The 121896-nt window shown below is 37.8% G+C and overlaps 1 pseudogene; it reads left to right on the top strand.

Moving 5' to 3' along the window:
- The first annotated feature begins 6574 nt into the window (after nucleotides 1-6574).
- On the top strand, nucleotides 6575-39658 carry LOC118850881 (annotated as a pseudogene).
- Nucleotides 39659-121896: the final 82238 nt, after the last annotated feature.

Genomic DNA, 121896 nt, shown 5'->3' with positions numbered 1-121896 from the left:
AAAATGAGCAAACAGCAAGGAAAAAAAAAACTTACTATAGAGATTTATTATGGTGACAAAGACAAACACGCACTCAGAAGAAGACAAGAAAGCCAAAGCTCCTACATCCAAAGCCTCCAAGAAAAATATGAACTGTTCTCAGGCCATAGAAGAGTTCAAAAGAATTTTGAAAATCAAGTAAGAAAGGTAAAGGAAAAATTGGGAAGAAAATTGAGAGTGATGGAAGAAAATCATGAAAAACAATTCAACAGCTTGGTAAAGGAGACACAAACAAATACTGAAGAAAATAACACCTTAAAAAACAGACTAGGCCAAATGATAAAAGAGGTCCAAAAAGCCAAGGAGGAGGAGAATGCCTTAAAAACAGAATTGGTCAAATGGAAAAGGAGGTCCAAAAGTTCACTGAAGAAAATAATTCCTTGAAAATTAGAATGGAATAAATGGAAGCTAATGACTTTATGAGAAATCAAGAAACAATAAAACAAAACCAAAAGAATGAAAAAATAGAAGACAGTGTGAAATACCTCACTGGAAAAATGACTGATCCAGAAAATAGAGAGAATTTTAAAATTATTGGACTACCTGAAAGCCATGATCAAAAAAAAAGCTAGACATCATCTTTCAAGAAATAATCAAGGAAAATTGCTATGATATTCTAGAACCAGAGGAGAAAATAGAAATAGAAAGTAGAAATTGAAAGTATCCACTAATCTCCACCAAAGTGAAAACTGCCTTGAATATTATAGCCAAATTCCAGAATTCCCAGGTGAAAGGGAAAATATTGCAAGCAGCCAGAAAGAAACAAATCAAGTATAGTGGAGTCACAGTCAGGATAATACAAGAATCAGCAGCTTCTAAATTAAAGCATCAGAGGGCTTGGGATATGATATTCTAGAGGGCAAAGGAGATAGAATTACAACCAATAATCAATTACCCAGAAAAACTGAATATAATCCATAAGGGGGGAAGGGATGGATATTCAATAAGATAGAGGACATAAAAGCATTCTTGATGAAACAACCAGAGCTGAATAGAAAATCTGACTTTCAAGTACAAGACTCAAGAGAAGCATAAAAAGGTAAACAGGAAAGGGAAAGCATAAGGGAATTAATAAGTTTAAACTGTTTACATTCCTACATAGGAAGATGATATTTGTAACTAATAAGAACTTTCTCATTATTGGGGGTAGTTAGGAGTATATATAGACAGAGGGCACAGATATGAGTTGAATATGAAAGGATGGTATCTAAAAAATAAAATTAAGGGGTGAGAGAGAAATGTACCAGAAAAAGAAACGGAGAGGTAGAATACGGTAAATTATCTCACATAAAAGAGGAAAGAAAAAGCTTTTACAATTGGAAGGGAAGAGGGGGAAATGAGGGGGAGTGAGGAAACATTACTCCAGGCAGAGGTGGGATGGACTAGATATACAGAACCAGATGGTAATTCTCAGATTGTCAATATCTTGATTTGGTTTCTTTGACTGTACATATTCGTATATGTATAAGGAGGCATTATAGTGGAGGAGGAGATGATAAGTTAGTGGGTACTGATGAACACAAAAAGCCTCAAAATAATATTCCAAAATGTACAGGTTAAAAAACAAGGGAAAACAACTGGGAAAAACCTCAGAGCTATGATCAATGCCATGAGTAATAACAATTCCAAAAAGAGATGACTTATATTTGGCAGAGAGTGGACAGGCTAGAGGTGCAGAATAAGATTACATATATATATATATATATATATATATATATATATATATATATATATATATATATGCAATATGATATAGGTTATACATGTGCAATCATGTTAAACATATTTCCAAATTAGTCGTATTGTAAAAGAAGAAACAGAAAAAATGGGGAAAACCATGAAAAAAAGCCCTGAAAAACAAAACAAAGAGTGAAAATAGTGCAGTTTGATCTATATTCAGACTCTATAGTTCTTTCTCTGGATGTGGATAACAGTTTCCATCATCAGCCTTTTGGAATTGTCTTAGATCACTGTACTGCTGACAAGAGCCAAGTCTATCATAGTTGATCATTGTACAGTCTTAGTGTTACTATTACTGTGTACAATATTCTTTTGGTTCTGCTCATTTCACCCAGCATCAGTTAATATAAATCTTTCCACATTTTTCTGAAGTCTGCCTGCTTATCATTTCTTATAATGCAATAGCATTCCATTACATTCATATACTACAACTCATTCAACCATTCCCCAATTGATAGACACCCTCTCAATTTCCAATTCTTTGCCACCACAAAAAGAGTTGCTATAAATATTTTTGTACATATAGGTCCCTTTCCCCCTTTTATGATCAATTAAATATTTTTTAAAATATTTCAGAAATCAAAAGAAATTTCAGAAAGTGACACAGACAAGCACAACAGTTGTAAATAACATGTTGAATTTTAAATATATTTTTAAAAGGCTATATATGATAGAGATTCACGTTCCATACGTAGGCCTCTTGTTCAATTATTTGTATGCAAAAGAGTTTATGTTTACTGATGTTTGTCAAGTTCATAATAATAAAAAGAAAAATGTTAAAGGAAAGGGCAAATGTTTCAAATTTTAAAAATTAAAATAATCCACACAGAAGAAAAACAAGAAATGTAAAATGGGATACAAGTAAAAAAATTAAGGGTTTTTAAATTGTTTTGTTTTATTTTTAAATTTATATAAGTATATATAACATATGACATATGTATGTGTATAAATATATACATACAGTACAATATGTTGTACCTATATACCATAATACATACATATGGAATATATAGGATATAATATATGACATATTATATATTGTTAGATTATATATAATATATATGCCATATGTAACAGAAGTTCATATTTTCTTTTTTTAATTATAATCCTCTTCCATTGTTTGAATTTTGAAATGTTTGTATTTGTCAATTAAGTTCACAATTATAAAGAAAAAAATTTTTAAAGAAATTATTAAAATAGAAAAATTCAGTTACCTAGATCAAAGACTGCTTTGCATCATTAGTCTCTGTATGCCTAGTTTTTTGTGCCTAATAGACATTTATTAAAAATTTGTTAAACTGAATTATCTTCACACTCAGAGGCTTCATGGAAGCTACTAAAGAGAAACTATATTAGACTCTTTTCTTGAAATTTAGGGAATGTCAGGCATCAAGTAGGAATTTTAGACCCAGGACATGGTGGTGGCATTTCTTCAATGGGCATGTCAGGAACCATGATGTTTGATGTCAATCTCAGACATTCTGGTATTTGTTAACTCTACCAACATCTTGCCAGGAACACTACTTGGTCCTAACAGAGAATGCTACTCTCAATCTAAAGAACTGTGTGATGAGTAAAACGCAAACTGAAATACTCAGAGAAAAGCCATAAGAGAAATTTAGAATTCAGAACAGAGGTCCACAAATCACAGCCCTGGAGTTAAACTTGACCCATTCTTAGCTTACAGGCCATAGAAAAGCAGGTGGTAGGCCAGATTTGTCCCGTGCATTATAGTTTGCCGACAGTTGATCCAGGAGGGGTTGCTTAATAAATATTGAAAGACTGAATCAGAAGAGGAAATATTTTGCCCTGTAGTAAGAGAAAGAACTTAGAGTAATTGTATGAATTATAGAAAAGAAAATCTAAACTGAAAAGCAGCAGTATTGTCCCTGGCAATGATTTTTAAACCTTGATACTAACAGAAGTAGCCCTAGGCAAAACTGCCAAATAGATGCCCCATAATTTAAGGCCTGACCTCCCTGCCCTGAGGGCTTTGTTCTGCCTCCAATTGCTTCGCTACCCAGACCTTTTCAAAACTTTCACTCCCAAATTGGAACTTCTGGTTGTAATTTGGCCATACACAGTTTCTCACTATCTTACTTTCTTTAAAATCATTGAAATTTATCAGTCCTGTAGCTCTTGCCCTCAAGGTAGCATCTCAGAGCCTTCCGAAATGATAAGTGGTTAATCTGATGCATTAGTCAATATGTTAAAGAGAGAAAGCTAGAATAGACCTGGAATCCCTAGCACCTTCTTTTGGACAAAATTAATGGAGATTATACTAAAGAGATTCATGTAAGTAATTTAAGTAATAACAATGTAAAGACTTAGTAATTCTTATCAAAGCAATGGCCAGCCACATTCCAGAGGACTGTGATAAAAGCTAGTATTTATATAGGTTCAGGGTTCTAGAACTGCTAGGAGCTAGCTTCCTAGCTAGGATAGAGCACCAGGCCTATAGTGAGGAAGATCTGAGTTCAAATCCAATCTCAGACATTAGCTGTTTGACCTCCATTTACCTCAGTTCCTGTAAAGGTCAGACATGACTGAAGAACAAAAAGTTTAGAAAGCCCTTTGCAAATGTTATCTCATTTTATCTTCACAACATCCCTAGAAAGGGTGTTATTGTGATCCCGGTTTTACTGTTTTAATTTGTTCATTGAATAAATTTTTATGTTCCCTTCCCTTAATTTAATAATGAGATTAATTGAAAGTTTCAAATTTCTTTCTCTTCCATTAAAAAAAAAAGTTGCTTTTGACTGATTTATAGCATTTTAGGGGATAAATCAATGGTCCTCAAATTAAACAATATTTCCTACCCTTGCTCTATCCAAACATGAGGGATTTATAATTAAGCTGTACAGTTCCTGAACATATTTTATTTCAGCCTCAAAAGGAAGCTCTCCTGAGTTGGGACAAGGTATTCAATTCTGTATTGTTTTTAATGAGAAGGAAAAACCTCAGATTTTTTGAAAAAGCTAACTTGGGAGAAACACAGTCCTTGTATCATTCTTTTCAATGCCGGGCACTACACACAAAAACAAAGTGACAGTGTATAAATTTGAGCTCATACCATCTACACCCACTATCAACTCAATTATGACAAGCTAACAAAAACAGAACAGAGGAGAAAAAGAAATGAAATTCCAAGAGCAGGAAAAAAAAATCATGCTGTATTTTAGTTTGGTGATACTAGGCAAACAGTGTAATGTGTCAGTGGTATCAAAAGGCCAGCTTGGAAGAAACAATGTAAAAAAAAAAATAGCACACAGTATTAATGACTGTTCTATTGAGCAAACCAACTTGGATGGTACTTTAAAAATACAATTGCCAGTGTGTTCATCTTAGTGATTTAGCATTAAGGGAAGAAATGATCAGAAAATCTTCCTTTCCCACCAGGAACAACTCTAAAATAAGATAGGGAAAACTGTCCCTGTATTATTATCCTGTAGCATTTAGAAGCAGATTAGGTAGAAAGAGTGAAGAACCCCAGACAACCATAAGGGAAAGAAGCCCAAGTCACGGCCTATGGAGGAAAGAAAACTGAATAACTAGAACATATAGAAGTCTGTCAAGAAAATAGCAAGGAAACATTACACACTCATCGCTCTTGAGCTCATAGTTGTTACTGAAAGCATTCCACCAGAAAATCTAATATTTCAATTTGGTTGTGTTTCTCAAGTTCTGAGCTTCTGGGAAACTTTCCTGTACTTGCTGGGAATATACCTCGATAAGAGCTGTAACCAGGCATTTTTGTACCCAGGGCAAGTACCACATACCACGCCCAGAACAAAGCTCTGTTGAACTTTGAGAGATACTGCACAATGGTCAGGACACAGAGACTCTGAGATGAAAACAATAATAGCTAACTTTTAGATAGGTCCTTCAGCTTTACAAAGACCTTTACAAATATTTTCTCATTTGATCTTCCATCTTAGATAGGCTATATCCTCATTTTATAGATGAGGAAACTGAGGCTGAAAAGTTAAGTAACTTGACCAAGGTCACTCAAGCTAGTAAGTATCTGAGACAGGATTCCAGTTTGGGTCTTCCTGACTCCTAGTCTAGTATTATCCCTACTGGGCAACCTAGGCTAGGCTTCTTCTGGGAAGGTTATCATGGGAGGTGGGAAGCAATCCAAGAACATTCTATTTTAACTAACTGTTGTCACTTATAGGTACTATTTCCTAGTGTTTCGATGTTGTAGAAGGATCAGAGCTGTCATTGTCCTCTAAATTTGATGCCCTAGGGCAAATCTCCTATTACTCCATCCAAGTAACTAGTGTGTTCTGAAGTGAGGCAAAACAGATATATGCTTTAGCTATAAAAATGCAAATACCAAAAATATCTGATGTCCTTTGCAACTGAGCTAGCACAGATTTTTGTTTGTTTTATATGCATTTATAATCTGTTCTTCCCTCTGCCTCCCACTATAGAAAAGGGTGGGTGAGGGAGGGAGGAAGGGAGGAAAGGAGAAAGGGAGGAAGGGAGAAAGGGAGGAAGGGAGGAAGGGAGGAAGGGAGAAAGGGAGGAAGGGAGGAAGGGAGGAAAGGAGAAAGGGAGGAAGGGAGAAAGGAAGGAAGGAAATGCTTGTCAAGATGGCAGAGTAGAATCACTATAGCAGAGTTCTCCCAACATTGCCTTCCAAACAACTTTAAAATAATGGCTCAAATGGAATTCTGGGGCAGCAAAGCCAACAAAAGAGCAGGGTAAGACATTTTTCCAGACCAAGACAATTTAGGAGGTCAGAAGGAGAAGTCTGTGACACTGGTATGTAAGCTGGCCCAGAGCCCACATGGCAGTAACTCCATCTGTGAGCCTTAGAGATAAAAGCAGCAGAAGCTTTAAAAGTTTTGAAGTCAGAGATGGTAAGGGAATCTAGCAAATGGTCAGAAAGAGATTACAAGAGGACCTGTGTGCTAGCACTGGGCACAGGACAAAGCACTGTTTGGCAAATCCATTGCCCAAAGTCCCTAATGGGTTGCAGTTCCAGGGTAGAGAAGAGTACTTTTGATCCGAAGGGAATTGGAACCCTGACAAGCAGTAGCACTTGCAGCTTTAAGGAATCAGGAGCCTTTTCTGGATAAGGACCAGAGTGAAGACCACAAGAGCAGTGACCACACCTTTCTCAGATATCATCCTAGAAACAATGAAAACTTCCAAACCCTGAGAACTAGCTCTTAAAATAGCAGCATCAAAAATCCTGAAGCTTGAGACAGTGCCCACCCAAGGAACAGATGCCAACTTTAACATAAAGTCAAACCCAGAAGTGGGCTGGAAAAATGAGCAAACAATAGGAAGAGAATCTGACCCTAAAAGGTTACTGTGGTGACAGGGAAGATCAAGACTTAAACTCAGAAGACAGTGAACTCAAGAAAGAAAAATATGAATTTGACACAAACCCAACAAGAATTCCTGGAAAAGCTAAAAATTGATTTTAAAATCATATAAGAATGGTAGATGAAAAATTGGGGAAAGACATGACAACAATGCAAGAAAATTATGAAAAAACAATTAACAGCTTGGAAAAAGAGGCACAAAAAGACACTGAAAAAAATAACACCTTAAAAAACAGAATTGGCCAACTGGTAGAAGAGGTAAAAAAAAAAATTCAGGGTGAAAATAACTCTTTAAAAACTGAAAAATTCTTTTAAAAGGAAAAGGAAAGGAGAAGGGAAAGAGGAAGGAAAAAGAATAGAAGAGTATGAGAAAGGAATAGAAGATGAGAAAAGAAAAGAAAAAAGAATTAAGCAGAAATGAGAGGAGTGGAGAACCTGACTTTTTATTTACCAACTCCATCCCACAAATGTCAGGGAATGGAACAGGAATTCAATTATTCAACAAACGTGGATTAAGTGCCTACTATATGCAAAACATTATTTTTCTAATCCTGGATAATTCATGATAAAAGTGAAATGCAGGCTCTGTCCACTGGTACTTGTGACAGAAGGCCTCCAAAAACACAGAACTCTAGTCAGCTACTCACTGTTCATGTTTGTTGCTATGAATATCTGGATTCCAACATCCTCCCCCCCTAAAAAAAAAAAGAAAAATTAATTCAAAACTGATTTTTATTGTGATTCAGAATTTCCTAGTACTTAAATTTTGTTTTTAGTTTTTCAGTAAAGAACTTTTTCTTGGCAAAAGCATAAACCTCTCTTTTTTTTATCCTCTCTCTCAGAACCCCTTGCTTGGCAGTACTTTCAACACATACCAAGAACACTTTGGCTTATCTCACGATAATGTGGATGGTCTTTCCAGACTAAAATTCCAAGTTGCTTTCTGCTAACCGATGTTTATGCTTTTATCACACAGGGGACAAAAAACAAAATTTTTAAAGATTTCATTTTCTTAAGTTTAGGGAAAATATCTTCAAAGTCCATTTAAGTTAAGTATATCCTTTTAAAGGTTTCCAAACTGCTAGGATCCTGGCAGAAAGGAAATTCCAAGCAGATTTTGGTGGACTCCATTTGCATGCTCACATGCTTACTTAAATTAGAGCTTTGAAGTTTGCTATGCATACTATACCCAAAATAGAAAGTTTAATGTTTGTTCCTTTTCTTCAAAGGTATTGAATAGGACTTTCCTAAGAGCAGGACTCAAGGGACAGAAAGCTCAGTGATTTCAAAAATGTTCACCAATTATTACTTTATAAGGCTAAGTGAAGAATAAATTAATGTAAAATGTAAATAAAATAATATTATGTATAATAATAACATAAAAGTCCTGAGAAGCAGTGTTGCATAATCAATGTAGAACTCGTCTTAGAGCCAGCAAACTGTTCGACTCCTGCCTCTGACACATAGTGACTGTAAGACCCTGGGCAAGTCACTTCTTAATCTTTCATTGTTTCAGACAATCCTTTAAGACAATGAATTGCAAAGAAGATGCCAATCTGCATTGGTGGAGGAAATTCCATCACTCCAAAGTTCCCCTTATCAATGAAGTCACAAGCCTAGTCCCTATCCCAAAGAAGCCTTAAAAATTATTGCTTATCTAAGGTTTTGGCTACCAGCTGGAATTATGTGTTTTGTTAGACTGTTAAGCTAAGAAAAGATTGACCAGTGAATAGGTGACATCCTAATTGATGTATATGCATCCTCAAAGCAAAAATCTTCCCAGATGTAAAGAAGCAAACCCCAGGCAGGAAACAGGACAGAACCTCATGGATAAACTGTGGGAAAATACTTTATTATTTTATTAATGATTTGTTGTCTGAATCTAGCTTTGTGTGATGATACTCTTTAAACCCAGAATGTCATGCTGCTCTCAATCACCCTCTAGGGGTCCCCTCCCTTGTTTACGTCTAGATCTTCATAGATGTGAGGAAGAATCTCAAACTCCTACACAGGCACTCCATTCTACAGAAAATAGAGAAAACACTTAAAGGACTGATGTAGCCCATAAACAACAAAGCTCTCCTCTCTCTACCAAGTCTCACTTTACTCAGGATTTTATACAGTCCATCAGATTTACACTCAAAAGAGAAATGAACTTGAAATTGTTAAAGGGCAACCTGATAACATGCAGCTGAGTCCTATTCTCACCAGAAAGACCCATTAAACCTCTAGCTACTTGGGCTACTACCCTAAAGATATGAGTGTCCCCTAGAAGAAAATGGAAATGGAAATTCCAGAGGGACAGTTTCTTCCCTTAAAATTAAAAATGATTGGACAATTCGCAGTAACAGAGAAAGGAGTCTGGTTCCTCTACTTCTTGATTTATTCTTTGCTGTTGTTCTAAATTCTAAATTTGTGAAACATGCACCCAATTCTTGTGTCCCCATAACTCACTTTCATTCAGTAGTAGGCTAGATTCCAGAACTCCCAAACTTGAGGTTGCAAGAGAAGCACCCCCAATGCTGACACTTCTCAGGAGTTCTCCCTTCTGTTGCTAGAAGTTCATATTCTGAAATGATCTAACTTGGGATTGCTACAGAGGCAATTCTGAGGCTAGCACTTCCTGGAACTTGCCCTCCTCTCAAGAAAAGGTTGGACACTAGAATTTGCTGCCTAGAAAATCCTCCTTCCTCTCTCTAGGAGGCTGAGATTCAAGATCACAACAATCTTCTTGAAATCTAAGGTTCCAGAACTCCTACCATTCAGACCATGTGGTTACTTCTCTCCATGGATTCCATCTCTTATGGTAAAAGGTTATGCCATAAATGGAGTCAGGAATTCTCCTTTCAGGACTTATGGATAAAAACATGTGAAAACTCCCAACCTCCATATGCTTCTTTCCTGGGACAGTCATTAGTACCTTTCTCCTTGCCCTTTCCCCCACTCAGGTGTGATGTTAGCTCTACTGCTCTAAAAGGAAAGAAGGAAAGGAAGAAAAATTAAGTGAACTCTGTGACTGACCCCCTTTTTCACGGGTTTAGCACAAAAAGATGGCTCCTCCCACAATGATCAGTCAAGCAATTCATCCACAAGCAATCATATAGAGTCCAGAATGGATCAAAGATCCGTAGGGAGAAGCAAAATCTCAACAAGTAATCAACTGATTATGGAAATCTCTTGATTAATCCCCTATCCTGACACTATGTCACAGTCTGTTGGGCCTGCCATGCATCTCTTTAGTTGTTGTTGTTGTTTAGTCACATGCAATTGCGGTTCTCCAGAGACAGCCATGTTCCAAGATTTAAAGCCACATCCCCTCACCAGGACAATTTGTGTCAAAAACATATGCAAGAAATAACTTGGAAACAGTGAAGGTCCTATACAATTTCCCAAATTCAATTTGACCCCACAGAAAAACACTCAAGTCTTTAGAGATAAATTGATACCTTTTTTATCTAAATGAAAACCATACTACTCACCAAGCACTGAACTGTTGTAGCCTAAACCATGAATCTCACCCCTCAAAGTGGGAATCTCTAAATTTATATCCAATTCCAAATGTTTGATCCTACAACATGATTTCTCTAGTGCCTCTTTACTCCACTGTTATGAATGTTGTGTTTCCTCAGCTCCACCACTCATCTGCCATGTCTAGATTTTGTCTTGCATATACTCTACTTACAAAAGAATACCACAGCTTTATACCACCACCACCCACCTTCCTTATCCTACCCTTCTCAACCCTTCTCCCTATTAAGGGTTCAATCAAGCATTACTGAGGCAGCACATTCTGGAAAAATTAAGTTAAAAAAACCCTCAAAATTTTTGTTTCAATAGGGGTAAAGCTGTTTTTTCCTTGTTTGTAGAATTTAGTCCCATAACATAAATTAAGGCCTAAACTCTATTCTTATCCATACTGAAGTGGAAGTGATTAAGGGATTAGATCTGGTAGATAGAGTGCCTGAAGAACTATGGACAGAAGTTTGCAATATTGTACAGGAAGCAGAAACAAAAAAACATTCCAAAGAAAAAGAAGAGAAAGAAAGCAAAATGGCCATCTGATGAGGCTTTACAAACAGCTGAGAAAAGAAGGTAAGCAAAGGAGAACAGAGAAATGGAAAGATATACCCAACAGAATGCAGAATTCCAGAGAAAGGCAAGGAAAGGTTTTCTTAAATTAGCAACATTAAGAAATAGAAGAAAACAATAGAAAGGAAAAGATGAGATCCCTTTAAGAAAATTAGAGATATCAAGAGAATGTCTCATGCAAAAATAGGCATGATAAGAGACAAAAATTATAGGGACTTAACAGAAGGAGAAAAATTAAGAAGGGATGGTAAGAATACAGGAAAGAACTATACAAGAAAGATCTTAACATCACCAATAACCAGGATGATATGATCTACTGATCTAGAGTCAGGCATCCTGGAGAATGAAATCAAGTGGACCTTAGGGAGCGATAATAAAAATAATAGTAGAGTAGCTGATAGAATTCCAACTGAGCTATTTAAAATCCTGAAAGATGATGCTGATAAAGTACTGCACTCAATACACCAGGAAATTTGAAAAACTCAACAGTGGCCACTGGCTTAGAAAAAATCAGTTTGCATCCCAGTCCCAAAGAAGGGCAATGGCAAGGAATGTTCAAATTACTGAACAATTGGGCTCATTTCACATGCCAGCAAGGTTATATATATGATTCTGCAAGCTAGGCTTCAGCAATATGTTAACTGAGAATTACCAGGACAGCCTAGTTTTCAAAGAGGCAGAAGAATTAGAAACCAAATTACCAACATTTGCTGGATAATGGAGAAAGCAAGGAAGTTCTAGAAAAAAAAATCTACTTCTGCTTCATTAACTATACTAAAGGTTTTGACTGTGTGGATCACAACAAAATGTGGCAAGTTCTCAAGGGGATGGTAGTATCAGATTATTTTATTTGTCTCCTGAGGAACTTGCATGTGGGCCAAAAAGCAAAAGTTAGAACTGGTAACCAAACAGTTCAACAAGGAACAACTGATTGGTTTAAGATTAGAAAAGGAGTATGACAAGGCTGTAGGTTGTCTCCTTACTTATTTATCTTATATGCAGAATATATCATGTGAAATGCCAGGCTGGATGAATCAAAAGTTAGAATTAAGGTTGCCAGCAGAAATACCAACAATCTCCAGGTATTTAAATGATACCATTCTGATAGAAGAAAGTGAAGAGAAATTAATAAACCTCTTGATGAGGGTGAAAGAGGTGAGTATAAAAGCTGGCTTGAAGCTTAAAATTTAAAAAAAAAATCTAAAGTCTTGCTGAGATCTTTGTCCTAGCAAACAGAGGGAGAAGAAATGGAAGCAGTGTCAGATTTTATATTCTTGGGCTCAAAGATCACTGCTGACAGTGACTGCAACCATGAAATTAAAAGATACTTGCTCCATAGAAGGAAAGCTATGGCAAATCTGGTTAGCACGCTAAAAAGTAGAGATATCACCTTGCCAACAAAGTTCTGTATGTTCAACTCTATGGTTTTTCCACTAACAATGTATGGCTATGAGAGTTGGCCTATAAGTAAATTTGAGTACCACAGAATTGATGCTTTCTAATTATGGTGCTGGAGAAAACTTTTGAGAGTCCCTTGGGCAGCAAGAAGATCAGATCAGTCAATACTTAAAGAAATTAATTCAGGCTATTTACTGGAAGGTCAAATACTGTAAAGCCAATCACAGCAGCACACCTAAGGACTGCTGCTGTGAATAGCTTTAAGGTTTAATCACATAGTATAATGAACTCTCTATTCAAAACTAAACGTTGTTCAGGGAACTAACGCATAACATTCACAACAACATAACATAACTTATTATTAAGGTGGCTACATAGTCTTAAATAAAACATATCATTCAGTATATCTTATAGCATTTCTCAGAATACCCACCCAACATATATCATCACATTCAGTAGCATTCCCCAGAATACTTGTTTACACAAGCTTAAACACTCTAACCATCTGATGAGAAGATGGGACTCATTGGAAAACACCCTGATATTGGGGAAGATTGAAGACAAAAGGAAAAGGGGATGGCAGAGGATCAGATGGGTAGACGCTGTCATGGAAACAATGAACATGAACTTGGACAAACTTCAAAAGATAGTAGAGAATAGAAGGACCCAGAGTACAATGGTCCATGGTTGTCACAAAGAATTGGACATGACTGAACAACAACAACAAATCATGTAGCGGCAAATGCTAACAAGAAAAAGGAGGTTTGGCTAGACTTCTTTGTGCCTACCTTTTTCACAGACTCCATATATCACACACACACACACACACACCCAGAGAGTGAATATGCTAGGTCTCGCAGATGAGTGGCATCCATCCAGCAAGGGTACAATTGAGCCCTATGCCAGTGTCAGTCATGCTGTTCTGAAAGTCAGAAACTTGAGGAAGACATCAAATCTTCCTTCCGCCCTGGTTTTTCTGCCCCTAAACATCTAGGCTATACCAGTGGCCCAAGCTTTTAGCCCACTCAATCAATTAAGTCAAGACAAAAAAAAAATCAGTACCTTATATGGAAAAAAAAGCCTAGCTTAAGAGGAGAAGACATTAGGAGATTGGTCATGCTTCCCATTGTCTAGGAGAGAATTGCAGAGAATATCTTAAGGAGTAGCATTTGAATAGCTTAAGGAAAATATATTCAGCAAAGTCCACAGGTTTGAGAATACTACAATAATTATGTAATTTGCAGCCAAACAGAAATCTTTTTCTTAACTCTGTACTTTTTATGATCCATGCCTCTGTTGACCTCCATTAAGCCTGAACAATCAAGGGTTGGTTGAGCTTTATGCCCTTGTATTTTGATACACTCTCAAACTGCTCAAGGTTCAAGACATTTCAAACGAATTTCTGAATAGTTAAAAAAAGAGCTGAAATGTTTTGGAGGTTAGATCCTGCAGAGTTTTGACATTAAATGCCAGTTCCATATCATTGTCTGCCTCTCACTATTTTTTTCTCAATTCTCTAAATCTTTGAAGTTATTTGATTACTCAAAATGTAGCATTAGTGAACAGTTCTAAATACTAACATAAGAAATTACTGTATAAAATGCAATACAATGTGTTTAAGCAAATCAAATCATGTAAACCAGTTGCCTCTTTCCTTAAATTTGAAGTATCTGATTTTTAAAATCAGGCTGTCACATTAATCAACCCTACATAGAGGAATAAAATGAGTTCTGTAGAGAATACCAAATGAAAGGAGTTGAACACTGAAAAAAATTAAAATTAAATAGTAACTCTATGTTTTCACTGGGAAAGCTTTCAAAATGCTTGTCATTGAACATTTCAGTCACATTTCCAATTCAGGCTCTCCAATTATAGCAATCACTAGAGTAAAGGTTGCAGAGTGATTTCTATTAAAACTTCCCATTTTTGCTGGTATGTCTTTTCTTTTGGATGATCTACTGCCCCACCCAAACTTTACCCACTGGGGTTCAAGTTAAATTATTAATTTGAGAATTTTGGAGAAAATGTCTGTAACCATATTTGAGTTTTATAGTATGTCCTTCACCAAAATAACTAACATAGACCAAACCAAATAGGTGGTATGATAGTTATAGCTCTGAAACTGGAGTTGGGAAAACTTGAGTTCAAATCCAATATCAGACACTTACTAACTGTATTATTCTGGGCAAGTCTTTTAAACTTGGTTTGCTTCAGTTTTCTCAATTGTAAAATGGGGATAATAATAAAATAGGAGTCCTTGATGACTTCCTTGCCTCAAGGGAAAGCCCAGTTTACATGGGTTTGAGTGACATGTTTGTGACATCAGAGGCTTTTAGACCACGTGGGTTTAAGTCGCATCTTTGCCACGATTTTAGGTCACATGGGTGAGTCGCATGTGTGATTTACCCTTGACCCTGAAAAAGATATAAAACCAGGGATTGGCTTTCCTTTTTCGGAGCTCTGACCTGCAGCAGTAGTGACGCATGACTCTGAGCCAGCCGTTATCAAGCTCCTGGCTGAACCCAGATGTTGGTAACTATGAATTGTATTTGGTCTGTTTATAAGTATATGTTTGTAATTTGTTTGTATTTGCTCTGAAGTTTAGGGTCCTGGCCTTTTCCCCTGAACTAAGCGAATGATATTTGTATGCTGAATTAAAGTAAGCTTGTTAACCCCTTAATGTTCCTTTCCTTAGTAAAGCAGATCAAAAGGACCTGGGCTTGCAGTGTTCTGTGAGCTGGTTGTTGTTGGTTTTACACCCCCACCGCAGCTGCTAGCCAAATTGTTGAAACACCTGCTTTTGTCAACATGAGACTCAGAGTCAACAAGCACTTATTAAGTACCTATTATGTTCAAGACACTGTACTAATTAATAAGAACATAAAGAAAGGTACAAAAAAAAGGTTTGATAAGAACAAAAAAAAAAGTCCATTCTTGGAGATCTCACAGTCTAATGGGGAGTCTTAGGACTAAAGAGCTAACCCTTGAAGATGACTTGGCTCATTGGCTTTGGCGACAGGAGGGCCGATGACTCCATGGATGTATAAAGGGAAGTAACCATGCATTCCACCTATATCTTCCTTTTTAACAACAAATCACATCAGGATTGTTTCATTTCCAGCTGATTGCCGGGGGAAGGGTAGGGTGGAAGTTAGATAATAAGCAGAAAAATCAGGCAGGCTGGTTATATATTGAGAGCAAGGATAATAGATGACCTTGTGATTTACTGGCATTCACTTGATATCAAGAGAAAATGAGGAAAGTCCTCAACATTTTATATGGATGCCCAATGGTGAACCAATGGGAGTTCATTGACAAGAGTTCCACAGGTTGGGCTGGCCCAAATGGGTTGTAAATTGTATTATCACAAGAAATGCATACATAAATAAAATCATAGGTCCATTAAAATATTTGTGCATGGGTCTATAGCAGGACAGAGGCAGTTAGGTGGCACAGTGGATAGACCACTGGGCCTCGAGTCAGAATCACCTGAGTTTCAATCTGGCCTGAAACACTTACTTATTATGCAACCATGGGCAAGTCATCTAAGCTCTGTTTGCCTTACTCCCTTGGAGAAAGAAATGGCAGACCACTCCAGTATCTTTGCCAAGAAAACCCCATGGACAGTATGGTCCATGGGGTCACAAAAAGTAAGGCACAACTGAATGAACAACAACTATGGCAGGACAGAAAAAAATGATCTTATTAGAATAAATTATATCGAACAATATGCACAGAAAAAACAATCAAGCCTCAAGGGAACCACTAAATATTCAACAAGGACATATGATTTTATTAGCATGGGAAATTCCTGATAGGAAACTACCTCTATTAACACAGTTCATTTCCCAGTTATGATTCAATATATCTAATGCATGTTAGAGTACCTGCTCTGTGTGAGGCACCAGTAAATGCTAAGGAGTTGCCTGAGGCATTCGAAACTAAATGATTCGCCTAGTAAGTGTCAGAGGTGGGCCCTTGAACCTGGGCCTTCCTAACTCCAAATCATTCTTCCTACTACACTACAATACCTCTTCCTGGACAGTAAGGCAAGGAAAACAAGCTCAACATGTATTTGTTGAGAACACACAATAATGTACTGTGTACATTACATATAAAGACAGCATGGAATACCTTTTCAACAAAATACCATCTATATAGAATCATGACTGTTGGAGATAGGAAGGACCTCTAAGGTCACTTGTTATAACCTCTACCTAAATCATGTGTCTCTTCTGCATACAACCCCAGCTTTTACTTGGATAGGAGGGACTTTCCACTATCTTCAGTGGTTGGAACTCACTAGTCATATCCAGATTACATATTTTGACAGCTCTCATTAATAAGAATATTTCATTAAGTTGAGTCGAAGTATGCATCATCCCTTTTGCCTAAATTGAATTCAACAAGAAATAATATCTGCTATGTATCTAGCACTGTGCTGGGTGGTGGGAGAGGATATAAAATTTGTAAAAGATTTGACACCTGTTATGATGGGATTTAGAGTCCAGTAGGAAAATATGACTCACACAGATGGCATAACAAAAAATAACAAATAATAAATACATTCAATAGATAAAAAAGTTATACATTAATTCTAAAGGAGAAAAAAGGCATCATGCAGATACTGGCATTTGAAATGACTTTAAAAAGGTGACAGGAGTTAAATAGTTTGGAACATATGAGAAGGATGGACATTACAGGCACAGGGAATGATTTGGGCAAAGGCACAGAAGAGGTAAATTAAAAAGGCATTTTCAGAAGATGAGGAATGGTACAGATTGTTTTTTTTTTTTAAGAATAATACAGATCGGCTAAGAAAAAAAGTAGCTTGAGAAAAAATATGAGGAAATAACAGAAAAATAAGGTAGCTCCACATGGTGGAGAGTCTTGAATGTGAAGCAGAGAAATTTGAAATTTACTTAGTGGACAATAAAGACCACAGGAGATTTCTGAGCCAAGGAATAACATGACTATATGGAATGGTTGAGAAATCAGCAACAGTTAGCCTGGAGAAGACAAAATTAGGGGAAAAGAAAACATGATAACTGTTTGTACATATTTGAAGGGTTGTCACATGGAAGAGGACTCCCTCTGCTCTGCCCAGAGAGCAGAACTTGGAGCAATATGTGCCTTGCCCATGGTAGATATTAACAAATACTTTTTTGAATGAAGGAGAGAAGGAAGGAACAATATTGTAGAGACAGTTTTAAGTTGACTATAAAGAAAAACATCTGGATAAATAGAACTATCACCAAAACTGAATGGGCTGAGGTGAAACTAAGATGGCGGCTGGAAAGCAGGGACTTGCGTGAGCTCCCTGCCAGGTCCCTCCAAAAAACCTATAGAAAATAGCTCTGAACCAATTCTAGAACTGTAGAACCCACAAGGTAGCAGAGGGAAGCAGGGATCCAGCCCAGGACAGCCTGGATGGTCATTGGATGAGGGCTGTCGCACATGGAGTGGAGGGGAGCATAGTCCAGCGCCAGTGGAGGCAGGACCAACCAGACCAGGAGCCAGACAGAACAAGCCCTAGCGCCCTGAATCAGTGAGCTCTGGCAGTTGCCGGACTTCTCAACCCATAAACACCAAAGACAACAGAGAAGGTTAGTGGGAAAAGCTGCAGGGGACAGAGTGAACAGAGTTTGCAGTTCGGCCAACACCCCGGGGGCAGAGGGGGGAGGTGCAGCTACAGAACTAGAGCTGCAATTGCTTCCGGCCCCAGGCCCACAAGTGGCAGATCAGAGCAGGAGTGCAGAGCCTGCTTAAGATTTTCGTCACATCCAGGTTGGTGGTTCTTGAGGAAGGAGGAGTGCTGGTGTGGCAGAGCTGGCTGTGTGGAAATAGCTCTGAAATCAATGGCATATCCCCTCAACAAAGTACTCCTTACTCTACAAGCAGTCATACCCTGCTGAAAAACTCAAGGGTCAAGTAAGTTGGCTGGGAATATGGCCAGGCTGCAAAAACGCACTCAGATTCAGTCTCAGACTTTGGAATCTTTCTTTGGTGACAAAGAAGACCAAAACATACAGCCAGAAGAAGTCAACAAAGTCAAAGAGTCTACACCAAAAGCCTCCAAGAAAAACATGAACTGCTCTCAGGCCATGGAAGAGCTCAAAAAGGATTTGGAAAAGCAAGTTAGAGAAGTAGAGGAAAAATTGGGAAGAGAAATGAGAATGATGCAAGAAAACCATGAAAAACAAATCAATGACTTGCTAAAGGAGACCCAAAAAAATACTGAAAAAAAATATTGAAGAAAACAACACCTTAAAAAATAGACTAACTCAAATGGCAAAAGAGCTCCAAAAAGCCAATGAGGAGAAGAATGCCTTGAAAGGCAGAATTAGCCAAATGGAAAAGGAGGTCCAAAAGACCACTGAAGAAAATACCACCTTAAAAATTAGATTGGAGCAAGTAGAAGCTAGTGACTTTAGTAGAAATCAAGATATTATCAAACAGAACTAAAGGAATGAAAAAGTGGAAGACAATGTGAAATATCTCATTGGAAAAACCACTGACCTGGAAAATAGATCCAGGAGAGATAATTTAAAAATTATTGGACTACCTGAAAGCCATGATCAAAAAAAGAGCCTAGATATCATCTTTCAAGAAATTATCAAGGAGAACTGCCCTGATATTCTAGAGCCACAGGGCAAAATAGAAATTGAAAGAATCCACAGATCACCTCCTCAAAAAGATCCCAAAAAGAAAACTCCTAGGAATATTGTTGCCAAATTCCAGAGCTCCCAGGTCAAGGAGAAAATACTGCGAGCAGCCAGAAAGAAACAATTTGAGGATTGTGGAAAAACAATCAGGATAACACAGGAGCTAGCAGCTTCCACATTAAGGGATCGAAGGGCTTGGAATACGATATTCCGGAGGTCAATGGAGCTAAGATTAAAACCAAGAATCACCTATCCAGCAAAACTGAGTATCATGCTCCAAGGCAAAATATGGATTTTCAACAAAATAGAGGACTTTCAAGCTTTCTCAGTGAAAAGACCAGAGCTGAATAGAAAATTTGATTTTCAAACACAAGAATCAAGAGAAACATGAAAAGGAAAACAAGAAAGAGAAATCATAAGGGACTTACTAAAGTTGAACTGTTTTGTTTACATTCCTACATGGAAAGATGATGTGTAGGATTAATGAGACCTCAGTATCATAGTAGCTGAAAAGAATATGCATATATATATATGTGTGTGTGTGTGTATACACATGTGTGTGTCAATGTATGTATATGTGTAGGTGTGTATATATATATGTATATACATATATATGTGTGTGTGTGTGTGTGTATATATATATATATATATATATATGGGTGAGTTGAATATGAAGCGATGATATCTAAAAAAATAAAATCAAATTAAGGGATAAGGGATGAGAGAGGAATATATTGAGAGAGGGAGAAAGGGAGAGATAGAATGGGGTAATCACATCAATGTGGCAAGAAAAAGTGGTTCTGTAGGAAGGGAAGAGGGGGCAGGTGAGGAGGAATGAGTAAATCTTGCTCACATCGGATTTGACCTGAGGAGGGAATACCATACACACTCAATTGGGTATCTTACCCCACAGGAAAGAAGGAGGAAGAAGATAAAAAAGGGGGGATGATAGAAGGGAGGGCAGATGGGGGTGGAGGTAATCAAAAACAAACACTTTCAAAAAGGGACAGGGTCAAGGGAGCAAATTCAATAAAGGCGGTTAGGTTAGGAAGGAGCAAAACATAGTTAATCTTTCACAACATGAGTATTGTGGAAGGGTTATACATAATGATACACATGTGGCCTATGTTGAATTGCTTGCCTTCTAAGGGAGGGTGGGTGGGGAGGGAAGAAGGGAGAGAATTTGGAACTCTAGGTTTTAAAAACAGACGTTCAAAAATAAAAAAAAAAGTTTTTGCATGCAACTAGGAAATAAGATACACAGGCAATGGGGTGTAGAAATTTATCTTGCCCTACAAGAGTTGAAGGGAAAGGCGGATGGGAGGGGAAGGGGGGTGACAGAAGGGAGGGCTGACTGGGGAACAGGGCAACCAGAATATACTCCATCTTGGAGTGGGTGGGGGGGTAGAAATGAGGAGAAAATTCGTAATTCAAACTCTTGTGAAAATCAACGCTGAAAACCAAATATATTAAATAAATTAAATTTAAAAAAATTTAAAAAAAAACTTAATGGGCTGCTTCCAGAGGCAGTAGGCTCATTTTGATGGAGGTGTCCTTAAATAAAAGCTAGATGAGCACCTGTTGAGTAAATTGCAGAAATGATTCTTGTTCTAAATTAGATGGTCTACTTTTACTCTAAGATTTTGGACTTCTTATGAATGAAGAATAGTCTGCTGGCAGTGTAAAGGATAGGTTCAAGTGGAAAGAAAGCTAGGAAACCCTATCAGGAGGTTATAGCAAAAATGTCAGTATATAGTACTAGGATAGTGACAATGCAAATAGAAGAAGACAGATGCAAGCACTGGAACTGAGAGAACATGGTAAACAATTACACATAACAAGTTGAAAAATAATGGTGAGTTTAAAATATGGCACGGCGTTTGTTGAGTCTTTTCACCACACTGGCTCACTTTCCCTCATTTGGGATCCTACTTCTGGTAATGTAAGATCACATTAGTCCTTTGGATCACCATCAATCAATCAACAAGCATTTACCAAGTACATAATATGTTCCAGGAACAATTTTAAGTATGGGGATATACAAACAAAAAAAGGACTCAGCATTACATTTCTCATCTCCTTCCCTTTACATAGGCTATGTTTCCTGTGCTGGAATGCATTCCTTCCTGCCCTCTCTGCCTTCAAGAATTGTCAGTTTCCTCTAAGCCTCAGTGTGGGTGCCACATCCTTTTGTAAAAACCTGTCCCAATTCTCCCAGTGGTTTTTATTCGCTTTTTCTTCAAGTTAACTTGTTTTCACTTATCTATCTTTGTTCCATCAATCATCATCGGGGAAATGTATGCTAGGGCTGCTCTTGTGTTGAGAATGAGAGATGACGAGTAGACATACCAAGTGTTCCACTTGTATCTTCTAACTATCAGAAATGAGAAAGGCTCTTGTAAAATATTGTAAGGAATCTCTGTAGAAAAATGAGAGGAGAACATGAACCAGGTCTCATAGGATAGGCAATCATGGATAGGTTTGTGTATCCATCATTGAAGGAAATATCTAAGTCAATGAGATCGCATATCTGTTTGACTATTCAAGTATGTGAGCGCTTATCTTATTACCCCTCTATAAGCCACTTGAGAGTAGAACCTGTTCTTCATTTTATATATCCCTCTGCATCTACCATGGTTCCTCATACATATTAGGCATTAAGCAAAAATGTTTGTTAAATTGAACTGAATTTCACTTCACTCAACTTGGGTCTTAATTCCCTCAATCATTTTGATTTTATCTTTCGCAATTCAAAAAGCAAGAAAGTCTAATCAATTAACAATTAATTCTTTAATTAATTTAATTTAGCTAATTAATTAATTTGCTAAATGCTATTTGTGCCTAAAAATACTTTGCTAGGTGCTGGAGATATAAGTATATATAAGTTATATAAGATATAAGTACAAAATATGAAACCTTTCTGACTCATCAGGAGTAGAGGAAAAAGAGGAAATAAGCAGCTCCCCTATTGGCTATCTTCCTTCTATCTCCTGAAAACTTGAATCCCATGCTTTTATAGTTGATTTTATGAATTCCAATGCGCTACATTTATCGCTATTAAATTAGGCCTTTCCTTGTTCTTCTTTTATCCCAACCCAGATGTAAAAAGTCCATTTCTTTCTCCTTAATAACAAAAAATCATAGCATTATCAAACACTAAAAGCCAGAATGCATCTTGGACATCTCCTAGTCTAGTCTTCTCTTTTTTTTCCTATGCGAGCAAGCTAAGACACAAGTTACTTGTCCAATCGATTTCACTTACTCGGTCTGTACAGAACTTAATCTTAGTAAAAGAGAGTTTTCAACCAAATGAAACTGCTCTGTCAATTTCAAATAACTTCTGCAGAATCCTTAGTCTTCAAGATTCCAAAGAATTTTAAATTTGTTTTCTAATTACTTGTGAAAGTCTCTAGATAAGAGGAAGAAAAGTTGGGGGTAGTCTAACAAGTGATTTGGAGCCTCCAAAGACTTAATAACTCTTCAAGGAGGATGCAGACATCACAATATTAAAGTAATCACATTAAATAAATGTGAGTATGGGCACATTGTTTTAAAAATCCAAAGAAGCTAGGTTCCCTAAAGGAATTCTACAGCCCTTTTGCAATGAGAGTCAAAACATTACTAAGGCTCAAAAGAGAAAAAATCGTGTCATGATCTCTTTTAAGAGGAGATGAATAATAAAAATGTATCTAGGAAACCAGGTAGCAAGAAAGGGAGCCAACAGTTTCACTGGCAGAAAGAGACCTGCACATTTTTCTTTTCATAAGGAAGAGGAAAATCACAGATTTGTCTTTCAAAAGTTGTACGTTATTCTTCTTTAGAAAATTGTCATTTAATATCTCCAAGCTTCAGTTTCCTCCTCTGCATAAAAAGGCTAATAATGCCAGCAGTACCTATCTTATAGAATTGTCACAAAGATCAGATGAGATCATGTATGTAAAGCGCTTTTCAAACTTTAAAGGCCTACATGATTTTCAGTTTTCATTACTCTTTTTAATTTCATATAATGATTGATCAGCCTATATTAAGGGGCCTATGTCAATACTAGATTTTTTTTTTTATAATGAGAAATACCTCAAAAATCACCAGTCTTTTTTGAATGCTTTTGTACTTTTCTCTGATTCTGATTCATCCATGCTAATCAATTCTTCCAACATTTATCGACCCAAATAAGTTTCTCTGGTTCTCAGGATGATCTGCAAGGATTATAATACAGCCCCATTCTATCTAGTCAGTCATTATGTCCAGTATCCATGTTACTTAACTTTTTTCTCAAAAACAATTCCACAGGTATAGTTAGTCCCCTGAGAACAATGTTATAAATGATACTATATTCAGCTTTCATGATTTCATGGTGGGGTTGAGTTATCAATGTTAATTCATTACGTCGGACAGGACAATTTTATGCAGGTATCCTCACATTTCCCCCAAACAAACCTTAGCTTGCATTAGGCAGAGATCTTCCCTTTTGCCCTTCTTATTTCTTCCTTCCATGACTTTTAAGTCTCTGAATGCACTTATCATGTGTTATTTTGCATTATTTTGTGGGTTTTTTTAATATTGATGAGTGAATGAATTGCCTAAGGATCTCAATCTCTAGAACAGACACATCTGGGAAGTTCTCCTTTTCATTATCTAGCTGAACTTTCTTTTAAGGCTATTTCTACCAAACCTTTTGTCTACTTACTTTTTGTAAACTTACCTCAAAAATCCTCTTACACTAATTCCAATGGGGAAGTATGGTGCAATTGGTACAGGGCTAAGCTTGGAGTCTGGAATATATGGATTTAAGTCCTGCCTCTGACACCTGTGAGCTGTGTGGCCATAGTTAACTCACTTAAAATCTTAGTGCCTCATGCTTTTTAAAACTAAGTTATAGATAAGTTGCTGATCTGCATCAATGAAAGGAGTTTCCACACTGGGCTTCAACTATATCAATAAAATTACCAATGAAAAATAAAACAAAATTATGTGGAAACCAACTCTAAATTTAAGTAAAGAACACACTCTAAAGTGGGCCAGCTAGATTACATGGTAGATTTCAAAAGTATTGATGAACAGCAGATCTGCTGAGCCTGGTAGATACTCTCCCAGTATGGATAAGGCTTTCTCCAAGGAAATAAGGGTAAAATCCTGATAATTATGAGATGATAGGTCTGCTCAAATGCCATCTCTGACATGAGGCCTTTCCTGATTCTCAGGGAATAAATACAGAAGAACCTGCTAGATAGAACACCCTGACTGCTAATCTCCACTGAGTAGAATCCCTAGCTTTCTCTATAGCAAATGTAGGTACCTACAGGATTAGAGTTAATTAGGATTGGGACTTTTCTGACCCTACCCACTCCAATTGTTGGCAAGTCTTGAAATTCCTTCATATGATCAGTGTATTCATTACTTGAGGAAATGCTGTCTTTGCTGTGAAAGGTAAACTTCTTGAGGGAAGGGAATGTTTCTTTGCATCCTTGTACCTAACACTCCACTAGAGAAGGTAGTGCCAGTGAGGTACACAGTAAACCCTTAATAACTTTTTAATTGAACTGCCTCATTTTTACGGATGTGGGAGGGGGATAGAACCCTGCGGAATTCATTATTTCTTTATATTATTGTACTACCTGGCGATGAATCAAGTTCTTGCTGAGTTGGTCATATCTAAAGCAAGTAGCTACAGATATGGCTGTTGATAATGTATTTTTTTCATCTCTCTAATTCTTCTAAGAATTCTAAAAAGAGAAAACAAAGTCATGTTTGCTAAAATGAAATATATATATACATACATGCATATATATGTATATATATACATGTATACATATATTTATATATACATGTATATATATATATTTCTGATAGCCTGATGCTCTCAAGTCTTTTTGATTAATAGTACTATAGGCAACCAAACAGAGCCAAATTAGAAACTTCATGAGCCAGTTACTTACATTTTCATAAACAAAAAAGTAAGACACATAGATGCTTATTACTTAGCAAGACAGTGAAGCCTGAAGCCCATGAATTAAGTTTGGGTCCCTCTCGGTGAAAATGAGATCTGACTTCCTCATTATACAATCTGACATCCTTCATCTAAAACCAAATGAGATAATAAAGTAAGAGAGATGAGATGTATTTTCTGCATAAAGAACCATATAATCCTTTACTTCATCTAAATAATAGATTCATAAAAACCCTCTCATTCTTTCTAAGTTGTCTGTGAAACATTAATATATCCACATGTTTGCAGATGCCAGATGCTGAAATATATCCTGAGTATTTATTACTACAGAGGTAATGAATACACTAATAGGTGGTTGTTTATTTAATTTCATCTGGTCACAGAGTTTGTGATGCTTCAGAGTTTAAGAAGATTAAATTCTAGAATGGAATAATGAGTCCAAAAGTAAATTTCATTCAACTCAAAAAGTGATATTCCATCACAAAGACTATTGAAGACAACACATTCAAAAGACACATAGAATATTCAAAGAACCAAAGTCTACCTTCTCAAGAGTTTTTCATCCAGAAATGAACATTGTAATATATCAAGCTAGGATAGAAATCCAGATGCAAATTAATAGCCTTCTCAGTTCTATAAAGCATGCAAGTACTCAATCCATTCAACAAATAGTTATTGGCTGTCTACATCATGCAAAATACCAAGCTAAGTGCTGTGATGACTAAGAATGCACCTGGACTTTGATGATTCATAAAAATATTATAAAAATTTGGATCACCTTTCAAAATGCAGAAACTATTTTAAAAATCAGCAGGATTTCATTTGAACAGTAAGTAAAAGATTCATGAAATTGTTTCTTTTTTTCTTAAGTTGGACAAACATAATTAGATCTTTATTTCATGCTCCTCATTATGCTAAGAATTTCATTCCCACTTTCTCACCAAAAGTAGCAACAATTTCTCAGAAGTCAAGAGACTGACAGGTAATCATACACACCCCCACATTCATTCTAGTACAGTACGCACAGGTGGTACATACCCTGCCAACAATAACCAAGTATATTAAAAATAAATAATACATTTTGAAAAGCAGACAAGGGAACAGAAAAAATGAATATTCTTACCATGTTGAACATGTGTTCATATACATATTAAAAAATCATCCACATAAAATATATCTTTTAAAGTAAGCATACGTATGAGGTTGTTCATTTCCATTGATTCTGCTACCTTATAACAGCTATAAAAGAACAGATAGAAGGATTGTACATCAAATCTAGATAAGTGGAACAGAATATGCCAGGGACTCCAAAGTCTTGTTAGGGCAAAAATAAATTAGATCTTCTATTTTCTTCTACTGTTTTTAATATAGTCATTGATAGAAGACATTTACCCAAATACTTTGAAACTACAAAGTGTAATTTTAATGAAAGGAATTGTAATTACTACTATATATTTTGAGAGAATCTACAAAAGTATAACTGGGAGAAAGAAGGTAAAGCCTAAGGTTGAAAACACTTATGAAATGCTATTTTCCAAACCATTTTCAGTGATGCATGTAAGCTCTAGTCTTGCTGAAATAGTCCATGACTGGTAGTCAGTGAGCATCTGAAAGCTCTGTCTCCATTCCATCTAATAATTCTGATTTACTGGGAAAAATCTCCAGTTGTCTAACTTTTGCTATAGCTGAGAGAAATAGTTGACATATCAACATATTTACATTCCCCTCAAACCCATATGAATATATCTGCTACAAAATTTTAAATGAATATTTTTAAAGGCTACGTTCATTGATTTCTAAAGTCTTAAGCACCTTTAACATATTTAAGAACTCTTATGGAATTAGCAAGCATACGCTAAATTGTATATATCATACAGTTGAAGCCATTTAGACCAAAGTTCACAGAAGAGCAACAGTTAACCAAACTCATTAATTGGAGTTCTGTTTACTGGATCTATGGTCAATGTTACCCATGTTTTCCTTTAAACAGAACTCTCCTTAACTTAGTAAAACTGTTGTTGCCTTTTACTTCTATCTTACCCCCTGACTCCCCAGACTATTTCTACTTTCACTCCTTTGGCCTTCTGACTCCAAATGGTGAGTGTCTTCCCCAAACCTCCATTTGAGGAAGTACATGCTCAGTTCTTACCAGCCTCAGCTCTCAACCCTCCAGACCACTTTTCCACCTTGTCCTAGTACAGAGGTACCTCTCCTCTTTCCCAATTCTCCATTTCTGCTTTCCAGCTCTTCTTTCACGTACCAGTTTCCCTTTTTAGAATATAAACCCCATGAGGTCAGAACTATCTTTATTTTTGTTTCTCTTTGTATTCCCAGTGTTTAGAACAATGCCTGGAACATACTGAGAGCTTAATAAATGCTCTACCTAATTTAATGGGCTTCCTTGTAGTTTCTCATACTCAAAATTCCATCTCCCATCTCCCATCCCTTTGTAGAGGTTGTCCCACAGGAATGGTAAGTACATTCTCTTCAATATGCCTGTGAGTTTCTTTAGCCCATGTCAAAGATCAAGTGCCCCCTCCCACTTGAGTTCTCTCTTGATCTCCCACCTAGTAGTAAATTTACCTTGTTTGTATTAACATGTATGTGTTTTCCCTGTAGAACATAAGTTCCTTGAGGGCTTGGACTGTTTTGTTTTTGCCTTTGTATCTTCAGTAATTGACACATAGTAGATGCTTAATCAAAGCTTAGTAATTGCTTGATTTCAGGAAGAAATCCTCTGGCTGAATACCAAAAGCATGTGGGAATTATGTACATGGTCTATAGCAAAGGTTCTCAACCTGGGGTCCATGAACTATTTTTCAACATTTAAATAATTTGAAAGCTATATTCCAATACTTCCTTTTTAACCTTATATGCATTTGATTTAATCTTTATGCATCTGAAAACATCATTCTGGGAAGGTGTCCATAGGCTTCACCAGACTGCCATGTTATTCTGGTCTAGACCTCTTACTAAATAGACTTGCTTTACAATTGTCAGCAAGGCATAGAGTCCTGTTTCCAAAGACATGACTATTCTTTGCAACTGACCTGCTAACAGGACCCTACTTGATTAAATATCAAATAATTCTCCTAAGAAAGATTAACTGAATTCTGGGATTCCAATGGTCACTCCATCCCCTCCCCCCACCCCCACCTCGCCATGGAAAACAACAACAACAACAACACAAAGTAAGACAGCCATAATCACGGTAATATATATGAACTCAATCCCTCAACTTTGAGGCATACTCTAAGTTTTATTTTTAGTGCACAATTTGTGTTTCACTGGTCAAAATAGATACATGACAAAAAGAAAAGGAATGGCTTTCTTAAGTTTTACAAATTGTCTCCCTAACATGGAAACTGAGAATTTCCAGTCCACTTGATTGGGATTGGTGCATGGATTAACATCTCCTCCTTGTACTGAATCCTTTCCCAAGTTACCTAGAATATGGACCCTCTCTGTTTGTCTTGTTTCATTTCGGTATCTCATCAAGCCAATTCCAATTTATAGGAAATTGTTAAAGACATCTTTCTCCTAATTTAGAGCATTTCTTTTTAAGCAAAGATATTCTTTAACATTGTGATGGAGACTGGCATATGTACAAAACACTTCTGATGGCATCACTCCACATGGAAGAAGCTAGGAGCCTGCTTCCAGCAGAGTAGTGATGACATGGAACAGACATGCCTTGGAGAGATTTAAGCATGCCTAGACATTCTTTAAATGGTATGTTAACCATATGGTTAGGAGAAGCTTTTTCAATTGGCTGAGTGACTAGAACTCAGTGTACCTTCCAAAAGGTACTAGGACCAGAACCTAAGCTATTTTCTCTTTGGCTTTTTTCTTCTGGTTTGACTTCTTCACTGTCACTGTATGGGGAGAGACAAGGCTGTAAAATGGGAAGCCTTTGGGCTCACCCCAGTAAGGCCTCAATATGGGCTTATGAAATCCAGCTTCAATCTTTTTGCCTTTGTGTTTGTTCTTTTCTATTTTCAATGAAAGGACCAGAGACTCTGACCTTGTGATACTTAAAAGATCAGGAGAGTATGCTTCTGACACTGCTATTTCCCAGTGTCTCAGTATCTGGATTTAACCATCAGCATCAATGGACCAAGGAGAAAAGAGGTGACTTTTGAGAGTGACCTTCCGTTCAACTAATCATTAAGCATTTATTAAGTGCCAACTATGTGCACTGGAGTAAATGCTAGCTAGGAAGTTGAACAAAGTATGAATCTTGTGATGATGTAAAATGTTTGAGAAACATAGTTTCTGGGTAATTTAATAATTTTATTAATAAGGCCAGCATATTATTAATTAAAAGGATGGTCATTTGGCTGTCTCTCATGGACCAAAAATAATCATGGTAGTGGGCTCAGGGGTTTTTATGTTTGTTCTTTTGGAAGAGAAGTAAAAATAAACTGAAGGGTTAACAGGATCATTGTTAAATGTCAAATGGGAATATCATAATGAGGGGCTGAGTCATGTGTCACCCTTGGACAAAGAAGTTGGACAATCTCTATCTCCAGACCACCCTCCAGCCTTCAGTCCTCTATTTAAAGAATGTATGCCCCACCCTAGCCTAAGCAGAACACAATGGTTAGTCCAATCTTGTTATAAGCAATATCTTTCAAAATACTGAACTTTCAAAATCAGGTCTTTAGAAGGAGAGGAAAATTCTGGACTCCCCAAATTATTGCTTATCAATAATCATTTCTCTCAATCTACAGAAAACATGAAGCCATGAATAACTGATTTCACAGTCTCTAAATCTGGAAAAGTTTGGGGAGAGATTATTTTGGGGGTTTCTTTATGTTCAAAGTAAATGTGTCTCTGTAGAAGCCACTTTGTTAACTGATTAAATGGATTGAAGAGCTAGTCACTAGCACAGACCTGCGCAACTTGTAAACTTCTTCAGATCTGCAGATAGGTTAGATTAGAGACAGACTGAGAGACAGGAGAGTTCCCAATGGCAACCCTACATTTTTTGCAGGCCACAAGTGGCCTGAAGGCTGTGTATTGTGCAGGCCTGTGCTAAGCACTTAAGTGTGGGTAAAATACCATTTCCCCACTGTTGAGAGCTCAAGCTGACGTCAGTATGGAAAAGACACTTCTAAAGCCCTTGGGGTTCTGAACCCTGAAGGGAAGATAGAGCCACCTGTCTCCGAGAAAGTAATCTTAGAGCATACTCACTCCACTCTAAGAACTCGTTTCATATCAAATATGACTTTCTTTGAAGGAAGACCGAGGGAGTGGGATTTTTCAAAGAGGCTAAATAAAGTATAAATCTATAGAAGATGCAAAGCCATGAATGACTTATTTCATAGTCTCCAAATCTGAAAAAAGTTGGGAGAAGGGGGAATTACTTTGGGGCTCTTCTTTGTGTTGCTTCTGTGATCTTTACATAAAGTAAAGGAAGCAGAATCTCACTGGATCAGAGAATAGAATCAAAGAGCTGTGCTGGAAGGCACCTTAGCAATCAAGGAATCTTCACCTGGCATATGAGGACCAGCCCTAAATCCCACAGGTAGTAAGCCAGAGAGCTGAGATTTTAACAAAGGTCCAAGGACCCTATGGTCAATACTTTAAGACTGGAAGAAACCTTAGAGATTAACCAATCCTGACTTTTACAGACAAAGAAACTGAGTCCTAGGGAAGAATAAGTGATTTACTCAGTTACACAGGTAGTAAAAAACAGAATAAGGATTCAAACCCAGGTTGTCTGACTATACACAAATTGCTAATTCCAACAAATTATGCTATTTTGTGCTATGTCTTACCACTCCAAAGCCTTCTAAGAAAACAGCTAATAATAGAACCTACCCACTGTCCACATGTTGCACAGCCAATTTTTTTATCATTTAACATGAATCATGGATCAATCTTTTACATGTTTCACAGAAGCTAAGCAACACAGTGCTGACCTGGAGTCTCAAGGACTTAAAGTCCTGTGTTCAAATGGTGGTTCAGACACTTAGTAGCTACATAGCCTATAGAAAGTCACTTAATTTCAATAACTTCATCTATAAAAAGGGGATAATAACAGCATCTACCTAAGAGGGTTATTGTAAGGATCCAATGAAGTAACTGTAACTCAATAAGCCAGACCTTAAAGCACTGAGCAGGAGGCTTTCAAATCATGAACCTGTAACAACAATGCTACTTGCCACCACAGTGGCTGTGTAAGGCCAATATAACACCAGCACACAGGAGGGCTACTAGCACAGGTCCTTTGATCTGCTTTTCTAAGGAAAGCAACTTTAAGGGGTTTACAATCTCACTTTAGTTAAACAAACATTATCATTCACTTAGTTCAGGGGAAAAAGTCCACACCCTGAAATTCAGAGAAAACACAAAGAGAAATTATATAAACAGAGCAAATAAACACAAATCAGCAGACAGAGCTTCTGTCTAACCAAAGCATTACATTCATAGTTACCAGAGAGAGAAGCACCAACATCTGGGTTTTTCAAAACCAGGGTGGGTCTAGTGGCTACCCAGAGTCTTGTCTGGTCAAATCACATGATACTCTTCCAGTGAGTGAGCCCCAAGCAAAATGCTAACCTCAGAGTATATATACATGTCTTGAGGGTCAGAGGGCATCACAGCCATGCAACTCAAGTCCATGTGACCTAGGCCTTCCCATAACTTAAGCAGGTCATCAAAGACTCCTGATTCAATCAAAGACTCTTGATTGAAACAAAGGCAAGACTCAAAGGCACTTGATTGCCTTAGTGCTGAGAAGCACTCCAAAACCAAAGGCAACAAAAAGGTTCCACTTTACTTGCCACTACAGAACCTCATGGTCATACCTATTCTTGACTGAAATAAGAATGGATTTCTGAGTTAATTAGCAAGCCATAAAGGAATACATAATAAAAACGTGCAGAGCATTATATTAGGTAGTGGGCATCAGTAATCGTAATCACATATAAACACAAGGAAGATTTTCAGTTTAAAGGACACTTAGAGGTCATTGGGTCTAAACTCTCATTTTGAAGATGAGGAAACTGAGGCATGGAGCTGTCAAAGTCACACAAGATGTAAGTAGCTAAGTCAAAATTCAAACACAAGTCATTATGCTAGTTGTCTCTTATTTTAAGCATATTTTCACACCCTAATATAGACCAGCTATGTAACTATGGTCATATGATTTCATGTCTTAGTGCCTGGGGTAGAGATGGGAAGGAAGGAGCCAGCTTCAATGCAAAATTAAAATTCATTCACTTTTTTTTTTGTCCAAGAAACAAAGACAGTTTTTGTATTTTCTTGTCCCTGAGAAAGTACATAATTTAATGGATACATTCATAAGAATTTAGGAGGGCATAATATGGTTCCCAATTTATTCCCTCTCCCATGAGAAGATGAAGAGCTAGAAAAAGTAAACCTTAATATTGAAGGCCTAACAATGGCTGGTTTGAAATTATCCATTATAGATTCATGTCTAGAAGAGGGCTTTGGGGTTATCTGGTCCAATTCTTTCACTGTATAGATGAAGAAACTGAGAACCAGAGAGGTTCAGTGACTTGCCTAAGGTCACAAAGGTAGTACCGGAGTGACAAAGTTGCCTAAGGTCACAAAGGTAGTACCGGACTGACAAAGTTGCTAGCAGCTGCTGTGGAGGTGAAAGGACAACAAGACCAACAACAAAAGCACACAGGAGGGCTGCTAGCACAGATCCTTTGATCTGCTTTTCTAAGGAAAACAACTTTAAGGGGTTAACAATTTTACTTTAGTTAAAACATGCATATACCATTCACTTAGTTCAGGGGGAAAAGCCAGCATCCTGAATTTCAGAGCAAATACAAAGAGAAATTACAAACAGATCAACAGATAGGCTTTTATCTGTCTGACTAAATCACAATAGATACAAAGTTACAAGAGAGAAGCACCAACATCTGGGTTTTCAAAGCCAGGGTGGGGCTGCTTCAACTCTTACCCAGAGTCTTATCACCAACACTCTTTCAATGAGTGTGCCCCCAAAACTACAACAACAACAAAACACCAACCTCAGATCTGTCTCAGGGCCCTGGGGCACTTGATTACCTCAGTGCTGAGAAGCACTCCAAAACAAAAAACCAAAGGGTCCCACTTTACCTGCCCCAATCAAACAAAGGCAAGACTCATTAAAGGCACTCGATGGCCTTAGCATTCCAAAAGAGAAAAACAGCAAAAAAGTCTCCCCCTAATTGCTGTAACAGGGACTGGAAGCAAGGTCTCCTAATTCCACATCCAGTGGTCTCTCCACTCACTGTCTCTCCTCTTGTTTGTCTTCTAAACAAACAAATGATATCTAAATTTTCCTTCATCCAGGTCTCCCTAAAACACAACAAGAATTTTTTTTCAACAAGAATTTTAATAATCACCACTACTTTTGAAGTGCAGAAAGTTGTGATAGAATGAGCATTAAATCCAGAGTCAGGAAGGGCAAGGGTCAATATGTTGCTGATGCTCCTTAGCTGTGTGAACAAAGGGAAGTCTCTTCATCTTTCTGTTCCTCAGCTCCTTCCAAATGGGGCTAATAATGCCAACAATCTCCTGGTGCTCTTGGCAGTAATGAGCTTTATTATAAACCTTGAAATGTTTTATAAATGTGAATTGTTATTGTGAATTCATGCTTCAAAAGCAAATCCAAGCATTGAACATATTACTCTGTTAGAGCATACGCAGTCCATTACAGTATATGTTGCTGGTGACAATAATTATTTAGGGTAAATGAAGGAATCAGCTTCCATTTTTAAAACATAATTCCAGCATGGCAAAATGATGTTTTTCACATTATTGTAAAATGTTCATTGCCAAATTCCAGCATGGCAAAGTGTGCTATCTTGCTTCAAAGTGCCTCTTTTTTCCCCTTACCTCTCACACTGAAGGCATATTGTATTTTATATGGGAGGGGGCAGCTACAGGAGATATTTTTCAATTACTAATTGAATTTTGCAAGAACCTATGAACATCACTCATGTAAAGATTCCACCAGTAAAACCTTTTTTGTCCCCTTTGAAACATGAGCCTTTAATCAGCCATCCCTGAGGAATGGCAAAGGTTCACTTTCACTATCAAGTCAAATAAATTGAACCCTAACTTATGAAAAATGCAATTTAAGAATAAAAAGGATTTTGCTGCAGACAATGTGATGGTATTTCTGTACCTTGTGCAAATCGGCTTCTGCTAAAGCAATGACTTTTGAGCCTTAGCGGGTCTCATTAGACTTAAGAAGACTGTTTCAATTAGATGACCACAAAGAAATCCCCAGGCTCTTTAAGCATCCATTTCTAATGTAGCTATCTTGGTGTGGCACATTAAGAGCTTGGCTATCTCTGACTGAAACTCTATAATGGCAGGGAATTATCACTATGGCCCTACTCCTAATATCTCTGACACAAAGGGACAAAAAAGCAATGGAGAATAGAGCTTCCTTCCTAAAGCCAACCTTGTCTAGCTGAAAAGTAGGTGTCTAGTCCCAGACTTCCTGTTTCCAGCAAACAACTTTCATTACTCAAAAACACTTGTGCTCAAGCATGTATACTCGTTTGTTGAGCTGCTGGCTGGTTACAGCAGTGTGACAGCCTCAACATTATCCTCGTACATGGTTCTGTGAATTTCTTTCAATTTCGGGTTATCAGCTTCAAGGGAACAAGTACACTGACAAATCATGGGATTGGGCCACGTGAGTGCTTAAGATAATCTTTCTGATAATAATGTGGTGATGAGGAGAATAAATAGAAAACAATGTACAACATCCCCTGAGAGTCTCTGGTCACCTCCTAGGCTTCCAGAATTCCTTTCTAGCTCTTATTAGATTTCCTAGTATTTCTGTGGGGAAAATGGACAAACCCTCCCTTTAAACCTTTCACATGGATAAAGGACTTGCTCACACACACCTAGTCTGTGGTTTTGATTGAATTATTAATAAAACTGTCTGGACCTCTGGGCCAGACCCATGACTCACTTAAGTGTAGGGAACTCCTGGTGAGGAATTCCTTCTACCAATACAACCTATGTTCTGAAAAAGCTACCTGGAATACGGAGAAGTTGAGTGCCAACAGTCACACTGGCAATATGTGCCAGATGTGGGACTTAAGCCCAAGCCTTCTGTACTCCAAGGCCAGTCCTCTGACTGGTCCATCAAGCTGCCTTTTATTAGATTCACAGCAATTATTTGACACTTGTTGAATTCAATTGAAACTTAATAGCAGATCTCACTTTTCTTGCACACCCCTTTTGGCTGAATTCCATACAAATGTCGAAAATGAAAATGTGATGGGCCATTTCATTGTTGAGAGTTCTTTATTCTATAAAAAAAAATGTTACAAACTCACAGAAGTAGAGAATTTCAGAGCTGGAAAGGACCTCATCACCCATCTCCTTCAATCAAGTCATTAATCATTTTGCCACCATCGCTTGAATAAGGGATGAATATCTTCATGATTCTAACACAGTTAATTTGATAAAAAGCAAAATAAATTAATGAATTATATGAATAAATTATCAATATGCCATAGGATTGAGCTTTGGAAAAGACTAGAGATTACACAGCCCATGTTTTAAGAAATTCCCCATTCAAATGGAAGCTCCCCGAGAACAAGGATTATTTTTTGCCCTTCTTCAAATCCCTAGATGGAACAGAGTAGACACAATGTTTATTGATTGACTGACAACAAAGCCCTTCCCCAAGGTTACTTGGGTAATAAATACCATTTTAACACAGATCTTCTGACTGTAAATCCAGTACCCTGCCCATGACACCACCAATCTCAGTGCTTTTGTATAAAATACCCAATATTTCCTTCATCAAGACTCCTTAACTAATCTATTATGAGAAGGGCAAGATTTGTCACTTCATCACCCAACAGATATTGCTCTTTGCTTTTCAGGTAACCAGCCAGCTTATGAATCATTCTTCTTGGATTGCCAATGCTAACCCCACAATTGTTCATTGTGAATGGAAAAGAAAGATGACTTCCTCACATTCCTCTGCTCTGGAAGGTCATCAAGCATTTGACATCAAAATGCCTAAATAGAGCTATTAAATTTTCTAATGAAACATTTAAGCATCAGCAGTTCCCTTAATGGGAAGCACTGAAGACAAACTAAAGTGTGAGCAATGTTGGCATGAATATTTGAGCTGATATGCCAAAGGAAAAGGCATCATGGTGCATGAATGAATGAATAAAAAGCATTTATTAAGCTCTTACTATGTGCCAAGTACTAGAGGTTCAAGTAGAAAATCAAGATCATCTCTGCCCTCAAGGACTCTACATTCTAACAAGGAAAAATAATACATAGGGAATGGTGATCAGAGAGGAATGTTTTGGTCTGAGAAGAGAGTTAGCAAATGGAGCCATAGGAGAGTTAAATGGCATGCTCTTTTCAATAGAAATGGTAGTATTAATTTAACATAATCAATTCATTTAATTATGGTTCCAGAGCTGGAAAGTTGAGATAGAGGAAGAGGTATATGGGAGGTGTGTGGAAACAGGGCAAATGGTGAGAAGACAGCCAAGAGGAATGTAAAGCATGGCTCAGACTGGTTAGACACAATGAGCCATGTGACATGCTTCCTAATCAAGACAGGAGAGTAATTCCAGAGATAAGAGGGTGCAGTAGCCAAGGGCACAGTCTCAAATCCACAGGAAGATGCAGCAGCCGATGGCGAGGTCCAGTGGTCTGAAGAGTCCAGTAGCTATAAGGGCAGATGGCAGATCCAATATCCAGAGGGTGAACCAGCAGGAAGGGCAGACAGAAAATTAATGATTGGAGTGGAAAAGGATACACTTAAAGTAAGGAAGGGTTGGGTTTAAATTTCATGTCAGCTAAGTGAGCCTGGCCAAGTCATTTCAGGCAATTTACAGTGATCTGCAAACTTTTTTATCCTAATTATTTAGAAATTGTTTAAGTATTTATACCCCCCAATGTGTGTATATTTACTTATTTATAAATTTATATGTGTTCTACTATGCTAAAATTATGTGAATGTTCAATTTTCACAAAAACCAAAATAAAAAAAGATGAGATAAAGATGAAATAGCCTTTGATCTTTGAGCCAGTAAGGAGTCTCTGCAGTTGACTGAGAAAAGGAGAGACACAATCAGACCTGTACCTTTAGAAAAATCCCTGTGACAGTGCTGTGAAGAATGGACTGAAGAAGGAGAAACTTGAGTCAGAGGGATAAGTTAGGAGGCCGTTGCACAAGACCAGGTGAGAGGTGATAAAGGCCTGAACTAGGCTGGTATATGCATGAAATGAAAGAATGTACAGATGTGAAACATTTCGAAGAGATAAAAACAAGTTCAGCAACAAGGTTATATAGGGTCAGGGAGAGGAAGGAGTTAAAGATGACATTGACATGGAAAACCTAGCTTATTGAAAGGATGGAGGTACCCTTAATAGAAATAGGGAAATTCAGAAGAGGGGTAGGTGTGGGAGAACCATATGTTGTACATATGTCTACCTAAGTAAGCCTGGTCGTTCTTTTCCACTCACTCTGCCCTACACTAAAAGAAAAGGGGGGGAAGTCAAGCCCTTATACACAGGTCACTTCCCCAAAGCCAGAGACCACCCTTGGTCACTCCACTTTACAGGCAAAAAGTGATCTGAGGGTCATAGGATAAGTATACTAGGGGCAATTTTCCCAATGGCATCCTGTTCATCCATGACTGAGTGCCTGGGCAGTGCTTAGGTTATTTCTTCCATGAGGGGTGATACCTGATGTAGACATTGGGTGGCTGAGAGCTTGTATAGTAGAGGGAGGGGATAAAATAGAGGGAACCTTAGGGGAGAAGTATCAATGTGGTTTTGAGAAGACAATCCCACAACTGGCTATCATCGGACCTATCTCCCTACCCTCTGATACATCCCTAGCAGTCAAACTCTGTCCCCTTGGAGTAAGCCCACAGCTCCCTCTTTAGAACCTGCTATACTAAATAATGGAGGGGTTGAGATCTGCATTGATGAAGGAAGCTTTCCATACTACTTCTCACGTTCACCTACACCAGGGGAAGAAATTTCCTTCTCTGACTTATTAGATAGGTAACCCTGGGAAGGTTCCTTAATGTCTCCAAGTTTCTTTCCATCTGTATTGGTGGGGGCAGTTCCCACAACGGCAAAATCAGAGATGTTTCAAACACACCAAATGAAATTTAACAATTATTCCCCTTGATCCCACGTGCACAGGGCATTCTTATTTCCTATGCAGTAAAAATGAACCAGGTTTCTCCACTTGTTCGACTTCACCAGTATGCCAGACAGAAACTATGTTGCTGGGTTCTTGTATCACTTGCTATTTTGAAGATTTATCTCTCATCGATTTTGAAATCCAGTGCTGAAGTTTAAAGTGACTCAATTACACCACCCTCATTTCCACTGAGTTACATCGTACAGTAGGTTGACTCAGGATGGAAAGCAAATTTCCATAATTGCGTTATAGTGATGAACTGACAAAGGACTTGCATTCTGACATTAAAATCACATCCTTTCTGTCTCTGGGCCCTCATGCTAGCTTCACTAATGGGCCACAGAGTATTTCCTCATTCTGAGCGTGCATTATGGGTGGAATTAACTTACCAGTTGAACTGTATAAAAATCACATTGTTTCTCATTATTCCTTATGAGAAAGAAACCACAATAGCTCATATTTTGCTATGGCATTTGAAGTGATAGCGGTAGCAGGAATGCCATGACTACAATGATGTTTCTTTACTGAAAATAACTTGCATTAGCATCATCAATCCATGGCCAACTCCAGGACAGCCAAGAAAATACGTATTGGTTTATTTGTCCAGAGTGAAAGGAATTATGTTGGGTGTTAAGGATTTATTTATATTTAGAGCTGGAAGGGGTTTTACACTTAGTTCAACTCTTTCATTTTACAGCTGAGAAAACTAAAGTCCAGAGAAGGAAAGTGACCTACCAAAAATCACAGTGACAGAGCAAACGCTGCCCACTCCCAGTCCATTCTCTGATTCTTAATCCATTGTTATTTCTTCTGAACTATGCCGTCTCTTTTGATTCCTAATTCTTCATGAAAATATAGATATTTGGGGAATTCTAAATGTATTTGCTAAGAAGCTTATAGTTTATCAAAAGTTCAAATTTCAATACTGTCACAGACATTAAAAGGCTTACACACTGTCCAAATCTGTTTATGCTTCAAGAATTATATTGCCCAGGAGAGAACCAACCATTGAGAAAGAACCCAGATCTTGGTATGGAAGTTCTCTTCACTTTTTCCCTGGTGCCTCTTCCAGTCAGGTGTTTGTGACTCCCACTGCCTTAGCAAATATGTCTCAAAACAGAGCAGTTTGCCCAGTAGGAGACGCCATACCCAGCAGACCGTGGGCTCAGCTGTCCAAATGCAGAATCAAGAGGAATTATTAAGAAGTGCAGCCCCAAGCAACTGCCCAACAGATACAGTGTGCCAAGGGAGAGCCCTGTGAGATCACAAAAAAAGAAAAGATGCAGAGCCCTCAAGGGTCACAAGTGACTCTCCTTGAATATATGTATGTTCCTCTGTATAAAATCTTTCCATATAATTTTCATACTTAACCTGCTACTAGAGAAGAAACAAATGAGATGGTGTCAATCCAGATATTTTATAGGGGAAAAAATACTCTGTAGTCCTTTCCTTGTGAATGTATTTTATTTTTTTCAATGCTATTAAAGGTCTGGGAGATCAGGTTCTCTATGCCTTTCATTTCTTTGTCCACTGTCCCTCATTCCACCACTCACAACATCCCCAGTCCAGTGCTAGCAGCACACAACACATGTTCAGTAATGTTGACTAGCCGAAGACAAAATAAAAATGCAACATTTTTTCCCCTAGGAAACAAGAACAAGGACCTGATCTCTGGCTAGTTCCTCTCCTCTGGCTGTCATCTGACATGTGGTCCTGCCTACATTCACTACACACATAGTTCTGGGTTGAGAGAAGGCTTAAGGGATGAAAGGACTCGATGTCTGTCACATAGTAAGCACTCAACAACTATTAATTGCTCAAATGGCACAGAGCCCTAGGGTACTGGGTTCTAAGGAGAGAAGACAGGAGGGATAGAGGGAGGGAGGAAAGCTTCTTATTTTCTTAGGAAGGGAGAGACAAGTAGGAAATCTAGAAGACAGATTTCCAGGGGCATTACCATAGAGCCCTTAGCTGGGGCAGTAGAGATCCCCTATTTATTGACTAAAAAGGGCAGTTGGGAAGAGGGTTCAGGAGAGACACAGTGAGGACATACGGCACTCACCTACACAGAAAGAGATGGCCAAGATCTGCATGGGTTATACATAGATCCTGAGTCTCAGGCATAAGCATCCCCTACATATATAGAATTCCCTTTCTCAAATATGTTAGACCTTTCAGAGGGAAGGGAAACTGAATGAACTGTACATGTAAAGAGCCTAGTACCCTTCTGGGAAATTCTATTCCATGAACAGAGCACTGTGCTAAGAAAGTTACAGAGTGTAGATAGGGTAAAATAATAGTAAATAACTAGCATTTATAAAGACCTTTATGGCTTGCAAAGCTAACTTTACATGCATTATCTCATATGCTACTCACAATAATTCTATGAGTCATTAGGTGCTATTATTATCCAAATTTTACAGATGACAAAACAGAGACAGAGAAGTAACTATTCCCATTTAACAGACAAGAAGTTGATTGATTTGCCCAGGTTGATACAGCTTGTAAATATCTGAGGCAGGATTCAAATCCAGATCTTCCTGACTCCAAGTCTAGTGCTCTATCCACCGAACCATCTAGTCACCTCACTTAATAAGATTTAGTATTACCTATATTTCCAGTCTAAATACCTTCAGACTGTTTTAGTTCTTCCCCCCACCAAAAAAAAAATTATGTAAACCTCCATTTTAGAAAAGTGAAAAAGATTGATTCATTCTCTAAAAATGAAAAGACAGCAGATTAAAAATGAGCTGTGGTGTCAAAGACTTAAGAAATAGCAAGATATGGCCAAGCACAAGTTCATGGGACTCAGCAGAACTGCCACCAAGTGGAAAGAAGAGGAGAAAAAATCAGGAGCGGAAGCTGCTGGGAATGGGAATGATCTGAAGTAGATGGGAGGCAAGACCCTAGATCAATTTGCAATGAAGCAACTTGAAGACAAATTGAATAAGAGCCAAGTAATCAATTAAGGAAAAAAAACGAGCTTTACTAAGTTGTTTTCATTACCTACATATGCTCCATGTGTTTCATGAAATGAAATAAATAGACAAGACTTGGGGCTGAGTGAAATAATCAAAAAGTTATTGAGCCAGAAATGAGCTTTAGTACTTTTGCCTCTTCCCCACATCCCATAATCTTTTGTTGAAGTTAAATTGAATTGCTAACTATTTGAGAGACAGAAAAATCCAACTTTCAGGATTTACAGTTATATATTAGAAAATAATTCAACAAAATAATTATTGAAGGATTGGGTTTCTTAGAGACAGAGAAAGAATGAAATGCACTCCAACTAGGATCTATTTGGTTTCATAGGTGCCCAATGGAATTTCAGTTTTTGAGTTATGGGATTTTAATGATCATCTATTCCAAGTTCCTCTTTTTACAAAGGAGGACACTGATACCCAAAGGGATAAGTGGATAAATCAAGGCCCACAAATAGTAAGGAGAATAGTCAGGAATAGCAAACTCAGGTCTTTTGAATGAGTGAATCACTGAGAGAGCATTTATTAAGGTCTTACGATGGTGCATGTTTGCAAGGCCATTCCTGCCCTCAAAGAACTTACGTTCCACTGAAGAAGACAACTGGGGAAAAGGAATGGTAGCAAGGGAGGTAGGGATAAAATTAGAAAAAAAAAAAAGACCATTCCACCCCTCAAGGAAGTTTTGTTCTATTTGGGCAATGATAGCCAGAAAGGGATGTTTGAGTCCCAAAGGGAAATCAGAAGTCCTCCATGTGAGTGGAGTCATAGAGTAATTGATTAACATACTCTTTCCATAAATTACAGTATTCATATGCTTCCATGGGGGAGTTGCAGGTATAAAGCAAAGAAGAGAGTAATAGTGAGGTGGCATGACATGAAGACAACATGGGCATAACACCAAGGTAGGTCTCAGGTGGGCTAGAAATGGTGAAGTCTGACCAATAAAAAGCCCAGGGATCTAGGGTAGGAGCTGAAGCATTGCACCATAGCAGGAAGATGCCAGAGGAATAGCCAGAGCCCATTCTCTTCTCACTACCCTACACAATCTAGAAATATCACAAATTCTGTCAGTCCAATTACTTGTCACCCAAATCTAGTCTCTAACTTGAATAGACCAGACACAGCTCTTTGGGATGGATTTCAAATTCTTGGTAAAATCAGAGCAAGGGCTTGAAAATATTCGTTTATACTAAACAGCATCTTTCATTCTTTATTAGGAAAATTTCCCCAAATATTCATGAACTCTAAAAGGAGAATGGATGTAACTAGAATAATATGCTTGCACTCCTGCATGATCTATAAATTTTTATCATAAAACCTGAATGCAGTTCACTGTGATTCCCTCCTATAGTAGTACGCAAAATACTTTTGGAATTAGAGAAGAAATTTGAAACTATATTGCCCTGAATATATTATATTGTATCATCCTTTTTTATTTTTTTTTTATTTTTTTTTATTTTATTTTTTTTTATAAATTTCTTTATTTATTTTTAGTTTACCACACACGGTTCTACATAGTTTTGAGTTCCAGGTTTTCTCCCCTCCCTCTCCCCTCCCTCCCCAAGATGGCATGGAGTCTCATATAACTGTCATGTATAACTTCGCATTGAATTAATTTATGCACTAGTCAAGTCGTGGAGAAGAATTTTGACCAATGGAATGAATCATGAGAAAGAAGAAACAGAACCAAAAAAAAAAACCCAAAAACAAAAACAAAAGAGAAGCAGAAAAGGCGAGCATGTAGTGTGCCTCAGTCTGTATTCAAACTTCGCAGTTCTTTCTCTGAATGAAGATAGCATTCTCCATCGTGAGTCCCCTGGAGTTGTCCTTGCCCTTTAGGTTGCTGAGAAAAGCACAGTATGTCAGGGTTGGTCCTCACGGAATCCATATATCTGTGGCTGTGCACAACGTTCTCCTAGCTCTGCTCCGCTCACTCAGCATTATGTCGTGTAGGTTTTTCCAGGTTGTTATGAAGTCTGCATCATCCCCATTTCTTATGGCACAATAGTATTCCATCACCTTCATATACCACAGCTTGTTCAGCCATTCCCCAATTGATGGGCATCCCTTTGCTTTCCAATTCTTGGCTACCACAAAGAGAGCTGCTATAAATATTCTTGTACATATGGGTCCTTTTCCCGCTTGCGTGATTTCTTTGGGATACAACCCTAGAAGTGGTATTACTGGGTCAAAGGGTATGAACATTTCTATAGCCCTTTGGGCATAGTTCCAAACCGCCCTCCAAAATGGCTGGATCAGCTCACAACTCCACCAGCAATGCAACAATGTTCCAATTTCCCCACATCCTTTCCAGCATTTATCATTCTCCTGATTTGTTATTTTAGCCAATCTGACAGAGATGTGGTATCTAAGAGTTGTTTTGATTTGCATTTCTCTAATCAGCAGCTATCCAGAGCATTTTTCCATATGCCTGTAGATAGCTTTAATTTCTTCCTCTGAAAACTGCCTGTTCATATCCTTTGACCATTTCTCAATTGGGGAATGGCTTGTATTCCTATATATTTGGCTTAGCTCCCTGTATATTTTAGAGATGAGGCCTTTATCAGAGATACTAGTTGCAAAGATTTTCTCCCAATTTTCTGCTTCCCTCCTAATTCTTGTTGCATTGGCTTTTTTTGTACAAAAACATTTCCATTTGACATAATCAAAATTATCCATTTTGCATTTTGTAATGCTCTCTATCTCTTGTTGGGTCATGAATTCTTTACTTTTCCACAAATCTGATAAGTAAACTATTCCTTGCTTTCCCAAATTACTTAGAGTATCAACTTTTACTCCTAAATCATGAACCCATTTTGACTTTATTTTGGTATATGGTGTAAGATATTGGTCTATGCCCAGTTTTTGCCCTACCATTTTCCAATTTTCCCAACACTTTTTGTGAAATAGTGAATTATTAGCCCAGAAGCTGGCTTCTTTGGGTTTATCAAAGAGTAGATTGCTAAACTTGTTGATTTCACCTACTTGTGTACCTATCCTATTCCACTGATCCACACCCCTGTTTCTTAACCAGTACCAGGCAGTTTTGATGACTGCTGCTGTGTAGTACAGTTTAATATCTGGTGTGGCTAAACCACCATCTCTAGCATGTCTTTTCATTAATATCTTAGATACTCTAGACCTCTTGTTTTTCCAAATGAATTTTGTTATTATTTTGTCCAGCTCAGTAAAAAAATTTTTTGGTAGTTCGATTGGTATGGCACTGAATAGATAGATTAATTTAGGTAGAATTGTCATTTTTATTATATTAGCTCGGCCTAACCATGAGCAAGTGATATTTCTCCATTTATTTAGATCTGATTTTATTCGCGTGAAAAGTGTTTCATAGTTATGTTCATATAGGCCCTGGGTTTGTCTTGGCAAATAGACTCCCAAATATTTTATAGTGCCTTCAGTAACTTTGAATGGAATTTCTCTTTCTATCTCTTGCTGTTGGGCTTTGTCAGTAATGTATAGGAATGCTGAGGATTTATGTGGGTTTATTTTATATCCTGCAACTTTGCTAAAGTTGTTTATTATTTCAAGTAGTTTTTTACTTGATTCTCTAGGATTCTCTAGATAAATCATCATATCATCTGCAAAAAGTGATAATTTAGTTTCTTCTTTGCCTATTCTAATTCCTTCAATTTCTTTTTCTTCTCTTATTGCTACAGCTAATGTTTCTAGTACCAAATTGAATAATAGGGGTGATAATGGACATCCTTATTTCACCCCTGATCTTATTGGGAATGCATCTAGTTTATCCCCATTACAAATAATGCTTGTCGATGGTTTTAGGTAGATGCTATTTATAATTTTGAGGAAGGTTCCACTTATTCCTATGCTTTCTAGTGTTTTTAATAGGAATGGGTGTTGCACTTTGTCAAAGGCTTTTTCTGCGTCTATTGAGATGATCATATGGTTTCTGCTAGTTTTGTTGTTGATATGGTCAATTATGCTAATAGTTTTCCTAATATTGAACCAGCCTTGCATTCCTGGAATAAATCCTACCTGGTCATAGTGTATTATTCTCGTAATGAGTTGTTGCAGTCTTTTTGCTAATATTTTATTTAAAATTTTTGCATCAATATTCATTAGAGAAATTGGTCTATAATTTTCTTTCTCTGTTTTAACTCTACCTGGTTTGGGTATTAGTACCATATTTGTGTCATAAAAAGAATTTTGTAGGACTCCTTCTTCACCTATTTTTCCAAATAGTCTACAAAGTATTGGAATTAGTTGTTCTTTAAATGTTTGATAGAATTCACATGTAAAACCATCTGGCCCTGGAGATTTTTTCCTAGGGAGTTCATTGATGGCCTGCTCAATTTCTTTTTCTGATATGGGGTCATTAAGAAATTTCACTTCCTTCTCTGTTAGTCTGGGCAGTTTATGTTTTTGTAGATATTCATCCATATCTCTAAAGTTGTCAAATTTATGGGCATACAGTTGGGCAAAATAATTCCTAATTATTGTTTTGATTTCCTCTTCATTAGAGGTGACCTCCCCCTTTTCATTTTTTATACTGGTAATTTGATTTTCTTCTTTCTTTTTTTTAATTAAATTGGCCAAAGGTTTGTCCATTTTATTGGTTTTTTCATAAAACCAGCTCTTTGTTTTATTTATTAATTCAATAGTTTTCTTGGTTTCAATTTTATTAATCTCTCCTTTGATTTTCAGTATTTCTAATTTGGTATTTAATTGGGGGTTTTCAATTTGCTCTTTTTCTAGCTTTTTCAGCTGTCTGCCCAGATCATTGATCTCCTCTTTCCCTATTTTATTCATATAGGCATTTAGAGATATAAAACTTCCCCTAATAACTGCTTTTGCTGCATCCCATAAGTTTTGGTATGTTGTTTCATTATTGTCATTCTCTTGAATGAAATTATTAATTGTTTCTCTGATTTGTTCTTTGGCCCACTCACTCTTTAGAATTAAATTATTTAGTTTCCAATTAGTTTTTAGCTTATTTTTCCATGGCTTTTTATTAAAAATGATTCTTATTGCATCATGATCTGAAAAGGATGCACTGACTACTTCTGCTTTTCTGCACTGGATTGTGAGGTTTTTATGCCCTAGTACATGGTCAATTTTTGAGTATGTGCCATGTACTTTTGAGAAGAAAGTATATTCCTTTTTATCCCCATTCAGTTTTCTCCAGAGGTCTATCATATGTGCCTTTTCTAAAATTCTGTTTACCTCCTTAACTTTTTTCTTATTTATTTTGAGGTTAGATTTATCAAGTTCAGAAAGGGGGAGGTTGAGGTCTCCCAATATTATAGTTTTGCTGTCTATTTCTTCCTGTAACTCCCTTAACCTCTCCTCTAAGAATTTGTATGCCTTACCACTTGGTGCATATATGTTAAGCAATGATATTGCTTCATTGTTTATGGTGCCTTTTAGCAGGATATAATGTCCTTCCTTATCTCTTTTAATTAGATCTATCTTTACTTTTGCTTTGTCTGAGATTAGGATTGCTACACCTGCTTTTTTTACTTTAGCTGAGGCACAATATATTTTACTCCAGCCTTTTACCTTAACCCTATGTGTATCCCCCTGTTTCAGATGCGTTTCTTGTAAACAGCATATTGTAGGATTATGGTTTTTAATCCATTCTGCTGTCTGCTTCTGTTTTGTTAGAATGTTCATCCCCTGCACGTTCAGGGTTATGATTTCTATCTGTGTCTTTTTCTCCATCCTAATTCCCCCTGTTTATGCTTTTATTTCTCCCTTTCCCCTTCTCCTCCCCAACAAAGTTTTGCTTTTGACAGCCGCTTTCCTCAGTTATCCCTCCCTTTTTATTCCCCTCCCTCATCTTACCGTTACCCACTTGCTACTTCTCCTCTTCCTTCTGCCCTCCCCCCTCCCTTTTCCCCCCCTTTCCCTCCCACTTCCTGTAGGACAAGTTAGATTTCTAAACTTATCAGAGTATGTTATTCCCTTCTTGAACTAGATCAGATGACAGTAAAGCTCAAATACTGCTCTTCTCCCTCCCTTCTTTCCCTCTAGTATAATATGTTTTTTTGCCACTTCCTTTGGTGTAATTTACCCTTTTCTACAACCTCCTTACCACTTCCCTCATAGCCCTCCCTTTATATCTCTTATTTATATTTTATATCTTTACATCAGTTAATTTATACAGGCATTCACAACCTATGTATATCCCTTTCATTTGTCATAATAGTTGTACCATTCACAAGAACGACTTATATATGTATATGTGTATATATATATATATATATATATATATATATATATATATATATAAAAACATACATAAGATGATATAATCCCACATAAAGATGTAAACAACCTAAGCTTATTTGTTAATGAGGTTTGTGGGGTTTTTCCCCCTGGTTACCTTTTTATGTCTCTCTTGAGGTTTGTATTTGGAGATCAAATTTTCCATTGAGTTCTGGCCTTTTCATCAGGAAGGTCTGGAATTCCCTTATTTCATTGAATGTCCATCGCCTTGCCTGGAAAATTATGCTTAGTTTTGCTGGGTAGTTGATCCTTGGTTGTAGTCCCAGCTCCTTTGCCCTTCGGAATATCATATTCCAATTTCTCCTGTCTTTTAATGTGGAAGCTGAGAGATCCTGCGTGATCCTGACTGTAGTTCCACGATATTTGAATTGCTTCTTTTTGGCTGCTTGCAGTATTTTCTCCTTGAGTTTATAGCTCTGAAATTTGGCTATAATATTTCTTGGTGTTTTCAGTTTGGGATCTCTTTCAGGGGGTGATCGGTGAATTCTTTCAATGACTATTTTGCCCTCTGGTTCTAGGACCTCTGGGCAGTTGTCTTTGATAATTTCTTCGAAGATACTGTCAAGGCTCCTTTTTTCATCGTGGATTTCCGGTAGACCAATAACTCTCAAATTGTCTCTCCTGGATCTATTTTCCAGGTCAGTTGTTTTGCCAATCAGATATTTCACATTTTTTTCTATTTTTTCATTCTTTACGTTTTGTTTTATTACTTCTTGATGCCTCATAGATTCATTAGCTTCCACTTGCTCAAGTCTAATTTTAAATGAGTTAGTGTTTACATTTTGCTTTTGAGCCTCCATTTTCAATTGGTTGATTTCACCTCTCAGGGTGTCCTTTTCTCTCTCTAGATTCTGAATCTCCGTAGCCATTTCACCAATCTTATTCTTTAGGGACTTGATTTCATCAGTGGATTTTTTCTCCCTTTTTTCCATATTTTCTTTTAGCTCCCTAATTTGGTTTTTAAAATCCTCCTTTAGCTCTTCCAGCAGTGCTTTTTGGGCTGGAGACCAGTTCATATTAGCTTTTGAGGTATCTGATGTATCTACCGTGTCATTGCCGTACTCCTCCATATCGATATTTTGATCCTGCCTGTCTCCATAAAAAGAATCTATTGTCCTCGGTTTTTTTGTATTCTTCTTCATGTTTGTTGTTTTCCCTTTTCCTGGTGTTTCAACGAATTTCTATCTGTGGGTCTCAGGGCTTTCTGTCCCAGCTTTCTTATTCTGGGGGTTGTGAGTCTAGAATTATGACCTTCAGTTTCCTGAGGTGTGGGGAAGGGGTCTGGCTCCCTGGCATCTCACTCCCTGTGGGTGCTCTCCAGCACTTGCTTTTCAGCAATGGTCTCAGCTGTTTGTTGTTTGAGCTGATGTCTGGCACTTCCCCTGGGGGAGCAAGATTACGTCTGGGCTCCCGGTGTTAACCCCTGCCACTCTGCCCCTCTGGGACTAATGAGCTTCTAGTATTTGTCCTGTGAGGCCCTTTTACTCTCTCCTCTGTTTCAGTTCTCTTTTTTTTTTCCCGAGGAATTCTCTGGGTGAGTGGGGGAGGGATTAGAGTCTTTTACCTGGCCATTGAGTCTTCCGGAAGTTCAAGAAGCCGAGTTCCTGGGTTTTGCAAGCGTCAGGAGTGGGTGTTTTCACGGCCGGTGGCGTTGCGCTGCCTCTCATCGCTCCCACAGACTGCCATCCTGTGTTGGGAGTCCTGGGGATCTCTGCCAGTTTCGGGCGCCCAGCTTTCTCCCAGCCCGTCTCCCACGTGGATTTCTCGGCCAGCCGCTTCCGCCTTGGTCTGGAGCAGCTCCGCACCGAGCACTCTCCGAGCCTGCAGGTTCGTTCCTCCAGCCTTTCAGACTCTCCCGGCTCGGAAATTTGCCCCACGCAGACTGCTCGCAGTTTCTGACTCTCTCAAATCTGCTCAAATTCACTTTTTTATAGGAATCTGACAGACCTTGTGAGAGAGCTCCGGTAAGACGCTGCCTTCATGCAGCCATCTTGGCTCCACCCCATCCTTTTTTATTTTTTAAAGAAAAAAATTTTCCCTAAGCATAAGCTATCACTTTTTACAATTTGTCTACATGTGGTGTAAATTAGATGTTTTTACACGGAAAAAAAATTGTGTCTACATTTTTTTCTTTAAAATACAAAAAGCAAGGCACTTAAAACAATGTTTTCTAATTTCTTTAAATTGGCCCACTTTAGATCTTGGGGTGTAAGAGACAGAGCAGAGAGGAACACTGGCTTCATTACACTAGTGTTACTGGTGTTTGATTAAATAAACCATTCAAATCAACACATACTCAGAGGACGGCCTCAAGAAAATGATAAGTTGAGTTACCAGACTTCTCAACCCATAAACACCAAAGACAACAAAGAAGGTTAGTGGGAAAAAACTGTGGGGACAGAGTGAAAGGAGTTCATGGTTTGGCCACCACCCTAGGAGGCAACAGAGGTGGTGCAGCTACAGAACTACAGCTGCAGTTGCTTCCAGCCCCAGGCCCACTTGGTGGGAGGAATTAAGTGGCAGATCAGAGTGGGAGTACAGAGACTGCTCAGATCTGAGTCGTGGTCCAAGGTGGCCATTCTTGGGGGAGGAAGAGCACTGGTGTGGCAGAGCTTGTTGTGTAGAAAAAGCAAGTTAGAGAAGTAGAGGAAAAATTGGGAAGAGAAATGAGAAGGCTGAGAGAAAACCATGAAAAACAAGTCAATGACTTGCTAAAGGAGACCCAAAAATACTGAAGAAAATAACACCTTAAAAAATAGACTAACTCAAATGGCAAAAGAGCTCCAAAAAGCCAATGAGGAGAAGAATGCCTTGAAAGGCAGAATTAGCCAAATGGAAAAGGAGATCCAAAAGACCACTGAAGAAAATACTACCTTTAAAATTAGATTGGAGCAAGTGGAAGCTAGTGACTTTATGAGAAATCAAGATATTATGAAACAGAACCAAAGGAATGAAAAAACGGAAAACAATGTGAAATATATCATTGGAAAAATCACTGAGCTGGAAAATACATCCAGGACAGATCATTTAAAAATTATTGGACTACCTGAAAGCCATGATCAAAAAAAGAGCCTAGATATCATCTTTCAAGAAATTATCAAGGAGAACTGCCCTGGTATTCTAGAGTCAGAGGGTAAAATAGAAATTGAAAGAATCCACCAATAGCCTCTTAAAAAAAGATCCCAAAAAGGAGACTCCTAAGAATGTTGTTGCCAAATTCCAGAGCTCCCAGATAAAGGAGAAAATAATACAAGCAGCCAGAAAGAAACAATTTGAGTATTGTGGAAACACAATCAGGATAACACAAGACCTAGTGGCTTCTACATTAAGAGATTGAAGGGCTTGGAATATGACATTCTGGAGATCAACGGAGCTAGGATTCAAACCAAGAATCATCTATCCAGAAAAACTGAGTATCATGCTCCAAGGCAAAATATGGATTTTCAATAAAATAGAGGACTTTCAATCTTTCTCAGTGAAAAGACCAGAGCTGAATAGAAAATTTGACTTTCAAACACAAGAATCAAGAGAAGCATGAAAAGGTAAACAAGAAAAAGAAATCATAAGGGACTTACTAAAGTTGAACAGCTTTGTTTACATTCCTACATGGAAAGATGATGTATGCAATTCATGAGACCTCAGTATATTAGGGTAGCTGAAGGGAATCTACCTATACATATAGAGAGGGCACAGGGTAAGTTGAATATGAAGGGATGATATCTAAAAAAATAAAATCAAATTAAGGGATGAGAGAGGAATATATTGAGAGAGGGAGAAAGGGAAAGATAGAATGGGAAAAATTATCTCACATAAAAGTGGCAAGAAAAAGCAGTTCTGTAGAAAGGGAAGAGGGGGCAGGTGAGGGGGAATGAGTGAATCTTGCTCTCATTGGATTTGACCTGAGGAGGGAATAACATACACATTCAATTGGGTATCTTACCCCACAGGAAAGAAGGAGGAAGGAGAAAATAAAAAGGGGGGAGGGATGAAAGAAGGGAGGGAAGATGGGGGAGGAGGTAATCAAAAGCAAACACTTTTGAAAAGGGACAGAGTCAAGGGAGAAAATTGAACAAAGGGGGATAGGATAGGAAGGAGAAAAATATAGTTAGTCTTTCACAACACGAGTATTGTGGAAGGGTTTTACATAATGATATACATGTGGCCTATGTGGAATTGCATGCCTTTTTAGGGAGGGTGCGTTGGGAGGGAAGAGGGGATAGAATTTGGAACTCAAAGTTTTAAAAGAAGATGCTCAAAACAAACAGTTTTTTGAATGCAACTAGGAAATAAGATATACAAGCAATGGGGCATAGAAATCTGTCTTGCCCTACAGGAAAGTAAGGGAAAAGGGGATGGGGGGGAGTGGGGTGACAGAAGGGAGGGCTGACTGGGGAACGGGGCAATCAGAATATATGCCATCTTGGAGTGGGGGGGCAGAGTAGAAATGGGGAGAAAATTTGTAATTCAAACTCTTGTGAAAATCAATGCTGAAAGCTAAAAAATATTTAATAAATAAATAAATAATGAAATTAAAAAAAAAAAAAAGAAAACGATAAGCTGGTCCTAAATGAAATGAAGAGCAGAGAGTTGGTGCAGTGGATGGTGCTCTGGGCCTGAGGTCATGAAGACCCATCTACATACCACCCTTCCCTCCCATTACCATGTCTTAGACTGAGGAGAAAAATGAAAATGAAAGCTCTTTCCTCCTTGAGGAAAATAATTTTTTAAAAAATCCTATGTGACTGGACTTGGCCACACTGTCGCATTTTAAGTATTTTTAAATTGAGGGGTGGGAGGGGGAGGAAATTGAAATAATGATGTCCTGGCAGTAAGGGGCCTGGTCAGCATTCACCTCTGGTCAAATGTTATCAATAATGAAACATTTCCAGACCTGATCTGTAAAATGATTAGGATAAGGCCTGTCCTTTAAGGAGAGGATCAAATGAGTGCCTAGAAACGGACTCTTGCCAAAGCTATTAGAACACCACACATTTTGACCTGATGCCATCATTCATACTCTATCAGCATAAAACGTTCACTGTCCCTTGAACGGCACCGAAGCAAAAAACATTCTGAAATATTTGCATCCAGCACACATGACAGTTTGGGGCAGAGTTTGCTAGAATTTTGTGATGAAGAAAAGCACACACAAAAATGAATAAAAGAAAGGTTGATGAGTGAAGGATTTTGTGAAGACCTGCTGAGTGAGGATTAGCAGTGTAAATCATACCTGGCCTAATTAATAACATTCTGGTATCAGAGAAATACCCTAGGAAAAGGAGCAATCATCCCTGGCAGATGGCATCCCACCGGCCAATCATCTTTAGATGTTGGCAGGGGATTTGTCTAAGGCTGCCTTCCAAACCCTAAAGACTCAATATCCAGGGTGAGTCTGGAATTTCTAGTCACAGGTGTTGAGATCATTACTTCCCAAGCCTTTGTCCCAATCCACCTCCAACAAAAGACATAGAAAAAACATCTTTGTGTAGGCAATCAGATGGCAAAGAACCAAAGTCTAAGGACAATACAGAAGGGACTAGAGAAAACATCTATTATATGAGTTATAAAAGGATCTTCTAGTGAAAAGAAAGCAATCCCATCAAAAGTCTGTTAATCAGACACTCAGAACACCACTTAAAGCCTTTCTTTCCTACTTTAATTTGACAGAAAAATTTTTTTTTCAATCTTACTCACAAGAAGAGATTTAACCTACTCACATCTTTCCCAGGTACCCTTGTAGTACAACCTAATGGTCTTCCAAGCTCCATACAGTGACTTCTTGTATTAGTGAAAGGCTATTCAATTCACATTTGATAGAAAGAAAAAAATGTGCTAAAAGTAAGGAGAGACAAGTAGAGACCAATCTGAGACCTAATTGTAATTCATTTGATCCAACAGGCCATTGTAAGACACTTTTACAAACCTGTTAGGGTAACAAATCACTAGGATCACTGAATCAAACATCATTAGATGTTTGATTCAGTTAAGGGTTTTAATCTAAAGTTATAACAAATAGCTAAAGTTTTATTTGCTACATTCAGTAAGGGCCTTTCTTTAAAGCCACTGCTACCATTTTTGTACTTGGGACAAAGTACAGAAAAACATGCCCCAAAACCCTCTATTCAGCTAGGAGGAAAGTCGAAGATGTGAGAATAAGATGAGGCTTTGGGAGACAAATAGACAAAAGGTTAAAGGGCCAAATCAAACAGGGCCTTCCCTGGGACACAGGGTAGCTATGTCCCGTTTTAAGGAATTCTTCTTACAAGCTAGGTATTAAGCTCAGTTGTTTCCAAACTAGCGAAAGGCTGAAAGTTCTCTCAGTTCTTTGAATTCTGGCAGCCAGAGAAAAAGCGCTGAACCCTTTACCTGAGTTACAACTCTACATTTCTTCCTTCTTTAGAGATATTCAAACTACCCTTCTCCTAGATATACAGAAGACACCCATTTTCAGATACAGCCAGTGCGTTGATTTGCTTTCATGACCATATGTCTTTGTTATAGAAGGGGATTTTCTATTGAAGGATAGTGCATTAGTGGGTTAGTGAAAGGGATGTGAAAAGAGCATCAATAAAACTAAGCATACACAACCAAAGAAAAATCAGAAGGGCACACATACATGACAATTTTATTATTACCTTGTTTAATTAAATAAACACTTTAAAAAGCAAACATCACAAATTTATGGGTTTATGTACAATTCTTTGTTCTTTCAATGTCTAAAAGTTTGTGTTCGTTGATTATTATATTATAATAAAATAATTTTACATTTTTTTCCCTTTCTTTTCATTTCTGCTTTTACTAGGCCCTTATCACTTCTTCCCTAGAAATCTCCTAATTATTCTCCCTGCTTCCAAACTCTCACGCAATTCTAATCCATCTGGCACATAGCTTCCTAAGTACCCCTCCTTAAGTATCATTTCAATCAACGTGTAGCTCTGTTTAGGGCAGCTAGGCGGTACAGTAGATAGAATGCTGGGCCTGGAGTCAGGAAGATTCCTCTTCCTGAGTTCAAATTCAACTTCAGACACTTAGCTGTGTGACCCTGGGCAAGTCATTTAACCCTGTTTGCCTCAGTTTCCTCATCTGTAAAATGAGCTGAAAAAGGAATTGGCAACCCACTCCAGTATCTTTGCCAAGAAAACTCCAAATAGCGACATAAAGAGTCAGACATGACTAAATAACTAAACATCGACGATCTGAGAGAAAAGATCCAGAAAATACTTTTCTCTATAGGAGTAATCAGACAAGTGACACTTTCTGTTGAGTTTCTGGCCTCAGAGGAGGAGAAAGGAAGGAGGGACGAGCAGAAGAAGGGGAAGAAAAATAAGAGAAGGAAAGGAAAGGGAGATGAAGGAAAGGGGTGATAAAGGAAGGAAAGAAGAAAGAAGGAAAGAAAGAAAGGAAAGGAGAGGGAAGGAAGGGGATAATAAGAAAGAAAGGGATAAAGAGAAGGGGTGGGAGTAGAAGGTATGAACAAATAATCCTTCTGTCAAAGCACATTCTTCAGTCAAGAGAATGGACAGAACAATTTTTGAAGTTTCTGCCTAGCCAGTTTATCTTATGATTCTTCTAAATTAATGGTTATGTAATAACATAAAATTGTCCCCCCAGATGATGGGACAAGAGACAATATCTTTTTACTTTGTGTTCGTAAGATAGCACAGCATTAATGTAATGGACCTTGACCTGGGTGTCATGATACCCAAGATTGGGTGCTTGATTTGTCATTATCTACATGACCTTGGTCATTTCAACAAATAGTTATTGTCAATATATACAGCACTAAGGGAGGAACAAAGATCAGCCTTTTAATATTTCTAATAGCTGTACCAGCAGCATCACAAAGTAATGGAAAGAGAACTGGGCTTGGAGCCAGGAGACCTGGATAGTAGGTCCCAGATCTGCCACTAACCAGGTGACCTTGTCTTAATTTCCTCATCAGTGAAATGGAAAGATTAGATTGGATTATTCCTCAGGTCCTTTCCAAGTCTAACATCCTATGATCCTAATTCTTTGTAGACCCAAAAATGTTGGCCTCTTGGGGGAAAGGGATGAGAAGAGACCTAAAGCTGATCAGGTCACCAGAAGTGCCTTTTGGCTTAGTTCATTTCATTAGTACGCAGGATAACTAGTTTCTGCTGAGCTAAAACGTATTGTAGATAAAGTCTATTTACATGCAAAGCTTGGGGTTTGAGGTACAGTTTTTTTTATGTAAAATGTAAGAAAATGCCTGGCATGTCAATGGAATTCATTTCCTTTGAGGTATTATTCAGTTCAGAAAAACAGGATGCAAAACAAAACCAAAGTACTGCTGGAGGTGAAATATGTTTATCCTTGATGTTTGGGGACAAAGACAGGAGGTGGGGGGCTCTTTGGAGACTTAAATAAAGTCCTGAAATGTAGCCCTTGAACTGATTCTGATATATCTCCCCCATCAAATTAGTCCTTCAATATTCAGATCTCAGTTGCCCTAGGAGAATGTATAAAAACTAGCTGTCCACAAATTTCAGGTGCCCTGCTGACCTATAAGGGACAAAGAATGTCAGGGGCTGTTTAAAAAGGATGGGGAGGGGGCAGGAGGGGCAGCTAGATGGCACAGTGAGTAGAGCACTGGCCCTGGAGTCAGGAGGACCTGAGTTCAAATCCAGCCTCAGACACTTGACACACTTACCAGCTGTGTGACCTTCGGCAAGTCACTTAACCCCAATTGCCCTGCCATCCCCCCCTTCAAAAAAATAAAGTAAAAATAAATAATTTTTTTTAAAAAAGGATACAAGACAATTTCCAGGTTTTCCATTGCTTCCTTTGAGTTGCTTTAACCTCCACCCACTAACAAAATTGGGAGGCAGGGCAAAGAGAAACCTCATTCCCATGGCTTGGACATTACTGGGCATTATTAGAGGTAGGTCAAATCCTTCAAAAGAAGGAACCATTTTGTGAAGGCTAAAGTTTTCTCACTTTTGAACTAAAATTAAGATAAAACCTTACAAATGCTATAGGAGAGAAAGCTCTTAGAAGAAAGTTAGCTAATGAAAGATTGTTTGGGAATCTTTAACTCAAGGATGCGGATCTACTCTAAATTAACATTTCTATGAAAACGGTGATAACCCAGGCTTCCTGGTTCCATTCTGCCATTTAAGGACTTGAGAAAATAATCTGGCCATTTATTTAAATGACCATTAAGAAAGCTAGTTAAACTGCAATCAAGTGTAACAGAAATAAAAACAATTTGCATAGCTCTATTTTTCTATTTAGTAGAAAATTCTTAGCATCAAAAGTACCAACTAAGCATTTATTTGGGAACAGTGCAGCAGGCAGTACTTAGTACACATATCTCACTGTCTTTGGAGTTAGATTACAACACTAAATCACCATCTGCATGTATGTGTGTGCATAAGTGTGAGACTAAATATAAATTTAGTTATTAAAGTCATGGAATCATCATTTTAGGATGCAAAGATACCTTCAAGGCCATACAGTTCAACCCCTGCATTCTGTCTTTCTGTACTTCAACAAATCTCTTTTGCTGCAGTCTCACCATATTACCACCCTCTCTGCACCCAGGGGCTCCTCTCCCTGCAATATCTATCTACTGTAACAGCTCTCTTCACTCATTGATGAGTTCCTCCCAGGGCCTCCACTTTGGAGGAGACCCAAATCATCCCCCAGCAGTGTAAGTGATATTTGGACAGGCTTCTGACAAAAGAAGGGATTTAAGTTGAGATCTGAAGAAAGACCAGACCATCCTTGCTCATTTCTTTCCCAGATTTGTTCCCAATTCCCCAGACTTTTCCGCCTTGCCCCTTTTCCTCCCTCCACCTTTCATTTTTCTAGCTCCCTATTATGTGTCATCGTCTCCCAAGTGGAGTGTAGACTCATTGAGGGACTTGGTTTTCACTTATATTTTTATTCCTAGCACAGTATCTAGCACATATATAAAGCATTGATTAAATACACTTACTATCAAATGAAATGTTAAACCTAAGACTAATTGAGTATCTTCTGGGGATTATACTAAAAGGATTCTTGCATTGGGGAATAGATACAGAAATGGGGAAAGTTGGACTAGATGATGGTCTTTTATAACTCTAATATGGTAGGATTCTTTATTCGCCACTGAAGTGTTATTTGCAATATCTGGCACTGCCTTAGACTATGTCTGTAAGATTCACATAACCCTGTTAAGAAAGAATCATTCCATTTTAATGTTGCCATACACTAATTCAATGTAATGAACCAGCCTGCCATCTCACCCAAGCCCATCTAGACAAGATACCGAACATCCTATCTCTGCCCTTGACCTTGGAATCAGTACCACTTGCAGGAAGCTCAACACCAGGTGACCCTTGCTGCTAATACTCTTTTAACCTTCTACATGAGTTCTAGAAACTAAGCTTCCACCTTGTTCATTGTGTCAAAGCTTTATACCTTATGCCTCCATTCCAATACCGGGGCTTTATTGTGTTCCTGCCCTCCGCCTAAGTCCATCTCTCACTACTTTACCATATTTACTGTGAAACTGGGGCCTTGGCTTGCTTACACCAGCCCTCTCAAGACACCTGTCCCTGTGGCTGCTGCAAGGCCTTCCTAACATTGGCCTACACTTCTGCCAATTTGCCACATTCCCTTGGTGCTCTCAGCTCCCCAGAATGACTCCTATCACTCACTGCTGGGAAGTCATCTTCTTTGAGAGGACCATCTAGCCTACACACCCTGACTTTCCCCCATCAGGCCCACACCTTAAGCTGTCAACCTGACTTCTGTCATTCTTGACCTAAGCCACAATCTTTGAAGCCATGCTTTAGTATATTTTGAATTCTTTCTGCTGATTAGGTTTTTGGACTTATTCCAGATTAATTCGCTATTCAGGACCTGTCTTGATAATCCCTACCCGGATGAGGTCACTGCTCTGCAGATGTTCACACTGGAAGCCACAAAGGTAAAAAATGGTCATTTTGTCAAAGTGCTACCTCCAATGGAACGTAAGATTCTTGAGGGCAGGGATTGTTTTGTTGGATTTTTGCATCCACAGCACCTTGCACAGAATTGGTCCTTAATAAATATTTTTCAATTTAATTGATTCAGTCTTCTACACACAAGTCCTGGATAAGGCAAATTCCATGAAGTAATCACATGTATTCAAATTTGCACTATTCAAAGTTAGAATTATATAAAATATCATCATTGGTTCCAGTCTAATGGAAATATACAATACTAATTTAAAAATACAACCACTTAGGATCACAGTAATCACTAAACTGGATCCAGTCACAATTGGTCAGCTATATAGCCTTACAGGTACTTCCTGTAAGAAAAAACGAAAGAAACATTGTCGTGGGATAACTCACAATCCAAAAGAGATAGTAATGATGCTAACTAATATTAAGGACATATATGAGCAAAATAATTTAATAGTTATATAAGCATTTACTAAGGACCTAATGCATGCCAAGGCCTCTGCTAGGGGCCGTGGATACAAAAACAAAATATGGCACTGTTCCTGTTTTTATGGAGCTTATAATCTAATGGTGGGAAGGAAGGGAGCTTTTATTCACAATAAAGCGTGGCTTAACATTAATTACAATACGGGACAAGAAATGATCAGGATGAGATAAAAGAGTAAAATGTGAGGAGATAGAGATATAAATGATCAGAATCTACAATATATGTGTAGGGTGGTTAAGTGGCGCAGTGGATAGAGCTCAGAGTTCAGATTCAGGAAGACCTGAGTTTAAATCCAGCTGGAGAAGAAAATGGCAAACTACTCCAATACCTTTGCCGTGAAAACCCCAAGTGGGGTCATGAAGAGTCAGATACAATTGAACAATAACAACAATATATGTAAGCAAATGCATAATAGTAAATAAAAATGGAGTACATCAGTGAAAAAAAAACACACTATTTTTAACAAAATCATTTAAGTCCCAACTGCATACAAGTAGAAGTTTACTTCCCACATAGCAACAAGGCATAGTACAACGGAAAGGGAGTCAGAGGGCCTGGGTTTAAATCCTAGCTTTGCCACTCACTACTTTTTTGACCTGGAACAAATCTTTTTGCCTCTTCTAGGCCTCAGTTCCCTTACCTGAACAGGGGAGGGATTTGTCTAGTGATCTCTAAGGTCCTTTCCAACTCTACATCTGTAACTGTGACGCAAGAGAATTATCAGTCTTAAAACTATTTTGTGGTCCTACACAATGGTAAGAAATATCTTTGTAGGCCTGTTATACCTTAGCCAGTTTTATCCATTCTACAGAGTTGTCAAATTGGCTTTGTTTTCCTTTGTGCGCCATACTCTACCTCACATTTTCATGCCTTTACATGGATTGTATCCCTCGCTTATAATACATTCCCTTCTCATCTCTGCCTCCTACACTCCCAAGCCTTTCAAAGTTCAAATAGATTGCTGTCATAAACCAGACCTTTCCTATATTCATGTCTCCACCCAAACCTTATCATACTATCTGTATGTTTTATATAAGCTTTATATGTACAAATGTCTTTATCTAAATCATATAAATTCCTAATGGGCAGAGACTGTTTCCTTTTACTCCTTGTGTCCTCCGTGCCTAGCACTGTGCTTGCCATATAGTAAGCCTTTAAACAGATGCTCCTTGAGTGATTAAATCTCTCTCATCAAAAAGACTCATATACAATCTAATACTACCATGAATACTCATTATAAATGGAGAAATGCTAGCCAAGATGTTAAGAGATTCACCTCTAAATCAAATGGCTAATCAGAAGAACAGTGAAGAAGGAAATGGTAGCCTCCAGAGTCAAAACATGATGGGACTGCCAGTAGCATGAACCCCCCCCCATTTGAATGGAGTATATGTTTAATACACTGATTTTCAGTGTGTCTGGCTGGCTATAACTGTCATTCTTTAAAACACAACTTAGTTTTTAAGCAAGATAAAAAGGAGACCCAGAGTAATATGATCTAGAAGCCAAATGCATGTCCTGGACTTAAACATTTATTTTAAGATCAAAGCTCCTTCCTTAAAGCTTCACATAATAGTATTTATTAACAATCTGGAAATAAGCCAAACATCCAAACAGCTGGGTAGTACAGAAAACTGCCATACTAAGGATGCCAAGAAAAGATTTAAGCAAAACTCCTAAGGATAACAAAAACCACCCTTTCCAAAAGTTGAAAATATTTCAGGGCAAATAAATTAATGCATTCAATAATGTTCCTAGCCTGAAAATCGATTCAGCCACCCTCAAGAGTAAATTCCAGAGATAAAGAGAGAAAGAATTGACAATCCAGAAAAATTATACTTGATATATCAGTTCCAGTCATTGACTTCCTGGGCAAGGGTCCTGTTTCAACTGGCACATTACACAATCTTGGCATGCTATCGACACCCAATAAATGTCTAACAACAACATCAAAAAGGAAGGCATCTTGTTCAAGCAGCCTGGTGGGGCCTGACAAAGCAAGGTACAATGATGGCCAGACCAGGAGCCTTGTTAGAATATTCTCTTATGAAAATTTGAGCTCAGTCTGGAACCCTAGCTACCATTTCCCACCCACACACACCCTCACTCCCACCAGCACTTCACGAATCAAGCTGGTGCCTTAAGGAACCACTACCAGTCGTCCAAGTGATGAAGTAAACTATTTTCTTCTCCCATGACAAACTTTTAATTGAGACTCTTCAAACTCCAGCATCTAGGGATATGAATCTGGTTCTTAACTTAAGCTTACTATCTGTTGAGAGACAGACACTCTCAGCAGCAAAAGGAGAAAACAGTTTAGGATATATGCCAAACTCTCTTTGCAGCAGAGTACATTTTTTAAATTACCTGAATTATAGAAAGAAACATCCTTGATTTTCCTTCTTTGGTTTCCCCAACCTTAACAGAGCAGTGTGCCTGTTTCTAATTCAAAGAATGCCTTGGAGTACAGCATCTCTTGCCTTAAGGTCTCTGTTGGTCCTGGATGGTGGGAGGGAGGAAGGGAAATACTTCATACTTTTTAATCTATGTTTACAGTATACCGTCACAATAGAATGTAAGCTCTTTGAGGGTAAGGATTGTTTTCTTTCCATCTTTGTAGCCTCAGTGCCTGATACATATACATAGTAGATACCGATAAACATTTACTGAATCGAATTTTAACATAGTAGTGTATCATGTTCAAAATATTCCCTTTAAGCAGCCATTGCTGTCAGCACTAGCCAATTTAACTGACAATCAATGTTTCCTCTCTGGAAGAGAGGAGAGCAAATAGTTCTCAACTATACTATTTTGATCTATTTGCAGACAAGAAAGGGATTATGATTTTCTCCTATTACTTAGGAAAGCAGTCAAACCAGATCTAAAGGAAGGAAGGACGGGTGCTTTGAAAGTGGGAAAGACTCACATTTCTTCCTTTTGTTTAATATTCTTTTAATGGGACTAAATATGTGCAAAGGATAGAGCCTCACACTATCTTTTAGGTTTTGTGCTATTATAGCCTAGACAAGCATCAGTGCCCAGATGGGTTCAGACATATTAATTACCAGGAGGGGCAAGGTCAAGAGAGTGAGCCAATGGTTCTAATCAACTTCTCCTTGATTTTCCAAGCCACTTCCTCCAGCATGCTGGATATTTGTATATGACCTAAAAAATCTAATAAAATGAAATTGAATGAGTGCAAAAGTAAAGTTTTGTACTTGGACTTGAAAAATCAAGGTGTGAAAGGCTTGAGCAGTTCATTAGAAAAGGCTCTGGTGGTCTTAGGAGACTTCAAGCTCAATATACAAAGAAGCTTCTCCTAACATAGGTAGCATTAAGAGGGGAATAATATCCATGACAAACAAGGTGATAATCCCACTATGTGGGTCAGACAACATATGGAGTATTTAATTTAGTTTGTGGTATGACATTTTAGAAAAAAAAATCAATAAGCTGTAGAATGCTCAGGGAACAACTAGTATGGTGAAGGACAATGAGCTCATGGCAGATGAATATTGGTTGAAGGTACTAGAGATTATTAGCTTGGAGAAGACTTGACTTATAAAGCCTTTTATAACCTGCCCACTTCTTACCTTTCTAGTCTTCTTACGCCTTACAACCCCACCCCCAACACATAGTGACACTGACCAACTTGCTGTATATCTCCCAACACTGAGGGCTTTCCCAGGCTGTCCTCTATGCCTGGTACTCTAGATCCCCTGGCTTCCTTCAAGCCACAGCTAAAATCTCATCTCCTGGAGGAAACTTTTCCCAGCTCTCCTTAATCTATGGCTTATCTCCAACATATTCTGTTTATAGCTTATCTATATCTCATTAAATCCCCCCTTAGACTGTTTCTTGAGAACAGGGATCCTCTTTTACCTTTCTTTGTGTTCCCAGGACTTTTCACAGTGTCTGGCAGATTTCTGTTGTTGTTGTTCAGTTGTCTTCGTCACATCCTACTCTTTCTGATCCCTTTTGGGATTTTCCTGGCAAAGATGCTAGAATGGTTTGCTGTTTCCTCTTTAGCTCATTTTACAGATAAGGAAAATGAGGCAAACAGAGTTAAATGACTTGCTTAGAGTCATACAGCCAGTAAATATCTGAGGCTGGATTTGATCTCCAAGCCCAGCACTATATCTGCTATACTATTTAGTTGCCCCACATTGACAGAGAGTAAATGCTTAATAAGGCGCTAGTTGACTAACTTGATTGGGAAGGGGGCATTACAGACATCATCAAGTATTTGTAGCACTGTCCAATGAAACAGGAATTGGACTTGTTCTGCCTGGCCCCAGGGGGAAGAACTAGAAGCAATGGGTGGGAGTTAAAATGGGGGAAAATTTAGGACTGATATAAGGAAATACTTCCTAACAAACACCAAATAAAGGTGGAATGCATTGCTTCCAGAGATCATTGGCTCCATGGGTCATGGGTAAGGGGAGGCCCTTAGGATATGCTGAAGAGGGGATTCTTGTCCAGGTATAGGTTGGACAAGATGGTCTCTGAGATCCCCTACTTTTGTGATTATTCCAAAACTATCACACCAGTTTTGTCATTTGGTGATACCTGACAAGTTTATTGGACCTTCAGAGAACAAAATACTGGTAAGGATAGTTAATAGAATAAGAATTTTCTTAAAAAAACCCTTACTACTGGTAAAGTGGGGCTGAAGCTAATAATTCTTTCACATAGTGTAAAAGACATTCAGTAATAAACAAAACTAGCCAAAGACCACAATTTAAAAAAAAAAGGATATTTATTTATCTAGTTCAGCCCTATGTAAGTACAATGATATTGCAAGGGAAGAGATTTACAAGATTACATCTAACCACAGTGCCCTTTCCCCAGGCATCTATTTGCAATGATACCATTGTTAAACCCCTTGTCCCAATCCCTGTAGCACCTTCAAAATGCTTAAGGAAGACAGGACAACCTAGAAATTGAATTACTTCCTTGAAGATCATCCAACATTTGAGTGATTATTCAAAGTGTTTCTATATGGTATCAGACAATGTGGGCCCCAAGCAGATGTGGCAGATTCATATGATCCTCTGTGGGGAGGCCATAGTGTTGATGGGGAAGAACACCATGATACCCAAAACCATTCATGGATATATCTTTATAAATAAGGCTGCTCAAAAGAAAAAAACCTATTGTCTCATATGCAGAGGAATGTGAGCTGTGTGTTCACCAAAGGGAATACGACTGAAATTGGGAACGAGCTTCAGGCCAATAATGTCCGAGCTGCTGCCCATGATCATATCATTGCCCCAGATGGTATCACTGGTCCAGCCCAGCATTCTCATCTAGATGCTAAGAAGACCTTCTTTCCCAGACTTCAGTTATCACCTCAAAGATGCTACCAATCAAGAGATTTCAAAGACTGTCAAAGGAATGCCCACATGGAAATAATCATGATAAGCACAATGGGAATGGTCTCTAGTAATAAGATTCCAATAGCATTCACACAGCCGATCAATTGGCTTGTTTAATATAACAATGAAAATGACCCACTAGTGTACCCTGTCAGCCCAGCAAGGCATTAACAGGTATGCAAACTATTCTGGATAAATTATTTCCTTGACTTCTTAGATTACAATGTTAGCTTGACTTGACATTTGGGAGAATTGGAACTTAATGAACTTTAGGTGAAGTTGGACATGGATGGTTACCTCTGATGAATCATCATGACAGAGACAACTTCCCTTGTACGTTTTTTTTAACTAAGAAAGTGAATTCATTCCAAGTTCCAGGGTAGCATTAATTTCCATCAAAAACTTACAGTTTGCAAGGTAAATGGGATTGTGAGACTTGGTTTTCGCGAATACTCAAAAAGACTTGTTTATTGAACGCTGAATATCGAGTGAGTTGCTATATCTTCAGAAAACATAGCCTTCCTAACCCTTGAAAAAATAAATTCAGATGTATTTTAGCTTCCATGTACATCCAGAAGATTTTCTCAGTCAAAAAGAGCTTGACTTTCCCCTGTAGACACAGATTATATCCAATGAACTACATCTCTGGGAACAGAGGAAGTTAATGTTTTGTTTGCATTTTTATGAAAAGGATTCTCAAACCAGAATAAACTTTGGACAATTGAGAATGTTGGACCCATGATCAACATTTAACATTGCTATGCCACTCCAGTCTCCCTCACAAGAGAAGGGGCTCTTTTGCCATGTGTCCTCTGGAACTAAAATTGGTCATTGCTTTAACCTGTATTCAGCTACCACCTATAACCTGTAAGAATCAACTCATTTTTAACAAGAGAATTTCTATTAAGTGTGTGGTAAGATGTGAAAAGTGTTAGAATTGGAGTCTGAGGTCCTAGGTTCAAAATCCTGGCTCTATCACTGATTACATATGATATCTGTGGAAAGTATCTTACCTTCATTGGGCCTCAGTTTTCTCAACTATATAAAAGAGGGGGTTAGACTAAATGACTTTGAAGATCACTTCAGGCTCTCATTCTGTGATTCTATGACACAGGTAGTCTGGTAGAAAGAAAAGTCTTGATACTAGAATCATAGCCTCATATTTTTTAAATAACTGTGGTGTTTTTTTTATTCACTCCCTCATCACTTTCTCTTTATTCCTCTTTTTTACTGCCCCCTGCATACCTAGTCTCTGAACACCCCCTGTCCCTTTTGTGTTTGGACCATTAATTCAGCTGTTGGGGAAATCTGACTATGGATATCAGCAATTCCTCAGTAATGCCTAGGCCATTGATTCATTTGGTAACTTGCTTATGAGATGGTTACTCAACTAATATGTGTCCAAGGCAGGATTTGAATAGAGTTTGTTTTTTTTTTTACTCCAAGCACAACCCTATTAAGCTACACTGCTTCTCTTATAATCCATGGTGATGTTCTTACCTCTAAATAGCAGTGGAGTAAAACCAACTTTCTAGTCCCCAGAACCAGAACAAAAGTCATCGCTAATCAGATAAGCAATTAATCTAAATATGTGTCATATAAGACTTTCATGGAGGACTAAAATCATGAATGAAGACGAAAATTTTCTTCTTAATTTACACATCCCCACTTAGAGCTCCACAGAGACAGAAGGCTATTTCCCTTCTCTCCTTTCTCTATACCTATAGAAAGAACAATTTTTATTAGTAACTGACCTATTATTTAACTTAAAGTAACATGATGACACAGTGAGCACTCTGCAGATAGAGCCTGGCTTGTTGAAATTCAGCACTCCTAAAATCCTGTCTAGCTATCAGTGAGAAAGTCACTAGTTTTATTCCCCCAAAGGCCCTTCAGAGACTGACACTTTCAACCTAGACTACCATATCCAATCATGCATCTCCCCCTGCTAGCAGCCACCCAGAGATGAGTTCCTCAAGTCAGAGTCATTAGCTTCAGATTTGGGACAGAAAAAAACAGAATCCTCCAACTTTGTGTAAGCCAGTACTGGCTATCAGAGAGGCTGGCACAGATATGTCAAGATTTTAATGATGCGTGACTATACATCCATATGGACTTCAGATATTTGCTTCCATTTTTGGGAAAAGGAAGAGATATATTTTAGCAGTTAGGACAGCCCAACTGGGAATGGGCCATGGATAAGCTTTAAACACCATGTACGATATGTGTTAGAGCATTTCATTATATTTTAAGTGCTAATGACACCTTCTTGTTGTTCACATCACGATCATTTTCCAATATACCACTCCCCTCCCATAGAATCTCCCCTAGGATCTCTTGTGACAAAGAAAAAGAGTCCAGTGAAGCCAACCATCTGTCACTGTATACTACAATCAGCATCAATATGTTGCCCCACCACCCCATCAAGAGGAAGGGATCTTTTGTCACGTATCCTCAGAAACCAAAAATTGGTCACTGCATTTAACCTGAATTCAGCTACCTTTAAGTGCTGTTTTTTCTGATATGTAGATATTAAGGATCATAAATTTATATTATATTGATTAAATTTTCACCCAACTATAGGATCACTTCTAAAGCAAGTCTCCCTATTTATATTTCTCCTTTTTAAAGATGTGATCCTAAGGAACACTTTTATTTCCTTTTTCTTTCTTTTCTTTCCCTCTTCTTTCCTTGCTTTCCTTTTTCCTTTCTTTCCTCCTTCCTTTCTTTCCCTCTTCCTTTCCTTCTTTCTGCCCTTCATCCTTCCTTTCCTTCCTTCCTTTCCTTCTTCCTCCTATCTTTTCTTCCTTCCTTCCTTCATTTCTTATGCGTGTGTATGTTTAGGCAGTTAAGCAGTACAGTGGACAGAGCACTAGGCTTAGAGTCAAGAAGAGCTGAATTCAAATGTGACCTCAGATACTTACTAGCTGTGTGATCCTGGGAAAGTCACTTAATCTCTATATGCCTCAATTTCCTCTACTGTTAAAAGGCTATGATAATAGCACCTACTCCTGGGGTTGCCGTGAGGATCAAATGAGATATAATATTCATAAAGGCTTATCACAATGCCTGGTACAAAGAAGGCATTAATAAATGCTTGTTTCTTTCTCACTTAGCCATGTGTTTGTATTAATTCAAATTTCTGTAAGATAAAGATAATGATATAACCTAATGATAGCCTTACTGTGAGGATCAAACAAGATAACCCATGTGAAATTCTTCATAAACTTTAAAGCACGATATAAATGTCTTCTACTGCTATTATTATCTTCAACTTAGATTAATTGATGTGAACCTAAATTCCTTATTCAATGACACTATATCAATGACTTGAATCTGCTATAATCTGAAACAAAATTTAGCATTAGTATCATTGTTTTTATTTCTAACCATCTATGTGGAAAAACTATTCACTAAAATAAGTGCCAATTTATCCATTAATTGAGCATATTTGAAGTAGGGCATTTTAAGTCCCATTAGCAAATCAGTAATAAATTAATAGGTTCATTTCTGATCTTCCTATGCTTGGGGTCAGGGAAATAGGAGAGGTAATTTCTAGTTAATATAGAGAATTACAAGAAATTGACATTCACTGAGGATATAATCAATACTTACATAAGAGGCTAGCATCAATCAACAAACAAAAAAAAATTTAAGTACTCAAGGCACCATACTAAAGTCTGGGAATATAACAACAAAAATAGTTCCTGCCCACAAGGAACTTACTTTCTAGTAGGGAGACAACATGTATGTAAAAAAAGTACTTACACACACAGAGACAACATGTACATAAAAAAGTACTTACATATACAGAGTAGATTCAATGTAATCTCAGAGGGGTAAGCACCTGCAATAAGTACATTGTTAATTGTATAAGTCTTATAGAAAACATTAGCTAAATCATATGCTAGTAAAATTTTGTACTTTTATAAAAATTGGTGAAACTCAAATGAGAAGTCACTGCCAAAGGAGAAAGAAGAAAAACCTAACGGGGGTAATATTACAACACAATAATGGTTTCTAGGCCCTCGGTATTACAAAACACGTCATTCTACAAAGACAAAATAAGCAACATTGGCACTGGGGGAGAAGTGCCTCTCTTCCAAGACAGAAGATTTAGTAATTTTCATTCCCAACCAAATGATCATGGTGACAGATGGTGTTTGGAGACTATCATGGGGAAACTTTGCCTAGTAAATCTAGTGAGGCAACAAAACTTCAATTATTTTTAAGTTTTCTTCCCTTTGTGAACCAAAAAACATCTGAGTTGGGCAAATGAATGAGTCATTGGCAGCAAAATGAGCTTCTCGCCTCCTAAACTAGCCAAGTAACTCTGGCACAATGTGAAGCAGAGAAGATTCCAGGTGCCTGTAAGTCTATTATTTCTAGTGACAATAATACATTTACTTTTTTGTTTCAGAAATGTATTTTGAAATGTTCAAAACATGAGAAAGTTATGCACGAAATGATACTTTCCTTTCACTCCTCAAATGCATTTGCCCCTATCTTGTTATATCAGTATTTTGGGGGGGTTTATTTTTTTTGGCAGGGCAATTGGGGTTAAGTGACTTGCTCAAGGTCACACAGCTAGTAAGTGTGTCAAGTGTCTGAGGCTGCATTTGAACTCAGGTCCTCCTGACTCCAGGGCCGGTGTTCTACTCACTGCACCACTTAGCTGCCCCATTATGTCAGTATTTAATAGTAGTGGGGTCAGAATAGGGCCCAGGCCTGCTAGACTGAAGCTCTTCCCTTGATGGTAAGTGGGCATATTCTCCTTCTGTGATAAGCTAGATCACATTTGTAGCCCCACAGGCACACAGGGCTTATGCCCATAGGAGATGTCCCAATCCAGCAAATCAGAGTTTCTTCTGATCACACCTGTCACCATACATTTCACCATAAGCTTTCACCATACATTTTTCAACATTTTATTGTTGCATTCATATGAAGGGCATTAAAGAAAGAAAGGACCTTAGTATCATTAATGCCACCATGCCCCAAAACTAATTACTTTCAGGATTTTCTAGGCAGTGCCTAGCAGAGCACTTAGTAAGCTGAACCTCTCAATATAAGAATATAATTCTGCTTAAGAGAGAAGGAGATATTTAGTGAGGAAGGAATATTTCTTCATACTGGGATACAGGCCTACTCCTCTGCTCTTCTCCCAAGGGATGAAGGTGCAAGCTGGTCTTCTGTTTTCCAAGTTCTGCCAGCTCTGAAGGTCAAATGGAGCTTCCTCCCACACTCCCTCTTTTTCTGGGGGCAAATCAGTTTTGAATGTAACAGAGTTCTATCCTACTGATATTAGAAAGCTACATCCTGAGTCTAGTCGACATGACTCAGTAGAGCCCAGTTTTTTTGACAGGACCCACATAATGGAAGAATAAGTTATTCTATTCATATCATGCCAAACTACTAGAAAATAACAGGTTGTCAAATGATAACTCACAATTTTACCAGGTATATTTGAGAAAGTAGGCTCATTACATCAGATATCAGACTCTTTGGCCTTTTCATGGCTGCCTTTGACAGGTTGGTGAAACCTAGGGACCTCTTCTCAGAATAATGTTTTTAAATGTGTAAAATAAAATATACAAACCTATTTAAAAAAAGCTAATTATACCCAAAAACGTCATCAAAAAAATTTTAAGTTCATAGACCCCGGGTTAAAAATCCCAGCTCTAGGGGCAGCTAGGTGGCACAGTGAGTAAAGCACTGACCCTCGAGTCAGGAGGACCTGAGTTCAAATCCAGCCTCAGACACTTGACACACTTACTAGCTGTGTGACCTTGGGCAAGTCATTTAACCCCAATTGCCCTGCCTTCCCCCTTCAAAAAAAATATAAAAAAATAAAAAAATAAAATAAAAATCCCTGCTCTAGACCACTGGACATATGTGAGGAGAGCCCTAGAGTCAAATCCAAGTAGATACTTACTAGCTCCCTTTCTTTGAGGAAGACATTTAACCTTTCTGACTCAATTTCTTCATCTGTAAAACCAAAATAATAATAAGTGGTCTGATCAGTTCACAACAGTAGAAAAGTTCTTTGTAAACCTTACAGAGCCAAAGAAACATGTTATTCCCCATTACCTCACTTGCCCATCACAACAACCCTCAGAGGCAGACAGACCAAGTACTATTATACCATCCCCATTTTACGAATTAACAAACAGGATCAGAAAAGATTAAGTGACTTGCCTAAGGCCAGTTAAGCTAGTAAGCATTTGTTGGGTTTTGGGTCTGGATGTTCGGAATCCAAATCCAACTAATGCTTTTTCTTCTAAACCACATTGGCCTCACATTTTACATAGTAAGACTGCCTTTATGTACACTTCACAGTCGTCTGGGAGTTATCTGATGTTCAGTAAGCTCCTTGAGCAATGGGATTGTTTGTCTAAGCAGGCACAGTATCCAGCAGAACAACGTGGACATAAATTAATACTTCAATTCAACAAGTGTCTATTATGCACCTGCTTCTCATAGGTACCAAAGAATCAAATTCGAAGCCAGAAAAACAGTCTCTGACCTCAAGGATCTTTCATTCTGGTGGAGAGAATATAATGATGATAATGGCTGTTTAGAAGATTGGCAATGGAATTTAGAACTAGGATAATAATTTTAGAAATTAAAAATAATTGGAAGAGATTTAATTAACCACCCATTATATTCAGAGTCTTTTAAAGTGGAATTGGTGTTTCAAGGTGCCAAACCAAGAAAAGAAAAGAAAACTGTGCCAGGACCCAACTCCGTAGGTAAATTCTTCCAAAATATGCTTCCTGTGCTGTTCACAGAAAGTCAATAAAACGGAGCTATGACAGGCCAGAAGAAGGAGCATATAAAGATGTAGGTTAAAAGCCTCATCTCTACTCCCCAGAAGTTTAATCATGGAAACAGCAGTGGGAGCACAGAGACTGATCTCTTCCATTTTGAGAGTACATGAGAAAAAGGCAATTTCTAAGGTTAGCCAACAGCCCAAATCAAAACATTTTTCATTTAAACTCAACACCTTGAATTGCATCCTGGAGAAGAATCACAAAAAAGCTATAATGCACTAATATGGTAGTGCTCAATACAAGCAGAGAAACCCAAATGTCCATCTCAAGGCAAAAGTGCCAATTCCCAAGTCTCATGTGGCCCTACCCTATAAAGTTATTGAGGTATCCATACATGAAAAAAGACATTGCAACGTGTGTATATGATAAGCAAGTTGAGGTGCTAGAAATTTAAGGGAATTCAAAAATAGTCATTATGATAGCAAGAATCAGAGACAGAATAAGAGCATCAAAGAGTTAGACTATATGGATGATACATGATTACTGTCCTCATCTCTCAGTTAAATTCTACTTTTGCTACTAAAAAGATAGAGTAGACTTCACCTACTCATAAATACTTATTTGTCAAAATGTTTTTTAAAATGTAGGCAACTTGATGAAATAGGGTGATAAAACCTGAAGACCTAATTTCTGATTCTGGCTCTGGAGGAAAAATACATCTTTATTTTAATGTGATTGGTTTCCTTTGTAATCCTATACATTATTCATTTAAAATATTATTCAGAGAAGATGGTCAGAAGCTTTACCAGGCTGTCCATGGTACCAAAAAGTAAGGACCCCCTGAACTAGAAGATCCTTAAATTCCCTTCCTGCCCTACAATCTATGAGTCACAAGAGAGTGAAGAAAAGAAAGGTGAAATCTATACCATTCATATTTTCTACTTATTCATTATGTATCAGACCCATGATTTCATTGGCATAAGAAAATCTCAGTGAAGAAACTCCTTTTTACCAATGAAGATTACTGACTATGCTACTTACTCATAGTTACCATTACAAGATTTGTAGGGGTGGTATTTACATCTCTTCATTGACTAAGTGAAATTAATCTTTTTCCCCAAAGACAGAAACAAACGCATATAGCCACAGCTGGATCCTAGATACATTATATACCTATACACACAGTCTCCTAGGTATATTAAACCTGCACATTGTCTCCTAGGTATATTATATAGCCCTTTATCCCTTTGTTAGAAGAAAAAATTCAAATTAATGAATTTTTGTGGAGATAAGTAACATCTAACAGATGAAGGGAGGGAAAGGAAAAGGGAATACGCATTTATTAAGCACCTAATATGGCAGGTATTGCACTGAGCACTTTACAAATCTTATCTCATTTAATGCTATAAATTTAAAGCCAATATATACAAGCTTTAACCCATAGGCCTATCTAGGGACTTCACTCATCCGTGCCCTCCATTACCCACCATTTTCAAATGTTAACTAAGACTTAGCCACCAAGGCTCCCTGATAATTGTGAAGCATACTACTATAATTGCATCTTTCCTTTCCAATTCTGTCCTTTCTCCATTTTATGCTTTTTCCCCAAGAAGCCAACTACAGTTTAGGATTTCATTAACGTAATGTTTACTGTTCTGACAAGACAGTTAGACGATAAAATAGGGCTTCATCCAGTAGCTTGTTTCTGCAGGAATATATACATATACAGCCCTAGAATCCCTATGACTTTAACAAAATGGAATGTCAGCAGTTCCAAACACCTGGGCTTCCTGTTCCTCTGACATGAACATCTCAAATCTTTGGCTGTGTCTATGCAGTCATTTTCTCAAAACACATTGCTGGCACTTACAGGCAAGTATACATTAGCAACAGCGAGAATATTTTCAAAGGGAAGCATAATGGTTTCATGGGCAGACTCATCCGTGGATTTTCAAAGGGGGCCATGAGAAATGCAACCAAGAAGATGACTGAATAGGACAGTTCTTGACATAACTCCTAAACCTGAAATCTGCAGGTAATGTTCTGGACAGATGGTGATTAACTTTGCAGCAAGAGAGCATGGGCATGGAAAATACCTCTATGTGACATGAAACCTTCTGAAATAACAGTGGAAGGATGACTGCAATGGACAGAACAATGGATTTGGTATCAGAGGATGTAGTTTTAAAGCTAGCTCTTATACTCATGAACTGTGTCACCTCAGAGAAGGTATTTGACCTCTCTGAGCCTCAGTGTATTCATCTTTAAAAGGACAGGACAACTTAACGAAATGATCTGATGATCTCTCTAAGGTCCCTCCTCATTCTAAATCTAAAATTTATGTGCTCTCTCTCTCTCTCCCCTTCCCTCCCTTTGTCCCTCCCTCTTAATTATTAAGCTATTTCTACTATGTGTCAGGCACTGTACTAAGAGCATTATGAACATTATCTCATTTGATCTTCACAACAAACCTGTGAGACAGATTCTAATTTGGCAAGTGAGGAAGCTGAGGCAAACAGAGTTAAGTGACTTGGCCAGGGTCACACAGTTAGTAAGTATCTGAGGTTGGATTTGAACTCAGGTCTTCCTGACTCCAGGTCCAGTGTTCTCCATCTACTATATCATTTAGTTGCTGTGTGTGTATGTGTGCATGTGTATAGGGGGAAATGCATATTAATTAAAAATAAAATTTTAATTTTTTAAAAAATATATGATGCCTAAAATTCATTCTCTACCACTTTCCTAATCCACCCCATACTTCCATTACATAATGATTTTATTAGAAATGAATAGGAAATGTAGAAATAATCATAACATAAATAAGAAACATGCTGCAATGTAAGATAAGGCCATAAGCACTGATGAAAAACAAAGCAAGAAAACAAATGCTTTGGGACCCCCAAAGATAACTGAAGAATAGCAAGAAATTTTCAAATGATTCAAAAGACACTCAAATGAATTTGTGATATCATCAATTCAGAAATTCCTTCCAAAACTGCATATCACAATCTATCTATGTCTCCCTACCTTGTGTATCATGACTATTTTCTACAAAATGTTTACAATAAGGGATCCAAACAACATGCTTGTAGGCTTTCTACTTTCTTTCCATAATGTAATTTGTGTTCCAATTGAGTAATGGGATGTCCATCTGTCATTGCTCGCTTCTGTCATGTGACTAACCAATCTTCTCTCCCTATCATACAATACATTGATAACATCCTTTTCTCCTATTCTCCTTTGGACTTCTTTGTATGTTACAGCCTGCTGGTTCCCATCATGCACCTCCCCATTGTCCTCTGTATGATATTTATCTTGAGTTCTTTGTAGATAGTGGTATTCTGTATCTCACTATCCTATAATACCAACAGTAAAAGGGTAGAATTAAAAAGATGGGCTGTTGATTTCATGGGATGCTTGGGGTTGGTGAAAAGTATTTTGCTGTTTGCCAAAAGCAACCCAACACGCTCTTCCTTCTGTTTAACTCTGGACTTGTCCCAGAATGATGTTCATTTGCAATGTCTATCCCAGATATACCTACTATGCACTGTAAAGACAGCTAGGTAGCACAGTGGAGAGAGGGTTGGATGTGAAGTCGGGAAGCTTTGAGTTCAAATCTGACCTCAGACACTTATAATTAAACATCAGCTTTAGTTTCCTTATCTATAAAATGAGGATAATAATCACACCTATTTCTCAGGGTAATTATGAGGATAAAAATGTGAATATTTGTAAAGCCCTTAAAATGTTATACAAAATATCATTATATTACTATTGGACTACTTCTATAGGATGTCCATCCACAAGAATATGGAAATCTGAGCAATAGACAGTCTTCACACACTTGGTCTTTCCTGTGTGAACCGACAAGCCAAACTTTTTTTTTAACTGATTGCAGGTCTCTTGCAGGAAGCTCTACAAGGTTCTAGGGTTTGATGCAATTAGCATGATGTCATCTATAGTCAAGAACCCCTAAAGGAACACACCACCCATAGAGAATTATTCTTCAACTCCGACTCCATGCTGTATCTCCAACATAGTGGCAAGAATATATCTTCCTGTCTAATGACTCACTTGATGTTTCATAGGGTCATTCAATAGGGCAATTTCTGTCGTTCTATATTCCAAGGAATCTTAATAAATAGATGGGAGGAACCTTGTTGTAAAAGAGCCCGTAAGTCAGGATTTAGTTGTTCTGTTGAGGCAAATGCTTTTTCATAATCACCAAATAATAAGATATAGATTCTCTGTATCTTTCATTTAATTATGAAATGGTAAAGATGGGGTCCACTGTTAAATATCATTTATGAAAGCCTGCTTGTGCCCTGCTGTATCAGTAACTAAGGTGGGCTTTTAGCATTTATTTAATCAAGTGCCCTTGAAGAGTTTGGCCTTTGTTTCTTTGATTAAATTAGGAGTCCTTGATGACCTCCTTGCCTCAAGGGAAAGCCTACTTTACATGGGTTTGAGTCACGTATTTGTGATGTCAGAAGCTTTTAGGTCACGTGGGTGAGTCGCATGTTTGTGACTCACCTTTGACCCTGAACAAGATATATAAACCCAGAGGCTGGCGTTCTGTCCTGGGGCTCTCAGTCACTGGAGCAGTAGCGTAGGACTCTGGGCAGCCACTCTAAGAGCCTCCTGGCTTGTGAACCCAGATGTTGATGCTTTCCTGGTAACTATGAATTATGATTTGATCTGTTTATATTACGTATGTTTGTAATTTGTTTGTATTTGCTCTGAAGTTTAAGTTGCTGGCTTTTCCTCCTGAACTAAGTGAGTTTATATGTATATGTTGGATTAAAGTAAGATTGTTAACCCTTTAACGTTGCTTTCCTTCATAAAGCAAATCAAAGAGCCTGTGTTGGCAGCTCTTGTTGCTAGTCTAGTTGGGTCTTATACCTCCACAGCAGCTGCTAGCCAAAGTGTTGTTACACCTGCTCATATGCTCAAAGATGAATGTTTATCAGAATCATGAAAAAAAATGATTATAATAAAGATTTTGTATAGAAGAGAAAGTAAACAAAAAGGTCAGCAACTACTGATATTTGCTGTTATTTTTTCATATAAATAAGGTTTGAGAATTTTTCTTCACCTTTGATACTTTTTCCTCCTATAAATATCTTGCATATTAGTCCCTCAACACACTCACAATTGCATCACTTCCAGCAGATATCTCCTGTATATAGACTTGATCAAATCTGGCAGCTTTCCCCATTGCTGTCCTCTTTAATTCCTTTTTTTAAGCATATCTAGGACTCTGGTATTAGGATCTAAGTATTATGGGTTAGCTGTCCTTGATGGGAAAATAATAGTTTGCTAAAAATGGTTTCTGTAAGTACTTTTCATTTTTCTTCTGTTTGAGCCAGCATTCATTCCTATCATTACATGCTTCCAGGATGAATTTGCTTGGTTGGGTATCTTCCAAGCTTTCTTAAACCTGGTTTTACTCACAGCTCCCCACCCCCACCCCGTCTATTACTCTGTGTTTTATGAGACAATACTGCTTATAATCAACCATCACCTTTTTTCATAAGATTTTACAAATGAGTTTATTTTCTAAACAACTGTGGTCATTGGTAACTATTCCCCCACAATTGTTAATTAAGTCCAATATTTGCTGATCAGGGCATTTCTAGGTTTTTTGGTCTCCTTGTCATACCAATTAGTTTGCATTGGATAAACTTCTGGATGAAATTATGATAGTAAGGTGTCAATCTCATTTCTTTTGTGCAATTCTCATTTGTGATTTTCAATTATTTGCTTCAATAATTCCAAGTTACATCTTTTCAATTGTCGACTCTAATTTTTCATTTTTTCTTCATGGCAGAAGTATGGTTAATTGGCATAGTAAAGAGAAAGCTGGCTATGGATGTCCTTCCTCTGTCACATAGAGGCTGTATGGTCCTGGTAAAGTTATTTAATCTCTCAATGTTCTAGGCAACTCTCTAAGACTATAAATTCCAGAGAAGGTGCTGACCTGCATTGCTGGAGGAAACTTCCTCAACTACAAATTCCTTATTTCTATGAAATCACAGGTCCAAAGGCAATCCCTAACACTCTCTTGTGGGGATTTTGTTTTGTTTTGATTTTTACTAACTCTAATCTTGGTTCTAATAAGTTGATGTTCTAATTATCTGCAGACAACTCACAGCTAACAAGTCTTTTAATATCTATTAAAGGATAGTATATTTAATTCTTTGTTGCATTATTTATGGTAGGATATGCCTACCATATCCCATGCTTAACAAGTACTTTTTTGAAAAAGACGTTCATGATGATACAGAAAGGTAGAACTTCTGTGTCATCTACAAAATTGTGGCTTCTCTTATTCCTTTTTTCCTGAATAATATTTTCCATATTTTTTACCCACCTCTTTGTCAAAGTTAGCAAGCATCAGAATATATATTCATTTGATTTGGAGTTTTATCAAGTTCACACAACCTCTTTACCACTTCTTCCTTAGCAACTGGTGTTGGTAATATAAGATATATTTATGTTCATGATGGTCTTTTTGGAAATATTTGTCATTAGTACTGCAATACTCAATGGTTAAATACCTCATGAAATTATATTTCTTGTTTTCTCTAAGCATACAATGAAACCTATCCCAAGAATGGGCACATTAACGCATTTTAGTGGGAGCCATAAGTTGACCCAACCAATCTGGAAAGCAATTTGAAATTATGTGAAGAGAGTGATTAAAATATACATGACCTTTGATGAAGAGATTCCACTGTTAGGCACATGTACAAGGAGGGTAATGGCAAGAACAAAGGTCTCAAATACACTAAAACATTAATGAATAACTTTTTATAGTAGCAAAGATCTAGAAACAAAGTAGATGCCTATCGATTAGGAAATGACTAAACTATGTGCATGAACGCAATGCAATATTGCTATGTTACAAGAAATTTGAATAGGAAGACATATGAATTGATGCAAATAAAGAGAAAAGAAGCAGGAAAATAATACATAGCAGACATAGAGAAAGAAATAAAGAAGTAAATTAATACTTTTTGGGAAATGGTATCAAAATAGATGTTTCCTTAATTAAGAACATGAATGTATGGAGACAGAGTGAGAAATGTTTTGGCTGGGAGAGGGAGAGTAAAAATTGAAAGAAAATAAAACAAATACATAAGCAGAAAGAAGAAAAATTGAATTGCAAGTAAACTCTAGGAAGTTGAGATAGAGCAAGGAATCTGGATGGTAACAAAAGTCTGTGTTCTAGGATTACATTTGTGCCACCAAATATAATTGAAGGTTCCAGTGTTGACTTTGAAAGGAAGAATGAAAACGACACAAAAAAATTAATGGTAGAAAGAAAACTAAAATAAAAATTATAACCTTAAATCTAAGTGGATTAAACTCATTAATAAAATGAAAGAACATGAGAGAATATATAAGAAAACTAAACTCAACAATGTGTTCCATACAAGAAATATAAAACACACACACAAATGCATGTGTATACACATAAAGACAGCATATCAGATAATGGAACAAAATCTCTATGTGTCAGGCAATTCCAAAAGATCGAGAGTTGCAATCACAATTTCAGGAAGCGCATTTATTAAAATCCACAACATCAAGAGAGACAAACAAGGAAACTACAGTAAGTTTGCAGTCACCATTAACAATGAAATATCACTATTTCATTATTAAATACAACTCCACAAAATTTTATAGCACTTAAATTTATAAAAGAGCAAATCAAATTGCAGAAAGACACAGAGAGCAACGTAATTGTTGAAATATTAAAAACTAGAGGAGAAATAGAGAAATTGGAAAATAAAATCATTGAAATAATAAAATTAATAGCAGACATTTGGGAAGTAACAAAATTCAATAAACCATTGGCCAAATTGATTTGAAAAGAGAGAGAAGAAAATGAAATAACAGAATTTTAAAATAAACAAAAACAGTAAATAAAATTAAGAACAACACATACAGAAAGTAATTCTCAGATTTCATATATACATGTATAAACTTATATACAGAGTAAACTTGATAATTTAAAGGAAATGAATGATTAACTTAAAAGATATAAGCTTCCTAGGTTAGTAAGAAATAAAGATATTAAACAATCTGTTCTGAGAAAGAGAAACTGATTAAACCAGAAATGAACTACCCACGAGAGGAAAAGACTTGCTACAGATAAGTTTATAATTGAATTTTATCAAATATTTAAATAGCAATTAATAGCTATTACAAAATTGTTCTCAATGCTTAAAAAATATGCTTTACCAAACACTTTTCATAAAATAGATATGATCCTGGTAGCCAAAACACGGAGAGATAGAACAGATCTATAGTCAATATCAGTAATGAAAACTGACACAAAACATTAAAATAAAATCTTATAAAAGTGACCATAGAAATGGATCCAAAAAGATTCATTATGATGAATTTGGATTTATGCCAGGGATTGAAAACTAGTTCAAAATTAGAAAATATCTAGTAAAATTAATAATATAAAAAGTATTATATATCTAGATGCATAAAGAAAAGTTCTAAAAATTATATTTTCATTTACATTAAAAACCTTAAAAGCATAGCTATGGAAGGGCCATCTTTAGTATGACTGAAGTAATATGTCCAAAGTAAAGAGCTAATATCACACAATATTAAAACACTGAAAATTTTTTCAAGTCCCTGAATGCCACTACCATTAACATAATTTTAGAAATACTTGATATAAAAATTTAAAAACCTTAAAGCTATGAATATCAGTGAAGAGTCTAAATTATCCCTTTTTGCAGAAGACATGATGATTTACTTAGGAAACTCCAGAGGATAAGTGAAGAAAGTAATTCAGATGATTAATAGCCTTATACAGAATGCAAACTAAATCCACAAAAATAGTCAGAATTTCTATACAATAATAACAAAAAATAAACCAGAATTGATGGTTTAAAAAGAATCTTCATTCAAAATAACTACAAAATGCTTAAAATTTGGGAAAGTGAGCCTATGAAGACACACACAGGATTTAAACAAATGTAACTACAAAATACCATTTACAGGAATAAAGAAATAATTGGAGAGCAATTTATTGTTCATGATTAGGCTTGCCATCATAATTAAAATAACTATACTACCTGAATTAATTTACATATTTAGTGCTATAGCAATCAAACTGTCAAGAAATACTTTATAGACCAAGATAAAAAATAACAAAATTCATTTGGGAGAACAAAATTCTACCATCTCAACGGAAATAATGGTTATAAAAGCATTATTGAAGGGGGAATACAATTAAGAATTATCAGATCTCAAAGTATAGTGTAAAACAGTAATCATAAAAACTATTTTGTATGAGTTTCAAAAGTACATAAGTAGAAGAGACAAAATAAGGAAGACCCAGAAGTCATAAAATATAACAGTCTATAATATAACTGAAGCACAAATTAGTGGAGAAGTATTCTCTGTTCAATGAGAACTGCTCACAAAACTGGAAAGCAGTTTAGGAAAAATTAAGTTTGAGCTAGCACCTTATATCATACACCATAATAAGATCCAAATGTTTATATTACCAAATATAAAATGCCACGCCATTTATTAAAACTTAAAGGAGAAGGGGAAACTTTTCACAAATTCTGCTGTGTGGGCAGGAGGGAAAGAGGAGTGAAGATTCTCATCCAAACAAGGCAGAGAGGGAATAATAAAGAAATAAATAAGAAAATCTGTTCATACGAAATTTTACACTTTTATACAAATTAGAACAATGCAGCTAGATTAAGAAGAGAAACTATTGAGTTGGGGGGAGGAATATTTGCATCAAATACCTTTGATAAGGGTCTGCTATACAAAATCTATAGGGAATTAACACAAACACACACACACATATATACATATATATGAAATTTTCACAAGAAAGATACAAACTATCAAAAACCATGTGAATGCCAATAAAAAGAAAAATGCAAATTAAAACAACTTTGAAATTTCAGCTCATATTCCCCAAAGAGTCAAATCTGATGAAAAATTAATATAGTCAATGATGTCAAAGGGGCCATGGGAAAGCAGGCACAATAATTAGCTATCGGTGGAGATGTGAACTGGCCCAATCATTCTGTGAAACAACTTGGAGTTACGTGAGAAAAATCACTAAATTTTTAGTACTTTTTGACCCAGTGACTCCAGGAAAGTACATGACTCAAGAAAGGCAAAGACAGAAAAGCTCCTTATATGCACCAAATATTCACAGTAACACTTTTTGTGGCAGGAAAAGAGGAGAAACAAAGTGGTTGCCCACTCATGGGAAGAGATGAACAAATTACAGTACATAAATGAAATGCAATACTCTTTATTGAACCACAAGAAATTACAAACATGAACGATATGGGAAGACACAGAAAGTGATACAGAGTGAAGTAAGCAGATTCAAGGCACCCAGGAGAACAATACATACAGTTATTACAACAGTGAAAAGCAGCTAACCTACAATTATTTTAACCAATTTCAATGCCAGACAACTGATGATGGAATGTCTCCCTCCCTCCTCATTCCTCTCAATAGTAAGGTGGCAGACTTTAGATATGGAAAGTTAAACCCACACACTCTTTGATCTGGTAACACTGGACTTCTTTCTGTTCCTAGTACAAGATACTACAACCCCCTGTTCCAGGCATTTTCACCAGCTGTCCCCCAGTCTCAGAATATTCTTCATCCTCATCTCTGTCCCCTGGCTTCCCTGGCTTTTTTCACATCCCACTTAAAATATTCAATCTTTTCAAGAGTCTTACGTGCCTTTACCCAGGAAAAAAAATTTTTCACTTTGTCTATAGTAATCCTAATGGAGCATCTACGTGTCACAGTGGATGGAGTGCCAGGACTAAAGTCAAGAAGACTCATCTTTATGAATTCAAATCTAGTCTCAGACACCTAAGAGCTGTGTGACCCTGAGCAAATCATTTAACTCTGTTTGCCTCCATTTCCTCATCTATAAAGTGAGCTGCAGAAGGAATGGCAAAACCATTTTAGTAACTTTGCCAGAACAAACTAACTAATGAGCTCACAAAGAGTTGGACAGGACTGAAAATAACTGAACAGCAACAACAGTATCCTAATGGCAGGCAAACATTGAGCTCCATGCTTCTGGTCCCCACCCATAACCTAGTCAAGTCAATAAGCATTTGTTAAGCATCTGCTCTGGCAAGCTCTGTGCTAAGTTCTGGGGATACAAAGAAAGACAAAAATACAGTCCCTGTGTTTCTTCTCTCTCTGTCTCTCTCTCTCTCTCTCTCTCTCTGTCTCTCTCTCTCTCTCTCTCTCTCTCTCCCCCTCTCCCTCTCCCTGTCCTCCTTTCCCCATCTCCCTCTCTCTTCCTCTCTCTTTCTCCTGCCTCCTCAGACCTTATCATCTAAAGAGGAAGACAACATGCAAACAATTATGTACAAAACATAAAGGAAAAAATTTAGATCATAAGTTCAGTTTGAGACATGACAAGTTTGATGTCTAGGCAACGAGGTGGCCCAGTGGATAGAACACTGAACCTGGAGTCACAAAGACCTAAGTTCAAATTGTGCCTCAGACACTTGCTAGCTATGCAATCATGGGCAAGTCATTTATCCTCTGCTTGCCTTTGTTTCTTCATCAGTAAAATAAGGATGATTATAGTATCTACCTCCCAGGATTGTTGTGAGGATGAAATAACATTCATAAAGCTCTTTGCAAACCTTAAAGCACTATGTAAATTCTAATTGTTATTATTATTGTTTCAAAACATCCAGTTCAAGATGTCCTACAGGCATATTCATTTATTATATGCATTACTACTAAGGAAAATTAGTTTAGTTTCAGAGTTATTGCATTTAAGATGTCAATGATCTATCCAGTCTGAGATGTTCAATAGGCACATGAATTAGTTATAGCGAATTATCAAACCCAACATATTGTTCCATTTCACAATTTCATTGGGATACGTAATGATTCAGTAGCGAGGTGAGGGAGCTACCATATTGCTAAAGTTGGGCCTGAACTTCAGGGAACTCATCTGTAGAGGACACTGTTAACTTGGTAAGTAGTACTGGCTTGAAGCCCAGGTCACACAAGTACAGAAAACCAAAGGTAGAAACTGTTTCAGGGTCCACAAGGTTCAGTCCTTTCCTGGCATAAAGGAAAGAGGACTGGATTTGGAGAAAGAGGACCTGAGTTCATATTCCTGCTCTGTTACTCATTACCTGTGTAATCTGGGGCAAATCATTTAACTTTTATAAGCCTTGGCTTCTTTAGCTCCCAAATGAAGGTGTTGGTACAGATGACGTCTAATATCCCTCTCAGCTCTAAATACATGACACTGAGATACCCTAAATGGTGATCAGGCATTACCTGAAGACCTCGATTGATGGAGAACCCCATCACCTTCCAAAATGGGCTTCCAAGTTGAGATACAACCAATGCTAATGAATAATAATGACTGTTTTCTTAAACTACTCCAAATTCACCCATCTTAATTGTTGTATAATTCAACTCTCCATATTTTCTACGAGAATCACATGACAGCTTTTCTAATGTTTCCTAAATTCTAGGTAAACTTCACCTAAGGCATTTTTTTTCTAGTCTACTAGTCTGATAACACTGGTCAAAAAAGAATAAAGTTAGTCTGCTGTAACCTATTTATCAAGGATGAATTCATGATAACTTCTTCTAATCACCTCTTCCTTTGCTATATGTTTACTAACCGTCCTTTTTTAATGTTTTATAATTTTGTTAGGAACTATAGTCAAGCCAATTGGCCCATAACTGTGTAGTAAGGGTCGCTACAGGAACCCCTGATTGATTGACCTACCTGGCGAAAAGACAAGGTATGAGTGTTAGACTAGAGCACCTCCTGTGGAGCTGGATAAGTGAACTTGACCCCTTGCTGAGGCCTATGCACCTTGCTGGGAAGACAGGAAGAGTTCCTTTAATTAGTTCCCAAGGACTATGGTGGCACCAGGAAGATTAGCAACTGAAGAACAAAGGGGCTAAAGTCTTGTAAAAGACTCAGCAAAGTAAGGTTCAACCCTGAGACCTTTCTCTTTCAGAATCTTTTCTAATGCTTTCTGTCCCTTGTCCTTCCAAGGGAATCAGGGAAAGGATTTTCCCCTCCTGCTTTGATCAGCAAGGGCTTAGCAATATCTGCCAGTTCATAAAAGCCCTGGGATCTAGTTCCTCTGGTACCAAGGACTTGAACCAGAGAGGCAGCATGGTATATATGGTATAATAGAAAGAACACTTACTTGGGAATCATGGGGATTAGGATTCAAATCCCAATTCTGAATCTTATTGCCTCTATGATATTGGGCAAATCACTTAACTTTCCTGGGCCTCAGTTTCCTCATCTATAAAATGAGAAAGTTGGTCTAGCTGGCTTATGAAACCTCTTCTAGTTCTAGATCTAGAACCAAAGGAACTGAGGACAAACTATGTGTTCACATAATATCTCTTAATGTTGCATTTCCCTATTAGCCTTTTTTATATTACATCCTTCGCAATCCATTCTTTCCTGGAAATAAAAGAAAATAAGAATTGAGTAGCCCTGCTTCTTTTCCCTTATCATCATCACATCTAACATAATCGATGGTTCTATACTTTCTTTGATCCTCCTTTTTTTCCAAATGTAGCTTAAAAAAACACTTTTGTTATGATAGTGCTTTTTGTCAGCCTCAGTTCACCCTGGGATTTAACACTACTCTCTATTCTTACAGGACTATGTGAAGCATTAGAACTCATAACTCATTGCCTTCCATTTTCTATACATATCTTCTTTAAATCTAAGTTAGTTAATGAGTTCCCTGGGCATTCACATCAGTCTCTTTAAACAACTCACGCTTTTCCTTCTCAGAGCCTAGTACAATGCCTGGTACATAGTAGACAGTTAATAAATACTCATCAAATGATCAGAATTATTTCTCTTTGTGTCCTTGTAATTTCATTCTGGGGAATTTTCCATCCTTCATTGAATAACTTCTGGAGAGTTTTAGGCAATAAGCTACTACCTTTCTGCTCTGAAATCTCCTCTCCTAGGTCTTTTTAGTCATACCTAAATAAATGTAACAAGTATGAATATTGGTCATCCATAAAAATCCTATTCATATGCCTTATCCTGGCATCCAGGTGATTCTAGGTTTCTTACAATCTTGCCAGGCAAACACAAATAGGAAAGGCTTCAGTATAATTATACCAGTCATCTAAACTTAACCAGTGTCATGCAAATCAAGCCTTAGTCAATTCTACAGGCTTTTAAATCCTTTTTTCTATATTCAAGATAATTCAGCAAGCATTTATTAGGAGCCTATGATATGTCAGACATTATGCTAGGTACTGAGGATACAAAGACAGAAGTAAATAAATAAGATAAAAGGCTTCCCACAAGGAGCTTGCACTCTATTGAGAAGAAACAGTGTAAATAAAATACGTACAGAATAAATGCAAAGTTGTTAGGAAGTGAGGAGAAAAGCACTAACAAGTGGGGAGATCAAGACAGGCCTCCTCTAGAAGGTGGCCCCGGAGCTGAGCTTAGAAAGAAACTCAAGATTCTATCAAGTAGAGGTAAGGATAGAGAACATTCCAAGTATGGAAGAAAGCCTGTGCAAAGATGTGAAGGCAGAAGATGAAATGTTGGGAGTGGAACACAATGAATAGCCAATATGGCTAAAAAAAAAAGATTGATTGCTTGAGGAGGAATAATATGCCCAGATAATACCCTGTGTGTATCTGTAGATACCCATTCATGTGCACGAATCTTCCATTAAAACATAGCTCCTTGAGAGCAGAGGCTGTTTTCACACTTCTTTGGTAGCCCCAGTACTTAGTATGTTTCCCAGTGCATAACAAATGCTTATTGTTTGCTGCAAATGTTTATATACAGATTCTGAAGGGTTTTAAATGATAGATAAGTTTCTATTTTGTCCTATAAGCAAAAGGGAGCCATTGAAACTTCTTGAACAGAAATGTAGCTAGAGGCAGAAGATGGGGATAAGAGTAGAGATAAAGAGTAAGCATTTATTCAGCTCCTACTATATGCAAGACATTGGGGATACAAAGACAAAATTCAATAAATATTCCAATAAATGTTTATTAAGCTCCCACTACATGCCAGGTAACATGTTAAATACCGGGGAGACAATCAATAAAACCAAACAGGACCTGCCCTTAAGGGGCTTACATCTTAAGAGGACTTAACAGCATGCACTCAGAGAAGAAAGTACAAGTAACTGAGAGAGAATATTAATGACTAAGGAAATCAAATACAGAGTGAGATGGAAATAGAGTCAGAAGTGCACATCATCCTTTCTCAAACAATTTTACTCTATTAACCTGAAAAACAAAGCACCATAGCTTCCAGCTTTGATTACAGAGAAGCAGTTGGGTGACAAAACCCTCTATCTTGCTAAATTATCATACTGGAATTAGACAGCCTTCCCTAAATAAAAGTATTTGAGTTGTCCTTAGTACCATCTCCCATGAGGACATTTCTCAAACTATGTGAAGAAAAGCTAAAAAACAAGAAAGGAAATATTAACTCAAGGCTGATTCTGCTCTTTCTGCTTTCCTAGCATATCCCCTAGCTCACAACTGTGTGGGGTTTTTTTTCTACCTTTTACAAACACTTCATTGAAATTCCTAATCACGGTCATAGCCTGACAGCTTTCCTATTCTAATACCGTTGAATTCAGAGTCGCATCCATCAAGCACATTTGGAATGAAACCTATATCGATTACCTCCAGATGGTAGTTTATAGGGCAGTTGAACGAGTAAGAAACCCTTCAAATAACAAGTGACTGATCAGAGATGCCGCACACAAATGCAGCTGTTTTGAAATTATAAACATCTTGAAATGTAAAACTTCACTTGCATCTTTCTAGTGCAAGTTTCCATTTATAATTTGGTTAGCTTAAAGATATGCTTATTCCCCATGGCCTGACTCCAGCCCATCTTTCTAGGCTCTCCTCAAGACTGCTCCCCATGCCCCGCTGAGCTCTAGCCAAATTGTTGTCCTTGTCTTTCCCCCAAATAAATCTCTCACTTCCCTGCTTCCACATCAATGTTTAGAATGGCTGCCTACTATCCCTAAACTCTATCAAAATTTTGCCTTTAAACCTAGTAGAATATAAACTCCTAGAGGGCAGAGACTTTTTCTGCTTTTTGTCATTTTGTTCTTGGCACCCCAAAATTAGAATGATACTTTGCATGTAGTAGGGACTTAATGAATATTGTTCAAATAGGGGAAGGGGACTTTGACATTTCTTTCAAAGCCCAGCTCAAATGCTATCTCCCATCATGGGGCAACCCTGATCCTTCTCCTCCAGATAAAAACACTCAATTCCTTTCCTCTTAATTCTGCTTAGAGTACTTTGGACTTCTGTGTATGTATCACTTTCCGTTTTGTTTTATAGTGATCATATGAGTAGGCATGACTCACTCTAACCCCCTTTCAAGTCTAAGCTTGTTCTTAAGGACAAAGACCTGTGCCTTATTTACATTTCAGTCAGTCAATAAACATTTGTTCAGCACCTACTATGTGCCTTGTTGGAAATACAAAGAAAAGCAAGATACAATCCCTGCCCTTTGGGAGCTCAATCTAATGGCAGAGAAAAATATGGAACCAATTATGTACCAATGAGCTACATACAGAATAAACAGGAAATGATCAAGTGCTAGAAATAAGGATTAGGAAAGCCTTCCTGTAGAAGCATTTTAGCTGGGATGTGAAGGAAGCCAGAGAAGCCAAGAGGTAGAGATGAGGAAAAAGAGCATTCCAGACATGGCGGAAAGCCCATGAAAATGTCTAGAATCAGGAGATGGAGTGTCTTGTGAGAAGAGCAGGAAAAAGGCCAGTGTTTCACATCTGTATCTCCCCTCAATTCCTATCACAGTAGGAATTGAATAAATATTATTGAATTTAAATGGCTGAATAAATTTGGCCTTGAACGTTGATCTCAGAACTTAATGCTGGGCATGGGTAGGGAGTAAGGGAAAGCTTTCTATATTTTTGTGCCTTGGGAAGTATATCTAGTACCTTCTGAGAAAGAGCTAACTGACATTATTTTTTCAAACATTCAAAGAAACTCCTATTTACCTAGGATGATGAGGAATAAGATATTCCGGCTAATTGACAGACGCAACATACATGAAATACTATTGTTCAAAGAACTGCATGATACAATGGAAGCCATGCTGGCTTTGGAATCAGATGAATTTAGTTGAAATTCTGCCTCTGCAACTTGTATTTATTTGACTTTGAACAAGTCAGGTGAACTACCTGGGCCTCAATTTCTTCATCTATAAAAGGAAGGGGTTGAACTAGATGAACTCTTCCAACTCTGAATTTAAAGTTCTATAATCTTATGAGTGTTTTTAAACTACAACTATGTAAGTATAATAAACAGTATCTAATCTTTCTTGATAATCCAAAAAGCACTTGAGGATCATGCAGGCTTTTTGCTATGCCTAACATCATCACTTATGAGGGTATATTAAGCATAGATGTAAAAATATGCAGTAAATTTGATTGAATCTCTGATTCTGTGGCATAACTTTGAATTTTCAAGAGCATCTATGATCCAAAAAAGAGGTGGCCTATGACTAGATTATGAGTCTAGGATAATAGATGGAGAGCCCAAAATCTGCACTGGGACTCATGAAACAGCATATAAGAAGAAGAGGAATGCCTCCAGCATGTTGTACAGATCCTCTCTGGAAAACTGGTAGAAAGAAAGAAAAAAGAATAACATTGGATGGGAAGGTATGGATGGACTAAGATGCGCAGTGGTAGATGGAGTGTTCATATCAATGAAATCACAGATTCATTGAAGTATTAAATAAATCCCTGATTCCAATTTGTTGCCATATTTTTCTTTCTTGTATAAGGAGGGAGAATATCAAGGTTGTTTGTTTTGTTTCGTTTTTTTAAGATTTCTGGCAATTTAGATTCCAGACAAATAACAGCTTATGGGGGGGGGGGGGAGGGGATTATGTATTTGCTGTTGAGTTATTTCAGTCACGCCCAACTCTTTGTGACCCCATTTGGGGTTTTCTTGGCAAAGATACTGGAGTGGTTTGCCATTTCCTTCTCCAGTTCATTTTATAGATGAGGAACTGTGGCAAACAGGGTTAAGTGTCTTACCTAGGGTCACACAGCTAGCACAGCTAGGATGTATCTGAGGCCAAATTTGAACTCAGGTCCTCCTGACTGAAGGCCCAGCAATCTCTCCACCTAGCTGCTTACATGTATAGACAGATGTTTAAGCTATGCAAATTGTACACCCATTCAAGAAATGTCTCACATTGCTCACTTCCCTGCCCCCACTGTGGTCTCACTCTATCTCCTAGCCAAGTCTCGGAAGTGATAGAGGCCAAAGAGGTCTCAGCCAAGAAACCAGAAAGGCCCCCAATCATTGTCCAAGGGCATTGGTGAATCAATGACTAAGCTCCTGTGACCATTGTCTTGGCACACACCTACTCAGGTTTTATGGCCTGTGCTTTTTACAAAGATTAGATTCATTAAATGCCGACATTTCATTATGTTACGTGGTAATCTGGCTAATATTAAAAATGTAAAATATGGTTCTGGGCACAACTTTTGCTGAATTATTTATATTCCTTTACTAGAAATTCTAATGGTACCTTGACAAGTTTCTGAAATACAAAAGGAAGTTTTTGCACTGGGGTGGAGTGTTTTTTTTTTCCATATTTGCACACTCTCCTTTAGTTTTAGGTACAACTATTATACTCAGATCTTAACTAAATTTCTTGATTTCTGATATTTTCTTACAAACTGCCAACCACATACATAATGAAATAATCACAAGCAAATGCCATTGCTAACTGGTATTTTGATACAAATCACCTCCTCTCTTTTCCTCTGTGAAACATATTTCACTTAATTTCATTAACTATCTTTTTCTTTACTATTTTAATTTTGAAACTCATACTATTTTGAAGACAGTATTTTATCATTATTCCACTTAAATGCCACTGGAACTATATAGAAAAAAAAGTGAAATATTGCCTTTTTTCTCCTAGATAAATAATGCACCCTGTACTTCCAAAAAGCCCAGCCCTCATTTTATTCAGGTTCTGTTATAGCAATAACAATAATAGCTAGGCTTTATATGGCTCTGTAAGATTTTGAAAGCACATTACAAAAATTATCTAGTTTGAGCCTGAAAGGGATGGGGAAAAAAGACAATTCATCTGACAGGCAACATACTCTATCAAAGTTACCTTGGGAAAGTAAGTATGATGGTTTACCCCTCTTGTCTAACAATTCCATTAATTAAAATATAGAATCAATTCAAGAGGAAAGCACTATAAAGCATTTACTTACAAATAACTTTGAAATCCCTCATTCAGCTGATTTTGAGGTCTAGAAAATCACAATTTTGTTCTTTTTCTGCCTACTCTTCAGGTACTGGCCATTGCCCTCAAATCATGTTTTCAATTGCTGAATCACTTGTTCCAGTGTTTCTCATTCTGAAGGCTGGCTTGCTCAAGGGCTTTTATAGGGCATATCATCAAATTGGGCAGTTAGGTAATACAGTGGATAGAGCATTGAGCCTGAAATCAAGATAACTCATCTTTCTGAGTTCAAATCTGGCTTCAGACACTTACCAGCAGTGAGACCTTGGGCAAGTCAATTAATTCTGTTTGCCTCAGTTCCTTCATCTATAAAATGAGCTAGAGAAAGAAATGGCAAACCACTCCAGTATCTTTGCCAAGAAAACCCCAAATGGGGTCACAGAGAGTCAAGCACAGCTGAACAACAACACCATTATCCAATTACTTTCATATGGACAAAGGTCAGTGTCCTACTTCTCTAGGACAGGTGGTGAATGCTCCCCAGCCATTCTAAATATATGATTCCTCTTTCAGAAGTCTGAGTTACATCTAAAAAAGACATAGCCAAACAATGAATACATTTTGTTTGAAACTCAAAATGCCATCTCTATTAAAAGCAAATGTTTCCTGCTTCATAAGCTACATCAACCAAAACTCAAAATCCAAGATCCTTTTTCAGGCGGGTGGGAGAATGAGGAGGAGGGAGAGAAGGAGAAAGGGTGAGGGGGAGTGAGAAGGAAGGGAGAGAATGGGGGAAGAGAGAGGAAAAGACAGAGAACCAGAACTGAGATAGTTTAAGAAAGCCACAAGTCAACTTCTTTATCAACAGCAGACTTTATTATTAGAGGAAAATGAGATTTCTAAGTCCTTTCCAGCTCCAACCATGAGCTAGGAACTCAATTACTATTTTGACAGAAAAAATCATTGCTCATATATTTAGACCAGGAAAGGCCCTTGGGGGTCATCTATTCCACCTCCACTTTATTTTTAAGGAAACTGAGATTCAGAGAAATGACTTACTCAGTTATCAAGGTAATGCATGGCATACCTAGGATTTGAACCCACATGATCTGATTCTTACCTGGCATTATTCTCATCGATGAACACAAGCCATGAGGTCTTCAGCCACATGGGAATCCCTGGAGGGCTGTGAAGGTCTGTGTATCCATCTTTCCCTCCCAAGAAAGCTTTATCCTTCACTTTTCTTCTCACCTATCCCTCCATGATATCTGACCACTTTATCTTCTACAAGTGGAGTGGCAAACTGTAGATTCTGCATCCCTAAATGAGACAAGACATTACCCACCCCACTCTCTCTACTCTGCCCCCCACAAATTTTGCAGCAGAGTAATACTTGAAGGGCCCCTTTGTTTCATTCCCTCTTTAATAGGAAATACTGATGGGAAAGGCCACAAGGGAAATGCTTTCCCATATCTCACTTGCTTTTTAACAATGAAATATGCTTCTATACTTCTATAAGGACACAGTTATTTTGTGTATATTTAGGTAAAAGATCTGGCATCACAAAAAGTGAACTTGTTTTTTAATGGAAATGGGCTTTCATGAGTGCTACCTGCTAATTAATTCCACCTAAGAAATTCCGAACTATACACTAATAATTAGAGTGTGCAGTTGTTCACGCTACTTCAGGAAAAGATGTCAGGATTTCCATTATTTATAAGCTGCAGTTTTTCAGCCTTTGTCATTTCAGTTGCCTCACATTGCTCCTGAAAAGATACATGAAAGCCTCCATCCCCACCTTTTAAGAACAGAATTGTGTTGAGCTTTCCAGTCCATTTTCAGGGACAAAAACATTCTTGCCAATTTAGATAAACTCACTGACCCTAAGCAGACTGGAAAGCAGAAGTGTCCAGGCCTCTGACCAAGACACCTTTCCTCAGGCCCTTGCTCCAGAGTAGATGCCAAACCAGCAAAGGGCATTTGTACCATCAGTCCTCAGGAGATCTGGGAATTGGCCAGGGCAAGTTATAAAGAGGCAAGAATCCAGACAAGTCAACAACATCCCTCTGCTCACTGCCTAGTTCCTAACCCATGCCTGAGTCTCAGGCTTATACTTCTTTCTGTGTTATTTTGTACTGATCTTCATCATCTCCAGCATGAACAAACAACATTTACTGAATGCCTATCCCAGGAAGGGCATCTTTTGGGATCCAAAAGGTAAGCAAAAGACCTGGTCCCACTTTGAGGGGATTTACAATCTATAGAACATATAAGTAAGGAAATACAACAATATAATATTGATTAGAGAAACTGTGGCAAAAATAGACAGCGATCCAACCTTTAAACCAGGAAGTCCTGGGTTTGGATTCAGGTTCCATTGCTCCATCTGAAGTCAAAATTAATACTGGCTTCAGGGAATCTTGAGTTTGGCTGAAGAACATGATTTTCAGGGTTAAAAATAAACATGGTTTGCTTAAAGGTGGTTTGGGGGGATAGCAGGGAGGAGCCTTGAATGCCAAACTGAGGATTTTGGATTTAATTCGCCAGACAGGAAAAGAGTCACATTATACTCTCCAAGCAATCGCAAGTTTGTGTTTTTCTTCATAGGTCAAATATTCAAAATTACTGTCATTCTGTAACCAAATAGGACTGAGCTCGTGAAAATAAATAGTGCATATTCTCAGAATCAGTTCACAAGAGACTATTTTGTGATCGCTCAACAAGAACCCCCTGGTGATGGAGAATTGTCTCCTCCAAAATTCTCTCATCTAGAGTGTGGTCCCTCCGGAGTCTTTGCTCATCAACTAATTTTCCACATGTTCAGCTGACAGGTACTGAATTTTTGAGTGTTCATCGAAACACTTGTGGATTTAGCATTTAGTAGATTGATCTTAGAGTCTTGAGAAACAGCTGATGGCACAGTGGATAAAGCGCTAGGCCTGGAATTAGGAGGACCTGAGTTCAAATCTAGCTTCAGACATTTAGCTGTATGACCCTGGGCAAGTCACTTAACCTATCTCTGCTTCAGTTTCCTCCACTGTAAAATGGTGATACTAGCAGCACCTACCTTCCAGGGTTGTTGTAAGGATCAAAACAAAAGATAATATTTGTAAAGTGCTTAGCATATAATGCCTGGTGTATTGTAGACACTATATAAATATTTATTCCATTCCCTTCCCTTTTGAAATAAAAATGGTTCCTATAGGTAAGACTACAAATGCGTGATAAGCTGGAACCCAGAGGAGAACAGACTGAATGACCTTTAGGGAAGCTAGGCTGTTTTTAAGGCTCCCAAATTTCTTGGAAACAAAGGCCCATCTTGTTAACAACAATACTCTTCTGTGGATGTCTGTGGATATAGTGGTGAGATAACAGGAACAACGGCAACAATTTTAAACAGCTAGCATTGATGTAATAACGCTGTAAGGTTTACAAAGCATTTTCCATATTTTATCTCATTTCATCTTCGTGACAGCCCATGCTATCATTCCCTGCATTTCACAGATGAGGAATCCGAAGCTAAAAGTTTAAACAACTTGCCCAAGTTGACATAATAAATGTGTGAGGCAGGATTCAAATTCAGGTCTTCCTGATTCAACTCTTAAGACATCAGCCACTGAGCCCACCTCACTGGCCAAAACAACAGAGTCTTCAAAGATTTGAAGACGAGGGCAAGTAAGCAAAGAGCAACAGAGGAGGGCGTGGGTGGAGCAAGTAGGCCAAAATCCATTAACTATGAAAAACTGTGCGAGAGAAACAACATAAAGGACGTATCAGAGAGATGCAGGACCAGAAAAAGCGGGTTAGTGAGGGTACCACGAGACCAAGGGATAACTAAAAGGCAGAAAAATGGACCAAGAACGCCACTGACATTGGTAGCCACCAATATCAAGAGAACTAAAGGAAACCCACCCCACCCCCAGAATATTTGGTGAGTTGGATTTCTGGGAGGGTGTGCATGAGATGTCAGGCATGCAGGGGATATTATCTGCATCGCTGAATCTACATCAAAGCGACCAGAAATCCATCAAAGAACCAAGTACGGAAGGTGAAAGCCACCATCAACACTATCTTAAATTTGACTTTCCTGAGAACAGACTGGATACATCCATTAAAGAGAAGAAGTGTGACCCTGGACAAGTCACTGTCTCTCCATGCCCCAGGCTACTCCCTAAGATTGCTGAGGGAGTACCCATTTTTACAGGTAGTGACAGTTGCTCAGCACGAGCTCCTGGTACTGATGAAATTACAGATACAAATCCCATCCAATTTTTTTTAAGTATGTGTACTTGAGTACATATGATAAGCCACTCCCCAGGCTATGGGCTATGTGTGTAGAGGAGGAACAGCAGGGCTTAAAAGTGAGACAGTCAACAAGCATTTACTTACTAAGTGCCAGGCACTGTGCTAAGTTCTTAGAATACAAAGAAAGGGGGAAAATTATATGTGTATATATATATATATACATATGTATATATGTATATATATATGTATATGTATATGTATATGTATACACACATATATACATATATACATATAAATATATACACACACATATATATGCATATATACATACAAATATATACACATGTATAATTCCTGCTCTCAAGGAGTTCTCCATCTAATAGGAGAGATAACATATAACTACCTAGTTATAAGATATAAAGAGTAGATGTAGATGTCAGAAGGGAAGGCATTTGAAGCTGGGGCCAAAAGACTTTCAGCAGAAGGTGGGGATCTGACTGAGCCTTGAAGGAATTCAGGCCAGCTACAACATGGAGGCAAAGGGAACGTTCTTGCTTTGGACAAAGTTATGGAGACAGGAGGTGGAATGTTACAACTGGGCTCAAGGTACTGCATGAACAGCAGTACTGGAATGTAGGATCCAAGGATGTTGTCATAAGGTGGGAAAGGTAGGAAGAAACCAGGTTATGAGGAACTTTAAATGCCAAATAAAGGAGCTTATGCCAGGCCCTAGAGATAATAGGGGGCCACTGAAGCTCAGTAAGCAGAAAGGGGGGGTGGGATTGACATGTTCAGTCCTCTGCTTTAGAAAAATCATCTTGGCAGCTGAGCAGAGGATAAATTGGAGTGAGCAGCCGCTGGAGGCAGGGAGACCAGTTGGAACTCTATTGCAATAGTCTGAGTAAAATGTGATGAGAGCCTGCTCCCAGCGTGCCAACTGTATGAGTGGAGAGAGGGGAACATACAGGAGAGATGGTGTGATGGTAGAAATTAAAAGATTTGCAGACAAAACGGACATGTAGAGTAAGTGTGAGAGAGGAATCAGCAATAACACAGGTTATGAGACTGGGTGACTGAGAGGATGATTATGCTTTGGGCAGTAATAGGGAAGAGAGAAAGAGAGAAAGGTTTTGAGAAAAAAGATCATAAGCCCCATTTGGGGGATTTTTGAGTTTGAGATGCCCTTGTAGCAACCAATTATAATAAGATCTGGTCTCTACCATCACCCCACTTGCAACTGAGATAAAGAGATAAGAATAACTTATAAAAACAATTGGGAAAGTATGATAAATTGATAAATCCTAAGTGAAAGTCTAAATTTAGAGAGTCCAAGGTGGACTGGAATAAGAACAGCAAAAATTCCCAGAAGAAGTAGGGCTGAGATGGATTTTAAAGATTTGGGTTAGACATAGATTTCCTGATAGAAAGCACAGTTTGAGTGAAGGCAGGGAAGATTTTTGATTTTATTTTTAACACTGCTTAGATCTACATCTTTACTTGCCCCTCTGCATAAGATCAAGCTTAGGAAATCAATTTGAACCCTTGATATAAAATACTTTCCCCCATCTTTAATTGGCCTTAACACTATCATACCACAGAATCTAAGGTATATGCAAAAGGTAACTGATAGTAGCCCTCAGGCTGGGGTGAATTCATTCTACACTTGTAGTCAGGGTCCCAGCAATGTGTTTTAATAAAGACATTCAGCAATGGGAGAGAGACAGTGAGATCTACTTAATATTGACCAACTGGAAAACCAGGCTGGATTCTCTGGCTGATCTCATTATTCCCCTGCCTTAGACTGGCCAGTATAACAATAGCAGCAATAATAAATGTAATGCTATGTATCTGGGCCCATCAGATATTAGACAGAGGGAGCCTGGAATTCTTTGTACTGTCACAAATGACGAATTCTTTACTATAAAGTAAGAGCTCCCCTCCCAGCTCCCACCCTCTCACTGTGAACCTTCTTCAAGGCTTTCCCCAGTATCTCTCCTTGGCACATGATTCATCCTTCTCCGCTCTCTCAAAAGATCTAAAAGCAATCTCCTCAGCTTTCTGCTTTTCTGACCTTTGGTTAATGGTAAACCTATCCTCTTGTGCATCAGACCTTAAAAATCTCCTAAGATTCATGTACTACCAATAAGAATTGATATTTATATAGCAATTTAAGGTTTGCAAAACACTTTACATAATTTTATTCAAGCCTCAGGAAAACAGGATGATGTAAGTGCTACAGGCATTATTAGCCTCCACTTAATGATGAGGATACTGAAGCTAAGAGACTCAGTGATTTGCCCATGGTCACACAGGGAGCAAATGTCGGGGATGGAATATGAAATCAGGTCTTTTTTATTCCAGTTCCAGCCTCAATCATCTTGAATTATCTGTAAAATGTTCCATGGACGTTGCATTCCATTTTTCATCTCTTCCCCCATGCCTGACATGCCCTTCCCTCTCTTGATCACACCAATCTACAGATCTTCCCATCCTCTGAACAGGTCTTGTGATTCAAAATTCAGTCCTTCCCTGCCCCTTTAAGCCTAATCATATTCTATTTTTCAATACTTATTACTTTGTTACTGAATTTTTAAGGAACTGAGCCATAAGTAAATGAATTAATATTTATGAATATTGCTTGCTACAGTATGTATCTCTCTATATATAAACATATATACATTTGTATGTTTATTTATGTATATATATAGACACATATGTAGACACAGATATATCCAGAGCTAAGATACATCTAGAGCTAAAGCCTGTGACCCCTTGTTAGGAGATTTATATAGGAAAATTTGATTCCTTCTCCCCATAGAGTCTGAATTAGCATTTGACATATATATTTCCTGAATCAGGAGGAAAAACATAAGCACATTTGAAGAGCCCTTAATTCCTCACTTAAGAAAGCAACCCAAAGCCATTCTCCTGATATTGGCCACAATTGACATAGATCCCTTAAGTGGTCACTATCCCTTGGTGTTGGGGGTTCTGTTTCCTTTCACTCTTAGTACCAGTTAAGGTTTCTCCCTCTTTGCCCAATAATAACCCCTAGATCATGAGTTCCTCTGGTCCCAGCACCTGGCATCACAGATAAGACCCTCCATATCCAACTACGTACTCTCATCTCCTTCAATCAATTATTAGGCCCAAAGTATAGATCCAGAAATGGAAGGAGCAGAGAGATAAGGCTTTGTTTCACCATGTATCCTGGAGCCTCCCAAAAGGACTGAGGATCTCTAACACAAATAAAAAGTGGGATTTTTCCTGTATAAAAGGGGAAGTTAGGAAACATCTCTGGAACTGCTATACCACTGACATCTGGAGAGCTGACTCTGATCTGGATTTGGAGGCCTGCTCTCTAACTCACCGTAAAGGTTATCCTTTAACATATATGTCTTTTACTTAAATTTCCTTTTCCCTTTGCTATGGACTCATTTCCACATAATCTCTCATTCTGAACTTCATTTGCTACCAAATGAAGGAAATGAAATGGATAGGAGAAGCCAATCAAGTCTTCTCACTTTTAAATTCTGAGAACTCGAAGATCTCTTATTCCAGTTGGTGGCCATGAATTGTCCTAATTTAAAGACCCACAGTGTAGGGAAGCTGGCTGTTCTCTAGGATGATGGGGCATACAGTAAGGATAAAGATTTCAAAGACTGTCAGTTGGGTTTAAAGACCAAAGGACTTTGGACACAGTTTAGTAATGAGTCACAATAAAATCATATAAATAATACACAATAAAGATGGGGGAGGGGTCCTTAAGGTGTAGCAATAGGTCAAGAATCGAGGGAACAGTAATACTATAGAGCTGATTTAGAAAATTTATCTGTAAAGCTTAGCAACAAGGCAACAAATCAAGTAAACAAGCCATGTTCTATATGGGGCTGAAGTAAAGAAAGGAGTCGAGGACAGAAGCAATGATACACATTCAAAATACTGGAATAACTAATTACTTAGACATCTACTCTAGAAACAATGCTCTAGTCAGCTGTCCTTTGAACAGAGTGATAAAGATACAGTTCCATTCACTCTAATATAACAGAACTGAGTCCTTCAATATGTAGTATGGAAAACAGCATCTCTGCCATCTGAGATGGAATGGCTAGATTAGAGCACATAGATAAGCCTGACCTATTGCTTATAGCTCTGACCATGAGTCACTTAGATACACGCATGCTTGAGCCAACAATGGAACACACACAATGACTCAAACAGTGTAATTGGAACAACAAAACAAAACTAAATGCCTTGAAATTATAATGACTAAATTTGGCCCTGAAGGAAAAAAATGAGAAAATTTACCTTTTTCTCTTCTTTTCAACAGTAGGAGGGTATGGGTATGCAAAATGACTTATACTATCAGACTGGGTAGATGTATAGTTTAATTTGCTGAACTGCTACCAATTCTCTTCCTGTCCCTCTCCTTTTTAAAAGAGATGAATCTCTGAGTAGGGAAGGGGAAATGATATATTTGGAGATCAAAATGGCATTCAACCAAAAGACAGCAATCATTTTTTTAAAGAAGCCTAGGAACACCAGTGTGTTTCTAAGTTGGATCTTTTGCAATCTCCTATTTCCCAGAAAAGAGAAACATGGGGATGAAAACGTGGTCCTCCACTTGAGCTAACCAAATACATGGTAAATAGGGCACTGGCATTCAATTCTGGAAGACTTGAGTTCAAATCCAGACTCAGAAACTTATTTGCTATATTACCTTAGGCAACGCACTTAACCTCCATGCCTCAATCTCTCCATCAGCAAACATAACAGGGCTGCGCTCAATGGCTCTAAGGCTCCTTTGAGTTCTAAATCTATGGTCTTATGATCACGTTTCAAAGAAAGTAAGATAGAGGCTCAAGCTTAGAACCCATTTCTAGAGAGGAAAAGGAATGTAACATAGGGATGTAGCAATGGGGGCCCAGTCCTTCAAGAATGCACAACCTGCTTTGGCCAGGACCAAACCATGTGGAGGCTTGGGGTACTAGTTTCTTGCTCTGCAGTAAAGAAGTCTTTTAATTGGCATACTGAGTGTGCATTCAAAAGGCACAAACAGGCAAAATATCTTTTTTTCCTAGTGGCAGGTAAGGAAGACACACAATATAAACTTCCAGGTAGGTAGGTAGGGAGACTCCACTACTGGCTCTTATCTCCCCTCCAGGGATTCACAAGGAAGCCATGAATGCATCAAACTATGACTTACTCTGGCCTAAAGCGAAGTGTATGTGTGGATATAATCCTTTGGTTTATATCAAGAGGGGATACTTTTTAACGCCCTTTCTAATAATTTATCAAAAGGCCATCCCTATTCTCTGGACCAGAGGGAACCACTTGGCTACTAGACAAACTCTCCAAGGGAATATACACCTGCTTACAGGTAATAAACTAGAAGTGACCTATTCCTGAAACTACTAGTATTTTATATCTGGCCAGAGGCACCTGGGGACCTATTTACCAGAGCCTCCAACTATCAAAATTCCCATAGTTATTCAAATTTCTGTGCATGTTGTATCTCTTTAGCTAGTATTTAAGCTCCTTAGGGTCTTTGATCATGAGTGTTACTTTATAGAATAAGAGTATCTCAAAATTGAAAAGGACCTCAGGGGTCATGTATTCCAACTCATAACTGAACATGTCTCCTATTCAACATTACCATTGAGTGGCCATCCAATCCCTACCTCCAGGGACAGAGAGCTCACTCTCTGCTGAGGCAGGCCATCCCACCTGTGCTATGATGTTCAGCTGGATGTTCCCCTGGAAGGGACTTTAGAGGTCATCTAGCCCAAGTCCCCTCATTTTTACACACTAGAAAACTCAGGCACAGAGGGCTTACATGGCTTGTTCAATGTTGCACAGGTAATACTAGAATTTTTCCAGGACTCCAATTCAAATTCACTGACCTGTTGTTAGAGACATTGCCTTTTTTGGAAGTTAAGATAACATTTGCAGGCCTGGGGCACCTCCCTCATTCTCCATTATTTTTCAAAGATCATTGGCAATTGCTTAGCCTAGTTCTTTGAGTATACTGGCATCTGTCTGGGACTAAACTGAGCACAACTCAGGTTTACTACAGGAGGCATTTAAATATTTGTTTACTAATTACATTACATAAGAGTTACTTTTATTGAGTTTTATCTACCAGGGACCTTAGAATTTGAATAATATTTGGCCTCCATTGCAAAAATCAAAACAAAAGCAAAGGTGTGAACAAACAGGGTGTTCTAAGCATTCTTTTCAACAGCCTGTTGCTACATCAGTGACCTGGTGAAAAGCTGAACCTGTATCAGAATCCAGAGATAGCTGCTTCCACTTGTCATTCAAGAAGGAAGTTTCTAACTCTGAGTCTCAGACAGACAATCGTTCTGTTTTTAATGAAATGAGCACAGCTTGAAGTAGCATTTTTAAAAGGCTTTTTTTCTGGCCTTTATCATTATGTCAAATCCCAGACTATTCTGTTTTTAATTATTTAAACAAAATTTCTGCATATAGCATCACATTCTAATGCTTCATAATCAAGGAAAAATAATTACTCTTTCCCCATGAATGTTCCTTAATGATTGGAAATGGAAATGCACTCTCTATGCTTGTAAAACAACCCCCACACTGGGCTGCACATCACATTCTGGAATCTAGATCTATTAGGAAATATTTTAGATTTATATAGTGTTTTACCTTCACTTTACTTTTTATGTTTAATACTGCCCTTGAGAGATGAGGTTGGAAAGGTTATCACCATTTGTAGGTTAAATCCATGAGGTATAATCCAATTCCATTGAACAAATATTTTTAAGCATCTACTATGTGCAAAGCATGAAACAAGGTTCCACGGAGATACAAAGATAAATGACTAGAGCCCCTGTTGCCAAGAAATTTAATATCTAGGAAGAGAGATAAAATACCTCCACAAGTAATTTTCATGAGGCCAATACACAGAAGATAAAAAGGGCAATGAGAACTGGGAGGAGAGAATCATTTCCTTTGCACTTAAAATTTATGACCATTCTCCACACAGACCCCATAATTATTTATAGGAGAATGTTTCCCAGACTGTTTTTTTCCTTGTTGTTTGTTGTTGTTGCCTTGCAGGGGGTATAGAGATGTTTTTAAATCATTATTTTTGCTATACCTTCTCAGTAAATGTCTTTTCTAACGTGTAACATAGTTCAACTAGTTGAATGATAATGGGAAACACACTGGTGTGGGCTCGTGAGCAGTAATAGTAAAAACTCCAACTCCTCAGGGTTACCCTTACAACCTTGAGGGGAGCAATAGTCTTGTGAAGGCCCCACATGCAAACGAGAGTGTGAGCTGGAAGAGTGAGCCTGGAGAAAGTACTAAGGCTAATAGAAATATGGTACTCAATATAAGACAATAGATAGTAAGATATCATCTGTCATGGATGAGTTACTAATGTCGTCAAGTATAGATAAACTACATCCTGGGATGCTAGGGAAAAAAACACAGCAGGTATGATTGTTGGTGCTCTATTGGTGGTCCATGAAAAAACATGGAGAATGAGGGGCACCACAGAACTGGAGAAAGACTAATAAATGAAATTTACAGACTATAGTCTAGTGAGCTTGATTCTGATTGCTGTCAAAATTCTTCCAAGTGTTATTGAAGGGGTCGTTACTAGACATCTACAAAAGGAAATAGTGCTCACAAAGAGCCAGCCTTGATTTATCAAAAATAGTTCATGCTAGACTAATTTCATTTCTTCTTTTGACAGGGTCACCAGACTGGTAGCTTAGAGAAGGATTTAGATGCTGATTATTTACATTTTAGCAAAGCATTTGCCAAAGTTACTCATGCTTTTCCTATGGAAGAGATGAAGAGAAATGAGCTAGATAATAATATAGTTGGTAGATTTAGAACTAGTTGAATGACCAGACTTAAAATTTGTCATAAGGCACTGGATTTAGGGTTAGAAGAGCTGGTTTCAAATCATGCTTCTACCACTTATTTCCTGTGTGACCTCCAACAAGTCCATTAATATCTCTAGGCCCTAATTTCTACACTTGCAAAGTGAGGCATTTGGACAAGATGACCTCTAAAGGGCCCTTCCATCTCTAAATCTATGATCCCATAAACCAAACCTTGTAGTAGCTTATCTGAAACAAAATGAATTTTTTAACCTTTTTAGGTAAATATCTGTTGGTGTGGAGTCATTTTCCAGTTATGTCTGACTCTTCATGACCCCATTTGGAGTTTTCTGGGCAAAGGTACTTGAGTAGTTTGCCATTTCCTTCTCCAAATCAGTTTACAGATAAGGAAACAGGCAAACAGAGTTAAGTGACTTGTCCAGGGTCACACAACTAGTAAGTGTCTGAGGTGAAATTTGAACTGAGGAACATGAGTTTTCATGACTTCAGGCCTGGCACTCTATCCACTGTACCACCAGCTGCCACTTTCTAGGATTACCTATCCATAAATTTATTATAGTCATAGTATTTTATACATTAACATCGTTGGAAATCTATTCCATTTCTTATAAAGAATATTTTTGGTTATGCAATGATTTTCAGATTCCACCACCATAGGCAAGTCACTCAGCTTCTCAGTTCCCCAGACAATTCTCTAAGACTCTAAGGCTCCTCCAGCTCTAAATACGTGATTCTATAATTTCAAGTCAAAGATGAGTTGCCAATTTGCATCAGTGGAGAAAGAGCCCACACCAGGGGTTCCCTATACAAAAGACATCACAGGTCTAGTCCAAAAATAAACAAGTTTTAAAATCTCCATCAGAGATCTGTGATTTGGAAGTCTCCTGAAGTACTCAATGGTACGCAGTGAATTAAATTGACAAAAAAGAAATCTTTGAGTTAAGCTTTCTTAACAGATTTTACCAGGAAAAAAAATGCTTATAGCTTGCAGCATTGAATAAAACAAAGTCCACTTATCAATTGAGACTAAAAATGTACATCCTGCTCTATTTTTTTGTTCCGTATCTGTCCTCTGGGCAACAGAGGCCTTCCAGTATGGGCAGAAGCTATCACTGGAATTGTGTTTTGTATCACAGGGGAGCAGAGGCAGAGAATATAACTAACATGACGGAAAGCAGCCTTAAAGAGGCAAAGGTGAACCTCTCAGTGAACAAAACAAAAAACAAAATAGTGGGGCATGAGAATTTGTCATGCCTATTTTTTTTTAAAAGCCATGTAGCAATGGTTTATCAGAGGGAAATGGTTTTAATCTACCACCAACACTGATGTATTATTCACTATTTGAGAAAATAGAAGTTACTTATTTTAAAAGTAGATCATTGATTTTTAAGTCAATGTCTGAAGCTTTCCAAAAGAAAAGGAACACAAATTTACACAAAACAGAGAAGGACTTAAAATAAGGGTAAACATTTCCTGTGGACTCATGAGTCAGAGCTGATAGGAGTGCCCACCAATCCTTTTATTTACAGTTCCCGAGATTAACTTCTAAACAACCAATCTAGCCACTGATTATCTTCTGCTCCTCAAGGGGGGAAAAGTTTTAATCCCACTAAGTAGAAGTCAGCATTCTGGGACACAAAAGGGGTAATATAAATCCCCTCATCAATTGCTGCCTGCCTCCTTTCCCATTCTGTGAACACTGTTAAGGAGATCACAGAGGAAGATTACAGCAGTAGAAGGGACAGTAGAAGTCAATTATTTCTGATGACTTTAAACTATCTGCTTCTAGCAATTTACATGGCCCATTCACTTTCCTTTAAATTAGATATTCAAACTCTAGATTCTCTAATTTTTTTTTAAAGTTACCACCAACAATGGGCTTGATTGGCAAATCAGTAGGCAGTGGATGTCTTCTCTCCCTCCCCCTGCACTCATTTTCTGCTCAAACTAGGTAGGAACCCTGTAACTAACAACTTGGCTGGGCAAAGGCAGAATTTGGAAGTGGGAAAGTTTGCATTTGGGGGGCTCAGTATGATCAATTTCTATAGTAATTGGATTAACAGGGAGTCTGTCTACTCTTGAGTAAATAGGCCTCTCATAACAGGAGTCCACAAGAGCATGATCATTTGCATGGAGAGGTGCAAATTATTCCTTAACTATTTTAAAGAAAATGTGAAACCCAAAGACATTTGAATTGCTAGTGAGAGAAGCACAGGAAAGTGTATGAGCAAATAAGATAAAAATTAATTTAGTACAACTTTATGCAAAATGAAGGATGGTTGGTAAAATGGGATATGAATGAATCTGAATAAGTTCAAAGTTCTTAATTTATAAGATTTTTCTTTCATCTTAGTTGCAGCAGAATTAATAACTTGAGTTTTCCTTGCTTTCTAACTTCATAGGGCATAGATGTTTCCACTCATTTTAAGGGCATCTATTGGAATAGCCTATTTCAGGAAGAAAGAAAGAAAGGAAGGAAGGAAGAAGAAAGGAAGAAAGGAAGGAAGGAAGGGAGGAAGAAGGAAGGAAGTGAGGAAGGGAGGAAGGGGAGAAGGAAGAAAAGAGGAAAGAAAGAAGGGGAGAAAGAAAGAAAGAAAGAAAGAAAGAAAGAAAGAAGAAAGAAAGAAGAAGAAAGAAAGAAAGAAAGAAAGAAAGAAAGAAAGAAAGAAAGGAAGGAAGGGAGGGAGGGAAGAAGGGAGGAAGTGAGGAAGGGAGGAAGAAGGGGAGAAGGAAGAAAAGAGGAAAGAAAGAAGGGGGAGAAAGAAAGAAAGAAAGAAAGAAAGAAAGAAAGAAAGAAAGAAAGAAAGAAAGAAAGAAAGAAAGAAGAAAAGAAGAAAGAAAAGAAAGAAAGAAGGAAGGAAGGAAGGAAGGAAGGAAGGAAGGAAGGAAGGAAGGAAGGAAGGAAGGAGGAAGGAAGGAAGGAAGAAAGAAAGAAAGAAAGAAAGAAAGAAAGAAAGAAAGAAAGAAAGAAAGAAAAGAAAGAAGGAAGGAAAGAAGGGAGGGAGGGAGGGAGGGAGGGAGGGAAGGGAGGAAGGAGGAAGGAAGGAAGAAAGGAAGGAAGGGAAGGAAGGAAGGAAGGAAAGAAGGAAGAAGAAAAAAGAAAGAAAGTTCCCTATGGAAACCAAATTACTTTAGATAAGACCAAACCTAAACCTCCACTGTTGAAAGTCAAGTAATGTCATATTATTTAAAAAAAAAAAACAATTTTAAGCCACATTCCTTCCTCTAACAACAGTATGATATGACAGGCAACCAAATTATTTGGATCTCGGGATGCATTGAGAGGCATAGCTTCAAAGAATAAGAAATCATGTACTCGCCATGCTCTGAGCTAGTCAGACCGCATCTAGAGTAGTACGTTCAATTAAGCAGACCCTCAAGTGCTAATAAACGCCAGGTATATTATTGTCACTATTTTTTGCTTTTCCGACGCCTGAAGTGCCCTCTCTTAACTTTTGTTTTACCTGTTGGATTTCCCATTCATCCTTTAAAGCCACAGGTCAAATGTCACCCTGCTTTATGAGTTCTCTTTGACCTTTACACTAACAATAGGTCATCATTTCCAGATTTTAGCTTTTGACTACTTCTCTTAGTGTACTATTCTACATATATTAGGGTTATCTTTGATGTCTTTTCCTCCCCTGAGATGTAAGTTCGTTTAGTGCCAGACCGTTTCATCCTTTGAACTTGTATCCCACAGTGCCTGGCACATAGTAGGTATTTATTAAACACTGTTGACTGATTAGGAGTCAGTGAGCAGTCAGTTCTTGACTGTAAAAAAAAACCAACTTAATTTTCTTCTCAAACTGTGACATGAATTTCAGAGACAATATGATTCTTACAGCAAATGTATGAAGACTACTTATCCACCATCTGAATCATCTTTATTGTCTGCAAAATATAGTATACATAGTCAAAAGTGAAAAATACCCAAGATTGTTTGATTAAGACAATCATATGTGTTTGCGGTTGGAGGAAAAATTCAGAAGCTATATTTGTTATTTTATTAATAAAAATCAGTTAGCAGCAGTGTATTATTAAAATACCTATTCTCCTAATACAGAGTGAAATTAGCGCCCAGATACCATTTCAATCTGTTGATTTGCCATGCCTCAGATCCGAAGAACTCTCCAACACCTGTTTTCTGGTAGCTTTTAGAATTCAGATAACCAAATAATCTTTTAACTTTCTAAAGTATGTTCAGGGAGGAATGTCTGATGTAATAATGCTGATCCTACCCCACCCTGTTTTAAATATACCCTGATTATATATACCCTGATTTATATATACCCTGATTGTATATAACAGACTCTAAAAACATGCCCTTATCAAGAAATCCTTATTGAGGAATTATCCAATACTGACCTATTTTGCTTAGGAACAGAGCTTAACTAGGACAAGATGACTAATTTTTTCTAGGGTGCTGATTTTAAGACGTCCAGTAGTATCTTCCAAATAAGAAACTTCCATCTAGGTTATGAAACTTATAGCCACCACTGGAAATACAATAAGACAGTCCTTTCTGCAGAATAAATGATTAGCTAAAAAGAGTCATCTTAACAAGAAATTTGGATAACTTGGGTTTAGAACGAGTATTTTATGCCATACACACGAGAAGCTTTAAAAGTCTATACCTCCCAGCAAAAGGGATCATGATGATTTCCATTCTTTTTAAACTATCCTAGCATTTGCTGGAAAGAATAAGGATAGAAGTGGTAAACCATTTTCTTTGGAGAAAATTGTCCAGTTTTATTTGATATTTCCAAATTTAATCTTTCAGCAAAGGAAGAACATTCGGCCACATCACTCTTTAACAGTCACAATTTACCAATGGATGAAGGAGAAAGAAGGAGGAAGGGAAAGGAAAAGGAGGAAGAGGGAAAGGAGGAAGAGGGAGAGGAGGAGGAAGAGGAAGAGAGAGGAGGAAGAGAAGGGGAAGGGGAGGAGGAAGAGAAGGGAAGAGGGAGGAGGGAGGAGGAGGAAGAAAAAGAAGAGGAGGAAGAGGAGGAGGAGCAGGAGGAGGAGGAGGAGCAGCAGCAGCACAGAGAAGGTTATTGTCCCTGCCCTGGATTATTGCTCCCTTCACTTCCACAACTAAACTTTCAGGGACGGAAGGACTTAAGAAGAAATTAGCCAACAAGCACAGAAAAATGAAAAAGCTACATTTAAAGAAAAATATTTCAAGACAATATCTTTCTAAGAAACAAGCTCCATTGCCAAACTTTCCTAAGCTTCCTGGATCAGAGGCTTTGACATCTTTTCCCATTATTCTCTCTCTGGGTCTAGGCACTTAAAATCATGACATCACTAATTATTTATTAAGCACCTACTACATGCCATCTACTATACACTGGGGATACACAGATAAAGAACGAAATAATCTCTATTTGTAAGGAGTTCGAATTTTAATGGAGGAAAAACATATATATAACACATGTGTAACAGAGGACTAGCCACTTGGAGGCCCAGTCCTTCAAGGACGTTCAACGTTCTACAAGTGTATATCTATGTAAAACCTTGGGCCTTGCTTCTGGAGGTGTATCATAACATGGCATTGAGATATCATGTCATAATTCAGATTATGCACAGGTAATATATAATTGCTTCCTGTCCTTTTAATTAGCTGCTAAGCTTGAAGTAAGGCTACATACAAAAGTCACTAACCTGACAAATCACTAACTTTCTTTCCTAGTGGAACAGTGGCAAACACTGCTACAAGCCTCCAAGGGAGGAGACAAATACATACAGAGTGGTGAAAAACAAGATAGTTTGGGGGAAGGAACCCTAGAAGTTGAGAGGGGGCGAGGGGGTCATGAAGTATTCTGCAGAGCATGGTGCTCGAACTAGACCCTAAGAGAAGGGAGGATTCTATGGGGCAGAAGTAAGGAGGAAACATATTCCTGAAACATGGATTAGCCAGAGACAGAGGTTGGAGTGCCTCATGGGAGGAACAGAGAAAAAGTCAGTTTGGCTGAATCAGAGAACAGGATGAAAAGTATGTTAAATCAGGCTTGGTTGTAAATGGTTTTAAAAACTAAACAAAACTATTTATATTTTGTCCTAAAGGAAATAGGAGCTACATGGTTAGAACAACATTTAATGAAAATAACTTTGGCAGGAATATATAGAATGGATAAAATTGGGAAGAGACTAGGGGTATCCTGACTAATCAGGAGGCTGTTGCAGGAGTCTCGGTGAGATAGGATGAGGTCTGGAACAAAGGTGGCAGTTGTGTGAGCAGAGATAAGGGTTGTTGTAGAGATAAAAACAGCAGGATCTGGGGATCAACTAGATGTGTGGAGTTACTGGAAAGTGAGAAAGTGAGGATAATGCCAAGGTTACAAACCTGGGAGGCTGAAAAGATGGTGGTGCCTTCAGCCAAAATAGGAAACTTGGGGAGAGGGAAGGATTTAGAGAAAAAGATGAGTTCAGTTTTGGACATGTTCAGTTTTATGCCACATGGGATGAACAAAGGAATTCTCAAGGTATAAACTTGCTAGTCTGTTCTTTTCCGCAGTTTTGAGGATTGGAAACAGACAAATATTAAGCCTGAGGTGCTCAAGAACCTTGGGATATCATTTGCAGAGAATGAGAAGACTCCGAGCTCCAAGTTCTAGTGAGGTCACTTGAGGTTAAGCTGTACCCAGGCATGGAGTCCTGGGTACAGGCTAAAGGTAACATAGGAAAAATCAGCTTCCGCTAACACAAACTGGATTATGCTGGGTTAAACAAAGAAGGAAGATGCTTTGGGCACAATACACAGCGGTGTATAAGAAACACTTTTTAATATTACCTTTCATAAATACATGCATTTCTAATGCTATAAAATCCACTTTCCACAGCACACATAGGGTTTTGTTGTTGTTGTTTTATTTAGTTTACATATTGTAGCACCTCAAAGAACCTAGGCATGACAGGCATCCTAGAAGGAAAGAGATCATTTATGTAGCGCCTATTATATTCCAGGGCACCATTCGAAGTTCTTTACAATTATCTCATTTAATCCTCACAACAACCCTGAGAGGTAGGCACTGTTATGATCTCCATTTTTACAGCTGAGGAAACTGAGGCTGACAGATGTCAAGTGACTCTGAGGCTGGATTTGAATTCAGGTGTTCCTGACTCCAGGCCAGGCACTTTATCCACCAGCTGCTTCTAAGAAAATTAATCCCATCAGAGAACCTGGGTTTGAATCCTAGCTCTGGGTTTGGGTTTGAATCCTTACTCCTGAACAAATCTCTTCACCTCTTTTTATTTCCTCATCTATAAAATGAAGGACTTGGACTAGACGGCCCCTAAGAAATCTTTCAGCTTCTAATCTATAATCGTTTTATTTGTGATACCATGAACATTTCCAATAAAATTCCTCTTTCTCATGAGGCAGTATACCACCCCCGCCCCATACAGTCATGGTACTTTCCCATCCTAGAAATGCTCATTTCTTACATTTGCACCACCCCTCCCTGCTTGCCATTACAATATTTGTCCTATTCCACATTGGCTTTTAATCTTGATTGTGCTGCATGACTCCAAAGGCATGGATTTATCTAAGAACCCTCATTGAAGAATGCCATAATACTTACCCAATTTGTTTAGCAAAAGAGCTATAACTAGGATAAGGTAAGTGGAATTTTTTCCTAGGGTGCTGACACCTTTTAGCCTCATAGAAACAGCAGATATTAGTATCTAGTTAACAAGAATAGGCACTTAAAATAAGAAGCTACGGCAATTGAGTAATCTTCCCAGTTCTGTCCTATTCCCCTCCCACACCTAGGGCAGGCAGACTTTGTGCCCTTTGCCCTGAGTAGTTTGTGGCATTTTCACCCGGTTCAAAAATTCCAATTACTGCTCTGCTTAGGAATAGGACTATAATGAGAAAAATTAATTGGCTGAGGGCTGACTTGTGCTGATTCACAGTATTAGAAATGCATAAAAAAGCCACAGTGTGACATGGTAGACGAGAAAGCCTGCCTCAAAGCTAGGATGGCCTCTAGGTTAAAGCACTACCTTGATACATACTGGTTGAGTGACCCTGGGAAAATCATTTAATGTTTTGGTGCTCTAGGCAACTTTCTAAGACTATGGAAGAATTCGCAAACCTGTTTCTTCACCCCCTATAACAATGAAATAGCAGATCTAGTGCCTACCCACCCCAACTCCATCCTTGGACAATGAGGTTCCCCAACTACATCAACTACATCAACTATATCAACGTATCCTCAATGACAACAGACTCCAGAATGAATGCCGCACCTAAGTCTGTGACATTACTTAGGTTTCCTATAGCTATTAACATGACCTAGGCAGCTAAATGTCCTGCTAGAATTGGAGTCAGGAAGAACCACATTCAAATGCAGCTTCAGATACTTATTAACTATTTGATCCTGGAGAAGTTACTTAATCTCTGACTCAGTTTCCTTAACTGTAAAATGGAGAAAGTAATAGTACCCATCTTCCAGGGTTTGTGAAGATCAAATGATATTATAAGTAAAATAGACTGAGAGAGCGACAAACAGACAGACTTGGCAGACCTTAAAGCACTATATAAATTGCTGCTGTTTCGTTGTTTCGTTCCTGTCCAACTCACGACCCCATTTGAGATTTTCTTGGCAAAGATACTGAAGTGGTTTGCTGTTTCCTTCTCCAGCTCATTTTAAAGATGAGGAGACCAAGGCAAATGGTGTTAAGTGACTTGCCCAAGGTCACACAGCTAGTAAGCGTCTGAGGCCAGATTCGAATTCAGGAGGATGACTCCTCCTGACTTCAGGCCCATGCTCTATCCACTGTGCCATCTAGCTGTTTATATAAATATTAGCTAATAACAGCTTGAATAGAAGTCCTATTAGATCAATGTAACTACTGCAGGTACTTTCAGACAGCCACGTGTCTCACCTCTTCTTCTATATTATAAGCTTCGTGAGGTCAGAGAACATCATTCATCTTTTAATGTATTTTACACAGTCTTCCTGTTGTCATTTCAAATGCTGTGATGTTTCAAGAGGAGGGGAGGGGGAGGAGAACAGGAGGGAAGGGAGAAAGAGAGAAACAGATATCTGTGTGTTTCCCCACCCCCATCCCCAGCTGAATGTAATCTCCTTGAGGGTAGAGACTGTTTGATTTCTGTCTCTGTATCCTCGAGCATTTGCACGACATAAAGTAGGTACTTAAATGCTCACTGAATTTAGTACCTATATTAATCCCCGTGGACACTATATTTTTCCAAAATCTAACTCGTGTAAAAGTTGATGATAGCATGTCATTTTATAATGCATAACATTTTTTTAAAATCTCAATGACATCTCATTTTAGGAATTGATCCCAGATTTAGAGATAGCTTATGTTCAGACTAAAATGATAAACGTTGTTTAAACTAAATGGAAAGTTGAGGTTTTAGAAGCAGGGAATATATCTAAATTGCTCCATATTGTTACTTTGACCATCAGATTCTTAGTCAAGGAATTGCCAGGAATCTGACCAGACAATTTGATGATAATACTAATAGCTAACATTTACATATACTTTAGAGTTTACAAATTACTTTACAAATATCAGCTCATTTTCTCATTACAATAACCCTGGGTAGATTGTGTCAATATCCTGATTTTACAGATGAGAAAACCAAGTTGGGCATAGTCTAAGTGACTTTCCCAGGGTCACACCTAGTAAGTGGCTGAGGCCAAATCAGGTTTAACTGACTTCAGGTCCAATTCTTTATCCACTGTGCCACCTAGCTTCTTAATGTTACGGTTACACCACCCCTGACAACTGCAATGGTGGAAGTTTATCTTGTCTATGCCACTACTGATAACTGGCTTGAACATCAGACTCAATTTTTTGATGAAGATATTATGTTCCTCTTCACTGCATGATATGCTGAGACCAATGGTCAGGACCTCAAACTGAATGCTACAAATAGAAGACAAACTCTAGGATGTATTCCAGAAGGGTCATAATGAATGTTAGATGTCTCCTAGGCCAACCCTTCATTTCTCAGATAAGGAAATCAAATGCCAGAAATCAAGTGACTTGTCCAAGGTGACGCAGATAGCAAATTACAGGGCTGGGTGTGCAACCAAGGTCCTCTCACACTGAAACCATCATCCTTTTCACTGTAGTAGAAAGATAACCTAAAGTCATATAGGGATAAAGGACAGAACCAGTCTAGGTAAAGTTAGAATTAGGAAAGACAAATATTAAATCAGATTCCTAAATCCAAAGCTGGGACATTTGTCATCGCAGATAGAAAGCCAATCTCAGATGGCCAAGGTTTAACTCCATTCTCTACCAAATACTGGTTGTGTGACCCTTAGCCTTTCAGTGCCACAGACAATATTCAAAGACAAGAAATCGCAGCAGTTTCTGATCTACATGAGTTAGGGAGTTTCTTCACCCAGGAAACCTGCGAGCCCACTATTCTGATAAGCTATACATCATGGGGAGGAGGGGAGGGAGGGAGGGAGGAGATGGGAAGAGAGATGGGGGGAGAGAGAGAGGCGGGGGGGGGGGAGAAAAGGAAGGAAAAAAAAAGTAGAAAAGGTTGTCAAGTCAAGCAAGAAAAGGCCTAATGAGAGGGGTAAAAACCAGGTATCAGAAAAACATCAGAAGGTTAATCTAAGAAGAATCTTAGGACTCCTTAGGGAGGATCACTAACAATAATTTAATGGGTACCAGAGAACCCAGGATTGAAATATGGTTATTGTGCTGAACGTATGGAAAGAATGAAGCCAAAAGTTCTCAGTGGTGCAGTCAAGTAGTCAAGAGACCAGACTCTTGCTGATATTGAAAGGAATCCTTTGATCTTCCAGGCTCTGATGCTAATACAAGGAGAGGCAGCCTTTAGCATCATATAAGTCTAACCTCTAAAAATAAATCAAAATTTATGGACTCCTCCTTCATTTGAGAAACAGTTGAGCCTCACTGATGCCTTCCAATTTTGGAATCATAGCTTTTACTTTTAATAGATGATATGGCACCATAGTCAGGAGCTTTGTGGTGTGAAATAGAAATATAAAAATAAATAAAATTTAAATATCATTACATGGTTGTGATTGCAAGATGTTGGTTTTTTTCCTAAGCCAAGTGACATTCCAACATAGCAAGAGGGGAAAATACTTAGGTCTGAAGACATTTGTTGTTTTTTTTGTACTCACAAACCTGAATATTCTAGTCTTTGGCTCTATGCCTTACCAATTTCTGTTAAAAGACTAAGAAAAAATCCTTTCTTTTAAAAAAATAATGCTTTTGCCATTTCAATCTTCAAATAGGGGCTTTTTTCAATTCAGGCTTACTGCTACAATTAAAAAAAAGATAAGAAACTGCTTATTCAGCAGCATGGTGTGGTAGAAAGAACAATGGATTTTGAGTTAGGAAACCTGGATTCAAATTCTACCTCTGCTACGTACTGCTGCGGCTGTGCACACTCAGGAGAGATGCTTTAAACCACTGGGCCTCTGCTTCCTCATCTATAAAATGAGAGAATCATATTAGTTAATCTCCAAGATTCTTCTAGCTTTAAAAATCCTATAATCAATTTGCATGTAAAATAAAATTTATTTCAGGCTCTTCTGATCCCAGTTGATCCTAGACTGGAATTCAAGATACAATATAGGGATCAGACATAATATGTGTGTGTGTTTTCCTCCCTTTCTCCCTCTCCCTTTTTCCCTCTCCCTCTCTCCCTTTTCCTCTCTCTGCCTAATTTATGGAACAAATTAAATCCGCTGGTCAGGCCTTTTTTTACCCTTAAGATAGTCCAAACAAAAGATGTTAGTATAGTTTCCCTATTTCCATATTATTGACATTTGGGTAAGTTAATCCAAAACCATCTTCAAAGAAGAAACAAAAATGTAGGATCAGATTAATCCCTGTCTACAGCTAATTGGATAGGCAGCTAAATGGTACAGTGGATAAAGTGCCAGGTCTTGAATCAGGATGATTAATCTTCCTGAGTTCAAATCTGGCTTCAAACACTTACTGTGACTCTGGGCAAGTCACTTAACCCTGTTTACCTAAGTACCTTCATTTGTAAAGGGAGTTGCAGAAGGAAACAGCCAATCTAAAATGGAATCAAGAGTGGGACATAACTGAAAAATGACTCAAAGAACAACAGCAGCAACGACAAAGCCAATTGGGTATTTACCCAGTGACCTGTGAGGTAAAATGCATTTTTTATACTTGACAGTGTAGGAGGAAAAGTAATATAAAAAACATATTTAGGATTTAACATACCTATTAATTCTATTGGTCCTGGAATTTGTCTTGCCACATATAATTGCAGTATTATAAATCTAGAGCTATAAAGAATCTTAGAAACCATCTAGTCTAATTCTCACATTTTACAAATGAGGAAACTGACCATGGAGATTAAGAGAAATGCCCAAGGTCATACAAGTAGTAAGCATGGGAGACAGGATGTGAATCTTGGTCTTCTGATCTCAGAACGGTGTTTCTTCCGCTACCATATCGGACTGCCTCCCATGATGTCTCCTTGGTTAAAGTTGTCTAATGAGGAAATTGCTGCAACAGCCCAGGCTAGAAGTAACGTGCGAATCAATGGCATGTACAAAACATCTCTAAAGTCGGTTTGGGAGTGAAGAGAATAGTGACCATTCCTGGAGAATCCATCCCTTGGTAAAGACAGGAATGAATTTAGATTGGGCATTGGAACTAGTGAAAGATGTAGTGGCAGGGGTGTGATTATTTGCTGTCTGCATTTCAAAGACATTTCAAAGACTTGTATGTGTTTTATTACCCAGGATTCTATACAAGTTACACATATGTGGAAGAAAAACTCTTAGAGATAAATTGTCCTTTCCATGTAGGAAGATGATGGGATGATAACGCAATGGAACCGGCTGCTTGAGCTCGTTCATTGCCGTATCTCATCCTGCCCTCTCAAAACTGTCAGATGAGCAAAACGTAAGTATCTATGCAGGGAATGTGAAGGATTGTGAGGGATGTTTGGGGCTGATTTATGGATTCTTGCATTTTGGGCAATGCATGGAATTAAAATGTCTGCTGTGACCAAATATTCCTCAAGAACCAAAAGGAAATATAGCCTCCTTTGCCTCTAATCCAAACCATCCTTATACCAAACTCACATGTTCAGAGTCAACAGTGACTGTTTCATAGATTTGGGTCCGATTATTGCTATGTTGACGGAGTATGCTGGTAACATACCAAAATGAACAATTATTAGACTTGAGGAAATATGTTAAAAGAGCAAGGAGGTTTTTCTGTCTTATATCTGAAAAGGTTATAGGAGCAGAGCTGTAATCTCACCAATGTGACCATTTCCTACAATAACAATAGTTCACAATTACATAGTACTTTGAGATTTGCATCCCTCCCCAAAAGCCTATGAATAAGTGCTATTATTCTCCCCATCTTACAAGTGACTCAACTGAACCTCCAAGTCAACAAGGAAGTCAAGAAATATTTATTAATCCAGACTTTATACTAAGTGATGGGAATACAAATCCAGGCTGAAAGAAAGACAGTCCCTGACTTAAGGAAGCTTATATTCTTCACATAAAAGGAAACTGAAAAGTAAGATGGGGATGAGGGAAGAGAAGAAGACACCCTCTGGGTGGGGGAGATAGTAGAGGAAGTTCAGAGAATTCTGGTAGCAGCCTGAAGAGGTTAAGAAATGTGCCCAAAGTCACATACCTCATAAATATTTAAGGCAAGATTTGAACCCAAATCTTCTTTTTTTGCAGGGGAGGGCAGGGCAATTGGGGTTAAGTGACTTGCCCAAGGTCACACAGCTAGTAAGTGTATCAAGTGTCTGAGGCTGGATTTGAACTCAGGTCCTCCTAACTCCAGGGCCAGTGCTCTACTCACTGCACCACCTAGCTGTCCCATGAACCCAAGTCTTCTTGATTCCAAACCCAGCACCATATTCACTATGTCAATACACTTCCCCAACAAAGCAGATCCCAACCCATCTGCACCTCTCCATCTTGTCCTGCACAACTCTTGTACATGGCCTCCCACAAGTTCATTACAGTGTCCAACCAACAGGTTAGAGTTCTTCTTCAAGTTTTTTTATGTCTCATGGATACCAATGGACATGTAAGTAGTTCATGAATCCACCCTGACAGCAAGATGGCAAAGTAAATATAGCATTGGACTTGGAGTCAGAAAGACCTGAGTTCAAATGGTTCCTCAGACGCTTATGAGCTATGTGACCCTGGGAAAATCACTTAACTTCTCTCTCAGCCATAGTTTTCTCATTTGTAAAATGGAGATAGTAATAACACCTAACACCTAGAGTTATTATAAGACTCAAATGACATAGTAAATGTAAAGTATTTTGCAATTTTTAAAGTGCTATATAAATGTTAGTATTATTATTAACTGAGTAAGTGGATGATCTTTTTTTTCTAACTATACATCTCTTTTTTTCTTTTATTTTTTAAATTAATTTATCCATTTTTAGTTTTCAACATTCACCTCCATAAGCTTTTGAGTTTTAAATTTCCTCCCCTTCTTTCCTTCCCCTCCCCCCACCCCAGATGGCATGAAATCTGATATAGACTCTACATATACATCATATTAAATATTTTCACATTAGTCATCTTGTAAGGAAGAACTAGAATGAATGGGAGAACCACAAGAAAGAAGAAACAACAAGGAAAAAAGAGAGAGCAAATATATGCTTCAATTCACATTCAGACCCCGCAGTCTTTCTCTGGACCTGGACACCATTTTCCTTCATGAGTCTTTTGGAGTTGTCTTAGATCCTTGCATTGCTGAGAAGAGCCAAATCTATTAAAGTAACTCATCTCACAATGTGGCTGTTACTGGATACAATGTTCTCCTGGTTCTGCTCACTTCACTCAGCATCAGTTCATGTAAGTCTTTCCAGGTTTTTCTGAAATCTGCCTGCTCATCATTTCTTATAGCACAATAGTATTCCATTAAATTTATATATCACAAGTTGTTTAGCCATTCTCTAATTGATGGGCATCCCCTGAATTTCCAATTCTTGGCCACCACAAAAAGAACTGCTATAAATATATTTGCACATGTGTGTCCTTTTCCCATTTTTATGATTTCTTTGGGATACAGACCTAGGAGTGGTATTGCTGGGTCAAAGGATATGCAGTTTTATAGTGCTTTGGGCATAGCTGGATCAGTTCACAACTCCACCAACAATGCCATTAGTGTTCCAATTTTCCAACATCTTCTCCAATATTTGTCATTTTCCTATTTTGCCATGTTAGCCAATCTTAGAGGTATAATGTGGTACCTCAGAGTTGTTTTGATTTACATTTCTCTAATCAATAGTGATTTAGATCATTTTTTCGTATGACTATAGATAGCTTTATTTCTTCATCTGAAAACTGCCTGTTCATATCCTTTGACCATTTATCAATTGGGGAATGACTTGTATTCTTATAAATTTAACTCAGTTCTCTATATATTTTAGAAATTAGACCTTTATCAGAGATACTGGCTATAAAAATTGTTTCCCAGCTTTCTGCTTCCCTTCTAATCTTGGTTGCATGGGTTTTGTTTCTGACTATACATTTCTATATCAACATCTTTTATACCACTTCTCCTATGTGATTCCTCATAAATTATGTATCAGCCTCCTCATGCCTCCAATGCCCTTGCAAAGGGTTAACTAACATAAAGTGTGTAAACTATAGTTCATTCACTCTGGTTGGTAAGAGTTCTTGGTACAGGAAGTCAGGATCATGAATCCGGGTAGGGGGGAAGGTCACTTAAAAAATTTCTTTATCTTTAATGCCCAACTCAAAGAAACTAGAACACATTAAATAAATCATCAAAAAATAAAATTCCCAAAGTTCTAGTAGAGGGCTAGATAGTAACAAAAGGCTGCTAATGAGGACAGCAAAGTTTTAATATAACTTCCTGCTATACCTTCAAAATTATAAAATGATTTTTAACATTCTGACATGAGAATAATATGGTATAAAATGCTGTCTTATTAACTTTACAGTATCTAATTCCTGAATAGCTGTACTATCCCTAGACAGCAGCGTCTGGGGCTAATTCTAAAGCATGGTATTTAATTTGAGGGAGAAAGAGGAGTGTGCCATCCAAAACTATCATTTTTCTTCATATTATCACCATTTTAGCCAGCTCTGCAGTAGTTTTAGTAGAAGGAAATAGAAATAGCATTATTTGATTCCCAGGAGAGAAAATGCCTAAGGGAGCAAAGTTCTCCCAGAATTTTTTCTCTTATTACTGGCAGCCCATCTCAAGCGAACATTGAGTGGTTCTAGAGAACCCACATGGAGTTTAAAGGAGAAAAAAGCAGGGGAGACTGTTTCCAACAGGGCCAAAATTACAGAAGGGCCAGGATTCAAAATCTTGGCAAGACATTTGATTCCTGGAAAGAAAAATGGGGATTATACTCTTTGGAGTTAGTACCTCTGACTACTGCTAAGTTGAGTCCATTTAATTTCTGTCAGAACAAATACATTGAGCTGAATTAGTAACAGGACAAAGACAAATGGCTTCAGTTTGGCAAGATTAGCATGGCGATGAATTCTGGAGAAGCTCCCATTTAGTCAATGTGTTCCAGAAAAGTTACGTGTAAATTAAGTTTTTGTACATTGCATAATTCTTTTAAGTGCACTGAGGGAATTTCATAATTTAATAATTTGATGAATCTTTCCATAAAGTACAGGATCCTCTTGTAATACAAGTAGTCACTACATACTTTCAATTTCAACAATTTAGGCAAATTGAAAACCTCACTATGTGCAAGGCACAAGAACACAAAAGCAAAAATGGCAGTATTCCTTACCTTCAAGAAGCATACAGTCTACCTTTTGGGGGAAGGAGGCAAGGAATAAACTATGTAGATAGTACAGAGGAAAAAGCCCTGCATTTGTATCCAGATGGGCTGGATTCAAATCCTGGTTCTGTCATATACTACCAGTGTGACCTTGGAGCAAATCAATTAACTTCTCTGGCCTCAGTTTCCTCATCTAGAACACGAGGAGGTTAATCTAGATGATCTAAAAAGTCCCTTCTGGCCACAAATCTATAAGTTTATGGTCCCAAGTAAATACAAAATTATTTAAGTAGGAGATCATACTAACAACTGGGGGGAAGAAGAACACCTGGTATAGGAGACTGCGCTTGAGACAGGTTCAGAAGGAAACTAGGGAATCAAAGAGGCAGAGATGAGGTAGGAATGCATTCCTGACATAAGGGACCATCTATACGAAAGCACAGAAGGAGGAAAATGGCAAGCCAAGTATCGGGAACAACTAGAAGGCTCCTCCAAATAAAATGAAAGCTTGTGAAGGAAAATAATATGAAATAAGACTAGAAGCCATATTGTATAAGGTTTTAAAGGCCAGGCTTTAGATTTTTGTAGTTTTCCTAGAAGCAGCAGGCATCCACTGAAGATTTTTGAGCATGAGGGTGACATGGTTAGATTCATGATTCAGAAATATGAATTTTGCAGCTGTGTGGAAGATGGATCAGAGAAGGGAAAAGCTAACTATTAAGCTATCACAATAGTCCAAATGAAAGGTACTAACTACAAGCCCAAACAAGGATAAAAGTTATACGAATTGAAAGAGACTGGGGCAGCTAGGTGGTGCAATAAGTAGAGCACCAGCCCTGGAGTCAGGAGGACCTGAGTTCAAATCCAGCCTCAGACACTTGACACATTTACTAGCTGTGTGACCTTGGGCAAGTCACTTAACCCAATTGCCTTTCCTTTCCCCTCCAAAAAAAAAAAAAGAAAGAGACAAACAGGAATATTTTATAGAGGTAACAACAATAATACTTCGCAACTGATAGAATATGGGTATAAACAAATGAAAAAGTTCAGAATTTTTAGGATGAAAGGAAAGACAGTAGCACCCTTAATAAAAGAGGCAACTAAAATTTGTGGGATGCAGCCAAAGCAGTACTGAGAGGAAAATTTATATCTTTATATGAATATATATGTATATATATATATATATATATATATATATATATATATATCAATAAAAGGGAGAAAGAGTAAATCAATGAGTTGGGCATGCAACTAAAAAAATAGAAAAAGAACAAATTTAAAATTCCCAATTAGACACCAAAATGGAAATCCTGAAAATCAAAGAAGATGTTAATAAAATTAAAAGTAAAAAAACCATTGAACTAATAAATAAAACTAGGAGCTGGTTTTATGATAAAACCGATATAATAGATAAACCATTGGTTGATTCAATTTTAAAAAAGAAAGAAAACCAAATTACTAGTACCAAAAATGAAAAGGGTGAATGTACCTCCAATTAAGATGAAAGTAAAACAATCATTAGTACTTATTTTGTCCAATTATATGCCAATAAATCTGACAATCTAAGTGAAATGGAAGAATATTTACAAAAATAGAAAGTGCTCAGATTAATAGAAGAGGAAAGAGATATTTAAATAACCCTGTCTTAGAAAAAGAAAGTGAACAATCCATCAATGAGCTCCTAAGGAAAAATTCCTAGAAGTAGATGGATTCACAAGTGAATGCTACCAAATTTAAGGAACAATTAATCTAATACTATGTAAGTGATTTGGAAAAAAAATAGGTAAAGGAGTTCTAACAAATTCTTTTTATAACACAAATATGGCTTTGATGTCTTAACCAAGGAGAACAAGAACAGAGAAAGAAAACCATAAAACATTTCTTAATGAATATCGATGCACAAATTTTAAATAAAATACTAGCAAGGAGATTACAGCAATATATCATAAATATATCACAATGACCGGGTGGGATTTTGACCAGGAATTTAAGGCTGGTTCAATATTAGGAAACTAGTAGCATAATTGACCACATCAAAAATAGCAAAAAGCATATTTTTATGTCAATGGATACAGAAAAAAGCCTTTGACAAAATGCAACACCCATTCCTAATAAAAACTCTAGAAAGCACAGGAATAAAGTGAGCCTTTCTTAAAATGGAAAGTAATATCTTTCTAAAACCAAAACAAGCATTATCAAGGGGGCTAAAGCTTGAAGTTTTCCTAGTAAGATCAGGGATGAAGCAAGAATGTGCATTATCACCACTATTATTCAATATTGTATTAGAAATGTTGGATATAACAATAAGGCAAGAAAAAGAAATTGAATAAGAAGAGATAATGAGGAAACAAAACTATCACTCTTTGCAAATGATAGGTGGTATGCTAAGACAATCTTAACTTAAAAAAACTAGTTGAAACAATTAACAACTTTAGCAAAATCACAGAATACAAAATAAA

The sequence above is a fragment of the Trichosurus vulpecula genome, chromosome 5, assembly GCF_011100635.1.
Source record: "Trichosurus vulpecula isolate mTriVul1 chromosome 5, mTriVul1.pri, whole genome shotgun sequence".
NCBI lineage: Eukaryota > Metazoa > Chordata > Mammalia > Diprotodontia > Phalangeridae > Trichosurus > Trichosurus vulpecula.
Note: the sequence above shows the minus strand (reverse complement) of the source record. Positions and strands in the feature narration are given on the sequence as shown.